The following is a 130,734-nucleotide window of genomic DNA, read 5'->3' on the forward strand; positions in this document are numbered from 1 at the left end:
TTCCTCTTCACCTGCCTGAAACAAGTCATCACCTGTCAGTCACCTGACTGTGATTGAGTAAAGGACTCCACACTCCATGGTGACTTCTTCATCCACGGAGGTCACTTCCTGAACCATCCTGGTCACACCTCCATAGGACAGTGAGAAGTTCCCCAGACTCTGTGGTCATTTCCACATCCGCTGTGGTCCTGCTCAGCACAAGTCCCCTTCTCTCTCTTTCTCTTTTCCTCTTTTTCCTTTTCCTCTGTCTTTTCCATGCACTTCCATGTACTGTGAGTAGGCAGTTTGCCTTTTCTGCCTGAACCATGTGTCAGGTTTCCTTGCTGGCGAAGCTAACAGTTTCTACTTCATTGTCATTGATATCTACTCTAGTACTCTAAGCCTTCTTCTCCCTACATTTCAAAAATGAGAGAAAACTTGGGGATCTGTGTTGGGTGTTATGCATCTCTGTCTGTCTTTCTGTCTGTCTGTCTGTGTGTATTGTAAATGTGTTGTACAGAGGAGTTACCATTATGTAAGTCAGGTAATGAGTACATTTATGTTTTTACAATGTTACCCAGTTTTTCCCTCTCTTCCCCACCCACAAGTTGTATGCTTCATTTTTCACATGGTGTCCATTTGTCAGGGTGCATTTGTCAGGGTGATTTGTCAGGGTGATTTGTCAGGGTGATTACCTGAGCACGATGATCTCCACTTTCTCCTGTATTTCTGACTCAAACATATAGTTGCATGCTCAAGACACCATTATGTCTGTATTACTCAATTCACTTTTTCCATTCATGTGTTGATTGGAATGGAGCCTGGTTCTGAAACTCAGCTCTTAAGTAGTGTTATGATAAACACTTATTATATGTAAACATAAACATAACAAACACCAATATTTGTGTGTGTGTAATGTACATATAATATTATATCTTTTGTCATATTTTACCAACGGTGTTATAATATTCCTTTTGGCAACATCTTCAATAGCATCTGTTATTATTAAATTCCTTTTCTTTTTTATATTTTATCACATTTTTTTCTATTTTTTTATTTTAAAACTAATTTTATTGTGAAAATACCATACAGAGGGGTTATAATTACATGGGTAAGCTACTACATACCTTCCTTCCTTGCTTCCTCGCTTCCTTTCTTTCTTTCTTCTTTCTTTCTCTCTCTCTCTCTCTTTCTTTCTTTCCTTCCTTCCTTCTTTCCTTCTTTCTTCTATTATTTTTTTATTGTGAAAATACCATACACAGGGGTTACAATTACATGGGAAGATCATGAGTACATTTCTTATCAAGCATTGTTGCCTCTTCCTTTGTTTCCCCTTTCCATCTGTTCCCTTTTCCATCCCCCACTCCACTGCCAAAGTTGCAAAGTTCGTTTTTCCACATAACGTCTTGTACATCTCACTGTTGTAATGCGTCCACCTGTAACTCTATTTAAGCCAATTGGTTTTTCCTTTACCCTCCACAAATTATACCAACATCAAATACAGTGAAAGCAGGGTTATACCATGGGGGAGGTATATACAAAGTAACAAAGAAATCATCTTATAAATATGTTGGGAACAATCACAAGAAAAAAAAACATTGAATCCTTATCTTGAGGTTAATTTCACCTAACATCAACTTGTCTGACAGTTTCTGTTTGTCTCAGACATGTACTAGTTATTGCAAAGAAGGGAAACCATGGGACCTATGTTTCTTTGGGCCTGCCTTACTTCACTTAATATAATTTTTCCAAGTCTTTCCATTTCCTAACAAATGGGGCAATGTCATTCTTTCTGTTGGAGGAATAGAATTCCATTGTGGATGTATACTACATTTTCTTTTTTTTAAATTTAATTTAATTTTATTTGTGAACATACTGTACAGAGGGGTTACAATTACATGGGCAGGATAATGCGTACATTTCTTACCGAGCATTGCAGCCTCCTCCTTTGGTTTACCCTTCACATCCCTTCCCAGCCTCCCCACTCTTCCCCAATCCCAATCCTTCTCCTCCCCCCCCTCCCCCCGCACCGACGTTGTAAAGCTCATTTTGGACATGACAACTTGTACTTCTCATTGTTGCAACAGGTCCATCTGTATCCTTAAACAACTGGTTTTTCCTCATCTCCTCCACAAGTTATACTGACATCAAATATAGTGAAAGCAGGGATTATACTGTGAGGGAGGGACATACAAAGCAACAAAGAGATAATCTTATAAATGCGTTAGAAACACATGCATGAAAGAAAAAAATCATTAAAATACATATCTAAGGGTTCATTTTCCTGACATCACATTATCTGACCTTTTCTGCTTGACTCTTACATATACTAGATATTGCAAATAAGGGAAACCATGGGACCTATGTTTCTTTGGGCCTGGCTTACTTCACTTAATATAATTTTTTCCAAGCCTTTCCATTTCCTAACAAATGGGGCAATGTCATTCTTTCTGATGGAAGCATAGAATTCCATTGCGTATATATACCACATTTTCTTGATCCATTCATCTACTGAGGGGCATTTGGGTTGGTTCCATATCTTAGCTATGGTAAATAATGCTGCAATAATCATAGTTGTGTTGGTAGCTTTAGTATGGTCTTGTTTGTGATCATTTGGGTAAATGCCCAAAAGTGGGATTGCTGAGTCATAGAGGAGCTCTATATGGAGTCTTATGAGGAACCTCCATACTACTTTCCAAAGTGGTTGAACAAGTTTACACTCCCACCAACAATGCAGTAAACTGCCCTTCTGTCCACATCCCCTAAAGCATCTGATGCTATTAGAGATCTTGATGACAGCCATTCTAACAGTAGTGAGGTGGTATCTCAATGTTGTTTTGATTTGCATTTCTTTTATGGCTAGGGAGGTTGAGCATGTCTTCATGTGTCTATTGGCCATCCTTCTTTCCTGTTCAGAGAAGTTTCTCGTTAAGTTCTTAGCCCACTTATTTATTGGACAGTTGTTTCTTTGCGGATTTGTTGTTGGGGGGATTTAATTTTTTGAGTTCCAGGTATATTTTAGATATGAGCCTCTTGCCCATTGTGTGGCTATTTATGATCTTCTCCCAATCTTTGGGCTTTCTATTGATCTTTCTAGCTATGTCCTTTGCCATGCAGAAGCTCTGCAATTTCATGCAATCCCATTTGTCCAACCTTTCTTGGATTTGTTGTGTTTCTGGGTCTCTATTAAGAAATTTTGGCCTGTGCCAAGGAGACCTAAGGTTTCTCCTATTCCATCCTAATGTTTACAGAGTGTCTGCTTTGGCTCCGAAGTCTTTGATCCATTTGGAGTTGATTCTGGTGCAGGGTGATATATGAGGATCTAGCTTTAGTTTTCTACAAGTAGTTAACCAATTTTGCCAGCACCATTTACTGAAGAGGCTGTCTTTCTTCCCTTCTATTTTTAGCTCCCTTATTGAAGATTAGATGGCTATGTGTCTGTCGGTTCATTTTTGGGTTTTCAGTTCTATTCCATTGGTCCTGAGGTCTGTTCTTGTGCCAGTACCAAGTTGTTTTGATATTAATACTTTGCAGTAGAGTTTGAAATTTGCTATTGATATTCCTCCAGCACTGTTCTTTCTGTTGAGGATCGTTTTTGCTATTCGGGGTCTTTATTGTTCCATATGAATGTTTGGATTGCCTCTTCTATTTCCTTGACAAATGAGGTAGGAATAATGATAGGTATCGCATTGAATTTGTAGATAGCCTTAGGAAGTATTGCCATTTCACTATGTTGATCCTTCCAATCCAGAAGCATGAGTGGTTTTTCCACTTTCTAAGTTCTGTTTTGATTTCCTTTTCAAGGTTTTTCAAATTTTTCATCATAAAAGTCCTTCACTTCTTTGGTTAAGTTAATTCCTTGGTCTTTTATTTTTTGTGTGGCTATTTAACTAATGGAGTTGCTTTCCGGATTCCAGCTACACTTTTCTCATTATTGGAATACAGAGAAGCCATTGCTTTTTTGAGGGCTAATTTTATACTCTTCACCTTTGCCAAAGTTTTGAATCAGCTTGAGTAATTTGGGAGTGGAGTCTGGGGGTTCTTTAAATACAAAATCATGTCATCTGCAAAGAGGGAGAGTTTTACTTCATCTTTCCCTATTTGGATTCCTTTTATGTTTGCATCTTGTCTTATTGCTGTAGCTAGGCTTTCTAATACTAATACTCAGTAGCCATCCTTATCTCATTCCTGAGCTAAGAGGAAATGGCCTTAGTTTTCCACCATTAAGTATAATGCTGGCTGTAGGTTTGTCATATACAGACTTCATAGTATTGTGGATTCCTAATTTTTCCAGAATCTTCATCTTAAAGGGTGGTGGAACTTCTCAAATGCCTTTTCTGCACCTATTGAGATAACCATGTGGTTCTTATCCTTGCTCTTGTTGATGTGATGAATTATATGAACCAGGTTTGTATCCCTGAATGAATCCTGTTTGATCTTGGTATATAATTTTTTGGATGAATTGTTCAAGGAGATTGAGATGTCTTATTAAATTGTTGGTTTATGATCTCTCCAATTTGTTGATGTAGGAACTCAGAGCTATAAACTTGCTTCTGAGGACTGCCTTTGTTGTGTCCTAGAGGAGCTGGTAATTTGTGTATTCATTTTGTTGAATATCATGAATATATTAATTTCCTTTCTAATCACTTCCATGACCCACTCGTGATTCAACGGTGTGTTGTTCAGCTTCCATGTGTTACAGGACTTTCTTTAGGGGTTTTGCTGTTGAGTTCTAATTTTATTCTCTTCTGGTCTGAGAGAATGCAAGGTATAAATTCAATGTTTCTGAATTTGGACAAGTTTGCTTTGTGACGTAAAATGTGGTCTATTTTGGAAAATGTTCTGTGTGCTGCTGAGAAAAATGTGTATTCTAATGCTGCTGGGTGAAATATTCGGTAGATGTCTGTTAAATCAAGTTGATCTATGCAGTTGTTTAGATAAGCGGTTTATCTGTGAGTGTTTGCAGAATTGATCTTTCTAGTGGGGATAGTGGTATGTTAAAATCCCCAACAATTAAGTTTTTGGATCTATGTGACATTTGAGGGAAAGTAGTAGTTTCTTGGATAAATTTGGGTGCTCTCTGTAGTTTGGTGAATAGATATTTAGAATTGTAATATCCTCCTGATGGAGAGATTCCTTTATCTTTATCTCTTTTTACTAATTTTAATTTGAAGTCTGTTTTATCTGATATTAGGATTGTGACTACTGCCTGTTTATGGGGGCCATTTGCTTGGTAGATTTTGTTCCAGCCTTTCACCTTTAAAATGTGTCTGTTTTTATGGACAAGGTGTGACTCCTGAAGGCAGCAGATAGAAGGATCTTGCTTTTTAATCCAGCTAGACAGTCTATGTTGCTTAATTGGAGAGTTAAGTCCGTTAATGTTGAAGGACAGAACTGAGAGGTGTTTGGGAGTTCCTGCCATGTTATCCATCTTCTTAGGTGCTGCGGCAACTGGGTTCTTCCTATGGTTCTTGGATTCTCCATTTGGGTGCACTTTTTTAGTCTTAATTGTGGTCTTGTTGGTTTTTAAGTATCTTTTGTAGAGCTGTTTTGGTGGAGATATATTGTTTCAGATTTTCTTTGCTATGGAAGGTTTTTATTTGATCTTTGGTTATGAAGCAGAGTTTAACTGGGTACAGTATTCTTGCTTGATAGTTGTCTGTCTTTAAGGAGTGGTATTCGACATTCTAGGCTCTTCTTGCTTTAATTAGCTCTGCTGAGAAATCGGAGGTGATTCTAATTGTTTTCCCTTTATATGTGATTGATCTTTTCTCCTTGACTGCTTTAAGGACCTTTTCCTTGGTCTCAATTGATCTTGTGCAGATTATAATGTGACAGTGGGATGTCCTGTTCTGGTGTGGTCTATTTGGGGTTCTAAAAGCTTCTTGTATCTGAATAAGCCTATCTTTTTGCATGTATGGGAAATTTTATACTAGGATCCTGTTTACCAAATTTCCTAGACTAGGTACCTCTAGGTGCTCCTCTACATCCATTATGCTTAGATTAGGCCTTCTGATGGTGTCTTCCAAATGTTGAATAGGTCTGTCATATTTCTTGGATTTGTCTTGGATAGGTGTATGTTCTTTCTTTATAATATGTAGGCTGTCTTCCATCCCCGAGATTCAATCTTCTGCATGGTCTTACCAACTGTCAAGGCTTCCTACTTTGTTTTTTATTTCTTTTCCTTCTAATTCATTGGCTTTGATGGCTTCAAATTCTGAGTTGGAGATTTGTTTTAGATCTGGTATGAACTTCTTTACTTCCTTAATTTGGTGTTTAGTGTTTATTCTCAAATCACTTAGTTGAATGGTTATGCTTTCCTTGGACTCCCATTCCTTCTGCTGAGCTCTATTCAGCATTCCCTTTGTAGTCTCCCTGACTTCTTACAGCTATCTGTTTATGGATTCCATGAATGTCTCTATTGATCTTTGTCTATTCTCATCCCACTCTTGCAATTCCTGAATTACTCTTTGATTAGCTTCCTCGCTTTCACCCAATTCCTGTAGTTTTCTTTGACTGTTCTCAGCCTGCTCACACAATTCCTTTATTTCTCTTTGAGTGTTCTCAACCTTCTCATGCAATTCCTGTATTAATCTTTGAGTAGCTTCTTCACACTCATCAGATTCTTCTATTGATCTTTGGTTTGCCTCCTCTTGCTCCCTATCATGCTCACACTGAGTCCTTTGCAGGTTTTCAATCTTTTCATTCATCATGTTAGCAGTAGTGTTTGTAGAGCTTTTTGGGAACTCTCCTCTGGATTATTCATTATCTGTTCTGTCACCTGATTATCATGAGTGGGATTTGAGATACCAATACTTGCCATTTTCCTTGTGTTTGTATGGCTTGTTCTGCCCATTTGGTATGAAAATAACACCAGTTTTGTGCTAGAACACTATTTTAAGTCAAGCACCAACAAAGTCCTGTACTTGCACAGTCAAAAGGTTGCAGATACAATCTCGTTGAACAGATACAATCTATTCATCTTCAAACAATTATGGATAAATGAGCTAAAAACAGCAAAGAAGAATTTGGCTAAGCAGAAATTGTTAGCTTTAGGGAGGGATGTGGAGAGGTAAAGGGAGAGTGAAATTAACCAAGTCCTAATCTCAAAGAGGAAAATGGGTTGTTCAGATTAATAGGAGAGAGAGAGAAAAAAAGGGAGACAAGAGAAACTGGAAAAACAAAAAAGTCAATTTAAAAAGTGAAACTTAAAAATTATCTAAGTGAAATTTTGAGAAGAAAGGGATAGAATGAGAGGAGTGGAGGGATAGAAAGGAGACCTGAAAAAGTATACAATAAAAATTTTTACAAAATTATATAGGTTAAAAGAGATAATACTGCTATTAAAGAATTTCAGGCTAAGAAGTATTAAATTGAGTAATAAATTTCTGGATTAAATATGTACACAATGGGGGATACTGTCTAATAATCAATGATGGGTATATATCTGAGGATGACCAGAACAGAAATTAAGTCACTCAAAAAAGAAAGAAAGAAAAAGAAAATATAAAGAAAAAAAGGACCAAAATGTCAAAAGAGATTAAAAAAAGCACACACACACACATATCCCTAAAATAAAAATTATAAGAGGAAAAAAGATATTAAAAATATTGTTTATTTTTTAAAAATTAAAAATTTAATAAAAGGTCCAAGAAAGAGTTCCTGAATTTTTTTTTGGGGGGGGGGGAGGTAATGGGAAGGTCCTGCGCATGGTTTGGCGCCTCTGGGGGAAGATGGGGCTCAGGGTCCTGCTCTGGAAATGGCTACTCCCAGCATGCCCTGGAGCATGGGGCAGTGAGCATCATAGGATGGAGAACTTGTCCTTGAGCCTGTGGGACTGCATGTGGTTCTGGAATACCGCAGGGCCGTGCCATTGTCTGGGTGCAGATTCAGCAACAACAACAAGTCCTGAGCAGCAAGCCCAGCGGGCACGGGTGGGATTCATAGTCTATTGCTGCTGTTCTGCCCCCTCTCTGGGTTGAGATGTGTCACCTGCCCCGCATGGGTTTCTCTTTTCTTCTGCTCTCAGAGTTTGGGATGATTTTCATTTAATGATTGTGTGGCTTTAATATATTGACTATTCTGTCTGTCTGTCTGTTTGTCTTCACTCTTTTTGTTTCTCCGTGTTTCTGTTGAGCCTTTGCCATTATTGGCACTGCTCATTGTGGCATCCACAGACCCTCATGAGAAATGAAACCACTTGCCTTTTCTTTAAAAAATTTAAATACAGGATTGACATTTATTGGAGTTGGGTGGCAAAAGTAAAGGGAATTAAATAGGAATTTATGTTTTCAATATGAAAACGTCTCTGTGTGTGTGTGTGTGTGTGTGTGTGTGTGTGTGTGTGTGTGTGTGTGTGTGTGTGTGTGTGTGTATCAGCCCTGAAATTCAGGGCCCCAAGGTCCCTCTCTCGGCTTTGTAATACACATGTGGCATTTTGCATTTGACAAATACCTCCTGTTCCATATTTTTACTTGTAAGTTAGAGATGAAGTCTCATAGACTTTTCTGTCCAGGCTAATTTTGAACTATAATCCTAAGATCCAAGCCTTCTAAGAGAGCCACTGGTGTCTGGCTTGCAAAAAATTACGTGTCTAATATAGAAATTCAAAATGAATTTAATAATAGATTTCCACAAAAATGTGAAAATTTAATACACATTACATAAGGTTTTAGTCTATATTTTAAGAATAACACTTTTTCTTTATTGAAATTATGTAATTTATAAATTTCACACTATTGTGGAATAATGATACTTAGCTAAAGTCACTAACACATTTAAATCTTCACAATGCATCTTGTCATCATCTTGATCTACAAAGCTTATGAACTCTACAGACTTTAACAAAAAAACTGTTTCCTCCAAATTGGGTGATATGTACATTTCTTTCCTTTTGCTCAGTATCACCTGTTTCCTCTTTCTCTCTCATTCCCTCCCTCCCATCATCACTGTTGAGTTGTTTAGTTCACTTTCATCAATGACCAGTGCTGCTGATGGGCCCTCTGCTGTATTTTTTTCACCCATTTCCCTCCACTTCTTTGCCCTCCTCCTGGCTTCCCTCAGATGTGCATGCCTATGCAGCATATATGGGGACAAGAACATAGAGTGATTTAGAAGTTATATGAAAAGTAAGAAGAGGTCCTTTATTTCTTGGGTCTTGTTTACTTTGTCATATCTCAATGTAAAACACATTTATGACATGTAATTTAGTCCAATCAAATGGAGATTGAACATCACTAGATCTTAAAAAAATAAGCAGAAAATGAAGCAATGGAAGAAAGGACACACTATCTTTTGCCCGCATAGCTAACGAGATCTCTTCCCAAAATCGAATGTGGCTATTCGTCTCTTTTCTCTTCTTCCATTTCTGTTTGTAAGTCCTTAGTGATTTGGTCCAATAAGATGCACAAGTTGGTTAATTGTGAGCTCTGGAGACTGATTTTCCTAAGGTCAATGATGAGTCCATCCTTTCCCACCTTCACTTGAGCATCTCCTGGACAGCTGTGGTCCTCTGATACAGAGACTGGCACTAGCCCGCTCCTGGTCTGTCAGTCCTGAGGATGGAGGTTGAGCTTTCCCTATGCACCAGGCTTGAAGAGATCCTTGGTTCTTGGTTGTGTCTAAAGACAGAAGCATCTCTACCCAGTAAGTACTGATCTATTAGATACACGAAGAGTCTTGGAAATACCACCTCTTAATCATAAATATCAACATAATTTTTGGGTAGCCAGATGGTAGGACAGTGCAGTAAAAATTATTTCACCACTTGTGTGAATGCTTCAGTTCCCTATGTTTTATATGCTCTTATAGTTGTGTTTTGTTACCAGAATGGATAACCAAAATTTTTTTTCTTTCTACCTATACAGTCCTGGCTCTGATCCTGTTAAGTTCTTCCCCAAATTACAATATCTGTATTATTCTAAACTCTTTCTGAGTACTGCAGAGGGACTATCACAATCATATTGAAGTTCTGGAACTCAGTTATCAAAATAGCATCAATGACAAGGTGCTGGTGCCTCATGCCTGTGATCCTAGTTATTCAGGATGCTGAGATCAGAGGATTGCAGTTCAAAGCCATCCCAGGCAGGGAATTCCAAGAAACTCTTTTCTCCAATGGACCACTGAAAACCAGAAGTGGAAATTATTAAATGAACACCTATACAGAACAGTGAGCACTCTCTTCTTTGAGTCATTGTAAGTAGGATAATCTGTTTGGATTCCAGATATTTTTGTTTCTGTGCAGATGCTTTTCTTTTTTCCATCCATGGCCCAGCAGAATTAGAGACAGCACTATATGTATCTCTGTCATGCATGTGTGGGTGACGTCACTCCAGTGAGCCACAGCTACAACATTGAATGACATCAAGATCTCTGGACTCAGAGACATGTGCTTGTTTATCCATTGGATTCCTCCTGGCTGTACAATGTGGTGGTGGCCTGAGAATATTCCTACTTCAAGCTCCTCAACACTTTGATTTCCTAGGGACTCTTCTGAATCATTCTTGTTCCCATAGAATTGTAAAGATCATTGAGAGTTTTGAAGTCTGGGCCTATCTTATGTTTTTGTCCTCTCTTGGGGAACTTTTTCTCTTCTTATAAATGATTCTATTTGTCCATCCATTAATATTGAGGATTCTTAGGGACTGAGATGACAAGGCTCTGCTTGGCCAATTGTGTACTCTGTATTTTTGGATTTCAATAAGAAATAATGACCAATCAGCAAACTATTGCTGCAGCTGCTCATTTGGACAACTGTAGTTATTTTGGTGCACTCGTATTTCTTCCCTAAAAAATACATTCATAGATTCCTGTTGGAAACTGCAACAGATTAACAGCATGCTCTAAAATTCTTAAAGAAAGAAAAGAAAGAATAAGAGATTTTCCAGTAAAATACACTCAATAATGTAGCAAAATAGAAAATATGAGAACAGAAATATACAGCTAGGTCAGAGAATGGACTTGAGTTACCATAATGAAAGCATGGAAATGTTCAACAACGTAAATTTCTATACTAGTAGCTTAGCAATATACTGATATTCAAGCAGTGTGATAGGATAGGTAGGAAAAATAATTGAGACAGGAAAGAGCAAGGAAAAAGCACAGTAGATAATGTACTCATTAGGGAGTATGATAGTATAAAGGACAGATTACACTGAAGGAATCATAAAATATCCAAGTTAGAATGCAAATTTAGGAGGTCTTGTTGGGAATGTGCTATGTCTCTAACATAACCAGAGGAATGAATTAGAGTAACTTCTTGTTCAAAGAAGTCCTCACATTAAACTAAGATGTGATACAGATTGCTGTCAGAGCCTCTAAACATTTTAGGCAACATCTGTGTTTATCTTAATGTTTGTTTCTTCCAGAACCTGATCTCTCCCTGAACCTGGAGAAAGAATTTCTCTCAGGTCTTATCAGGATGATGTAGCATTTGGGGCAAAGATGCAGCCTAGGAGACCTGCACTGGAGGCCAAAATGGAGAAGACCTCCACGGCCACCATGGCCTTCCCCTTGGTGCTGTGGTAGACAGGCAGGAAGGTGAGCCACACACTGCAGAACACCAGCATGCTGAAAGTCTGGAACTTGGCCTCATTGAAGGTGTCAGGCAGGTTTCTGGCCAGAAAAGCCACAGTGACGCTGGCCAGGGCCAGAGAGCCAAGGTATCCCAGGACACAGTAGAAGGCATTGAGAGAGCCCATGTTGCACAGGATGATGATGTAGCCATGTTCAGATTGTGCATCTTTGTCCAAAAAGGGAGGAGAGATTCGCTGCCAGAGGCCACAGAGAGTCACCTGGATGAGAGTGCAGATGGGGATGAGGAGGTTAGGAACCCAGAAGAGCAGCCACTGCCTCGTGAATCTCCCTGGAGCAGTGAGCGTGAAGGCCAGAACCACAGTGATGGTCTTGGCCAGGACCGTGGAGACAGCCACAGTGAAGACCACTGCAAATGTGGTGTGCTGGAGGATGCAGGAGGCTGTGTGGGGACGGCCAAGGAAGAGCAAGGAGCAGAGGAAGCTGCAGATGAGGGAGATGAGCAGGATGCAGCTGAGTGCCCAGTTATTGGCCTTGACAATGGGGGTGTCTTGGTGCTTGATAAACACCCCAAGAACAGCAGCTGTGAGTGCAGAGCAGCAAAGAGCTGTGCAAGCCAGAGCCATACCCAAGGGGTCTTCATAAGCCAGGAAGCCCTCAGTTTTCCTCAGGCAGTGATGTCTCTGGGTGTTGGCAAACTGATGATCTGCACACTTGACACACTGCTCCATGTCTGGTGAGGTGTGAGAATCACTATTAGTTTGTGTTCAGTATTTGTGTTTCCTGTCAACCCCCTTCATTCACATAGCTAGCTCATTTCCCCTGATTCACCAGTTGACCTGTATTGAGTTCAATACCAATAGAGTAACTCTATATCAAAATGCTTTCACATCAAAGCTCTCTCACATTCCCTCCTCCCTTTCTGTTTTTATGTTTATCTTTTCTTTCTTTCTTTCTTTCTTTCTTTCTTTCTTTCTTTCTTTCTTTCTTTCTTTCTTTCTTTCTTTCCTTCCTTCTTCCTTCCTTCCTTCCTTCCTTCCTTCCTTCCTTCCTTCCTTCCTTCCTTCCTTCCTTCCTTCCTTCCTTTAATTCCTTTTTCCTTCCCTTCTTCCTTTCTTCCCTCCTTCCTTCCTCCCTCCCTTCCTTCCTTTATTTCCTCTCTCCCTCCCTTTTTCCTTCCTTCTCTAGCTCCTTCCTTCCTTCCATCTGTCTGTCTTTCCTCCAGTGCTTGAACTCTGGCCATGGGACGTTTTTCAGAGTATTCATGGTCAAAACTACCACTCTACCACTTGAGCCACAGCTCTAATTACAGCTTTTTTGGTGCTTAATGGTGAGAAAGAATCTTACTGAGTTTCCTGTACATCATTACATCGAAGCTCCATCCTCAAATCTCAACTGCCTGAATCGCTTGGATTACAGCTGTAATATATGATTACCAGCATTATGTGCTACATTCTTGACAGGTCATACCACTCTGGCTCTCTGCTACTCATTCAAGACATAATGGAGAATAGAGAATCAGCCCAACCACTTCACTTTGTACAAGAGGGTCTAATCCAAACCTCAGTCTCCTCATTACACCAAACACAAACATCTTGAGCATTTGATCTGTGTCAAGAACAGTGATCCTCCACTGATATGATAAGGTCTGGGAAAGATCAGCTGGAGGAGGGAGAAGAGAAATGAAATGGAGATGATAAACTACTTCTGAATCTTTTATATTTGAAGAATTGTTAGTCAGCCTAGTACCAGTGTCAGACATGGAGTGATTATAACAAAGCCCTTTGTATTATTAGTGCATGCTAAATAGAAAATAAAATTTAATTAGAAATGAGCAGCAATAGGCACTCAGAAATGAAAGGCTGTGTTAGACCCACAATTCCATCATGATTTGCATATCATTTCAAAGATCAACAACGGGTCCTTGATATTTTCTTTTTCTCAGTGTTTAGCTCTTATTTTCTCCATTTCTCCCTTGCTTATTAAATATATGTTTTTATTTTAAAGATACTGTACAAAGTGGTTACAGTTACATGATTAAGGTAATGAGTATTGTTCCTTTCTAGCGTTGTTCCCCCTTTTTTGTTTTTTTTTTAATGTTTTTTTTATTGTAAAAATAGTGTACAGATTAGTTACAGTTACATGAGTAAGGTAAAGTGCACATTTCCCACCTAGGATTGTTTCCTCCTGCTTTGTTTTAGCCTAACCATCCCTTCCTTGTCCACATCCCCAAGTAGTCCCCCGACAATGCCAAAGTTGTAAAGTTCTTTTTCAATATAGTGTCTTGTACATTTCCTGGTTAAAATGGGTCAACCTGTATCCCTATTTATGCAGTTTGTTTTTTCCTTGCTCTCCTCAAATTAGGAAAATGTATATATAAGATGCAGGGCACCAGAATCCAATACATTGAAAACAGGGGTTATACCATGGGGGTGGAACATACCAAAGAAACAAAAAAAATCACATGGTCATTATAAATACATTAAAAAAGAAAGAAAAACCCATTTGTGCCCCTCTCTTGGCATTCATTTCGCTTAACATCAACTTATATGGTCATAAGTACCTAGCTTTTGAACTTTTCTGCTTGTCCTAGACAAACAGTAGGTATTACAAATAGTGGAAACCATGGGTAAACATTTTCTTTAAATATAAAAATGCGATTGAGGAGAGGGGAACATGGATATTCTCAAGATGAAGTCTGTAATAGATTAGAAAATACAATCAGAGATGTAATGGAGGGGCAGTGGGTGTTTCTTCTAAGGAGATGTATGGTTAATGTTGCCCTGGAACTCTGAATGAAGGTGCATGTGTGTTCCTGCCATGTTACTGTAGTTCACTCCACTGGCTTGCATGGACTGAAGGTTAGGAAGGAGAGATGGGGAATTTCTCTAAATAACAGACTTACCTGTCACATTAGAAATCTCATTCTCTGGGCAAGGAGTGCAATCAAAGCAACAGGTAGCATTTCCCTCCAGAGAGGTATTCCTGAATCCAGGACCACAGCTCTCACTGCACACAGACTGAGGAGTCTGAGAATATTCAGATGAAAGTTAGTGACATTTTATCCTTTTACCTGACATCTGAGACACTCCAGTGATTTAGGGGAAATGATCATCAAAACACATAATATTTATATGCATACAACAAATGAATTTACTGAACCTTCTTACAGTTTCATCTGACATGAGTTGAAGAATATGTGGGGCCTGAACACCCATCACTCATACTATCGGGAAATCATGGAGCCTTGAAGTGTTGGATGTTAATTCTAGGAAATTAGGAAATGGGAGTTAATCCTGCATCCTATTCTTGAATCCAGGTGATCTGTTTACACATGAATAAGAACATGAGAGGAAAATCACTCAGGGAAACTTCAAACCCACACTCTAAAGCATGGCTGATTGCTGTGGAGGTGCTACTGTACCCAGGGCCATTCACATCTCTCTTAGCTTCCTAGCTGTTATGAAGTGGGTGAATTTTACTGGCAGATGCTCCTTTCATTACGTCCTGTCTCACTAGACTAAGAAGCAACAATCTATCCAACCATGGTCTGAAATCTCCAGGCAGAAGCAAAGCAAGCCCTTCTGCCTTCTCATCTGATTCCCTCAGGTATTTGGTCACAGTGCTGGAATGATGATTCACAGGTGTCATTTAATTCTATGATATTCACTATGCAAACATAGAACAACATATTGGTCATGATATGTTCCCCTGTTCCATCCATGAATCTGTTAGTAAGAAACTTCCAGAAACAGAAAGGTTTGAAATGTAAACCACTGAGCCATAGTTTCATTGAACTAACTGTAAAACAGGATAAGCTTATTGATCATTTATACATAGATCATGCCATTATGGTTCGAAACGACTGACCCTAAAAAAAAAAAAAAAAAAAGAAACGACTGACCCTGGGGGAGAAATAAGGATGTGGTGACATTGCCTACAAGCATTGTGATCATAACCTGACTTAGGGAATTGTAAGGTCTTTCTATAACTGTTTCCTAATAACGATACATTTTTTTAAAAGGAGAGAGTAACAAAAGTAGAAATGACCCACCTTGGTAATTCCTATAGGCCACTCTATCAGATTTTCAAACAAAATCAGTTGTTGATTATGTGGCTTAGATGGAGAAAACTCGCCAACTTTCACCTTTTGTCCCAGACCTTCTGGAAAATTCCAAAAGCTCTTAATGTCATACTCTGCCTCCAATTTCCTTTCCTCATTCAAAACCACTTGGTCTCCAACAGGATTGGTGATTTGGATCTTCTTCAAAAAGTGATGCAGCTAAAAGAAACACATTAGAGTATGGTCAAGTGCTTCCCAGTGTTATCACAGAACCCCAGAACAATGGATTACTCTTCATTCCCATCCACTGATTCACACACACCACAGGATTCCAACCAACTGTATCAAATGCAGGTCCACAGCAGACTACAGTGTTATGAAGTTCTAAAACCTGGGTATCCAGGATGGGTTGAAGAAACTCAATTTCAAGGGAATGAAACTCTAGCCACATCCAACAAAATAATGAATTATCATATGGTAGACCCCAACAGACACTCTAAAGTGCATTCCAATCACTTGTTTTGTGATTCTGATAAGAGAATCAGTCTGAAATATAGGTAAATAATAAACTAAGTAGAATCATAGAATATTTGTGACAACTATGAAAGATTACCTTAAGCAAGACTTTGTTCTCTCTCTCTCTCTCTCTCTCTCTTTCTCTCTCTCTCTCTCTCTCTCTCTCTCTCTCTCTCTCTCTCTCTCTCTCTCTCTCTCTCTCTCTCTCTCTCTCTCTGTGTATGTGTGTATGCCTGCCCTGTGGTGGTGTGTTCTCACTGTTTAGGCACTCAACTTGTTTTTTTTTTTTTTTTGTTCTTTTCAAAGTAATCATTCTGTCAATTGAGTCACAGCTCCCCCTCTGGCTTTTTGGTGGTTAATTGTAGTCCTGAGTGAGCCACAGGTGTGAGCCACTTGTGTCTAGGCAATATTAGGTTTTCATGAACTAGTCACCCTTAGAGAAGATCTTCACTAGCCATACAACGGACAAGGGTCACATGTCTAAAATATACTTGGAACTCAAAAATTAAATGCCCCAAATGGAAAGGTTTGGAAAAAATTATATTAAGTGAAGTAAGCCAGGCCCAAAGAAACATAGGTCCCATGGTTTCACTTATTTGCAATATCTAGTATAGGTATGAGTCAAGCGGAAAAGGTCAGATAATGTGATGTTAGGAAAATGAACCCTTAAATATGTATTTTAATGTTTTCGTTTCTTTCATGCATGTGTTTCTAACGCATTTATAAGATTATTTCTTTGTTGCTTTGTATGTCCCTCCCCCACAGTGTAACCCCCGCTTTCACTATATTTGATGTCAGTATAACATGTGGAGGAGATGGGGACAAACAAGTCGTTTAAGGATTCAGGTGGACCTGTTGCAACAATGAGAAGCACAAAATGTCATGTCAAAACCAGCTTTACAGCGTCGGTATGGGGGGGTAAGGGGTATGATTGGGTGGGGGGAGGGGGGAGGCTGGGAAGGGAGGTGAAGGGTAAACAAAGCAGGAGGCTACAATGCTTGGTAAGAAATGTATGCATTATCCTGCCCATGTAATTGTAACCCCTCTGTACAGTATGTTCTCAAATAAAATAAAATAAAATTAAAAAAAATTAAATGCCCCAATAAGAAATTCTCAAAGAAATAACTGCCCAATAATTAAGTGGGCTAAAGCCTTAAAGAGAAATTTCTCTGAAGAGGAAAGAAGGATGGCCAATAGACACATGAAGAAATGCTCAACCTCCCTATCCCTAAAAGAAATGCAAATCAAAACAACATTGAGATATCACCTAACCCCAGTTAGAACGGCAAAAATCAAGAACTCTAACAACAACAGATGCTGGAGGGGATGTGGACAGAAAGGAACCTTACTTCATTGTTGGTGGGAATGTAAACTTGTTCAACCACTTTGGAAAGCAGTATGGAGGTTCCTCAAAAGACTCCACATAGATCTCCCCTATGACCCAGCAATCCCACTTTTGGGCATTTACCCAAGTGCTTATAATCTCTGCTCTTGGGTCCAGACCTTTAGATTGTGCCGCTAGAATTGTTTTAGGACAGAGAAGAAAGACACTGCTACAACCTCCCTCCTCCAATCTTGTGAACGACAGCAGGTATGGGATACAACCTCCTAGTGAAGAGGGCATTAGAGTGGGTCAGGGTTTTTTTTAGAACCCTTTGTCAGGCATGTCATGGTTGGACCAATAATCCAGAATAAACTAGAGGCACTGTTTGGTGCTAGCACCACAGCTTCCATTAGAATCTTTCAGGAGTTTTTGGAAGGTCGCTGAGGCAGAACCAAATGCCATTTCCATAAGTTTCCACCATGGGTGGGGTAGGCTGACACCTGTCTTCTTGCTTAGCCTTGTGAAGCCACTGTGGCTATTTGACTCTGTTGCTATCTGGTTTTTATACCAACTGCACATGCATAAGAATCCAGAAGAGCTCAATGTATTTATTTACTGCTGCAGGTATTACCAACAGTGTCCTGGAATTCTACCATTACAGATCCATACTTCAAGTTCAATGCACTAATCCACTTAGACATTTGCACTCTGAATCTTGAACTTCTTCAGTACGTACATGTTGTTGACCATCAGACTGCACCTATGAATATATTGGCAGTCCATTGTTAGACAGAGATGTTCTATGATGTATGACTTTCTGGGAACATAGCAGGCCTGCACACTGAGGATCCTGTTAGATGTGGGTGTATGGATGGGTCTTGCTCTGCTGTGTCCACATCATGTCCTGAGTGCTCCAGGAATTCTTGTTCCCACTTGTACAGCCGCGTGGTGCCAGCTCTGTCCATGTCTCCCTACCTGTCTTCTCTATTAGTTCCTCATACTAGAAGTGAAACCAAGGTCACAGCATAGGGTCCTGCTCTGCACAGAGTTCACCATGGTGGCTGGTTCGGTGAACTGGCTGCATATATTTATGAGGAAGGGCTTGGCAAATGTAAATTGCAAAAGTAAGGATGCAAATTCTAGTTGGTGTTGGTAGCCAGCAAGACCTTGCAAGAGCATCAGTGCTGGGGCCTAGCCTGACTTGGGTTCTGAGGTAGAAATCTTTGTTGTTTCTATACCCAGGATTATCGGTATGAGCCACCTGTGGCTGGCTCAGAGGACAAACATTTTTTACATTCTCCTCATCTATTACTCTAACTATTTCTGTTCAGTCTGCCTAAGAGAACAGGCCCTCCCCACTTCCTCTTCACCTGCCTGAAACCAGTTGTCACCTATCAATCACCTGACGGGGAGTCAGCAAAAGACCCCACAATCTGAGGTAACTTCTTCATCCATGGAGGTCACTTCCTAGACCATCCTGGTCACACTTCCCTAGCACAGTGAGAGGTTCCCCAGACTCTGTGGTCACTTCCACATCCGCTGTGGTCCTGGCGTTGCACGAATCCCTTTTTCTCTCCTTTTATTTTCTTCTTTTTCCTTTTCCTGTGTCTTCTCCAGGGGCCTCCATCTCCTGAGGGTGGGCAATTTGCCTTTCCTGCCTGAACTGTGTATCAGGTTTCCTTGCTGGAGAAGCTAACAATTTCTACTTCATTGTCATTGGTGTCTAGTCTAGTACTCTATGCCTTCTTCTCCCTACATTTCAAAAATAAGAGAAAACTTGGGGATCTCTGTTGCCTCTTTCGTTGTGCCTTCTTTCTGATATGTCTGTTTATTTGTCTGTGTGTATTGTAAATGATTGTACAGAGGAGTTTCCATTATGTAAATCAGGTATTGAGTACATTTCTATTTTACAATGTTACCCAGTTTTTCCCTCCCTACACCACCCACAGGTTGTATGCTTCATTTTTCACACAGAGTCCAGTATATACCACTGCTGCATTTGCCAGGGTGATTAACTAAACATGATGTTCTCCACTTCCTCCCATATTCCTGACTCAAACATTTAATTGCATGCCCAAGACTCCTAGTGTCTGTGTGACTCAATTTACTTTTTCCATTCATGTGTTCTGCAACTCAGCTTCTAAGTAGTGTCATGATAAACACTCACCATATGTAAACATAGACATAACAAACACCCATACTAGTGTGTGTGTAATATGTATGTAATATTACATCTTTTGTCATACTATGTTACCAACGGTGTTATAATATTCCTTTTGGGCATATCCCAATTAGTGTCTGTTATTATTAATTTTCTTGATAATCAATCAACTTGTTTATTGCCAATTGCTTTATAATAAGCTCTATTTTATAAAACTCAAGATGTACTCATTTGCTACTTAGTTGAACATTTTGTGGGTATAAAAATTGAAGATGGGAAATGGTGCTGTGACTAAATTGGTGAGTGCTAGCCTTGAGCTGAAGAGCTGAGGGACAGCGCCCAGGCCCAGAGTTCAAGCCCCACAACCCACCAGAAAAAATGAAGACCGTTTTTGCTTCTGAAATCATTTTGTATCCAAATGAAACCAATTTGTTTCATCAATTCCCTTTCTCAACACTTTCATTTACTAACTTCCCTTGGTCATGGGACTTGAACTTTGGGTCTAGGTGCTTCCCTCTGTTTTCAGCTCAAGGAGAGTGCTCTACCTCTTGAGCCACAGCACCACTTTTGGTTTTCTGGTGGTTAATTGGAGATAAGAGTCCTATGCAGTTTCGTGCCTGGGCTGGCTTTGAACCCCAATCCTCAGATCTTAACCTCCTGAGTAGCTAGGATTACCAGGTATGAATCACTGGCACCTGGATTCCTTACTGAGTTTTAAAAAATTACATGTTTAATTAACTCTTTGAAAACATTTGATCTCAAAATGACATTTTTAAAGATGTAAAGTAGTAATCCTTAGACAAACTAGTTGTAAATTGGTATTTCTCATTTTGTTTTAAAGCAGGGAGAACAGGAGAATCTCATGTAGACTGACATTGCATGAAGAGTCCAAACTTAACAAACTTGAGGGACCTCAGACCATCTCTTGGTGTTTTCAAAATGCAGCTGATTGCATCACTTTACATATCACTCTTGTAACTTTCTTCAGGTAATATTTGAAGGAAAGCAACACCTAGTTAAAAACACTCATATATTGGCCTTTTTGTGTGTACAGAATTGAGCAATAATAATAATAATAATAATAATGGTAATAATAATAATAAAAGAATTGAGCAATAGCTGAGAACCGGTGGCTCAAACTCATAATCCTAGCTACTCAGGAGGCTGAGATTTGAGGATCACAGTTCAAAGCCAGCCTGGGCATAAAACTTCATGAGACTCATCTCCAATAAACCACTCAGAAAACTAGGAGTGGTGCTGTGGCTCAAGTGGTAGATTGCTTGCCTTGAGCTGAAGAACTGAGGGACAGAGCCTAGGCTCAGAGTTCAAGCCCTATGACTGACAAAAAAAAATCGAATAACATAAATTAGGTTTTACATTGAAGTAAATATATAACCAAAGACAGGAAAATTTAAACATAATTTCTACTTTTTTTCTTTGTCCCTTAAAGGAAACCACAATGGGGAAAATATGCATGTAGAGCAAACTGCACGTTATCTATCTGACCCATATCTATAAGAAAATAGAAAATCTGAACACACACTGTACAATTGTTTTATCAAAGGAATGGGGGGGCAGAAGGCAAATATGAGTTTGGATGAGTTAATATTGGCAAGAAATGGCAAAATAAGAGAAGAAAAATAAGAAAACCATAAAACTCAAGGCAATATTCTCAGCTTTGGATGGTCTCAAAGCCAGTTAGAAAATTTCTACCTTCTATCCCTTTGGCTGGTGGAAGCTACCAGTCCATTTCTAGATCCTCCTGGGAACATAGGACGAGACTTCCGGATCACAGTACCTAGTCTGGTTGGTCCATGAGCCGTTCACCACCTGTTAGTGCAGGAGTGCGGCTTCTGCCTCTGGGAGCTTCCAGATCCACCCCTACCAGGCCGTCCAACCTAGGGTGCAGGCCTCACCGGGTGCATCAAGCGGTCCCCATACATGACCAGTGGCATGTCTGAGCTGCTTAGCCCCTGCACATGGTTTGGCGCCTCTGGGGAAGATGGGGCTCAGGGTCCTGCTCTGGAAGGGGAAGGATTCTCCCAGCATGCCCTGGGGCATGGGACAGTGAGCATCATAGGAAGGAGACCTGGGCCTTGAGCATGAGCGGCTGTATATGGCTAGGGCCTTGTCCGTGTCTGAGTGTTTGTTCAGCAAAACCAACTCGGGGCAGATCCTGAGCAGCAGGTTCACGGAGCACGGGTGGGATCCATAGCCTATTCCTCCTATTCTGGTCCCTCTCCGGGTTGACATGACTCACCTGCAACTTATGGACATCTCTTTTCTTTTTTTTTTTTCCTGCTCAGGCAGATTTGGGGTTTTCTTTTTTTAAAAAATTTATGTTTTTTTTATTATGAAAATACCATACAGAGGGGTTACAATTACATGAGAAAGGTAATGAGTACATTTCTTATCAAGCATTGTAGCCTCCTCCTTTGTTTACCCTTAACATCGCTGCCCTCCCATCTCCCCACCCTTCATCTCCTTCCCTTGGTTTGTTTTCATTTAATATATTGGGTATTTTTTCTCTCCCGGCCTTTTTATTTCCTGGTATCTGCTGAGCTTTTGGCATCATTGGCACTGCCCACAGTCGCATCCACAGACCATCGTGAGAAAAGACATCACTTGCTTTAAAAAAAATTAAAGACAGGATTGATGGTTTTCAGAATTGGGTGCTCGGAAGAAACGGGAATAAAAAATTAATTTATAGAAAAAATTGTGTGTGTGTGTGTGTGTGTGTGTGTGTGTGTGTGTGTGTGTACTAGCCCTGGAAATTAGGACCTAAACTCCCTTTCTTGGCTTTGTAATTCACAAGTGGCATTTTACCATTTGAGAAATACCTCCCGTCCTGTAATTTTAATTGTAAGTTAAAGATGGAGTATCATACACTTTTCTGTCCAGACTAATCTTGAACTGTGATCCTCAGATCCAAGCCTTCTAAAGTAGCCATTGGTGTCTGACTTGAAAAAAAATGCGTGTATAATATTGAAATTAATAATGAATTTAATAATAGACTTTCACAAGATTGTGAAAAGTTAATACAGATGAGTCAAGGTTTTAGTCAGTATTTTAAAACAGTAACATTTTTCTTTATTGAGAGTAATTAAATAAATTTCACAGTATTGTGGCATAGTGATACTTAGCTGAAGTCACTAACACATTTTAACCTTCACACTGCATGTTGTCATTGTCTTCATCTACAAAGCTTATGAACTCTGCAGACTTTAACAATAAAACTGTTTCTCCCAAATCAGGTGATATGCACATTTCTTTCCTTATGTTCAGTATCAGCTGTTTTCTCTTTCTTTCTCTTTCCCTCCCTCCCATCACCAGCCTTGAGTTGCTTAGTTCCCTTTCATCAATGACCAGTGCAGCTGATGGGCCCCTCTGTTGTATTTTTTCACCCATTTTCCTATAGTTCTTTGCCCTTCTCTTAGCTTCCCTTAGGTGTGCATGCTTATACACCATATATGTGGTCCAGTATATAGAGTCAGCTAGAAACTATATAACACATTATGAAGACATTCTGTGTTTCTTTTTTTTAACTTAGGAATATTTTTTATTGTGAAAATACTGTACAGAGGGGTTACAATTACATGGGCAAGATAGTGAGTAAATTTCTTATTAAGCATTGTAGCCTCCTCCTTTGTTTACCATTCCCATCCCTTCCCATCCTCCCTCCCCCCCCCAAAACTCCCCCCCACAAGTTGTAAAGTTTGTTTTTGACATGACAACTTGTACTTCTCATTGTTGCAACAGGTCCACCTGTATCCTTATTTAAATGACTTGTTTTTCCCCTTCCCCTCCACAAATTATACCGACATCAAATATAGTGAAAGCAGGGTTTATACTGTGGGGGAAGGACATATAAAGCAACAAAGAAATAATCTTATAATTGCTTTAGAAACAAATGCATGAAAGAAAAAAAACATTTACAATACATGTCTTAGGGTTCATTTTCCTAACATCACCTTATCTGACCTTTTCTGCTTGACTCAGACATATACTAGATATTGCAAATAAGGGAAATCATGGGACCTATGTTTCTTTGGGCTTGGCTTACTTCACTTAATATAATTTTTCCAAGTCTTTCCATTTTCTAACAAATGGGGCAATGTCATTCTTTCTGATGGAGGCATAGAATTCCATTGTGTATATATACCACATTTTCTTGATCCATTAATCTACTGCGGGACATATGGGTTGGTTCCAGATATTAGCTATGGTAAATAATGCTGCAATAAACATAGTTTTGCTGTTAGCTTTAGTGTGGTCTTGTTTGTAAACATTTGGGTAAATGCCCAAAAGTGGGATTGGTGGGTCATAGGGGAGCTCTCAGTGGAGTCTTTTGACGAACCTCCATACTACTTTCCAAAGTGGTTGAACAAGTTTACATTCCCACCAATAATGAAGTAATGTTCCCTTCTGTCCACATCCCCTCCAGCATCTGTTGTTATTAGATTTCTTGAGCTTTGCCATTCTAACTGGGGTGAGGTGGTATTTCAATGTTGTTTTGATTTGCATTTCTTTTAGGACTAGGGAGGTTGAGCATTTCTTCATGTGTCTATTGTCCATCCTTCTTTCTTCTTCAGAGAAGTTTCTCTTTAAGTCATTAGCCCACTTAATTTATTGGGCAGTTATTTCTTTGGAGATTTGTTGTTGGGGAATTTAATTTTTTGAGTTCCAAGTATATTTTAGATATGAGACCCTTTGCCATTGTATGGCTAGTGAAGATCTTCTCCCAATTCGTGGGCTTTCTATTGATCTTGCTAGCTATGTCCTTTGCCATGCAGAAGCTCTGCAACTTCATGCAATCCCATTTGTCCAACCTTTCTTTGATTTGCTGTGTTTCCGGGTCTCTATTAAGAAAATTTCAGCCTGTTCCAAGGAGACCTAGGGTTGCTCCTATTCCATCCTGTAATGTTTTCAGAGTGTCTGCTTTGATTCCGGGGTCTTTGATCCATTTGGAGTTGATTCTGGTGCAGGGTGATAATAAGGATCTAGCTTCAGTTTTCTACAAGTAGTTAACCAATTTTTCCAGCACCATTTACTGAAGAGGCTGTCTTTCTTCCATTCTATTTTTTTTAGCTTCTTATCAAATATTAGATGGCTATAGGTCTGTAGGTTCATTTCTGGGTTTTCAATTCTATTCCATTGGTCCTGAGGTCTGTTCTTATGCCAATACCAAGCTGTTTTGATTACTATGGCTTTATAGTAGAGTTTGAAATTTGGTATTGCTATTCCTCCAGTAGTGTTCTTTCCGTTGAGGAGAGTTTTTGCTATTCGGGGTCGTTTATTGTTACATATGAATTTTTGGATTGCCCCTTCTATTTCCTTGAAGAACGAGGTTGGAATTTTGATAGGTATCACATGAAATTTGTAGATAGCCTTGGGAAGTATTGCCATTTTCACGATGTTAATCTTTCCAATCCAGGAGCATGGGAGATTTTCCCATTTTCTAAGGTCTGTGTTGATTACCTTTTTCAAGTTTTTAAAGTTTTCATCATAGAGGTCCTTTACTTCTTTGGTTAAGTTAATTCCTAGGTATTTTATTTTTTGTGGGGCTATTACAAATGGAATTGTTTTCCTAATTTCAGTCCCACTTTTCTCATTGTTGGCATACAGAAAAGCCATTGGTTTTTGAGGGTTAATTTTATACCCTGCTACTTTGCCAAAGTTTTGAATCAGCTTGAGTAATTTGGGAGTGGAGTATATAGGATTGTTTAAGTACAAGATCATGTAATCTGCAAAGAGGGAGAGTTTTATTTCTTCTTTCCCTATTTGGATCCCCTTTATGTCTGCATCTTGTGTTATTGCTGTAGCTAGGCATTCTAATACTAGATTGAATAGGAGTGGAGAGAGTGGGCATCCTTGTCTTGTTCCTGAGTTAAGAGGAAATGGCTTTAGTTTTTCACCATTGAGTATAATGCTGGCTGTAGGTTTGGCATATACAGCCTTTATTGTATTGAGGAATGTTCCATGGATTCCTAATTTTTCCAAAACCTTCATCATGAAGGGGTGTTGGATCTTTTCGAATGCTTTGTCTGCATCTATTGAGTTAACCATTTTGTTCTTATCCTTGCTCCTGTTGATGTGATGAATAATATTAATTGATTTGCATATATTGAACCAGCTTTGCATCCCTGAAATGAATCCTGTTTGATCATGGTGTATGAGTTTTTGGATGAATTGTTGAAGTCGATTGGCCAAAATTTTGTTGAGAAGTTTTGCATCAATGTTCATCAAAGAAATGGGTCTATAGATCTCTTTCTTTGATGAGTCCCTGCCTGGTTTTGGGATGAGGGTTATGATGGCTTCGTAGAATGTGTTCGGTAGTGAACTTTCTCTTTCAATTTCATTGTAGAGTTGGAGGAGTATTGGTGTGAGCTCAGCTTTGAAGGCCTTGTAGAATTCCGCTGTAAACCCATCTGGTCTTGGACTTTTCTTAGCTTGGAGGTCTCTTATTGCTGTTTCTATTTCAATGCTTGATATGGGCCTGTTAAGATGATTTAACTCATCTTGGTTTAGTTTTGTCATGTCAATATTTGCTAGGAAAAGGTCCATTTCTGCCAAGTTCTCAAACTTATTAGCATAAAGTTTTGAAAAATATTCCCTTAAAATGTTCTGAATCTTGGTGGTTTCCATAGTGATGTTTCCATTCTCCTCTCTGAGTTTATTTATTTGGGTGTGTTCTCTTGTTTTTCTGATAAGATTTGCTAAGGGTCTGTCAATTTTGTTAATGTTTTCGAAGAGCCAACTCTTTGTTTTGTTGATTCTTTCTATAGTTTTTTTGGGTTCTAAATAATTTAATTCTGATTTAATTTTAATTATTTCTTTCTGTCTACTGGATTGGGGCTTATCTTGCTGCTCTTTTTCAAGGAGGTTCAGATGTCTCATTAAATTGTTGCTTTCAGATCTCTCCAATGTGTTGATGTAGGAACTCAGAGCTGTAAACTTTCCTCTGAGTACTGCCTTTGCTGTGTCCCTGAGGAGCTGGTAATTTGTGTGCTCATTTTTGTTGAATAGCATGAACATTTGAATTTCCTTTCTAATCTCTTCCATGACCCACTCGTGATTCAGCAGTGTGTTGTTCAGCCTCCATGTGTTACCAGACTTTCTTTGGTGGCTCTTGGTGTTGAGTTCTAATTTTATTGCCCTGTGGTCTGAGAGAATGCAAGGTATAACTTAAATGTTTCTGAATTTGGACAAGTTTGCTTTGTGGCCTAAAATGTGGTCTGTTTTGGAAAATGTTCCATGTGCTGCTGAGAAAAACGTATATTCTGATGTTGCTGGGTGAAATATTCCATAGATATCTGTTAAATCTATTTAATCTATGCAGTTGTTTACATCTGTGGTTTCTCTGTTGAGTTTTTGCTGAGTTGACCAATCTAGTGGGGAGATTGGTTTGTTAAAATCCCCAACAATTAATATCTTTGGATCTATGTGGGATTTGAGGGAAAGTAGTGTTTGTTTCTTGGATAAATTTGGGTGCTAGGTTGATTGGTGAATAGATATTTAGAATTGTAATCTCCTATTGAAGGAGAGATCCCTTAATTAGTATGTAGCGACCTACTTTATCTCTTCTCACAAATTTTAATTTGAAGTCTATTTTATCTGATATTAGGATTGCAACACCCACCTGTTTATGGGGGTTGTTTGCTTGGTAGATTTTGTTCCAGCCTTTAACATTGAAAATGTGTTTGTTTGTATGTGCAAGATGTGACTCCTGAAGGCAACAGATAGAAAGATCTTGTTTTTTAATCCAACTAGGCAGTCTATGTCACTTAATTAGAGAGTTAAGTCCGTTAATATTATGAGATTGGACTGAGAGGTGTTTGGGAGTTCCTGCCATGTTATCCACCTTCTTAGGGGCTGTGAAAACTGGGTTCTTCCTATGGTTCTTGGATTCTCAGTTTGGGTGCAGTTTCTTGGCCTTTATTGTAGTCTTTTGGTTTTCTATGTGTAGGACATCTTTATGAATGTTTTGTATTGCTAGTTTTGTGGAGATGTATTGTTTCAATTTTTCTTTGCTATGGAAGGTTTTTATTTGGCCTTCAGTTATGAAGGAGAGTTTAGCTGGGTACAGTATTCTTGGTTGATAGTTGTTTGTCTTTAGGGCATGGCATACATCATTCCAGGCTCTTCTTGCTTTGATTGTCTCTGCTGAGAAATCTGAGGTGATTTTAATTGGTTTCCCTTTATAGGTGATTAATCTTTTCTCTTTGACAGCTTTAAGGATCTTTTCCTTGGTCTGGGTTGATCCTGTGTGGATTATAATGTGACCATGGGATGTCCTTTTCTGATCTGGTCTATTTGGAGTTCTAAAAGCTTCTTGTATTTGAATAGGCTTATCTTTTTGCATGTTTGGGAAGTTCTCTGCTAGGATCCTGTTAAACAAATTTCCTAGACCAGTAACTTCTGTTTCTAGGTGCTCCTCTACACCCATTATCCTTAGATTAGGCCTTCTGATGGTGTCTTCCAAGTGTTGGATAGATCTCTCATATTTCTTGGATATGTCTTGAATGGTTGTATGTTCTTTCTGTATAATGTCGATGCTGTCTTCAATACCCGAGATTCGACCTTCTGCATGGTCTAACCTGCTGTCGAGACTTTCTGCTTTGTTTTTTATTTCTTTTCCTTCTAGTTGGTCAGCTTTGATGGCTTCAAATTCTTTGTTGAAGCTTTGTTTTAGATATTGTATGAATTTCTTTACTTCCTTAATTTGGTGTTCAGTGTTTATTCTCAAATCGCTTAGTTGATTGGTTATGGTTTCCTGGGACTCCCATTCCTTCTGTTGGTTTCCATTCAGCATTCCCTTTGTGGTTTCCCTGACTTCCTTCAGCTCTTTGTTAATGGATCCCATGAATGCCTTTAGTGATATTTGTGTATTCTCATCCTGCTCTCCCAATTCCTGTATTACTCTTTGATTAGCTTCCTCTCGTTCGTGTGATTCCTGCCTTTCTCTTTGAGTATTCTCAAGCTGCTCATGCAAATCCTGTATCAGTTTTTGAGTAGTTTCCTCACACTTATGATATTCCTGTATAAACTTTTGGATTGCCTTCTCTCTCTCCCTATCACGCTCATACAGAGTCCTTTGTATGTTTTCAATCTTTTCATTGATAATGTTTGCCAGCAGTGTTTGTAGAGCTATCTGGGAACTCTCCTCTGGATTATCCATTATCTGTTCTGTCCCCTGGTTTTCATGAGTGGGAGTTGAGATACCCGGACTTGCCATTTTTCTTGTGTTTTTCCAGCTTATTCTGCCCATTTAGGATGAAATTAACACCAGTTTTGTGCTAGAACACTATCTTAAGGCAAGCATCAATCAAAGTCTGTATTTGCACAGTCAATAGTCTGCAGATACAATCTAGTTCAACAGATACATCTATTCACCATCAAACAACTATATATTAATGGGCTACGAACCGCAAAGAAGAATTTGGTAAACCAGAAATTATTAGATTTAGGACGATATGTGGGTAAAAAATAGGAATAGAGTGATGTGGGAAGGCACAGGGAGAGTTAAGTAAGTCCTAATCTCAAAGCAGGAAATAGGTTGGATAGGATGAAAGTAGAGAGAGAGAAAAAAAGAAGAAAGAGAAAGGGAACAAAAAGAGACCAGAAAAAATAGAAAGGTAAAAATTAATAATATTATACAGATCCAAAATCAAGCTATTCAGAGAAGAGCATGAATATAATGAGAGAAGGGGAGGGATATAAAGGAGATGTGAAAAACTTAAAAATAAAAATACTTATAATATTATATAGGTATAAAGAGGTAGTACTGTTAATAAGGAATTTAAGTCGAAGGTTTTGAATTGAGTAATAAATTTGTGGATTAAGTGTGTACACAATGGGGGATAAGGTCTAATAATAGACTACGGGTTTATCTGAGGATGTGCAGAACAGCAATTAAGTCACATAAAGAACGAAAGAGAAGAACAGGTGAAAAGGATAAGAAAGAAAGAAAAAAGATCACAAGTTCAGTAGAGCTAAAGAAAAAACAAAACAAAACAATACAAAAACAAAAACAAAAAAGGAAGAAAAATGCACACACACTTATACCCCTAAAATAAAATTCTAAGAGGAGGAGCTCTGGGAAGATGGCGGAGGAGAAGCTGGAATCTGAACAAACTCTCGCATAGAAAGCAGTTTTAGAGTTCCAGTGAACAGTCCTAAGCCAGAGAATCACACCAAGTGTGCCATCACAGGATAGAGAGTTAGTCAAGAGAGGGGAAGCCAAGGAAACACATCAGCTGCCGCTGTGGCAGCAGGGTCGCGGCGGCGACCACCGCCGCGGGGTCATACCTGAGACACAGAGAGTCCAGGACGAAGGAGCCAGACGCAGCAGACGAGCGGATTCTACTCAACACCAACAAGAACCAACAAGGAGCGGACATCTTCATCCTGCTGTTTGCAGACCAGAGATGACCCAGGATCCAAGACTCGGCGTGAGTACAAGCCCGACGTCCTCACTCCTTCTCAGGGAGCAGAGGAGGGAAGGCCACCCCTCCCCCCCCAGCACCGGTGATCTCCATCTTGGATACCGACAAAGCTTGGAGGAGCTGCTAGCTCCAACTCAGGCCTTGGAATAAAAGGAGTCATTTAGCAGGTCACAAGAACTTAACGTCGAAGTGACCTGCCAGACTCAGCTCCATCCAGGGAAAAGTCACCCAGCTCAGGCGCCAGCCATTGGAGTGCCTTGCCTCACTGGGTAACCAGAGCCAGAGGCTGCCCCTCCCTCTAGCAGCCACCACAATCAATTGAAAAACAGAAACCCTGAGAATGGCTCCAGGCTGGGCGCTGTGAGCTTTATCAAAAAACAGCCCCAGGGAAAAGCTACTGTTTGTTGAAAGGCCTCAACTCTACCCAGAACCTAGCCTCATCACCACATCCCCCTCTTTTGTGATTCTCAAAGCAGATCACCCTCCCAGAAAACTAACCTGGGAGGGGGATCTCAAAATCTTGGGTAAAGCAGAGCATTTTTCTGCCTCTTCCAACAAACCGACTTAAGAAACCAATCAAGCCACAGGACCTCAAGCTGACCAGAGACTCCAACAAGAGACTGGTTACAGACAAAAGGGAGATACAGGATTCTTCCCACCCCTCCCCCCCCCAAAAAATCAAAAGACTTTTTTTCTTTCTTTTTTCTTCTTCTTCTTTTCTTTTTTTGTTTGTTTTTTGTTTTTTATTACCATATATATATATATATATATATATATATATATATATATATATATAAATTTTTTCCCTTCTAAAACTTTTCTTAATCTTTAATTTTTGCTTCTTCTGAAAAAATAATTGTTTTACAGTAACTTTTTTTTTCTCATCTTATAATTTTTATTTTAGGAATATGTGAATGAGCGTTTTCCTTTCTTTTCTTGTCTTCTTTCTCTTTTTCTTTCTTTCTTAATTATCTTTTTGTTTCTTGTCTAGTTCTACTGAACTTCTGATCTTTTCTTCTCCCTTTCCCATCCTTAAAGTTTTTCACATCTCCTCTATGTCCCTCCCCTTGTCTCAACATATTCACATTCCTCTCTAAATACATTAATTTTTACGTTTCTATTTTTTTTCTGGTCTCTTTTCATTCCCCTTTCCGTCTCTTCTTTTTCTCTCTCTGTCTACTTGCATCCTACCCAACCCATTTCCTGCATTGTGATTAGGACATAGTTAACTCTCCCTGTGCCTCCCCACACCAATCTATTCCTATTTTTTACCCACATCTCTCCCTAATCCTAATAATTTCTGGTTTTCCAAATTCTTTTCTGTGGTTTGAAGTCCTTTAACATATAGTTGTTTGATGTTGAATAGATGTATCTGTTGAACTAGATTGTATCTGTAGACTATTGACTGTACAAACGCAAACTTTGGTTGATGGTTGCCTTAAGATAGTGTTCTAGCACAAAACTGGTGCAATCTTCATCTCAAATGGGCAGAGTAAGCCGGAAAAACACAAGAAAAATGGCAAATTCGGGTATCTCAATTCCCAATCTTGATAATCAGGGATTAGAACAGATAAAGAATAATCCAGAGGAGAGTTCCCAAATAGCTCTACAAACACTACTAGCAAACATGGTAAATGAGACGTTTGACAATGTACAAAGGACTCTGTATGAGCGTGATAGGGAGAGAGAGGAGGCATCCCAGAAGTTTATACAGGAATATCATAAGCGTGAGGAAGCTACTCAAAAACTGATACAGGATTTGCGTGAACAACTTGAGAATACTCAAAGAGAAAGGGAGGAATGGCGTGAGCAGGCAGAGAACACTCAAAGAGAACTGCAGGAATCCCACGAACGTGAGGAAGTTAAACAAAGAGTAATACAGGAATTGAGAGACCAGGTAGAGAACACACAAAGATCACTAAAGGCATCCATAGAATCCATTAACAAAGAGCTGAAGGAAGTCAGGGAGACCACAAAGGGAATGCTGAATGGAACCCAACAGAAGGAATGGGAGTCCAAAGAAACCATAACCAATCAACTAAGTGATTTGAGAACAAACACTGAACACCAAATTAAGGAAGTAAAGAAATTCATACAAGACCTAAAAAAGAGCTTCAACAAAGAACTTGAAGCCATCAAAGCTGACCAATTAGAAGGAAAAGAGATAAAAAACAAAGTAGAGAGTCTTGACAGCAGGTTAGACCATGCAGAAGATCGAATCTCAGGGATTGAAGACAGCCTAGATATTATAGAGAAAGAACATACAACCATCCAAGACAAGTCCAAGAAATATGATAGGTCTATCCAACACCTGGAAGACACCATCAGAAGGCCCAATCTATGGATAATGGGTGTAGAGGAGCACCTAGAAACAGAAGTTAATGGTCTAGGAAATTTGTTTAACAGGATCCTAGCAGAGAACTTCCCAAACATACAAAAAGATAGGCCTATTCAGATACAAGAAGCTTTTAGAACCCCAAATAGACCAGACCAGAATAGGACATCCCACTGTCACATTATAATCCACACAGGATCAACCCAGACCAAGGAAAAGATCCTTAAAGCTGTCAAGGAGAAAAGGGTAATCACCTATAAAGGGAAACCAATTAGAATTACCTCAGATTTCTCAGCAGAGACAATCAAAGCAAGAAGATCCTGGAATGACCTATGCCATGCCCTAAAAACAAACAACTATCAACCAAGAATACTATACCCAGCTAAACTCTCCTTCATAACTGAAGGCCAAATAAAAACCTTCCATAGCAAAGAAAAATTGAAACAATACATCTCCACCAAACCAGCCCTACAAAAGATTCTTAAAGATGTCCTACACATAGAAAACCAACAAGACCGCAACAAAGGCCAAGAAACTGCACCCAAACTGAGAATCCAAGAACCATAGGAAGAACCCAGTTTTCCCAGCCCCCAAGAAACTGGATAACATGGCAGGAACTCCCAAATACCTCTCAGCCCTATCTCTTAACGTTAACGGACTGAACTCTCCAATTAAGTGACATAGACTGTCTAGTTGGATTAAAAAACAAGACCCTTCTATCTGCTGCCTGCAGGAGTCACATCTTGCCCATAAAAACAAACACATTTTCAATGTTAAAGGCTGGAACAAAATCTACCAAGCAAACGGACCTCATAAACAGGCGGGAGTTGCAATCCTAATATCAGATAAAATAGACTTCAAATTAAAATTCGTGAGAAGAGATAAAGGAGGTTGCTACATACTAATTAAAGGATCTCTCCTTCAGGAGGATATTACAATTCTAAATATCTATTCACCAAACAATGGAGCACCCAAATTTATCCAAGAAACACTACTTTCCCTCAAATCCCATATAGATCCAAAGACATTAATTGTTGGGGATTTTAACACACCACTCTCCCCACTAGATAGATCAACTCGGCAAAAACTCAACAGAGAAACCACAGATCTAAACAGCAGCATAGATCTACTAGACTTAACAGACATTTACCGAACATTTCACCCAGCAGCATCAGAATACACGTTCTTCTCAGCAGCACATGGAACGTTTTCTAAAATAGACCACATTTTAGGCCACAAAGCAAACTTGTCGAAATTCAGAAACATTGAAGTTATACCTTGCATTCTCTCTGACCACAAGGGAATAAAATTAGAACTCAACACCAAGAGCCACCAAAGAAAGTCCGGTGTCACATGGAGGCTGAACAACACACTGCTGAATCATGAGTGGGTCATGGAAGAGATTAGAAAGGAAATTCAAATGTTCATGCTATTCAACAAAAATGAACACACAAATTACCAGCTCCTATGGGACACATCAAAGGCAGTACTCAGAGGCAAGTTTATAGCTCTGAGCTCCTACATCAACAAATTGGAGAGATTGGAAACTAACAATTTAATGACACATCTAAACCTCCTTGAAAAAGAGCAGCAAGATAAACCCCAATCCAGTAGATGGAAAGAAATAATCAAAATTAAAACAGAATTAAATGAATTAGAATCCAAAAAAACTATAGAAAGAATCAACAAAACGAAGAGTTGGTTCTTCGAAAAACTTAACAAAATTGACAGACCCTTAGCAACCTTATCAGAAAAAGGAGAGAACACACCCAAATTAATAAACTCAGAGATGACAATGGAAACATCACCACGGAAACAACCAAGATTCAGAACATTATAAGGGAATACTTCTCAAAACTTTATGCTAATAATTTTGAGAACTTGACAGAAATGGCCTTTTTCTAGCAAATATTGACATGCCAAAACTAAACCAAGATGAGTTAAACCAGCTTCACAGGCCCATATCAAGCATTGAAATAGAAACAGCAATAAGAGACCTCCCAGCTAAGAAAAGTCCAGGAACAGATGGTTTTACAGTGGAATTTTACAAGGCCTTCAAAGCTGAGCTCACACCAATACTCCTCCAACTCTTCAATGAAATTGAAAGAGAAAGCTCACTACCGAACACATTCTATGAAGCCATCATAACCCTCATCTCTAAACCAGGCAGGGACTCATCAAAGAAAGAGAACTATAGACCCATTTCTTTGATGAACATTGATGCAAAACTTCTCAACAAAATTTTGGCCAATCGACTTCAACAATTCATCCAAAAAATCATACACCATGATCAAACAGGATTCATTTCAGGGATGCAAAGCTGGTTCAATATATGCAAATCAATTAATATTATTCATCACATCAACAGGAGCAAGAATAAGAACCACATGGTTATCTCAATAGATGCAGAAAAAGCATTTGACAAGATCCAACACCCCTTTTTGATGAAAGTTTTGGAAAAATTAGGAATCCATGGAACATTCCTCAATACAATAAAGGCTGTATATGCCAAACCTACAGCCAGCATTATACTCAATGGTGAAAAACTAAAGCCATTTCCTATTAACTCAGGAACAAGACTAGGATGCCCACTCTCTCCACTTCTCTTCAATCTAGTATTAGAATGCCTAGCTACAGCAATAAGACAAGATGCAGACATAAAGGGGATCCAAATAGGGAAAGAAGAAATAAAACTCTCCCTCTTTGCAGATGACATGATCTTGTATTTAAAGAATCCCATAGACTCCACTCCCAAATTACTCAAGCTGATTCAAAACTTTGGCAAAGTAGCAGGTTATAAAATTAACCCCCCAAAATCAATGGCTTTTCTGTATGCCAACAATGAGAAAAGTGTGGCTGAAATTAGGAAAGCAACTCCATTTGTAATAGCCCCACAAAAAATAAAATACCTAGGAATTAACTTAACCAAAGAAGTGAAGGACCTCTATGATGAAAACTTTAAAATCTTGAAAAAGGAAATCAACACAAAACTTAAAAAATGGCAAAACCTCCCATGCTCCTGGATTGGCAAGATTAACATCGTGAAAATGGCAATACTTCCCAAGGCTATCTACAAATTCAACGCAATACCTATCAAAATTCCAACCTCATTCTTCAAGGAAATAGAAGAGGCAATCCAAAAATTCATATGGAACAATAAAAGACCCCGAATAGCAAAAACGCTCCTCAATGGAAAGAACACTGCTGGAGGAATATCAATACCAAATTTCAAACTCTACTATAAAGCCATAGTAATCAAAACAGCTTGGTATTGGCATAAGAACAGACCTCAGGACCAATGGAATAGAATTGAAAACCCAGAAATGAACCTACATACCTATAGCCATCTAATCTTCGGTAAGGAAGGTAAAACAACAGAATGGAAGAAAGACAGCCTCTTCAGTAAATGGTGCTGGCAAAATTGGTTTACTACATGTAGAAAACTAAAGCTAGATCCTTATATATCACCCTGCACCAGAATCAACTCCAAATGGATCAAAGACCTTGAACTCAAAGCAGACACTCTGAAAACATTACAGGATGGAATAGGAGAAACCCTAGGTGTCTTTGGCTCAGGCCAAAATTTTCTGAATAGAGACCTGGAAGCACAACTAATCAAAGAAAAGTTGGACAAATGGGATTGCATAAGGTTGCAGAGCTTCTGCAGGGCAAATGTCATAGATAGCAAGATCAATAGAAAGCCCACTGATTGGGAGAAGATCTTTACTAGCCATACAACGGACAAGGGTCTCATATCTAAAATATACTTGGAACTCAAAAAATTAAACCACCCAACAACAAATCCTCAAAGAAACAACTGCCCAATAAATAAGTGGGCAAAAGACTTAAAGAGAAGCTTCTCTGAAGAAGAAAGAAGGATGGCCAATAGACACATGAAGAAATGTTCAACATCCCTAGCCATAAAAGAAATGCAAATCAAAACAACATTCAGATATCACCTCACTCCAGTTAAAACAGCAAAAATCAAGAACTCTAACAACAACAGATGCTGGAGGGGATGTGGACAGAAAGGAACCTTACTTCATTGTTGGTGGGAATGTAAACTTGTTCAACCACTTTGGAAAGCAGTATGGAGGTTCCTCAAAAGACTTCACATAGATCTCCCCTATGATCCAGCAATCCCACTTTTGGGCATTTACCCAAATGTTTACAAACAAGACCACACTAAAGCTACCAGCACAACTATGTTTATTGCAGCATTATTTACCATAGCTAAGATATGGAACCAACCCAGATGCCCCTCAGTAGATGAATGGATCAAGAAAATGTGGTATATATACACAATGGAATTCTATGCCTCCATCAGAAAGAATGACATTTCCCCATTTGTTAGGAAATGGAAAAGTTTGGAAAAATTATATTAAGTGAAGTGAGCCAGGCCCAAAGAAGCATAGGTCCCATGGTTTCCCTTATTTGCAATATCTAGTATTGGTATGAGTAAAGCGGAAAAGGTCAGATAATGTGATGTTAGGCAAATGAACCCTTAAATATGTATTTTAATGTTTTCGTTTCTTTCATGCATGTGTTTCTAACGCATTTATAAGATTATTTCTTTGTTGCTTTGTATGTCCCTCCCCCACATTGTAACCCCCGCTTTCGCTATATTTGATGTCATTATAACATGTGGAGGAGATGGGGCCAAACAAGTCGTTTAAGGATTCAGGTGGACCTGTTGCAACAATGAGAAGTACAAAATGTCATGTCAAAACCAGCTTTACAATGTCGGTGTGTGTGGGGGAGGGGGGTATAATTGGGTGGGAGGGTGGGGGGAGGCTGGGAAGGGAGGTGAAGGGTAAACACAGGAGGAGGCTGATATGCTTGGTAAGAAATGTATGCATTATCCTGCCCATGTAATTGTAGCCCCTCTGTACAGTATGTTCTCAAATAAAATAAAATTAAATTAAAAAAAAATTCTAAGAGGAAAAAAATTACTAGAAAACCTTTTTTTTCAAAAAATTTAAAAATTAAAGATTAAAATTTTTTTTAATAAAAGGTACAAGAAAAAGAAAAAAAGTTCTTTGATTTTTTTTGGGAGGGGTGGGAAAAATCCTGTGTCTCCCTTGTGTCCGTAACCAGCCTCTTGTTGGAGTCTCTTGTCTGCTTGTGTTCCTGTGGCTTGGTTGATTACTTAAGTCAGTTTCTTTGAACAGGCAGAAAAATGCTGTGGGATCCTCCTCCAGGTTAGTTCAATGGGAGGAAATGGCTTTTTCCTCGAGTTTGGAGATGCTATGATGAGGCTAGGTTCTGGGTAGATTTGAGGCCTTTCAGCAAACAGTAGGTTTTCCCGGGGGCTGGTGTGTGAGAAACTCACAGAGCCCAGCCTGGAGCCACTCTCAGTGTTTCTGTTTACTGAATTTCAATTGATTGTCGAGGCTGCTAAAGGGAGGGGCAGCCTCTGGCTCTGACCTGCTAGATGACTAGATTTATTCCAAGGCCTGAGTTGGAGCTAATAGCTCTGCCAAGCTTTGTCGGTATCCAATATGGAGATCTCCGGTACTGGGGGATACTGGACGTACTGGAGGGGTGGCCTTCCCTCCTCTGCTCCCTGAGAAGGAGTGAGGATGTCAGGCTTCTACTCACACTGAGTCTTGGTTCCTGGGTTGTCTCTGGTCTGCGAACTGCAGGATGAAGATGTCTGCTCCTTGTCGGTTCTTGCTGATGTTGAGTAGAATCCGCTCACCCACCACGTCTGGCTCCTTCGTCCTGGACTCTCTGTGATTCAGGTATGGCTGCTGCAGTCGCCGCGGCCGCGGCGGCGGCTGCTGACAAGTGCTCAGGGCTGTCTCCTTGCCTGTATTTTCTCTCTCTGGCCTAACTCTCTGTCCTGTGAAGGCACACTTGGTGTGATTCTCTGGTTTAGGACTGTTCACTGGAACTCTAAAACTGCTTTCTATGCGAGAGCTTGTTTAGCCTCCAGCTTCTCTTCCACCATCTTCCCAGAACCTCCCGCCATTCTTTGTTTCTTGTGTCTTGTTTACTTGGTCATATTTCATTGTAAAACAGTAACACATTTATGATGTGTACTTTAGTCCAATCAAGAGGTGATTGAACACCACTGCATCTGAAAAATGTAAGTAGAAAATAAAGCAGTGGAAGAAAGGACACACTATCTTTTGCCAGCATGGCTAAAGAGATCCCCTCAAAAATCTAGTTTTTCAGTTGTTCTCTTTTCTCTTCTTCTTCCATTTCTATTTGGGTGTCCTTAGAGATTTGGTCCGATATGATGCACAAATTGGCTAATTGTGAGCTCTGGGCATTGATTTTACCAAGGTCCTATGGAAGTCAATGATGAGCCCATCCTTTCTCTCCTTTACTTGAATGTCTCCTGGACAGGTGTAGGTTCCACGCTTGTATCCTCTGGGACAGTGGCTGGCACTGGCCAGCTCCTGGTTCATCAGTCCTGAGGATGGAGGCTGAGCTTTCCTTGGGCTCCGAGCTTGAAAAGATCTTTGGTTCTTTACCCCTTGGTTGTGTTTAAAGGCAGAAGTAGCTCTACCTAGTAAGTAATGATGTAATTGATACATATTGATACATTAAGAGTCTTGGAAATATCACATCTTTTTTTTTTTTTTTTGTCTATCATGGGGCTTGAACTCTGGGCCTCGGCGCTGTCCCTCAGCTCTTCAGCTCAAGGCGAGTGCTCTACCACTTGAGCTTCAGCGCCACTTCTGGAAATATCACCTCTTAATCATACATAAAAACATAATTGCTTTGGGTAGCCAGTAAAAATTAGTTCACACTTGTGTTCACAGTTCACCAAGTTTTATATGTCCTTAATTGTGTTTGGTTACCAGAATGGGTGACCAATGTTTTTTTTCTACCTACACAGTATTGGCTCTGTTTCCTGTTGAAGTCTTCCCCAACTACAATACATGTATTATTCTAAACTCTTTCTGAGTACTGAAAAGGAACTACTGCAACAATATTAAAGGCCTGGACCTCAGTTATCAAAACAGCATCAATGGTGGGGTGCTGGAGGCTTACGCCTGTAATCATAGCTACTCACAGGCTGAGATCTGAGGATTGTGGTTCAGTGCCAGCCCAGGCAGGAAAGTCTCTGAAACTATCTCCAGTTAATCACCAGAAAACCAGAAGTGGTGCTATGGCTTAAGTAGTAGAGCACTCTCCTTGAGCTGACGAACTCAGGGACAGCACCCAGGCCCAGAGTTCAAGTCCCAAGACTGACAAAAAAATAACAGCATCAATGATAGTATTCAGAACTTCCTATTTTTTTCCAAGCTGTGATCTCTGTCTTCTGTGTTGTTCTTTTTATTTCATATGCTGCTGTGGACTGGCTCTGTCGGGACGACGGAGGACACCTAGTGGAGGAACTGGAATAGGTGGGGAGATGGCAAACAGACAACTCACATACAAGAGGAGTGAATGCTGAGTGCGATTTAATGCAGAGGATAACAAGCTTTTATAGCAAAAGTCTCCATGAGAAAGGGCAAAAGGTTACACAATCTTGCTGTAAGGCTTCGTTCTTGGGTGGTCACCAGCTGGTTGCCTGATCGTTTTTTGGATGATGAGTTATGACAATAGGCACTTGTTTTCGGCTTTACCTCTATTTTTAAGAAATACAATTGGTTTCGATGTTTATCACCTATTAACCATTAACCAGAGCATATGGGCAAGGTGCTGAACAGAAAGAAATGAACTCTAGTACTTCATAGTTACTTTATACATTTTATATCTTTTCTAAACAATTGTGCTTCTTTGCCATTCTTTAGAGGGTCCCCAATTTGTGGCCAAAAATCATGATATTCATTATACTTAGTTAAATCTGGCCATATACCAAATTTAAGCTCATAGTGTCTTTTCTGTAACCTTTCACATAATAGTTTACTCTTCTCCATAGAGGCCTTAACTGTCTCATAAGATCTTTCTTGTTCTTTCTTTGATAATAAGCACCAAGGAGATCTAGATCTAGCAAGTCTCTCAGTAAATGAAAGAGAGTTATAGGAAGTTCTTCCTCCTAAGTTGTTTTCCCAATGGTTGCCATCCTTATACACACCTGTTAAAGGCTATGGATCTGGGGGAAGTATTTGGAGTCCTCTAGATAATGGAGGATCCCACCATTTTCCTCTGATAAGCCATTGCCACCTTCCATCTACCAGCCTTTTAGGAATCTTATTTAGCTTTTGGTCTAAATATCCTTCTACATCTTTCTTATCTACAGCATATCTATATGGGTCTATTGTATATGCTTCAGGATTAAAGGGAAGTCTCCAATAGACATACACTCTTTCTGCTCTAGCAGTGCCTACAGCTTCTTGTAAATCTCTTACAAACAATTCCTTCTGCTAAGTGACACCATGAAACCCCCAATATGTTTATATTTACTTATGACTTGTCTACTAGCCTCCATAAGAGGGGCTTTCAGGGTAGCACTTAACTCTGGTGAGTTAGTCATATTCTCAAGACACTCATCAGATGTTGGAGTCGTCGACACTTCCAAGAAAGAGCCTTGAATAAGGGAACGTTGAGCATGAGTAAGTACAACAAGCAGCAGGAACAGTAAACGATTAATAGGCACTCCTATACAGTGAAGAAAAGAAAAACAGGAACAGAAATACATCTTTCCCAGGGGATTGCCAGCCTTTTCCAGAAGGTAGGCCTCTTTGAAGACCAATTCTCAGAGGTAGACTTCGGTGAAGTCCCATTCTCAGAGATAGGCCTCTTTGAAGCCTCATTCTTTGAGGTAGACTTCAGTGAAGTCCCATTATCAGAGATAGGCCTCTTTGAAGCCTCATTCTCAGATCTGAAAGCAGGTTTCCCATGCTAAGCAGACTCCACCGGAGTAGGCGTGGCAATATGCTTCATCTTTCTGTACTTCACAGTGAATTTCCATCTTGGCAACCTAAAGAAATGAAAATGAGCTGATGTTCTTATGGGTTTTGTTTTTTTTTGGTGCTGGTTCTGATAGTTGAAGCCAGGGTCTGGGTGTTGTTTCTGAGCATTGCTTTTGTGAATACTTTAACCACGTATAGATTCTGACTTTTGTTGGTTTACTGGAGATAAAAGACTCATGAACTTTCCTTCCCAGGATGGCTTGGAACCATGATCCTCACATATCAGCTCTCTGAGGAGCTAAGTTTACAGGCCTAAGGCACTGGTAGTCAGTTAAGTGTGAGCAATTTTAATGTAACTTGTGACTGTTTAAACACAAACGGTTACAACTGTGTTTGCATTGGGCTCGCTGCTTATGGGCAAAAGACATGAGATCAGAATCATTCTGGTACATTGTCCTCTTTGACAAGGTAAACATTCATTTTATTTTGCTGAGAATCCAGGAACAGGTCCTTTATACCTTAGACTCTTTCCTTAGAAATGACTTAGTACTAACTTCCTTTACTACTGGAGTATGATGAATGTATAAGGGCAACTACCTATTAATTATTAGCCAAAATTGTAAGTTTATACTCAATAAAGGGTAAAAAGTTATTGGATTTGAAGTTTCCTTTTCTCTAGTGGGTAACTGATCAGAGACTTCATAAAGTTTGATGTAGACATTTGACATGGCAGTCTAACACCCATTTACTTTATTTACTTAGGCTGTTTTGGTTCTCCCTGAAGTTTTATTATAGTAAAATTCATCTCCCCTGTGTTGAATACATAGTTGTCCAACAATAGCAGCCATTACATAAGCACCTACAGATCAGTGAGCACCCTTTTCTTTGAGTCATTGTAAATGGAGTAATCTGTTGGGCTTCCAGATATTTCTATGTTTGTGCAGATACTTTTCTGTTTTCCAGCAATGGCCCAGCAGAATTAGAGACAACACTGTGTGTGTTTCTGTTATGCACATGTGAGTGACATCTCTTCACTAGCCACAGCTACAGCATTGAATGATGTCAAGATCTCTTCACTCAGAGATATGAGCTTGCTTGTCCTTTGGACTCCTGACTGTATAATGCAGTGGTGGCCTGATAATATTCCCACTTCAAGCTCCTCAACACGTTTGATGTCTTCAGGGACTCTTCTGATTCATTCTTGTTCTCATAGAATTGTAAAGAACACTGAAAGACATGGAGTCTGGTGTATCTAATGTTTTTGTCCTCTCTTTCAGGATCTTTTTCTCTTCTTTTAAATGATTCCATTTGGCTTAGGACTGTTCACTGGAACTCTAAAACTGCTTTCTATGCGAGAGCTTGTTCAGATTCCAGCTTCTCCTCTGCCATCTTCCCAGAACTCGGTGTGGGGGGGGAGGTGCGTATGATTGGGTGGGGGGGAGGGGGGAGGCTGGGAAGGGGGGTGAATGGTAAACAAAGGAGGAGGCTGCAATGTTTGGTAAGAAATGTATGCATTATCCTGCCCATGTAATTGTAACCCCTCTGTACAGTATGTTCTCAAATAAAATAAAATAAAATTTAAAATTAAAAAAAAATCTACAAAGCATCTGAAAAAAAATAATTGATTCCATTTCTCCATCCCAAACAATATATTAAAAAAGGAGAGAATGGAGATGTATAAATGATCCACCTTGGTAATCCCATGGGCCACTCTATCAGATTTTCAAACAAAATCAGTTGTTGGCCATGTGGCATAGTTGGAGAAAACTGGTCAACTTTCACCCTTTGTCCCAGACCTGGAAAATTCCAAAAGCTCATAATGTCATACTCTGCCTCCAATTTCCTTTCTTCATTCAAAATCACTTGGTCTTCAACAGGATTGGTAAATTTGATCTTCTTCAAAAAATGATGCAGCTAAAAGGGACACATTACAGTATGGTGAACTGCTTCCCAGAGTTATCACAGAACCCCAGAATAATGGATGCACACAGATTATCCTTCATTCCCACCACATGATTCACACAAACCACAGGAATCCAATCAACTGTATCAAATTCAGACCCACAGTGGACTAACTTGTTAAGAAGTTTCTAAAACCTGGTTATCCAAAATGGGATGGAGAAACTCAATTTCAAGGGAATGAAACTCTAGCCACATCCAAACAAGTATCATTATTTGGTTAGAATTCATATTAGAATTCATTTTTATATGACAGTCTTCTATCATCTCTTTATAATGAATTCCTATGACTTATTTTATGATTGTGATCAGAGAGTCAGTCTTAAAAATAGATAAACAATAAGCTAAGCAAAATCACAAAATACTTATAACAACTATGAAAGATTACTTTAAGCAAGCCTTAGTTCATTGTGTGTGTGTATGTGTGTGTGTGTGTCTGTGTGTGTGTGTGTCTGTTTGTGCCTACCCTGTGCTTCAACCAAAGGGCCAAGGCACTCAACTTAAGGTGTTTTTCTTTTTCTTTCAAAGTAAGCATTCCATCCATTGAGCCACAATTTCACCTCTATATGGTGGGTAATTGTATTCAGGAGTAATCCACAGGTGTAAACCACTTTTGTCCAGACAATCTTAGGTTTTCAAGAACTAGTCTCCCTTGATCTGTTATTTTACACAGGTACAAGGAGAATTTGGATATATGCTATTGAAAGGGGATAGTTTTTGCCGACAGAATGAGGATGGAGACAGAAGGCACAGCACTTCCTTGTCACAGATGCAGCGATCTTCAAGTCATTGTCTTCATAGCTCTACAGTCATTTCATGGTCAGCACTATAGGCCCAGTGTCTCTTGTATTTTCCAAAATGGAGCCAGATGACCTAGTACTATCTGCTATGAAACCTTCAATAGAAAGTCTACATGCCTAGAGCAGATCACCCAAAAGCAATGCCATTACCTGTGAAGAGAGAAATGCCCTTGTTTATGCATTGTCCACTCATGGCTCTTCTATGTGATGAAGAAATATCTGGTGGAGGGCATGGGCCATGGCATACACAGCATTATAGATGTTGTAACTCTCTTCTGACACGGTCATGTCAAAAATATGCCTCAGAAACCAATGCAGTGTGGCATTGTATGAACAGTGCCCAAAGTCTCTTCAGTTAGACTTAATCAGTAGGCTATAAACAGACTGAATCCTTGATGTGGGAAGGAATTATCTCCTGAGTTCTTGCACAAGGTCTTTGTCAGAATAAAATTGGTGAACCCAGAGGAGTTTCTATGATGGTGAGAGAAGATGAGAGGAGCATGGAAATAATTAGATTTGCATATGAAAAAACTCTCAAGAACTACAATTCAGTTTGAGAGCAGAGTGTCCACGTGAGTTCAACCCATATCTGCAGAGATGCAGGGCCTGCTGTGTTAGGAGTAAATAGGAAAGCAGGCTGCCTTGTGTCTGTGCTCACTTGCCACACTTTTGCCAATGAGGCACACTTCTGCAAAGAAGTAAATCTTCCCTTCTGAGGAAAGTAAAGAAAACAAAGAAGAGCTGGGAAGGTGGCTCACTGGTAGAGTGCTTGCCTAGTATGAGGTCCTGGGTTTGATTCTTCAGCACACATAAGCAGAAAAAGATGGAATTGGTGCTGTGGCTCAAGTGGTAGAGTGCTAGCCTTGAGCTGAAGAGCTGAGGGACAGCAACCAGGCCCAGAGTTCAGGCCCCATAACTGGGAAAAAAGAAAACAAAGAAATACAATTCATGTCATGTAGGAGAGGCACACTAAGCTGACTCAGAGAATGTCATCATTCAAGAGGATTCCCCAGAATCAGAGCAAGATGGCAGCTGACAAAGAGAGAATATAAAGATTGCACCACCCAACAAAGAACATATGATAGTCCAGTGGTGTGGACCAGAGAGTACTTCTCCAGTAGAACAAAACAACAGAAAAGGATGCATGAGAAAAGGTGGAAGAAGCCATCTCCATGTTCCTCCCATACAACAGCATTAGTGGCTCAGTATGTACAGAAACCCTCCAACATTGCTGGGAGAGAGAGAAATAAAGTTAAATCTCAGCACCATCCCCATATACTGAGACCAGTGCTGGGGAAGTGGTTATAGTCTCTACTCTTGTGTCCAGACCTTTAGATTGTGCCTCTGGAACTGGTTTAGGACAGAGAAGGAAGACAGTGCCACAACCTCCCTCCTCCAATCTTGTGAACGACAGCAGGTATGAGATACAACCTCCTAGTGAAGAGGGCATAAGAGTGAGTCAGGGTGTTTTTTAGAATCCTTTTTCAGCATGTCATGATTGGACCAATAATCCAGAATAAACTAGAGGCACTGTTTGGTTCTGGCACCCCAGCTTCCATTGGAATCTTTCAGGAGGTGTTGGAAGGTCCCTGAGGCAGAACCAAATGCCATATGCATCAGTTTCCACCATGGTTGGAGTAAGTTGACACCTGTCTTCCTGCTTAGCCTTGTAAAACCACTATTGCTGTGTGACTCTGTTAACACCTGGCTCAGTCCCAGTCTTCTTGGGCAGTGAATCATGTCAAGGACCATTGCCCTGGAAGGACTGTGCTTTAGATGGAATCAGGATGAAACTTAGGTTGTTCTAGGAATCCAGTGTGCATTAGCCTACAACAGCACAAGCTAGAGTGAGGCCTCAGTGTATCCACATGACTGTTTGGGCTTTCTGGATGGGATATTAAGTCTGATGCATGGCAGTGTTCACTAAAATGGCCTTCTGGCTTTTTTTGTTGTTGGTTGTGCGGCTTGAACCTGAATCCTTCAGGTCAAGGCTAACTCTTTAACACTTGAGCCACAGTTCCACCACCAGTTTTCTTGCTCTTATGGAGATAAAAGTATCACAGACTTTTCTGCCTGGGCTGGCTTTTAACCCTAATCCTCTGATCTCAGCCTTCTAAGTAGTTGGGATTACAGGTGCCTGCCACTGGTGCAAAGATTGTGGCTTCCTTGACAAAACTTTCCAAGCTGCTCTGACACATCCTTGTTCTCCATCCCACTTGTCATGGGTAGGACAGGGAAGCAAGATGGTGATATTGTCCCACAGCTTAGTGTGGCCCAGGTGATAGCACCCGACCTGTGCCATGACCCCATAGCCAGGACAGCCTCTGGCAGAGCTCTGTACTCATCTCAGTACCTGGGAAAGTCATCTACCACCAGACAAGCGGAGTTCTACTCTAGCTATCACTAATTGCATATGGTTGGGGCAATCTTGGACCAGGAGCCCACCTCTACCACCTACTACCTGGTAGGATATTAGTTATCACCTAGGGCAGTCTAGGCTTTTTTTAATTGTGAAAATACTGTACAAAGGGGTTACAGTTACATGGGCAAGAAAATGAGTACATTTCTTATCAAGCATTTTAGCCTCCTCTGTTGTTTTCCCTTCCCATCCCTTCCTATCCTCCCCACGCCACTCCAATCCTCTTCCCCCCCCCCACAGTTGTAAAGTTCGTTTTCGACATAACGACTTGTACCTCTCATTGTTGCAATTGGTCCACCTGTATCCCTATTTAAACAATTTGTTATCCCCCTTTCCCTCCACAAATTATGCAGACATCCAATACAGTGAAAGCAGGGGTTATACCATGCGGGAGGGCCATACAAAGCAACAAAGAAATAATCTTATAAATGTGTTAGAAACAATGGCATGAAAGAAAAAAAAACATTTGAATGCATATATTAGGGTTCATTTCCCTGACATCAACTTATCTGATCTTTTCTGCTTGACTCAGACATATACTAATTATTGCAAATAAGGGAAACCATGGGACATATGTTTCTTTGGGCCTGGATTACTTCAATTAATATAATTTTTTCCAAGTCTTTCCATTTCCTAACAAATGGGCAATGTCATTCTTTCTGATGGAGGCATAGAATTCCATTGTGTATATATAGCACATTTTCTTGTTCCATTCATCTACTGAGAGGCATGTGGGTTGGTTCCAAGTCTTAGCTATGGTAAATAATGCTGTAATAAACATAGTTGTGCTAGTAGCTTTAGTATTGTCTTGTATGTGATCATTCAGGTAAATGCCCGAAAGTGGGATTGTTGGGTCATAGGGGAGCTCTATGTGGAGTCTTCTGAGGAACCTCTGTACTACTTTCCAAAGTGACTGAACCAATTTACACTGCCACCAACAATGTAGTAGGGTTCCTTTATATCCACATCTCCTTCAGCATCTGTTGTTATTTGAGTTCTTGATTATAGCCATTCTAACTGTGGTGAGGTAGAATTTCAATGTTGTTTGGATTTGTATTTCTTTTATGGCTAGAGAGGTTGAGCATTTCTTCCTGTGTCTATTGGCATTCTTATTTCCTCTTCAGAAAAGTTTCTCTTTAAGTCTTTAGCCAACTTATTTGTCAGGAAGTTGTTTTTTGAGCATTTGTTGTGGGGAGAAGTAGGTTTTGAGTTCCAAGTATATTTTAGATATGAGACCCTTGTCTATTGTATGGCTAGTGAAGATGTTCTCCCAATCCCTGGGCTTTCTATTGACCTTGTTAGCTATGTCCTTTGCCATGCAGAAGCTTTGCAATTTCATGGGATCCCATTTGTCCAACCTTTCTTTGATTTGTTGAATTTCTGAGTCTCTATTACGAAAATTTCAGCCTGTGCCAAGGAGACATAGAGTTTCTCCTATTCCATCTTGTAATGTTTTCAGGGTGCCTGTTTGACTTTGAGTTCTTTGATCCATTTGGAGTTGATTCTGATCCAGGGTGATACATAAGAATACAGCTTTAGTTTTCTGTAGGTGATTAACCAATTTTGCCAGCACCATTTACTTAAGAGGGTGTCTTTCTTTTATTCTATATTTTTAGCTCCCTTATCAAAGTTTACATGGCTATACGTTTGTGAGTTGATTTCTGAATTTTCAATTCGATTCCATTTTTCCTCAGGTCATTTCTTGTGCCAGTACCAAGCTTTGTAGTAGATTTGAAATTTGGTATTGATATTCCTCCAGCACTGTTCTTTCTGTTCAGGATTGTTTGTGCTATTCGGGGTCTTTTATTGTTCCATATGAATATTTGGATTGCTTCTTCTATTTCCTTGAAGAATGAGTTGGAATATTGATAGGTATCACATTCAATTTGTAAATAGCCTTGCGATGTATTGCCTTTTTCAAGATGGTGATCCTTCCAATATCGGAGCATGGGAGGTTTATCCACTTTCAAAGTTCTGCTTTGAATCCTTTTTCAGGTTTTAGTTTTCATCATAGAGGTCCTTCACTTCTTTAATTAATTCCTAGTCATTTTTTTGTGTGTGTTGGGATATTACCAAAGGAGTTGTTTTCCTGATTTCAGCCATACTCTTCTCATTGTTGGCATACAGAAAAGCCATTGAGTTTTGAGGGTTAATTATGTACCCTGCTAGTTTGCCAAAGTTTCAAATAAGCTTGAGTAATTTGGTAGTAGAGTCCGTGGGATTCTTCAAATACAAGATCATGTCATGTGCAAAGAGGGAGAGTTTTACTTCTTCTTTCCTATTTGAATCCCTTTTATGATTGCATCTTGTTTCATTGCTGTAGCTAGGCATTCTAATACTAAATTGAAGAGAAGTGGAGAGAGTGGACATCTTTGTCTCCTTCCTAAGTTAAGAGAAAAAGGCTTTAGTTTTCAGCATTAAGTACAATTCTGGCTGTAGATTTGTCATATACAGCCTTTATTGTATTGAGGAATGTTCCCTGGATTCCTAGTCTTTCCTGAGCCTTCATCATAAAGGGGTGTTGGATCCTGTCAAATGCTATTTCTGCATCTATTGAAATAACCATGTGGATCTCATACTTGCTGCTGTTGATGTGATGAATTATATTAGTTGATTTGCGTATATTGAACCATCTTTGCATCCTTGAAATTGATCCTGTTTGATCTCGGTGTATGATCTTATGGATGAATTGTTGAAGTTGATTGGCCAAGATTTTTTTTCATTTTTTACTTTTTATTGTGAAAATACTGTACAGAGGGGTTACAATTACATGGGCAAGATAATGAGTACATTTCTTATCAAGCATTGTAGCCTCCTCCTTTGTTTCCGCTTCCCAACCCTTCCCATTGTCACCTCTACCCCCCCAATACTCCCAGCCCCCCTCCAACGTTGTAAAGTTCGTTTTGGACATAATGACTTGTCCATCTCATTGTTGCAATGGGTCCACCTGTATCCGTATTTAACCTCTTCCCCTCCACAAATTATACCGACGTCAAATACAGTGAAAGCACGGGTTATACTGTGGGGGAGGGACATACAAAGCAACAAAAAATAATCTTATATATGCCTTAGAAACAATCACATGAAAGAACAAAAACATTTCAATACATATGGTAGGGTTCATTTCCCTAACATCATCTTTTCTGACCTTTTCTGCTTGACTCAGACATATACTAGATATTGCAATAAGGGAAACCATGGGACCTATGTTTCTTTGGGCTTGGCTTACTTCACTTAATATAATTTTTTTCCAAGACTTTCCATTTCCTAACAAATTGGGGAATGCCATTCTTTCTTATGGAGGCATAGAATTCCATTGTGTATATATACCACATTTTCTTGATCCATTCATCTACTGAGGAGGATCTGGGTTGGTTCCAGATCTTAGCTATGGTAAATAATGCTGCAATAAACATAGTTGTGCTGGTAGCTTTAGTGTGGTCTTGTTTGTAAAAATTTGGGAAAATGCCCAAAAGTGTGATTAGTCGGTCATAGGGGAGCTCTGTGTGGAGTCTTTTGAGGAACCTCCATACTATTTTCCAAAGTGGTTGAACATGTTTACACTCCCACAAACAATGTAGTAAGGTTTCCTTCTGTCCACATCCCCTCCAGCATCTGTTGTTATTAGAGTTCTTGGTTGTAGCTATTGTAACTCGGGTGAGGTGGAATGTCAATGATATTTTGATTTGCATTTCTTTTATGGCTTGGGAGGTTGAGCATTTCTTCATGTGTCCATTGGCCATCTTTCTTTCCTCTTTAGAGAAGTTTCTCTTTAAGTCTTTAGCCCACTTATTTATTGGACAGTGGTTTGTTTGAGCATTTGTTGTCGGGGGATTTAATTTTTTGAGTTCCATATAAATTTTAGATATGAGACCCTTGTCTGTTGTATGTCTAGTGAAGATCTTCTCCCAATCCGTGGGCTTTCTATTGATCTTGCTAGCTATGTCATTTGCCATGCAGAAGCTCTGCAACTTCATGCAATCCCATTTGCCCAACCCCTCTTTGATTTGTTGTGTTTCTGGGTCTCTATTAAGAAAATTTTGTTTGGCCAAGATTTTGTGGAGAAGTTTTGCCTCGATGTTCATCAAAGAAATGCTTCTATAGTTCTCTTTTTTTATGAGTCCCTGCCTGGTTTTGAGATGAGGGTTATGATGGCTTCATAGAATGAGGTCGGTAGTGAACTTTCTCTTTCAATTTCATTGAAGAGTTGAAGTAGTATTGGTGTGAGTTCTGCTTTGAAAGCCTTGTATAATTCTGCTGTAAATTTTCCGGTCCTGGATTTTTCTTTGATTAGAGGTCTCTTATTGCTCTTTCTATTTCAAGGCTTGATTTGTGTCTTTTTAGTTGGTTTAACTCATGTTGGTTTGGTTTCAGGCATATTGCTTTTTGCTAGGAAATTGTCCATTTCTTCCAGATTCTCAAACTTATTATCATAAAGGTTTGAGAAATATTCCCTTATAATGTTCTGAATCTTGGTGGTTTCTGTGGTGATGCTTTCATTCTCATCTCTGAGTTTGTTTATTTGGGTGTGTTCTTTTTCTGATAAGATTTCTCAGGGTCTGCCAATTTTCTTTAACTTTTTCAAGGAACCAACTCATTGTTTTGTTGATTCTATGTTTTTTTTGGATTCTAATTAGTTTAATTTGATTTAATTTTAATTATTTCTTCCTGTCTACTGGATTGAGGTTTACCTTGTTGTTCTTTTTCAAAGAAGGTCAGATGTCTCATTAAATTGTTGGTTTCAGATGTCTCCAATTTGTTGATGTAGGAAATCAGAGCTGTAAACTTGCCTATGAGTACTGCTTTTGCTCTGTCCAGAGGAACTGGTAATTTGTGTGTTCATTTTTGTTGAATATCATGACCATTTGAATTTCCTTTCTTATCTCTTCCATGATTCACTGGTGATTCTACAGTGTGTTGTTCAGCCTCCTTGTGTTACAGGACCTTCTTTGGTGGCTTTTAGTTTTGAGTTGTAATTTTATTCCCTTGTCTGAGAGCATGCAGGGCATAACTTCAATGTTTCTGAATTTGGACCAGTTTGCTTTGTGACCTAAAATGTGGTGTATTTTGGAAAATGTTCTGTGTGCTGCTGAGAAGAATGTATAATCTGATGCTGCAGGGTGGAATATTCGGTAGATATCTGTTAAATCTAGATCTATGCAACTGTTTAGATTTGCTGTTTCACTTTTGAGTTTTTGCTGAGTTCATGTAACTAGAGTGGATAGTGTTCTGTTAAAGACCTCAACAATTAATGCCTTTGGATCCATATGAGATTTGAGGGAAAGTAGTGTTTCTTGGATAAATTAGGGTGTTCTGTTGTTTGGTGAATAGATATTTAGAATTGTGATATCCTCCTGAAGGACAGATCCCTTAATTAGCATGTAGTGATCTACTTTTTCTCTTCTCACTAATTTTAATTTGAAGTCAATTTTATGTGATATTAGGATTGCAACTCCCGCATGTTTATGGGGGCCTTTGCTTGGTAGATTTTATTCCAGCCTTTCACTTTCATAATAAGTTTGTTTTAATTGGGAAGGTGTGAAACCTGAAAGCAGTATATAGAAGGATCTTGCTTTTTAATCCAAATAGGTAGTCTATGCTGCTTAATTGTAGAGTTAAGTCCGTTAATGTTGAGAGTTAGGACTGAGAGGTGTTTGGTAGTTCTGCCATGTTACCCACCTTCTTAGGTGCTGCAACAACTTGGTTCTTCACATGGTTCTTGGATTCTCAGTTTGGGTTCAGTTTCTTGGCCTTTATTGTGGTCTTGTTGGTTTTCTATGTGTAGGACATCTTTAAGTATCTTTTGTAGGGCTGGTTTGGTGGGGATCTATTGTTTGAGTTTTTCTTTGCTATGGAAGGTTTTCATTTGACTTTCATTATGAAGGAGAGTTTAGCTGGGTACAGTATTCTTGGTTGATAGCTGTTTGTCTCTAAGGTGTAGTATACATCATTCTAGCTTCTTCTTGTTTTAATTGTCTCTGCTATGAAATTTGAGGTGCTTCTAATTGGTTTCCCTTTATATGTGACTGATCTTTTCTCCCTGACAGTTTTAAGAATCCTTTCCTTGAGCTGAATTGATCCTGTGCAGATTATAATGTGATGGTGGGATGTCTTGTTCAGGTCTGGTGTATTTGGGGTTCTAAAAGCTTCTTGTATCTGAACAGGACTATCTTTTTGCAAGTTTGGGAAGTTCCCTGATGGGATCCTGTTAAATAAATTTCCTAGACCATTAACTTCTGTCTCTAGTTGCTCCTCTACATCTATTATTCTCAGATTAAGACTTCTAATGGTGTCTACCCAATATTGAATCAATCTATCACATTTCTTGGATTTGTCTTGGATAATTGTATGCTCTCTCTATAATATCTTGGCTGTCTCCAATCTTTGAGATTCCATCTTCTGCATGGTCTAACCTACTGTCTAGACTTTCTACTTTGTTTTTTATTTCCTTTCCTTTGAATTGTTTGGCTTTGATGGCTTCACATTCCTTGTTGGAGGTTTGTTTTAGATATTGTATGAACTTCTTTACTTCCTTAATTTGGTGTTCAGTGTTTATTCTCAAATCACTTAGTTGATTGGTTATGGTTTCCTTGGACTCCCATTCCTTCTGTCGGGCTACATTTAGCATTCCCTTTGTGGTCTGTCTGAATTTCTTCAGCTGTCTGTTTATGGATTCCATGTATACCTCTATTGATCTTTGTCTATTCCCATCCTGCTAACACAATTCCTAGTCTTTCTCTCTGATTAGCTTCCTCATGCTCATACAATTTGTGTATTTTTCTTTGACTGTTCTCAGCCTGCTCATGCAATTCCTGTCTTTCTCTTTGGTTGTTCTCAGCCTGCCATCCAATTCCTGTAGTAATCTTTGATTAGCTTCCTCATGCTCATGAGATTCCTATATTAATGTTTGGTTAACCTTATCATGCTCGTGAAGTTCCCATATTAATCTTTGGTTGCCCTCATCTTGCTTCCTATCATGGTCACACTGAATTCTCTACACATTTTCATACCTTTCATTCATCATGTTTACCGCTAGTGTTTGTAGAGCTTTTTGGGAACTCTCTTCTGGATTTTTCCTTAAATGTTCTGTCACCTCATTATCATGAGTGGGAGTTGAGATACCCGGACTAGCCATTTTTCTTGTTTTTCTCCAGCTTGTTCTGTCCATTTGGTAAGAAATTAACACCAATTTTGTGCTAGAACACTATTTTAAGGCAAGCATCAACCAGAGTCCTGTAGTTACACATTAAAATGGCTGCAGATACAATCTAGTTCAACAGATTCAATCTATTCATCATCAAACAACAATGGATTAATGGGCTAAGGACATCAAAGAAGGATTCAGATGACCAGACCTAAATAGGTTTAGGGAGAATTGGGAGGAAAAATAGGATTAGAGGAATGTGTTGAGATAAAAGGAAAGAGTGAATTTAACCAAATCATAATCTCAGAGAGGGAATGGATAGGACTTAATGAAAGGAGAGAGATTAAAAAAAACAAGAAATAAGAAAAACAAAAATTTAAAATTAAAAACTGACTTACTTAAAATTATGGAACAATGAAGAAATGTTATTGGTGGAGAAAGTGATAGGATGAGAGAAGGAGAGAGATAAGGAAAAATGAAAAAAAATTTTAAAAATGGAATACTTAAAAATTATATAATTATAAAGAAATAATACTAGTATTAGAGAAGTTAAGCCTAAGAGGCTGTGAATTAAGTAATAAATTCCTGGATTAAATATGTACACAATGAGGGATAAGGTCTAAGAATTGATGACAGGTATATATTTGGGGATCAGCAGAAGAGCAATTAATAACTCAAAAAAAGAAAGAATAAAGGACTAAATGGTTAAAAGAGATTACACACACACACACACACACACACACACCTGAAATAAAAATTATGAAAGAAAAAAATAAAAATCACACTTTTTCAAAAATTAAAAAATTAAGTAGCAAAAAGAGTTCTTTGATTTTTTTTTGGTAGAGGGGGAGATCTTTTATTTCCCCTCTGTGTGTAACTAGTCTCTGGTCTGCTTGTGTTGTTTGGTTTTCCTGTGGCTTGATTGGTTTCTTATGTTTGTTAGAATAAGCAGAAAGAAGGTGTGCCTCCCCCAGGACTTTGTAATCCTCCTCCCAGTCTAGTTCAGTGGGAGGGAATTCTACTTTGAGTATCACAAAAGCTGGAGATGTCCGTTTCCTCTAAGTTGGAGTTGCTGTGCTGAGGCTAGGTTCTGGGAGGCCTATCAGCAATCAGTAGCTTTTCCCTGAGTGGCTAACTCTTAAGACACACATAGAGCCCAGCCGGGAGACATTCTCAAGGTTTATGTTTACTGAGTTTCAATTCTTTGTGTTTTACCCCTTCTGCTGTCTAGGCTGCAGTGGAGAGGGGCAGCCTCTGCCTTTGCTTACCCAGTGAAGAATGTCACTGCTCCCAAAGTTGAGCTTCCTCTCTCTGAGTAGAGCTGAACCTCGCAAGTCAGGTCAGGTTCCTCTGACCTGTTGAATGGCTCCTATGGTTTTCTTTCAAGGCCTGAGTTGGAACTAGCTGTTCTGGCAGGGCATTTTTTCAGTAACGAAGATGGAGATATTCTTCAGTGGTTGGGGAGGGCCTAACTTCCCACTGCAGCTCTATGAGAAGGATTGAGGTTATCTCGCTTCTACTCATGCCAGACTCCATTCCTGGGCTGTCCTTGGTCTGCGAATAGCAGGATGAACATTTCTGCTCCTTGTCAGTTCTTGCTGCTGGTGAATAGAATCTGCTCACACACCGTGTCTGGCGGGATCGTCTCTGTTGATATGGTGGCCGGGGTAACTGCCTCCACCATTGCCACCTCCACCCCACTGTGACTACTGGCAAGTGCTCAGATCTGTCTTCTTGACCACGCTGCCTGGATTTTTCCTGTCTGACCAAACTCTCTGTACTGTGATGCCAAACTTGATATGATTCTCTAGCCTAGGACTGTTCACTGGAACACTAAAACTGCTTTCTATGAAAGACCTTATTTATTCTCCAGTTTCTCCTCAGCCATCTTCCTCCAGAGTGATGTTTTGGATTTATACTATTGAAAAGTTGAGAGCTTATATCACACAAAGTGAGGATGAGGACAGGAGACATAGCACTTCCTTATCACAGATGCTGTATTCTTCAAGTCATGTCATGGAGAGCATGACAGGGCAAGTGTACCTTGTATTTTCACTAAAGGAGGCAGACTACCTAATTCCATCTGCTATGAAAGATTCTAGAAAGTCACTATGCCTGGAACATATCATCTAACATAAAAGTCATTACTTGCGAGGACAGAAATGCCCTTTGTTGCTCATGGTGTGCTGGTGGCTCTTCCATGTGATGAAGCACCACCTTGTGGAGGGCGTGGGCCACAGCATACATGGTGGTGTAGATATTGTAACTTTCTTGTGACATGGCCATATCAAAAGTGTGTCCCCTGCACCAAGCCACAGTGGCATTGGATGACGAGTGCCCCAATTTTCTATAATCAGACTTAATCAGGATACACTGAACAGCCCAAATCCATATCCTAGGAAGAGGAATATCTCCTGAGTCCTTGGAATCGTTATCTCTTGGGACAAAATTGGTGAACCCAGAAATGTCTTTATGGTGGTGAGAGAAGATGAGAGGTGCATGGAAGGAGTCTAGCAGGAAGTATCTTTTGCTAAGGGTCATGTCATCATAGGGTGAGTTCATGACCCAGACTTTCTCTGTAATTAAAAAATCCCCAATATAAGAATAAAGCTTAGTAGCAATTCAATTTCTCCGTAAATGATTATCACATTGGTTGAGGATTCCATGATCTGGCGATATCTTGGTTGATCAGTTGATAAATCTAATGAGCTGTTTGTCAGGATCATATTCTCAAAGGCAAGACAGACTCCATTCTTGTCCATCTCCTCTCTCAATTCTGAGAGGAACCACACACCATAGTTGTCTTTGGTTATGAGCAGTCCCACCCAGGTTCAGCCAAATTGAAGCATCAAGGAGACCATGGCCAGGGCTAGAGCTGAGTCCTTGGCAACTATCTGATTGACAGCACCGAACTGTCCATGGTCACTCAAGAGGGGATCAAAAGACCCATAGGTTAACTAAAGGGGGAAAAATAATCACAACAGCTGGAAGAGGATGGTTATTGTCAGGGTCACAGTCCTGATGAGTAGCCAACAAACGCTTGCAGTGGTGGGAGTGAAGGTTTGCTTATCCCATTTGTTTTTTGTCAGTTGTGGGGCTTAAACTCTGTGCCTCGGCACTGTCCCTAAGCTCTTAAGCTCAAGGCAAGCAGACTACACTTGAGCTACAGCACCATGTCCAGTTTCCTAGTGGTTTCTTGGGGAGTCTCACGGTCTTTCCTGCCCTGGCTGGCTTTGAGCCGCAATCCTCAGATCTCAGCCACCTGAGTAGCTAGGATTACAGGCGTGAGCCACCAGTGCCTGGCTTGCTTGTCCCACTTGTAATATTATCTCTCATGCTCCAAGATTTTTGTAGAATTGTATGGATCAGGATCAGAGCCTGGGCTCATTCTTTGCTCTCTTTTAAACTCTCCTTTGATCTCTTCCAACAAAGATAATGTGGATGCCCACCCAATGTGGGGATTTTTTCAATTGAGGCCATTCAGTATGTGAGGCTCATAATACCACCTCTTTTCTCCACTTCAACCTATAGAGGACAGGTTCATGGTGGACTTAGCTCACATCTGCCCTCCCCTCCCATACTCACCTGTGGAAGCTTGTAGAGGTCCAGAAGTGTCAAGATTGGGACAGATGTGCTTGATTTTCCTGTGAGTACTGCTAAATCTTTGCTGTCTCTCCTGCAGGTGCAATTAGGGCTTTTTTATTTTTCCCAGACAGCAAGGTCAATGGATTCTCTAACACATCAGTTTCTACATTATGTGAATTATAGATCTCAAACCCTAGGGTCATGTTGGGTAGCAGATGGGGATTGTATTGATTTCCTCAACTGCGAGAGTCAGGGATAGAACTCATTGGCATTTCCTTAGTTGAACCTGCACAGAGGTCACAGAGATTCAGGTATGTAATCATGTATTACAAAGGATTAAGTTGAAATCTGAATACTTTGTTGAATTGAATGGTTTTCTGTACACACAGTAATATGTTTGGACCCTGTCTTCAAAGAGGATGGAATTAGAATTTGGATCGTTAGAAAGATAATGAGAATTGGGAGAGTTCCTGAACCAGGATTTGATCAATGAACACTGGATTGCTATTCTGAGATAGAGAGGGAATGAGTTGGCTTTTCCTGTCTATCATTTGTGGATACATAAGAAGCACTAATATCTGGGCCATAGACCTTGTCTAGTTCCCTCACCAAGTCATTGAGTACCTTGAAGTAGGTTCGTGTATGAAATATATGAAGATTATTATGAAATATATGAAATATATGAAATATATGAAGAAATGTTTGAGATTCTAGTTGGCAAAAATAGCAAGTAGAGCCGGGTGTCAGTGGCTCAAGCCTGTAATTATAAGTACTCAGGAGGCTGCGATGTAAGGATCACAGTTCAAAATCAGCTGCAGCAGAAAAGCCCATGAGACTCTAATCTCCAATAAACCACTAGAGAACTGGATGTGGTGCTGTGCATAAAGTGGTAAAGTGCTTGCCTTGAGCTGAAGAGCACAGGGACAGTGCCCAGGACCAGAGTTTAAGCCCCACTACCGACAATAATAATAATAATAATAATAATAATAATGATAATGATAATAATAATATCACCATCATCATCATTATCGCCATTACCCATAAGGACATTATCTGAGGAAAAAGACAGTCTCCTGGAACAAAAAATCTGTCCTGGCGTGGAAGGATCCTGGGGATGAGTGATCATCCCAATGCCAGTGGAAACTGCATCCATAAGAGGGATGGTGTCAGATCCTAAAGGGAGTCACTTTGTGCTTGTCCTTGCAAAACTAAGCACAGCTGAAAGGTCAAAAGAAAATAGTTGAAAAGTATGTCTATTTGATGCCCATATCTGCTTTCCTTCTAACTCGGCAGGAATTTATATGTATTACCTATTATTTTTATGTAAGGTAAGTTTTTGTTTTTAAGGCTGTGGTTGTGAAATTGGGGATAGCTTAAAATTATCCAAAAGGGCAGCCTCTGGTCTCTGCTCAAGGCTATGATTGGAAGTAAATTTTTGATATGGAAGCAGATACATATACTCAGCCGGTCTGATAAAGAGGGTAAGGCTGGAGTGTTAGTAAATCAAAAGCCTCTTCTCACAAGCCCCAAATAGGACATCAGGCCATTTGGCTCTAATAAAGCTCACACACAGATGTAAAGCAGTATTCATATACCTTCTAAATATTCTTTCTTGGTATTGTAAAACCCCAATTAATCATGGATCTAAGATCTTGTCCCCATTGAAAGATTTCTGGGAAGCTTCACAGAAGGCTGATATGCAGTGTAATGGTCACCACAGGTCAGGTTCTCCAGTCAACCAGGGACATGCTTTTGCACACCAGAGTGCTAAGCAGGCTGTAGTGCTCTGCTGTAGGAAAATGGCTTGACTACCAGCACAACTATGTTTATAGAAGCATTATTCACCACAGCTAAGATATAGAACCTATCCAGATGCCCCTTAGTAGATGAATGGATCAAGAAAATGTGACACACACACACACACACACACACACACACACACACACACACACACACACACACACACACACACACACACACACACACACACTGGTGTTTTATGCCTCCATCAGGAAGAATGACACTGCCCAATTTTCTAGAAAATGGAAAGACTTGGAAAAAATCATATTAAGTAAAGTATGCCAGACCCAAAGAATATAGGTCCCATGGTTTCCCTTAATTGTAATTTTGGTATATGTCTAGGCTAATCTTATCAGATGATCTGAAAAGCTCAAAAATTATGGACATATGACCATATAAAATGATGCTCAGCAAAATGAACCCCAAGGTACAGACACATGAGGTTTTTCTTTGTTGTTGTTTTTAATGTACTGTGTGATTTTTTGTTTCTTATGTATGTTCTTTCTCCTATGGCATATCCCTGTTGTCACTGTATTTGATTTAAGTACCTTGAATCATGTATATACATTTATCAAATTTGGGGAGGGGAAGTGGGAATAAGAAAATTGTGAACGAAAGACACAGGATGACCCATTGCAACAATGATATTCACAAGACACTATGTTGGAAATGCACGTATTTGGGGGAGAGAGGAGTGAGGGAAGTGGGAGATGGAAGGTATGGTAGGAGAAAAACAAAGGAGGGGTAATAATGTTGGACTAGAAAAGTACTCATTACCTTACTGATGTCACTGTAACCCTCTGTACAGCATCTTTACAATAAAATAAAAAGTTTTAAGAAGAATCCCCACCCAAGAATGGCTTGGATCCCTTCTATGCTCAAATTTCTTCAGATCAACTTTTACCTAAATGGAAGTGATCCTGTTCAGTTCGTCTCAGTATTCCCACAGCTGTAAAATTGTCTGTTGTTACCTCTTGGACACACATTTCTAGAATAAAAACTTGATATTTTCATCCCCAATCTCAGGTTTCAGATTCATGTAGACACAAGGTCTCACAGGACTTCTCTACATGTAAGCCTCTAAAAGACTTGAGATGCATCTTCAAGATTAATAAAAGGAGAGTTAACCAAATTCCCTGAATGGTGTGATCAAGTTTCCAATTTTCAATTTCTGTTAACTCAATTATAAATAGCATTCTTTAGTCTCAGAACAATTGTTAAAGCTCCTTCATTAAGCTTAGGATGTATAAGAAGTCACCTTTTCTAATTATTATTTCCTGGACTGAATTGGAAAGTAACCCATTTTGGCAGTGGGCCCAATTTTATACAAGGGAGCTTATTTCTGTCTAACTTCCTTTCTTTTTCTTTCCTTTCTTTTTGGTGAAAATATCATACAGAGGGGTTGCAATTACATAGGTAAGATAATGAGTCCATTTCGTATCAAGAATTGTAGCCTCCTCCTTTGCTTCTCCTACTCATCCCTTCCCTTGTCCCACTTCCATTCGTCCCCACCCCTCAATTGGCAAAGTTTCAAAGTTCGTTTTTCTTTTTCTTTTTCTTTTTTTTTATTGTGAAAATAATGTACGGAGCGTTTACAATTACCTGGGCAAGATAATGAGTACATTTCTTTTCAAGCATTGTAGTCTCCTACTTTGTTTCCCCTCCCCATCCCTTGTCATCTTCCCCCGGTCCCCAACCCAACCCTCCTCACTCCCCATTAAAGTTGTAAAGTTCCTTTTTGACATAGCAACATGTGCATCTCATTATTGCAATGGCTCCACCTGTATCCCTGTTTAAATGATTTGTTTTTTCCCTTCCTCTTCACAAATTATACCAACATCAAATACAGTGAAAGCAGGGGTAATACCGTGGGGGAAGGACATACAAAGCAATGAAGAAATAATCTTATAAATATGTAAGAAACAATTGCATGAAAGCACAAATATTTGAATACTTATCTTTGGGTTCATTTCACCTAACTTAAAGTTATCTGCCCTTTTTGCTTGTCTCAGTCATTTACTAGTTATTGCACATAAGGGAAACCATGGGACCTATGTTTCTTTGGGCCTGGCTTACTTCAATTAATATAATTTTTTCCTCGTCTTTCTATTTCCTAACAAATGGGGAAATGTTATTTTTTCTGATTGAGGCATAGAATTCCATTGTGTATATATACCACATTTTCTTTTTTTTTTAATTTAATTTAATTTTATTTGTGAACATACTGTACAGAGGGGTTACAATTACATGGGCAGGATAATGCGTACATTTCTTACCAAGCATTGCAGCCTCCTCCTTTGTTGACCCTTCACATCCCTTCCCAGCCTCCCCCCTACCCCCCAATCCCAATCCTTCTCCTCCTCTCCCCCCTCCCCGGCACCGACGTTATAAAGCTCGTTTTGGACATGACATCTTGTACTTCTCATTGTTGCAACAGGTCCACCTGTATCCTTAAACAACTGGTTTTTCCCCATCTCCTCCACAAGTTATACTGACATCAAATATAGTGAAAGCAGGGGTTATACTGTGGGGGAGAGACATACAAAGCAACAAAGAGATAATCTTATAAATGCGTTAGAAACACATGCATGAAAGAAAAAAAAACATTGAAATACATATCTAAGGGTTCATTTTCCTGACCTCACATTATCTGACCTTTTCCGCTTCACTCATACATATACAAGATATTGCTAATAAGGGAAACCATAGGACCTATGTTTCTTTGGGCCTGGCTTACTTCACTTAATATAATTTTTTCCAAGTTTTTCCATTTCCTAACAAATGGGGCAATGTCATTCTTTCTGATGGAGGCATAGAATTCCATTGTGTATATATACCACATTTTCTTGATCCATTCATCTGCTGAGCGACATCTGGGTTGGTTCCATATCTTAGCTATGGTAAATAATGCTGCAATAAACATTGTTATGCTGGTAGCTTTAGTGTGGCCTTGTTTGTAAACATTTGGGTAAATTCCCAAAAGTGGTATTGCTGGCTCATAGGGGAGATCTATGTGAAGTCTTTTGAGGAACCTCCATACTGCTTTCCAAAGTGGTTGAACAAGTTTACATTCCCACCAATAATGAAGTAAGGTTCCTTTCTGTCCACATCCCCTCCAGCATCTGTTGTTGTTAGAGTTCTTGATTTTTGCCGTTCTAACTGGGGTGAGGTGATATCTCAATGTTGTTTTGATTTGCATTTCTTTTATGGCTAGGGATGTTGAACATTTCTTCATGTGTCTATTGGCCATCCTTCTTTCTTCTTCAGAGAAGTTTCTCTTTAAGTCATTAGCCCACTTATTTATTGGGCAGTTGTTTCTTTGAGGATTTGTTGTTGGGTGGTTTAATTTTTTGAGTTCCAAGTATATTTTAGATATGAGACCCTTGTCCGTTGTATGGCTAGTAAAGATCTTCTCCCAATCCGTGAGCTTTCTATTGATCCTGCTTGCTATGTCATTTGTCCTGCAAAAGCTCTGCAACTTTATGAAATCCCATTTGTCCAACCTTTCTTTGATTTGTTGTGTTTCCGGGTCTCTATTCAAAAAATTTCGGCCTGAGCCAAGGAGACCTCGGGTTTCTCCTATTCCATCCTGTAATGTTTTCAGAGTGTCTGCTTTGAGTTCAAGGTCTTTGATCCATTTGGAGTTGATTCTGGTGCAGGGTGATATATAAGGATCTAGCTTTAGTTTTCTACATGTAGTAAACCAATTTTGCCAGCACCATTTACTGAAGAGGCTGTCTTTCTTCCATTCTATTGTTTTAGCTCCCTTATCGAAGATTAGATGGCTATAGGTCTGTAGGTTCATTTCTGGATTTTCAATTCTATTCCATTGGTCCTGAGGTCTGTTCTTATGCCAATACCAAGCTGTTTTGATTACTATGGCTTTATAGTAGAGTTTGAAATTTGGTATTGATATTCCTCCAGCAGTGTTCTTTCGGCTGAGGAGCGTTTTTGCTATTCGGGGTTTTTTATTGTTCCATATGAATTTTTGGATTACCTCTTCTATTTCCTTGAAGAATGAGGTTGGAATTTTGATAGGTATTGCATTGAATTTGTAGATAGCCTTGGGAAGTATTGCCATTTTCATGATGTTAATCTTTCCAATCCAGGAGCATGGGAGGCTTTGCCAATTTTTTAGTTCTGTGTTGATTTCCTTTTTCAAGATTTTAAAGTTTTTATCATAGAGGTCCTTCACTTCTTTAGTTAATTCCTAGGTATTTTATTTTTTGTGGGGCTATTACAAATGGAGTTGCTTTCCTAATTTCAGCCACACTTTTCTCATTGTTGGCATACAGAAAAGCCATTGATTTTGGGGGGTTAATTTTATAACCTGCTACTTTGCCAAAGTTTTGAATCAGCTTGAGTAATTTGGGAGTGGAGTCTATGGGATTCTTTAAATACAAGATCATGTCATCTGCAAAGAGGGAGAGTTTTATTTCTTCTTTCCCTATTTGGATCCCCTTTATGTCTGCATCTTGTCTTATTGCTGTAGATAGGCATTCTAATACTAGATTGAAGAGGAGTGGAGAGTGTGGGCATCCTTGTCTTGTTCCTGAGTTAAGAGGAAATGGCTTTAGTTTTTCACCATTGAGTAAAATGCTGGCTGTAGGTTTGTCATATACAGCCTTTATTGTATTGAGGAATGTTCCATGGATTCCTAATTTTTCCAAAACCTTCATCATGAAGGGGTGTTGGATCTTGTGGAATGCTTTTTCTGCATCTATTGAGATAACCATGTGGTTCTTATTCTTGCTCCTGTTGATGTGATGAATAATATTAATTGATTTGCGTATATTGAACCAGCTTTGCACCCCTGAAATGAATCCTGTTTGATCATGGTGTATGATTTTTTGGATGAATTGTTGAAGTCGATTGGCCAAAATTTTGTTGAGAAGTTTTGCATCAATATTCATCCAAGAAATGGGTCTGTAGTTCTCTTTCTTTGATGAGTCCCTGCCTGATTTTGGGATGAGGGTTATGATGGTTTCATAGAATGTGTTCGGTAGTGAACTTTCTCTTTCAATTTCGTTGAAGAGTTGGAGGAGTATTGGTGTGAGCTCTGCTTTGAAGGCATTGTAAAATTCCGCTGTAAAACCATCTGTTCCTGGACTTTTCTTAGCTGGGAGGTCTCTTATTGCTGTTTCTATTTCAGAGCTTGATATGGGCCTGTTAAGATAGTTTAACTCATCTTGGTTTAGTTTTGGCATGTCAATATTTGCTAGGAAAAGGTCCATTTCTGTCACGTTTTCAAACTTATTAGCATAAAGTTTTGAGAAGTATTTCCTTATAATATTCTGAATCTTGGTTGTTTCCGTACCACATTTTCTTGATCCATTTATCAACTGAGGGGCATGTGGGTTTGTTCCATGTCTTTGCTATGGTAAATAATGCTGCATTAAACATAGTTGTACTGCTAACGTTAATATGGTATTGTTTGTGATCATTTGGGTAAATGCCCAAAAGTGGGATTGCTGGGTCTTAGGGGAGCTCTATGTGGAGTCTTCTGAGGAACCTCCATACTACTTTCCAAAGTGGTTGAACATGTTTACATTCCCACCAATAATGAAGTAAGGTTCCCTTCTGTCCACATCCCCTCCAGCATCTTTTGTTATTAGAGTTCTTGAGTTTTGCCATTCTAAGTGGGCCGAGGTGGTGTTTCAATGTTGTTTTGATTTGCATTTCTTTTAGGGCTAGGGAGGTTGAGCATTTCTTCATGTGTCTATTGGCCATCCTTCTTTCCTCTTCAGAGAAGTTTCTCTTTAAGTCTTTAGTCCACTTATTTATTGGGCAGTTGTTTCTTTGAGGATTTGTTGTTGGGGGATTTAATTTTTTGATTTCCAGGTATACTTTAGATATGAGACCTTTGTCCGTTGTGTGGCATCTTGCTCTCCCAAACAGTGGGCTTTCTATTTATCTTGTTAGTTTTGCCATCCTTTGCCATGCAGAAGCTCTGCAATTTCATGCAATCTCATTTTTTCAACCTTTCTTTGATTTGTTGTATTTCCGGGTCTCTATTCAGAAAATTTCAGCCTGAGCCAAGGAGACCTAGGGTTTCTCCTATTCAATCCTGTAATGTTTTCAGAGTCTCTGCTTTGATTCCAAGGTCTTTGATCCATTTGGAGTTGATTCTGGTGCAGGGTGACATATAAGAATTTACCTTTAGGTTTCTACGAACAGTTTACCAATTTTGCCATCACCATTTACTGAAGAGGCTGTCTTTCTTCCCTTCTATTTTTTTAGCTCTCTTATTGAAGATTAGGTCGCTATATGTCTGTAGGTTCATTTCTGGGTTTTCAATTCTATTTCTTTGGTCCTGAGGTCTGTTCTTGTGAACGTTCCAACCTCTTTTGATTACTATGGCTTTTTAGTAGAGTTTGAAATTTTGTATTGATATTCCTCCAGCACAATTCTTTCTGTTAAGGATTGTTTTTGCTATTTGGGGTCTTTTATTGTTCCATATGAATGTTTGGATTGCCTCTTCTATCTCCTTGAAGAATGAGGTTGGAATATTTATAGGTATCACATTGAATTTGTAGATAGCTTTGGGAAATATTGACATTTTGTCTTTTTTTTTGGGTGGGGGAGGGTCCTGTTTGGGGCTGAACTCTGGGCCTGGGCGTTGTTCCTCAGCTCTTCAGCTCAAGGCTAGCGCTCTACCACTTTAGCCACAGTGCCACTTCCGAATTTTTTCTTCTTTTCTTATGTCTTGCTGAGGAATCGATCCCAGGGGCTTATGCATGCAAGGCAAGCGCTCTACCACTGAGCCACCTTCCCAGCCCCAGTATTGCCATTTTCAGATATTGATCCTTCCAATCCAGGAACAAGGGAGGTGTTTCCACTTTCTAAGTTCTGTTTTGATTTCCTTTTTCAGATTTTTAAAATTTTCATCATAGAGATCCTTCACTTTTTTTGTGAATTCCTAGTTATTTTATTTTTTTGTGGGTCTATTACAAATGGAGTTGCTTTCCTGATTTCAGCCATGCTTTTCTGATTGTTGGCATACAGGAAAGCCATTGATTTTTGAGGGTTAATTTTATACCCTTCTACTTTGCCAAATGTTTTAAGTCAGCTCAAGAAAATTGGGATTGGAGTCGTTAGATTCTTTTTTTTTAATAGTAAAAATACTGTAAAGATGGGCAAGATAATTAGTACATTTCTTATCAAGCATTGTAGCCTCCTCCTTTGTTTCCTCTTCCTATCCTTTCCCCTTCCCTCCTCTCCCCCTCTACCAAATCTCTCCCCCCCTCTTGGGATTCTTTAAATAGAAGATAATTTCATCTCCAAAGAGGGAGAGTTTTACTTCATCTTTCCCTATTTGGATCCCTTGTATGTTTGCATCTTGTCTTATTGCTGTAGCTAGGCATTCTAATATTCAATTGAAGAGTGGTGGAGAGTGGACATCTCTGTCTCATTCCTGAATTAAGAGAAAATGGCTTTAGTTTTTCACCATTAATTATAATGCTGGCTGTAGGTTTGTCATATATAGCCTTTATTGTAATGAGGAATGTTCCCTGGATTCCTAGATTTTCCAGAGCCTTCATCATATATGGGTGTTGGATCTTGTCAAATGCTTATTCTGCATTTATTGAGATAACCATGTGGATCTTATCTCTTGTTGAGATTCTCAATGCTCTTCCTATATTTTTTCCATACAGTATAGAATTTTCTGTTTTTCTTGTGTTTTTTTTTTTTTTTGAGGTTGTTCTGGGGGTTGAACTGTGGGCTTGGGCTCTGTCCCTGAATTTTTCTGCTCAATACCTTCTAACACTTGAACCACAGCTCTGTTTTCTTTCCTATGTATATTGATTCTTCACATTCATGGGGACAAAAGTGTTGGTGCAGCTGGCCAAATGTGGCTCACACCTGTAATCCTAGCTACTCAGGAGGCTGAGATCTGAGGCTTGCAGTTCAAAGCCAGCCAGGGAAGGAAAGTTTGTGAGACTTTTATCTCCAATAAATCACTAGAAAACCGCATTTGTCTCTGTGTTTCAAGTGTTAGAGCTCTCACCTTGAGCTGAAGAGCACAGGGAATGCCCCAAAGCTCAGAGTTTAAAACATACGACCTATTCCTCCCACCCAACCAAAAAAGTGTTGGTGCTTCTAATCTGCCATCTTCTCCTGACTCCTCCTTTAAAAGACAATATGTTGAGGATTCAGAGGAAGATGTCAGAGGGGAAGCTAGAGGCTAAACAAGCTCTCACATAGAAAACAGTTTTAGTGTTCCCGTGAACAGCCCTTGGCTAGAGAATCACACCAAGTGTGCCATTACAGTACAGAGAGTTTGGCCAGAGTGGGAAAATCCAGGCCAGGAGACATATCTGAGCACTTGCTTGTATCTGTGGCTCTGGCTGCAGCAGTGGCTGTGGTGGCAGCAACAGTAGCTAACATACCAACAGAGAGATTTTGGGACAAAGGCTCCAGATGCAGTGCGTGAGCAGATTCTACTCGACACCAGTAAGAAGTGACAAGGAACAGATATCTTCATCCTGCAGATCACAGGCCAGAGACCTCCCAGGAACCAATACTGTGGCATGAATAGTACCCTGACATCCTCACTCTTCAGGGAACAGAGGAGGGAAGGCCACCCCTCCCCCACCACCGGAGATCTCCATCTTTGATACTGACAAAGGCCTTGCTGAGTAGGTAGCTTCAACACAGGCCTTGGAAGAAAACAATGGTAGCCATTATCAGGTCCCAGGACACTGACCTGACCTGCCAGACTCAGCTCCACTGAAGAGAACGTCATGCTGCCCAAGCAGAGTCAGCTCTGCCCCGGAAGAGAGACTTTCTTCACTGGGTAAACAGAGCCAGAGGCTGTCCCTCCCTACAGCAGCCTAGACAAACAATTGAAACTCAGTAAACATAAACCCTGAGAATGGCTCCAGGCTGGGCTCTGTGAGTGTCTCAGGAGCTAGCCCTTCAGGGAAAAGCAACTGTTTGCTGAAAGGACTCAAACCTACCCAGAACCTAGCCTCATCACAGCATCTCCAAATTAGAGGAAACAGCCAGCTCCCTCTTTTGTGATACTCAAAGTAGATCTCCTTCCCTGTGAACTAGCCTGGGAGGATTATCACAAAATCCTGGGTAAAGCAGAGCATTTTTCTGCCTGATCAAACAAACTGACTTATGAAACCAATCAAGCCACAGGAAAATAAAACACCACAAGCAGACCACAGATTCTACCAAGAGACTGGTTATGGACACAGGGAAGATACAGGTTCTTCCAATTACTCCCCGCCCCATCCCCCAAAATCAAAGAACTCTTTTTTCTACCTATTTTTTAATTTTTATTTTTATAATTTTTTCTATTAATCTTTTTTTCTCATAATTTTTATTTTAGGTGTGTGTGCTTTCTTAAAATCTCCTTTAACCTTTTGGTCTTTTTTTTTTTTTGTTGGTCGTGGGGCTTGAACTCTGGGCCTGGGCGCTGTCCCTCAGCTCCTCAGCTCAAGGCGAGCGCTCTACCACTTGAGCTACAGCACCACTCCCGGTTTTCTGGTGGTTTATTGGAGATAGGAGTCTCACGGTCTCTCCTGCCTGGGCTGGCTTTGAACCGCGATCCTCAGATCTCAGCCTCCTGAGTAGCTAGAATTACAGGCGTGAACCACCAGCACCCGGCCCTTTTGGTCTTTTTAAAAATTCTTTTTATTTTTTTAACTCTCTTTCTTTCTTCTGTGACTTAATTGCTGTTCTGCTCACCTCCAACTATTTACCTGTCATCAGTTATTAGACCTTATTGCTCATTGTGTACATACTTAATCTGGGAATTTATCACTCATTTCACAACCTCTTAGGCTTAACTCCTTTAACAGCAGTATTATTTCTTTAACCCATATAATTTTCAAGTAACCAATTTTAAGAATTTTATTTTTTAGTTTTTCATGTTTCCTTTCTATCCCTTCCTTCCTTTCATCCTATCCTTTTCTTCTCAAATATCATTTCTTTAAACTTAAATAATTTTAAGGTTTTCAATTTTTAAATTAAAATTTTTGTGTTTCCAGTTTTTCTTTTTTTAAATCTTTCTCCTATGATCTGTCCAATCCAGTTCCCTCTCTGAGATTAGGATTTGGTTAAATTCACTCTCCTTTTACCTCTACACATCCATCTAATCCTATTTTTCCTCATATTTCTCCCTAAATCTAATAAATTTCTGCCAAATCCTTCTGTGCTGTTCTTAGCCCATTTACCCATAGTTATTTGATGTTGAATAGATTGTATCTGTTGAACTAGATTGTATCTGCAGCTTTTTGACTGTGCAACTACAGGACTCTGGTTGATGGTTGCCTTAAAATAGTGTTCTAGCACAAAATTGGAGTTAGTTTCAAACCAAATAGGCAGAACAAGCCAGAGAAACACAAGAAGAATGGCAAATCTGGGTATCTCAGCTCCCACTCATGATAATGAGGTGACAGAACATTTAATAAATAATCCAGAAGGGATTTTTCCAAAAAGCTCTACAAACACTACTGGTAAACATGGTGAATGAAATGATTGAAAACCTGCAAAGGACTCAGTGTGAGCATGATAGGGAACAAGAGGAGGCAAACCAAAGATTAACAGGAATCTCGTGAGCATGAGGAAGCTACTCAAAGATTAGTACAGGAACTGCGTTGGCAGGTTGAGAACAGTCTAACAGAAATACAGGAATTGCCTGAGCTGGCTGAGAACAGTCAAAGAGAAACACAGGAATTGTGTGAGCAAGCTGAGAACAGTCAGACAATTACAGGAATTGTGTGAACATGAGGAAGCTATTCAAAGAGTAATACAGAAAGATCTTCACTAGCCATACAATGGACAAGGGTCTCATACTTAAAATATACCTGAACTTAAAACATTAAAGCCCTCAACAACAAATCCTCAAAGAAACAACGGCCCAATAAATAAGTGGGCAAGAGTCTTACAGAGAAACTTCTTGGAAGAGGAAAGAAGGAGGCTAATAGACACACGAAGAAATACTCAACCTCCCTAGCCATAAAATGCAAATCAAAACAACATTAAGTTTCCACCTCACCCTAGTTAGAATGGCTATAATCAAGAATTCTAATAACAACAAGTCTTGGAGGGGATGTGGACAGAAGGGGATCCTACTGCATTATTGGTGGTAGTGTAAACTTGTTTAACAACCTTGGAAAGTAGTATGGAGGTTACTCAAAAGACTCCACATAGAGCTTCCCTATGACACAGCGATCCCACTTTTGGGTATTTGCCCCCTGAAAGATCACAAACAAGACCATACTAAAGCTACTAACACAACAATATTTATTGCAGCATTATTTACCATAGCCAAGGTATAGATCCAACCCAGATGCCCCTCAGTACATGAATGAATCAAGAAAATGTAATATATATATATGTATAAAATAATATATAATATTATATGTATATTATAATATATATTATATAAAATATATAATATAAATATTTTATATATCATATAAAATATATAATATATATAACATATTATATAATATATTATATAATATTATATATAATATATGTTATATATAATGTATATAATATGCATATTATATAATATTATAAATATATATTACATTTTCTTGATCCATTCATGTACTGAGGTTATATTATGTATATTATATATATTACATATTGTATAATATAAAATATATTATACAATATGTAATATATGTTATATATATATTATAATATATATTACATTTTCTTGATCCATTCATGTATATATTCATGTGTATATCTATCTATCTATCTATCTATCTATATACACACACACACACACACACATACACAAATGGAATTCTATGCCTCCATTAGAACCAATTGTCCTGTTTGTTAGGAAATGGAAAGACGTGGAAAAAATTATATTAATTGAAGTAAGGCAGGCCCAAAGAAACTTAGGTCCCATGGTTTCCCTTATTTGCAATAACTAGTATATGTCTCAGACAAGCAGAAAAGGTCAGATAAGTTGATGTTAGGTGAAATAAACCCAATCCGCTGCTCCCCCAAATCCCCTTCTAGAAGTAAATTCCCTTAGTTTGGGACATTTCAAGAACCTCTTCCCCATTCCCTCCCAGAATGACCAAGTTCTTATTTCCCTTAAAGCTTTTCACATCCCTTTTTCACCACAAATGAGTATCTCCTCTTTCCTGCTACCTGTTGAGGGCTAAAGCCCATTATCCTTCAGCTTCTTTTTGCCTCTCTCCTAATTCCCATTCACTCTCCCACAAACCCCGATTTTAGGAATTAAAAAAACCCTAATGGCTCCTACTGTTTGCTTCAGGACCCTCAAAAATTAATCATAGTTATCTCATCTGTTCTCATTTATCCAACCCTTGTGTCGCACATGTTCTCCAAACTCCCCAATCTTTTTAGTTTTTGATTTAAACGACACCTTCTTTATTATCCCATTACCTATTACCTCAAGGCCTATCTTTGCCTTCACCTAGGAAAGATCCAGATACTCTCCAGGCTCAGCAAATAACCCAGACAATATGCCTCAAGGATTTAGAGACTGCCGCCATTAATTTGACCAAATCCTAAAACAGGACTTGACCACTCACAACCTGTCCCCTAGTTTTCTTCTTCAATATGACGTCCTTCTCTTCAGCCTTTCAGCTGAGCCAAATATCAAACAACCTGATCAGTAGTTGTTCAAAGGGTCTGTATCCTCTGAATCCTCCCCCAAGTGTACCATTTTTAGTTAGTTATTTGTATGTTTATAGTTTAGACTTAAATTCCAGAAACTAGCAAAATCTGCCACACTATTACATATATATCACGCATTGTTTATAATAAACATGCAAAGATACAAAATCTCTACTTCAATTTAATTATTCTTCAGTTTGTTCTCATTTCATTCTCCTCTCCAGCATTACAGTTTTAAATCAGTCTTTCTAAAGCATTGCTTTGATTTTTGTTATCATCTGATTTTAAAAAGGTAATGATTTTCTACCACCTGAACTTTTCTTTCTTCAGATCTACAGCTTTTCCTCCAGCTTTTTCCTTGCTGTCATTTAAAAGTGTCTTCTCCAATATGACAGTATTAAGAGGTGAGGACTTTCCAATTTGATTAGGAAATGGAGGGACAAAGTGAACAAATGCAGCAGTTGTGGCAAAGGAAATATAAAACTTGTGTGTGGGAAAAGAGGGAGAAACTGGGAAAGAGCAAGGAAAGAGGTGACATTGTCCAAAAAGAAATGTATTTTTTACCTGACTTATGTAACTGTAACCCTCTGATATCCCTTTAATAATAACCATAAACATTTTTTTAAGTTGACAAAAAGTAATAAATACCTTTTAAGAATTTGTAAAAAAGTAAATACCAAGCATTCCACTCACCTTCTTAACCCTCTTGCTTCTTGGGGCTACAGAGCCTTGACAGACTCGGCTCAGTTGTCCCAGATGTTAGTCACACCTAGGGGGTCATTATTTCTCATCAGGGATGAGCTATACCTCCCTGCAGAATTCAGGACCTTCTCAATTACCACCTGTCTCTGTCCAACTAAGAGCATCTGGCCCTTCTTGGCCTTCTTTAACTTCTTTCACCTCTGGATTCGCATTTTTTCCCTTATAGATTTTCCCTTGCACTCTGTCACCAAATGGGCCTTTTTCATTCAGCATGATTGCCAGTAGTGTTTCTAGAGCATTTTGAGAACTATCTTCTAGGTTTTTCATTGACTGCTCTGTTGCCAATTCCAAGTGGGAAAGAACAAGCCATAGAAACACAAGATAAATGGCAAGTGAAGGAGCCTCAAGTCCAAATAAGCAGGCAACAGATTCTGATTTCTTCAAGGAGCCTTCTGAATGGTTGGATTGTTCCTTCTCTTGTACTATTTAAAGAACATGGCCATATATTGAGTCTGAGCATGATCTAACGTATTCTTCCCCTCTTTTGGGATCCTTTTCTTTTCGCTATCTATTAATATTGAGGATCCTTAGAGACTGAGGTGACCAGGCTCAACTCAGACCATCATGCACTCTGTACCTTCACCTTCTCATGAGGAATAATGACCAATAATCAAACTATTCCTCCAGTGGTTCATCTTAAGTCACATGGATGCCCTGGCCCTTTTTGCCAGAAAAAAGTACTCATAGAGATTCCCATGGGAAACTGGTGCTGCTTAATACCCTGATCTAAAATTCTGGAGGGGAGAGAGAGTTGCAGAGAGAGAGAGGGGGGGGGGTTACAGAGGAAGAGAGGAAGAGAGAGGTACGGAAGGGGAGAGGGAGAGATATTTCCTAGGAAAATACACTCAGTAATATTGAAGAACAGCAAATATTTGAACAGAAATACACAACTAGCTCAGAAAATATACTCAAGTAATGGTAATCAAAGCATGGAAACTTTCACCAAAATGAATGTTCATATATCAGTGAACTGAGCAATATAGTGATATTAAAGCAGTGTTATAGCCTACATATAGGGAAAGTAAGAATCACAGTAGATTTGTAATCAAAAGGATGATTGATATCATAAAAGGAAGATTACATTGGCGGAAGCAAAGGATATCCAGAAGGAAATACAAATTTAGACAGTCTAGTTGGAATCTTGCTCTAACTCTAACACAACCTGCAAAATGAATGAGTTAAAATGGTTTTTGACTGCCCAAATTGTATAGATTTGTCTCAGAACCTCCAAGCATTCTAGACAAAATTTATGTCCATCTTAAGATTTATTTCTTTCAGTTGGTCTCTCCCTAAACCTGTGCAGTGAATTTCTCTCGGGTCTTATCAAGAGGATGTAACACTTGGGGGCAAAGATGCAGCTCAGGAGGCCTCCACTGGAGGCCAAGATGGAGAAGACCTCCACAGCCACCATGACCTTCCCCTTGGTGCTGTGGTAGACAGGCAGGAAGGTGAGCCACACACTGCAGAACATCAGCATGCTGAAGGTCAGGAACTTGGCCTCATTGAAGGTGTCAGGCAGGTTCCTGACCAGAAAAGCCACAATGAAGCTGGCCAGGGCCAGGACACCCAGGTATCCCAGGACACAGTAGAAAGCAGTGAGGGAGCCCATGTTGCACAGGATGATGATGTGGCCATGTTCAGAGTGTGCATCTATGTCCACAAAAGGAGGAGAGATTCCCAGCCAGAGACCACAGAGAGTCACTTGGATGAGGGTGCAGATGGGGATGATGAGTTTAGGAGCCCCGGACAACAGCCACGGTCTCATGCTTCTCCCTGGATCAGTGAGCCAGAAGGCCAGAACCACAGTGATGGTCTTGGCCAGGACCGTGGAGACAGCCACAGTGAAGACCACTGCAAATGTGGTGTGCTGCAGGATGCAGGTGGCTGTGTTGGGACGGCCAAGGAAGAGCAAGGAACAGAGGAAGCAGCAGGTGAGGGAGATGAGCAGGATGTAGCTGAGGGCCCGGTTATTGGCCTTGACAATAGGGGTGTCTTGGTACTTGATAAACACCCCAAGAACAGCAGCTGTTAGTGCAGAGCAGCAGAGAGCCATGCAGATCAGAGCCATGCCCAAGGGGTCTTCATAAGCCAGGAAGCTCTCAGTTTTCATGAGGCAGTGGTTTCTCTGGATGTTGGCAAATTGATGATCTGCACACCTGACACACTGTTCCATGTCTGGTGAGGAGTGAGAATCACTATTAGTCTGCGATCAGTGATTTCTCTTTCCTCACATCCTCCTCTACTCAAACAGCTCAGTTTCCCTTATTCACCAGTTGACCTGTATTGCTCTCAATACCAACAAGTATAACTCTCTGTATCAAAATACGTTCACGTGAATTCTCTTTCTTTCACACATTTCTTCTTCTTTCCTTCTTCCCTTTCTCTTTTTTCTGTTTATCTCTCTTCCTTCCTTCCCTCCCTCACTCCTTCACATCCCCCCTCATCTCTCTTTCTCTCCCTCACTTTCTTTCTTTCTTTCTTTCTTTCTTTCTTTCTTTCTTTCTTTCTTTCTTTCTTTCTTTCTTTCTTTCCTTCCTTCCTTCCTTCCTTCCTTCCTTCCTTCCTTTCTTTCTTTCTTTCTTTCTTTCTTTCTTTCTTTCTTTCTTTCTTTCTTTCTTTCTTTCTTTCTTTCTATGTTTCTTTTTTCTTTCTTTTTCTGTCTGTCTGTCTGTCTGTCTGTCTGTCTGTCTGTCTGTCTCTCTGTCTTTCATCCAGTCTTTGAACTCTGCGCTTAGGAATTTTTCCAGAGTATTCATTCTCAAAACTACCCCTCTACCACTTGAGTCACACCTCGAATTCCAGCTCTTTTGGTGCTTAATTGTGGAAAAGATTTTTACTGAGTTTCCTGCTCATCATTGCATCGAAGCTCCATCCTCAAATCTCGATTGGCTGAGTCACTTGGATTACAGGTGTAATATATAATTACCTAGCCATCCTGCTACATTCATGACAGGTCATACCACTCTGGCTCTCTGCTACTCATTCAAGAAATAATGGAAAATATAGAATCAGCCCAAGCACTTCAATTTATAAAAAGAAGGTTTAATCCAAAACTAAACTGACTCCTTAACCTAAACACAAACTTCCTGAGCATTTGATTTATGGGAGGATGAGTTCGGGGTTGGAAGGAAGGGATGGTAAGAGAAAAAACAAAGGAGGAGGCAACAATACTCAATAAGAAATGTACTCATTTCCTTACCGATATAAATGTAAGCACTCTGTACAGGATTTTAACACTAAAAATGTATTAAAAAAAGAACAATGCTCCTCCACTGATATGAGAGGATCTCAGAGAGCTCCGCTTGAGGAGGGAGAAGAGACACGAAATGGAGATGGTGAACTACTTCTGAATCAATGATATTTGAGTAATTGCTAGTCAACCTAGAGCCATTGTCAGATATGGAGTGATCATAACAAAAAAACCAAAAAAGCCCCAAAGCACCTTGTATTATTTGGTGTGTTAAATAGAAAATAACATTTAATTAGGAAAGAGTGGCAATGAGCATTCACAAATGAAAGTCTGTGTTACATCCAAAATTCCATTTAGATTTCCATGTCATTTCAAACATCAACAACTAATCCTTGATATTTTCTTTTTATATACTTTCTTTAAATACAAAAACATGTGACCGAGGAGAGGGGAACAGGGTATTGTATTGGAGGGGCAGTGGGTTGTTTCTTCTAAGGAGAAGTATGGTTAACGGTAGTCAGAACTTTGGGTGAAGGTGCATGTGTGTTCCTGCTGTTTTATTGTATATCACTCCACTGGTTTGGATGGACTGAAGGTTAAGATGGAGAGATGGGGAATTACCCTATAAGTCACACACTCACCTGTGGCATTTGAAATCTCATTCTCTGGGCAAAGAATGCAGTCAAAGCAACAGGTAGCATTTCCCTCCAGAGAGGCCTTCCTGAATCCAGGACCACAGTTCTCAGTACAGACAGACTGAGGAGTCTGGGAACATTCAGATGAAGGGTAGTGACTATTCATCCTTTTATCTGACATCCCAGACACTAGAGTACTTTAAGGAAAAAGATCATCGAAACACAAAATCTTTAAATACATACAACCAATGAATTGATTGGGCCTTCTTACAGTTTCATGTAACATGACCTGAAGAATATATGGGGCCTCAACATCCAGCCCCTCATGCAATCAGGAAGTCATGGAGCCTAGGAAATTAGGAAATGGGAGTTAACCCTGCATCCCATTCTTGTATCAGGTGATGATGTGTTTTCTCTCATGAGAAAAACATCACTCAGGGAAACTTCAAATCCACACTCTAAAGCATGGCTAAGTGCTTTGAAGGTGCGGCTGTACCCAGGGTTATTCACATCTCACTCTCTTGACTTCCCAGCTGCCATGAGGTGGGTGAACTTCACTGGCAGATGCTCCTTTCATTACAACTGGGTCAACACAGATCCAAAAGCAACAATCTACCCAACCATGGTCTGAAATCTCCAGGCAGAAGCAAAGAAAGCCCTTCTGCCTTCTCATTTGATTCCCTCAGGTATTTGGTCACAGTGTTAGAAAGATGATTCACAGGTGGCATTTAGCTTTCATGATATTCAATATGCAAACATAGAACAACATATTGATAATGAAATGTTCCCCTATTGCCTCCATGAATCTGTTAGTAAGAAACTTCCAGAAACAGGAAGTGGTGAAATGTACACGACTTAACCATAGTTTTATTGAACAAGCTTTATAAAAAACGGTAAGCTTATTGCTTATTTATACATAGATTATGACATTATGCTTAGAAACAAACAACTCTGGGGGAGATAATAGGATGTAGTGAAACTGTCTACAAGCATTGTGATTGTAACCTGACTAAGGAAATTGTAAGCTCTTTCTACAACTACTTCCAAATAACAACACTTTTTTTTAAAAAGGAGAGAGTAAAAAAAGTAGAAATGACCCACCTTGGTAATTCCTATGGGCCACTCTATCAGATTTTCAAACAAAATCAGTTGTTGACCATATGGCCTAGATGAAGAAAACTCGCCAACTTTCACCCTTTGTCCCAGACCTTCTGGAAAATTCCAAAAGCTCTTAATGTCATACTCTGCCTCCAATTTCCTTTCCTCATTCAAAACCACTTGGTCTCCAACAGGATTGGTAAATTGAATCTTCTTCAAAAAGGGATGCAGCTAAAAGGGACATTACGGTATGGTGAAGTGCTTCCAGTGTTATCACAGAACCCCAGAACAATGGATTACTCTTCATTCCCATCCCCTGATTCACACACACCACAGGAATCCAACCAACTGTATCAAATGCAGGCCCACAGCAGAGTAAAGTGTTACCAAGTTCTAAAGCCTGGTTATCCAGGATGGGATGCAGAAACTCTATTTCAAGGGAATGCAACTCCAGCTACATCTAACAAAATAATGAATTATCATATGACACACCTCAAAGACTCTCAATTGCATTCCAATCACTTATTCTATGATTGTGATCAGAGAGTCAGTCTGAAATAAGGTGAATAATAAACTAAGTAGGATAGTAAAATATTTATGACAACTATGAAAAATTTTCTTAAGCAAGACTTCGTTCTCCCTCCCTCCCTCCCTCTCTCTCTCTCTCTCTCTCTCTCTCTCTCTCTCTCTCTCTCTCTCTCTCTCTCTCTCTCTCTCTCTCTCTCTCTCTCTCTCTCTCTCTGTGTGTGTGTGTGTGTGTGTGTGTGTCTATCCTGTGACTCAAACTCAGGGCTTAGGCACTCAAATTGAGGTGGTTTTATTTTCTTTTCAAAGTATGTATTCTATCCATTGAGCCACAGCTCCACTTCTGGCTTTTTGATAGTTAACTGTAGTCAGGAGTGAGCCACAGGTGTGAGCCACTTGTGTCCAGACAATATTAGGTTTTCAAGAATGAGTCACCTTGATCTGTTATTTTAAAAAGTTACAAGGACAATTTGGATATATTGAAAAGGGAATGGCTTTTCCCACACATAGTGAGGATGGGGACAGAAGACACAGCACTTCCTTTTGATGGATGCAGCATTCTTCAAGAACATTGTCTTCACAGCTCTATATTCACTCATGTAGAGCATGACAGGCCCAATGTTTCTTCTATTTTCCAAAATGGAGCCAGATGACTTAGTTCCATCTGCTATGAAAGCTTCTATAGAAAGTCTACATGCCTAGAGTACGTCACCCAAAAGCAAAGCCATTACCTGTAAAGAGAGAAATGCCCTGGGTTGCCCATTGTGCACTGGTGGCTCTTCCATGTGACGAAGAAACATCTGGTGGAGGGCATGGGCCAAGGCATACACAGCATTATAGATATTGTAACTCTCATCTGACATGGTCATGTCAAAAATGTGCCTCAGCAACCAATGCAGTGTGGCATTGTATGAACAATGCCCCAAGTCTCTGCAGTCAGACTTAATCAGTAGGCTATACACAGACTGAATCCATGACCTGGGAAAGGAGTTATTTGCTGAGTTCTTGGAGAAGGTCTCTGTCAGAATAAAATTGGTGAACCCAGCAGTATTTCTATGATGGTGAGAGAAAATAATAGGTGCATGGAAAGAGTCAATCAGAAAATGTCTTTTAGCAATAGTCACATCATCATAGGGTGAGTTCATGACCCAAACTTTGCCTGTCATTAAAAAGTGCCTAAATTTAAGAATAAAGCCTAATAGAAATGTACTGTCCCCATAAATGATAATCACATTGGTTGATAAGTCCATTAACTGGCGCTGCATCGATAGATCATTTGATAAATCTGAAAGGACACTGTAAGGTACCATATTCTCAAAGGCAAAGCAGACTGTACTCTTGCCCATCTCTTCCCTCATTTCTGAGAGGAACCACATTCCATAGTTTTCTTCGGTGATGAATAGTCCCACCCAGTTCCAGCTGAAATGTAGCATCAAGGAGACCATGGCCAGGGCTAGACCTGAGTCCTTGGCAGCCATCTGATAGACAGTACCAAACTTTCCATGGTCACTCAGGAGAGGATCAAAAGTCCCAAAGGTGAACTACAGGAAACAAATGGAAACAACATCAGGAAGAGGATGGTCATAGTCAAATCTCAGTCCTGATGTGAACGACACAACAACTGGTAGTACAGTAGTGAGAACAAAAGTTTGCTTTTCCCATTTGCAAAGTCATCTCCCATGTTCTGAACTCTTTCTGGACATGTACAGATAAGGCTCAGAGCTTTGGGTCATCCTTTCCTCTCAATACCCCTCCTTTTATTTGCAGCAATGAAAATGTGTATGTCCCACCCACTTTTGGAGTCTTCTTCCTGTGTGATTATGCATTTGGAAGGGTTTGTGATACCACCTCCTCTTCAGTCACTGTGGATATGGCTTCACATCTGCGCACCCCTCCCAGCCTCACCTGTGGAAGTTTGTAGAGGTCCAGCAGTGTCCCTATTGGGACAAATGTGCTTGAGGTTTCTGTGAGTGCTGCTATAGCCTTGGTGTCTCTTCTGCAGGTGTAATTAGGGATGGTTTTATTCTTCCCAGAAAGCCAGGTAAGTGGATCCTCTAACAGATCAGTACTTGAGTAATGTGCAGTATAGATCTCAAACCCCAGAGTCATGTTGGGTAGCAGATGGGGATTCTTGTTGATCTCCTCCACAGCCAGCACCAGGGTGAGAAGCAGTTGGTATTTCTTTAAGTTGATCCTGCCCAGAAATCACAAAATTTGGGTAGGTATACAAATATTACAAATGAGTAACCTTAAATCTCATGACTTTGTTGAATCAAATGTTGATTTCTACACACAGTAATAGGTATAGATCCAACGGGATGGCATTCTAATTTGGAGTCTAAGAAAAGTTCTTAGAATTGAGAGAGTTCCAGAACAGGTCTTGATCAGCATACATGAGATGACTATTCTTCTGAGATTGCAGAGAGAGAGAGAGGGGCAGGGAAGCGCAAGCAGGCTTATCCTCTCTCTCCCATATTGATAAATGAAAAACACTACTGTCTGTTGTGACATAGGAGCAGGCCCAGCTCACATCCCAAATTATTTAGTACCTTAATTTAGCTGTGCATATGGAAAAACTCTTAAGAAATACAATTCCAATTGGGAGCAGATTGTCCACCTGAGTTCAATCAGTATGAGCAGAGAGGCAGGGCCTGTTGTGTTAGGAGTAAATAGGAATGCAGGCTGCTCTGTGTCTGTGCTCACTTGCCACACATTTGCCAATGGTGCATCCTTCTGCAAAGAAGTGAATCTTGCCTTGTGAGGAAAGTAAAGAAATCATAGAAGTACAAAATTCATTTGATGTGATAGAGGCACACTCAGCTGACTCAGAGAATGTCATCATTCAAGGGGATTCCCCAGAAGCAGAGCAAGATAGCAGCCCAGGAAGCTAGAACATAAAGATTGCCTCACCCAACAAAGAACTGATGAGAATCAGGGAGTGTGGACTGGAGGATTCTTCTCTAATCGAACACACAACAGAAAAGGATGTGTGAGAAAAGGGGGAAGAAGCCATCTCCATGTTCCTCCCCATTACCAGCATTAGTAGCTCATTATGGACAGAAATCCTCTGACATTGCAGGGAGGGAGAGAATTAAAGTTAATTCTCAGCACCATCCCCATACACTGAGACCAGTGCTGGGGAAGTGCTTATAGTCTCTACTCTTGGGTCCAGACCTTTAGATTGTGCCTCTGGAACTGGTTTAGGACAGAGACGGAAGATGCTGCCACAACCTCCCTCCTCCAATCTTGTGAACAACAGCAGGTATGAGATACAACATCCTACTGAGCAGGGCAGAAGGTTGGGTCAGAGTTTTTCTTAGAACCCTTTGTCAGGCATGTCATCGTTGGACCAATATATTATCCAGAATAAACTAGAGGCACTGTTTGGTGCTAGCAACACAGCTTCCATTAGAATCTCTCAGGAGGTTTTGGAAGGTCGCTGAGGCAGAACCAAATGCCATTTCCATCAGTTTCCACCATGGGTGGAGTAGGCTGACACCTGTCTTCTTGCTTAGCCTGTGAAGCCACTGTAGTTATGTGACTCTGTTGTTTTCTGGCTCAGTCCAGTCAAGTTGCACAGTGAATAATTTCAGGGACCACTGCCCTAGAAGGACAGTGCTCAAAATGGCACCAGGCAGAAACTAAAGTCGCTCTAGGAATCTAGTGTGCATTGTTCTACATCAGCATAAGCTAGAGTGTGGCTTAAGTGTATCCACATGACAGTTTGGGCTTTGGGGATGCTAGATAGCCTGAGTGGATGGTGGTGTTCACCAAGATGGTCCTGTGGCTTTTTTTTGTTGGTTGTGGGGCTTGAATTCTACGCCTGGATCTGACCCTAAAATATTCAGCTTAAGACCAGCTCTCGAGCACTTGAGTCACAGTGCCACTTCTGGCTTTCTTTTGTTTTACTGGAGATAAAAGTCTCACAGACTTTTCTGCCTGGGCTGGCATTGAACCCCGGTTCTCAGATCTCAGCCTCCTAAGTAGCTAGAATTCTAGGCTTCAGCCACCCATGCCCAGGTTGTGGTTTCCTTTACAAACCTTACTATGTTGCTGTAGCATTGCATGGTTTTCCATCCCAATTATAATAGGTAAGACAAGGAAGTAAGATGGTGATATTGTCCCACAGCTTAGTGTGGGCTAGGTAATAGCACTAGAACTTGCCATGACCATATAGCCAGTATAACCTCTGGCAGACTCTGTAATCACCTCAATACCTGAGAAAGTCATCTACCTCCAGATGATCTGAATTCTATATTAGCTATCACTAATTTTGTATGGTTGTGGGCATCTTGGCTTATGAGCACACCTGTACCACATTCAATCTGAGTCAATCTTAGTACTCACTCAGTACTGTATTGGTCTTGATATAAGTGGACTGAGGATGCTGTGTTCAGGCAGGATAGACTAAGGAAAATGAGGCATGGTTTATGCCAGCTTAAAGCTTGTCCATTTACTTCCCTTAATATTAAGGTAATGAAGTCATTTAGGGGAACATGGAGAAGAATATATTAGTAAAAAATGAGGTATGGGAAGCTCACAGCAAACAGAGAGCTATTCATCCATCTACATAATTTAAGATTAAGGGACCAAAATCATTGACCACAAAAAGAAGCTAGATAAATTAAGGAAACAAATGAGTCCTAGAGAAGGCAACTCAGTAACGTGTGATATAGAAACACAGGGCTACCATCTTTACTTCAAAGAGAGGCAACAGGTTGCATTGCTTCCTGAGAGATGCATTTCTCTTCATATGAATTAGCAGTTGTCTTGTAGGGCAAATGCCTTCCCCCCAAGACACTCCCCCAAAACTTAAGCAACGTCCTATGCCAAATATAGACAACAGCACACCTTCCTTCCCTCAAGGATAATCATGTGGATTGAATGGCTAAAACATACAGAAACTCAGAAAGTGTAGCACCAGGAGTGATTAGAGCAAGGATGACAAACCTATGTTTGTGTAATTTTTAAGTCAGACCTCCTGCCTTTACCATCTGAATACCCCTGGCAGCCCAAGAGCTGTGTGTCTCTCCTCAGTTAGTGTGTCTTTGCCTTTCTGTTTACTGTTTGTCTACCTGCTTGTTTGTTTGCTTCCTTACTGAGGAAAGCTCTGACACATTTTCATCCTGTTGTGACTTGTCTAGAATTTCTTCTTCTGCGATCAGAGTCCAGGATCCAAAGTCCCTACTTTTAGAGGGAAACTTCGTTAACCTTCATCTGTTTTGATGACCCTGCTGTTTGGTATTCCAGGTGTAATAGAGTTCTGGTGGCCACAGCTGTGTCTAATGCCTGTTCTAGCACACAGATCTTGCTATTGCTAGGCAGAATCCATGCACAAGGCCATTCCCTGTGGATGAGGCAAATGGTCCCCCTGTGCACCCAGGAGAAGGCATATTTGGACCCATGACTCATTGGGGTTCTCGTGAGGTTTTTAGAACCACAGAGTATTTTGTCACCAAAATAGCCTTTGGTTTTCTCTGGTACTGAAGTGGTTTATCACCTCACAGCTGACTTCTCACAGGCCCTGAACTCCGTCTAGTGGTGCTATTGTGGAAGTCACTACAGATTCAGGAACACTGACGCTGGCCTGGAATTTCTGGAAAGACAGGCACAAAGCCAAACCAGATAGACTGATATAATTTGGAGACATTTCAAAGGCCAGATTGTATCACATACCAATATGAATGAAGAATGTTCCAGAACGATGAGTTCTCCTAGCATTCAATATAATCATTTTAGGGAAATTCTCATAGAGAGAATCTCAACTCTCATGGATATTTGCTGATGTCATTGTGTGCAATGTAACTAAGGCTTGACATCTAGAATGTCAGTAATACTAAATATGAATTGGGAACTGGTGGCTCAGGCCTGCAATTATAACTAGTAAGGCGGATGATATAGGAGAATTATGTTTTGTTGTCACTTTGGGCAGGAATGTCTGTGACACTCTTTATGTGCAAGCACCTCCACAGAAACTGGTGCAGAGCTGTAGGTGAAGTGGTAGAGTGCCAGCCATGACAGAAAAAATGCTAAGGGACAGCCATCAGGACTTGAAATGACGCCTGAGTACCAGACTTTGTGTGATCATGCACACACACACACACACACACACACACACACACACACAGCTCAATTAGAGAATGGACAGAGAAGAGGATAGCTCTGACATCTCCCAATTCCATGTGGTACGTTTCTAATGCTGAGTTTACACATGAGCCCCATCTTTGTCACTCACTTCTTCACCACATTAGTTTGGCTTCAGTATCTCTCATAAATCTCTCATGGAATAAAGTATTCCTCTCCTGAAAAACCCCGGACAGGTTGTTTCCATACAACTTGTCTGAGAAGATACATCCATGACTTCCCTAGTTTACAGAGAATTCTATAGATCTGAAAGTAGTGAGCTCAGCTGGGTCAAATGCATGAATGAAAATGGGTATAAAACATATGAAAAAGCCAGGCACCTTTGCTCATGTCTGTCATTCTAATTACTCTGGAGGCTGATATCTGAGGATTAGGGTTCAAAGCCAGCCAGGGCAGAATAGTCCATGAGACTCTTATCACCAATGAACCACTAGAAAATTGGAAATGGCACTGTGGCGCCAGCAATCGAGCACTTGTCTTAAGCTGAATAGCAGAGGGCCAGCATCCAAGCCTAGAGGTCAAGACCCATTACTGACAATATATATGAAAAAAAATATTCAAATATAGTTTAGGAAGTTATGAGCAGGGAAAAATAAATAAGCCTGGAAACATGTTGGAGAAGAAGGAATGTAAACAGAGCTTCTGGGAATGACATAGGAGACAGACCAAGACATGGATCGAAAGACAGAAGCTTACTTCAATTAGTTAAGGGGAAAAAATCAAATGTGTCATGCATCTCTTATTGCTGATATTTCCGCAGTTCCCCATTTCCAAAGCTTTGCTGACATGAAATAACCCCAGAAGTAGAAACTGCCTGTCTATCTTAAGAAACATTGCCCTGTTTTAAAAAGTATAAAGAACAGAATGGATTGAAGATTCCCTGGCCTTTGTCCTATGGATGGAGACATTGCACTTTAGTGTCTTTGTATGGACTCTTGGTCACCCCAGTTACCTTGAGTAACAGTGATGAGTGGAGGAGTCACAGTGATGGTGGGGTGGTCGGGACAGCTCTGGAAAGAGGAGTGGAGTGGAAGACAGACAGAAAACTCTGTACCCTTGGAAGAAAGAAAAATATTCATTGGGAACACCTGAAATGAAGTAGAGCTGTTGTACTGAGAGCAGTGTAGAAGATGCAGAGCACATCAATGATTGTGTCCAAACTTCCCCCACATCTGAAAAGAGAAAATTCAAAATTTAAGACAATCCAAGAAATCACTTACTGAATGTTCTGTTGCTGCAGGGTAGGGTCATTCATGCCTTGAGCGACCAATTCCCAAGAATAGAGGGGGTAAAATCCAGCAATGACCACATCTCCCCTGCTGCATGCCACAGATTTCTCTGTGCAAATGCGTCTGCCATCTTCAGAGAAAGTGATCAGGAGAGGATGCTGGAGGAGAAGCAGTGTCAGAGCCACAGGGAACATTGCTGCTGCTTTGACATGGAGCTGAGATTTTGGATGCATACTGTGCCTGCAGCGTCAGGTGGGTGTCTAAAAGGATCTTCAGTTTTTGTTGCTTCTTGTTACCTAGATAGCATCCACTGTCCTAAAGGAATACAGAGCCCTTTCTGCCCTCTAGCTCTGCATCTGGGGTCCAGTTTCAAGGTCAAAACAGAAGTTAGAAAACATGTGTACCATCTTCCTCTCCACAACCTCAGGACCATGATTTCATCCAAGACTGTAGATAATGAAACTCCAGGGATGGATTCCTCTCTTGTTGAGTTGTTCACAAACTTTTGTGAAAGCAAAAAGTTGAAAACAAAAAAAGCACAACCAATCAAGGGTCACTAGGGATGATGGGAATAGATGACACCAGAGGATGCCATGTGAAGATCAAATGATCATAGAGCGCCATGGCCAGGAAAGGCCCAGTCAGAGTTATTGGAGCACCTTCAAAGATGAGGATAGGCTGGCTCACAACCTAGGGAAAAGGGAGACACAGAAGTTTGGTGAAATGACCCATTCAGGTTTTTATACCAACTGCACATGCACAGGAATCCAGAAATGCTCAATGTATTTATTTACTGCTGCAAGTGTTACCAACCATGTTTTGGAATTCTACCATTACAGATGAATACTTCAACGTCAATGCACTTAGCCAATTAGATGTTTGCACTCTGAATCTTGAACTTCTTCAGTGCTTGCATGTTGTTGACAATCAGACTGCACCTATCAATATATTGGCAGTCTATTGTTAGACAGAGATGTTCTATGATCTATGACTTTCTGGGAACATAGCAGACCTGCACACTGAGGATCCTGGTTGCTGTGGGTGTATGGATGGGTCTTACTCTGCTGTGTCCCCATCATGTCCTGAGTGCTCTGGGAATTCTTGTTCCCACTTGGACAGCTGCATTCTGCTAGCTCTGTCCATGTCTCCCTACATGTCTTCTCTATTAGTTCCTCATACTAGAAGTGAAACCAAGGTCACAACATAGTGTCCTGCTCTGCACAGAGTTCACCATGGTGGCTGGTTCTGTGAACTGGCTGCATATAATTATTAGGAAGGTCTTGGCAAATGTAAGTTGGAAAAGTAAGGATGCAAATGCTATTTGGTGTTGGTAGCCAGCAAGACCTTGCAAGAGCATCAGTGCTGGGGCCTAGCCTGACTTGGGTTCTGAGGTAGAAATCTTTGTTGCTTCTATACCCAGGATTATTAGTATGAGCCTGCTGTGGCTGGCTCAGAAGACAAACGTTTATCCCGTTCTCCTCATCTATTACTCTAACTATTTCTATTCAGTCTGCCTATGAGAACAGGCCCTCCCCACTTCCTCTTCACTTGCCTGAAACCAGTAGTCACCTGTCAATCACCTGACTGGAGTCAGCAAAGGACCCCACAATCTGAGGTCACTTCCTCATCCACGGAGGTCACTTCCTGGACCATCCTGGTCACACCTCCCTAGCACAGTGAGAAGTGCCCCAGACTCTGTGGTCACTTCCACATCCGCTGTGGTCCTGGCTCAGCACAAGTCTCTTTCTCTCTCTTTTTATTTACCCCTTTTCCTCTGTCTTCTCCATGGGCCTCCATCTCCGAGGGCGGGCAATTTGCCTTTTCTGCCTGAACCGTGTATCAGGTTTCCTTGCTGGAGAAGCTAACAATTTCTACTTCATTGTCATTGGTGTCTACTCTAGTACTCTATGCCTTCTTCTCCCTACATTTCAAAAATAAGAGAAAACTTGATCTGTGTTGCCTCTATCTGAGTGCTTTCTTTCTGTATGTCTATTTGTCTGTGTGTATTGTAAATGTGTTGTACCGAGGAGATACCATTATGTAAATCAGGTATTGAGTACATTTCTGTTTTTACAATGTTACCCAGTTTTTCCCTCCCTGCCCCACCCACAGGTTGTATGCTCCATTTTTCACAGGGTGTCCAGTATATACCACTGCTGCATTTGCCAGGGTGATTAACTGAACACAATATTCTCCACTTCCACTCATATTCCTGACTCAAACTTATAATTTCATACTCAAGACCCCTTTTGTCTGTGTGACTCAATTTACTTTTTCCATTCATGTGTTGATTGGAACAGAGCCTGGTTCTGCAACTCAGCTTCTAAGTAGTGTCATGATAAACACTCACCTTATGTAAACATAGACATAACAAACACCCATACTAGTGTGTGTGTAATATGCATGTAATATTATATCTTCTGTCATATTATGTTACCAAGGGTGTTATAATATTCCTTTTGGCCATATCCCCAGTAGTGTCTGTTATTATTAATTTCCTGGATAATCAATCAAATTTTTTATTGCTAATTATTTTATAATGAGTTCCATTTTATGAAACTCAAGATGTACTCATCTTCTACTTACTTGAACATTTTGTGGGTATAAAAATTGAAGACGGGAAGTGGTGCTGTGACTGAAGTGTTAGAGTGCTAGACTTGAGCTGAAGAACTGAGGGACAGCGCCCAGGCCAAGAGTTCAAGCCCTAAAACCCACCAAAAAAAAATTGAAGACCGTTTTTGCTTCTGAAATAATTTTTTATCCAAATGAAACCAATTTGTTTCATCAATTCCCTTTCTCAAGACTTTCATTTACTAACTTCCCTTGGTCATGGGACTTGAACTCTGGGTCTAGGGGATGTCCCTCAGTTTTCAGCTCAAGGAGAATGTTCTACCACACCGCTTTTGGTTTTCTGGTGGTTAATTGGAGATAAGAGCCCTATAGTGTTTCCTGCCTGGGCTGGCTTTGTACCCTGATCCTCAGATCTCAACCTCCTGAGTAGCTAGGATTACAGGTATGAATCACTGGCACCTGAATTCCTTACTGAGTTTTTAAAAATTACATGTTTAATTAACTCTTTGAAAACATTTGATCTCAAATTGACATTTTTAAAGATGTAAAGTAGTAATCCTTAGACAAACTGGTTGTAAATTGATATTTCCCATTTGGTTTTAAAGCAGGGAGAACAGGAGAATCACATGTAGAATGCCATTGCATGAAGAGTCCAAACTTAACAAACTTGAGGGATCTCAGACCATCTCTTGGTGTTTTCAAAATGCAGCTGATTGCATCACTTTACATATCACTCTTATAACTTTCTTCAGGTAATGTTTGAAGGAAAGCAACTTTAGTTAAAAACAGTCATATATTGGTCTTTTGGTGTGTCAAGAATTGAGCAGCAATAATAATAATAATAATAATAATAATAATAATAATAATAATAATAATAATAATAATAAAAGAATTGAGCAATAGCTGAGAGCCGGTGGCTAAAATCCATAATCCTAGCTACTCAGGAGGTTGAGATTTGAGGATCACGGTTGAAAGCCAGCCAGGCATAAAACTTCGTGAGACTCTTATCTCCAATTAACCACTCAGAAAACTAGGAGTGCTGTGGCTCAAGTGGTAGATTGCTTGCCTGAAGCTGACGAAATGAGGGACAGAGCCTAGGCTCAGAGTTCAAGCCCTATGATCGACAAAAAAAAAAAAAAAAAAAAAACGAATTGAGTAACATAGGTTTTACATTGAAGTAAATATCTAAACAAAGCCATGAATATTTCAACGTAATTTCTACTTTTTTTCTTTGTCCCTTAAAAGAAACCACAATGGGAAAAATATGTATGTAGAGCAAACTGCACGTTATCTATCTGACCCATATCTATAAGAAAGTAGAAAATCTGAACACACACTGCACGATTGTTTTATCAAAGGAATCCTGGGGGGGTGGGGAAAGAAGGCAAGTATGAGTTTGGATGTTTTAATATTGGCAAGAAGTGGCAAAATAAGAGAAGAAAAATAAGAAAACCATAAAACTCAAGGCAATATTCTTAGATTTGGATGGTCTCAAAGCCAGTTAGAAAATTTCTACCTTCTATCCCTTTGGCAGGTCGAAGCTACCAGTCCATTGCCAGATCCTCCTAGGAACATAACGCAGAGACTTCCAGATCACAGTACCCAGTCTGGTTGGTCCATGAGCCGTTCACCACCTGTTAGTGCATGAGTGCGGCTTCTGCCTCTGGGAGCTACCAGATCCACCCCTACCAGGCCAACCAACCTAGAGTGCAGGCCTCACTGGTTGCATCAAGCAGTCTCCAGACTTGACAAGCAGTATGTCTGAGCTGCTTAGCCCCTGCACATGGTTCGGCGCCTCTGGAGAAGATGGGACTCAGGGTCCTGCTCTGGAAGAGGAAGGATACTCCCAGCATGCCCTGGGGCATGGGGCAGTGAGCATCATAGGAAGGAGACCTGGGCCTTGAGCATGAGGGGCTGCATGTGGCTAGGTCCTTGCCCATGTCTGAGGGTTTGTTCAGCAACACCAACTCAGGGCAGATCCTGAGCAGCAGGTCCAGGGAGCTCGGGTGGGATCCATAGCCTATTCCTGCTATTCTGGCCCCTCTCCGGGTTGAGATGATTCACCTACAATGTATGGGCATCTCTTTTCGTTTTTTTTTCCTGCTCAGGCAGATTTGATTGTTTTCTTTTTAAAAAAAATTCATAAGTTTTTTTTTATTGTGATAATACTGTACAGAAGAGTTTCAATTACATGAGCAAGGTAATGAGTACATTTCTTATCAAGCAGTTGCCTCCTCCTTTGTTTCCCCTTCCCATCCCTGCCCTCCCATCTTCCCACCCTTCATCTCCCTCAGGTGGTTGGTTTTCATTTAATATATTTGGGTATTTTTGCTCTCTCCCCATTTTTATTTCCTGGTATCTGCTGAGCCTTTGGCATCACTGGCACTGCCCACAGTGGCATCCACAGACCATAGTGAGAAAAGACATCACTTGCTTTAAAAAACATTAAAGACAGGATTGATGGTTTTCAGAGTTGGTTGGTGGGAAGGTAAGGGAAAAAATTAATTTATGGAAAAAATCATGTGTGTGTGTGTATGTGTGTGTGTGTGTGTGTGTGTGTGTGTGTGTGTGTGTGTGTGTGTGTGTGTGTGTGTGTGTGTGTGTGCGCCAGCCCTGGAATTCAGGACCCAAACTCCCTTACTTGGCTTTGTAATTCACAAGTGGCATTTTACCATTTGAGAAATACCTCCCATCCTGTATTTTCACTTGTAAGTAAAAGATGGAGTCTCATACACTTTTCTGTCCAGGCTAATTTTGAATTGTGATCATCAAATCCAAGCCTTCTAAAGTAGCCATTGGTGTCTGACTTGAAAAAAATTGCATATATAACAATGAAATTAGTAATGAATTTAATAATAGACTTCCACAAGTATGTGAAAAGTTAATACATATGACTCAATGTTCTAGTCAGTACTTTAAAACAGTAACACTTTTTCTTTATTGAGAGTAAGTACATAAATTTCACAGTATTGTGGCATAGTGATACTTAGTTAAAGTCACTAACACATTTTAACCTTCACAATGCAGCTTGTCATTGTCTTCATCTACAAAGCTTATGAACTCTGCAGACTTTAAAAATAAAACTCTTCTCCCAAATCAGGTGATATGTACATTTCTTTCCTTTTGCTCAGTATCAGCTGTTTCCTCTTTCTCTCTCTTTCTCTCCCTCCCATCACCAGCCTTGAGTTGCTTAGTTCACTTTCATCAATGACCAGTGCCTCTGATGGGCCCCTCTGTTGTATTTTTTCACCCATTTTCCTATACTTCTTTGCCCTCCTCTTAGCTTCCCTTAGGTGTGCATGCTTATACACCATATATGCGGTCCAGTATATAGAGTCAGCTAGAAACTATATAACAAATTAAGAAGCCAATCTGTGTTTCTTGTGTCTTGTTTATTTTGTCATATCTCATTGTAAAACAATAACACTTTTATGATGTGTAATTTAGTCTAATTAAGAGGTGATTGAACATCACTGGATCTGAAAAATGTAAATAGAAAATAAAGCAGTGGAAGAATGGACACACTATCTTTTGCCAGCATGGCTAAAGAGATCCCCTCAAAAATCTAGTTTTTCTGTTGTTCTCTTTTCTCTTCTTCTTCCATTTCTATTTGGGTGTCCTTAGAGATTTGGTCCGATATGATGCACAAATAGACTAATTGTGAGCTCTGGGCATTGATTTTACTAAGGTCCTATGGAAGTCAATGATGAGCCCATCCTTTCTCTCCTTTACTTGAGTGTCTCCTGGACAGCTATAGGTTCCACGCTTGTATCCTCTGAGACAGAGGTTGAGAATGGCCAGCTCCTGGTTTGTCAGTCCTGAGGATGGAGACTGAGCTTTCCTTGAGCTCCAAGCTTGAAAAATCTTTGGTTCTTTAACCCTTAGTTGTGTCTAAAGGCAGATGCAGCTTTACCTAGTAAGTGATGATGTAATTGATACATTAAGAGTCTTGGAAATATCACCTCTCAATCATACATAAAAACATAATTGCTTTGGATAGCCAGTAAAAATTATTTCACACTTGTGTTCACAGTTGAGCAAGTTTTATACCGCCTTAGTTGTGTTTGGTTAGCAGAATGGGTAACCAATGTTTTTTTTCTACCTACATAGCACTGGCTCTTTCTTGTTGAAGTCTTCCCCTAAATACAACTCATGTATTATTCTAAACTCTTTCTGAGTACTGAAAAGGAACTGTTGCAACAATGTTAAAGGCCTGGACCTCAGTTATCAAAACAGTATCAATGGTGGGGTCCTGGTGGCTTTCGCCTATAATCCTATCTACTCACAGGCTGAGATTTGAGGATTGTGGTTCAGTGCCAGCCCAGGCAGGAAAGTCTGAAACTCTTATCTCCAAATAATCACCAAAAACACCACAATTGGTGCTATGGCTTAAGTAGTAGAGCACTCTCCTTGAGCCGAAGAGCTCAGGGACAGCACCCAGGCCCCGAGTTCAAGTTCCGAGACTGACAAAAAAATAATAGCATCAATGAAATTATTCAGAACTTCCTATTTTTGCCAAGGAATGATCTCTGTCTTCTGTGTTGTTCTTTTTATTTCATATGCTTCATCTTTCTGTACTTCACAGTGAATTGCCATCTTGGCCACACAGTGAATTTCTATCTTGGCCACCTAAAGAAATGAAAATGAGCTGATGGTCTTATGGGTTTTGTTTTTTTGGTGCTGATTCTAATAATAGAAGCCAGGGTCTGGGTGTTGTTTCTGAGCATTGTTTTTGTGTAAAGTGAGTGCTCTGCCACTTGAACCACGTGTACATTCTGACTTTTTTTGGTTTACTGGAGATAAAAGAGTCATGAACTTTCTTTCTCAGGGTGGCTTGGAACCATGGTCCTCACATATCAGTTCTCTGAGGAGCTAAGTTTACAGGCCTAAGGCACTGGTACTCAGTTAAGTGTGAGCAATTTTAACGTAACTTGTGACTGTTTAAACACAAACTGTTACAACTGTGTTTGCATTAGGCTTGCTGCTCAGGGCAAAAGACATGAGATCAGAATCATTCTGGTACATTGTCCTCTTGGACAAGGTAAACATTCATTTTATCTTGCTGAGAATCCAGGAACAGGTGCTTTTTACTTTAGACTCTTTCCTTAGAAATGACTTAATACTAACTTCATTTACTATTGGAGAATGATGAATGTATAAGGGCAACTATCTATTAATTATTAGCTCCAAATTGTAAGTTTATACTCAATAATGGGCAAAAAGTTATTGGATTTGAAGTTTCCTTTTCTCTAGTGGGCAAGTGGTCAGAGACTTCATAAAGTTTGATGTAGACTTTGATATGGCAGTCTAACACCCATTCACTTTATTGAGTTAGGCTGTTTTGGTTCTCCTTTAAGTTTTATTGTAGTAAAATTCATCAACTCCCCTGTGTTGAATACGTAGTTGTACAACAATAGCAGCCATTACATAAGCACCTACAGAACAGTGAGCACTCTCTTCTTTGAGTCATTGTAAATGGAATTATCTGTTGGGCTTCCAGACACTTCTATGTTTGTGCAGATACTTTTCTGTTTTCCAGCAATGGCTCAGGAGAATTAGAGACAACACTGTGTGTGTTTCTGTCATGCATGTGTGGGTGACATCACTCCACTGAGCCACAGCTACAGCATTGAATAATGTCAAGATCTCTGCACTCAGAGATATGAGCTTGCTTGTCCTTTGGACTCCTGACTGTATAAAGCAGTGGTGGCCTGACAATATTCCCACTTCAAGCTCCTCAACACTTTTGATGTCTTAAGGGACTCTTCTGAATCATTCTTGTTCTTATAGAATTGTAAAGAGGTGGTGATGGCTAGAAATGTAGAGGGCTGGAGGCAGCTGTCTGTGTTCTATCTCTCTGTGGCACCAATTAATGCAGGAAATGTAAAATGCTCTGTTGTCCTTTTCAAGGCTTGTCTCCAATATGTACTTTGATACATGAAAGTGAACACTACACTTGTTGATATGGAAATAACTATAGGTCCACATGTCTGGTGGTGCACAGTAATCTTTTACTTTTATCCAGTCAGTGCCTGTGCTCAACTCAGTGCTCAGCTTTGAGCTGTGTGTGCGTCTGCACCTGACTGGCCTGGAACAAAAAGAAAAACTTACTGGGTGGAAGGGGACATTTTACAATTCTACCATCTGATGAGGCGGGTGCTGAGACTTCTGGTTTTGAAGAGCAGTAACACCTTGTGCTTGTTATAACACCCTCCCCCCGCCACAGAAGCACCAGCTGCTCAGTCTCCCATGGGGCTGTGTGCTGAGGCCCAGGGTCACACTGTGCTCCTGCCTGGACCGCTCTTGCCTTCCTCCCCTTCCTCACTCCAGCAACTGTTGCTTTCAGGCCGGTGCTCCTGAGCCTCCGGCCTCTCTGCCTCCGTCAACACAGTCAGCAACACAGCCACCCCGCGTGGGAGTATTAGAATGTCAGGGAACATGGCAGGTCGGACGGTTGAGGAGGGGCAGTGGTGGTTTGGGAGCCTCTTGCGGGTTGGGGCCCAGCCCCCTGGGCTGTTAGTGAAGAAAAGCTCCTCAGGAGCCCTCTGACCAGATCCTGACTGTCAGGATCGCTGGGTCTTTGCTTTTCCTGTCCCGGGCTGCCTCCATCCCCCTCCTGGGCTGCCTCCATCCCCCTCCCGGCTCCTGTACCTCTGGTCTTGTGGAAGTTGCTGTGGAGACCTAGTGCTGTGCATATGGCATTTTTGTAAATGTGAAATAACCTCATATGTTGAGTTTTGTATGCAGAGCCACTAGTATTGTTATTTTGGCCACTTTTTATATTCAAAATAAAGAAATAACATTTTTTAAAAAAGAACACTTAAAGATATGGAGTCTGGTGTATCTAATATTTTTGTCCTTTCTTTCGGGATCTTTTTCTCTTCTTATAAATGATTCCATTTCTCAATCCCGAACAAAAATTGAAAAAAGGAAAGAATGACGATATATAAATGACCCACCTTGGTAATTCCCATGCTTCACTCTATCAGATTTTCAAACAAAATCAGTTGTTGGCCATGTGGCTTAGTTGTAGAAAACTAGTCAATTTTCACCGTTTGTCCCAGACCTTCTGGAAAATCCCAAAAGCTCATAATGTCATACACTGCCTCCAATTTCCTTTCTTCATTCAAAACCAGTTGGTCTCCAACAGGATTGGTAAACTGGATCTTTTTCAAAAAGGGATGCAGCTAAAAGGGACACATTACAGTATGGTGAAGTGCTTCCCAGATTTATCACAGAACCACAGAACAATGGATACACACAGATTATCCTTCCTTCCCAACACATGATTCACACACACCACAGGAATCCAATCAACTCTATCAAATGCAGGCCCACAGTGGAGTAACTTGTTAAGAATTTTCTAAAACCTGGTTATCCAAAATGGGATGGAGAAACTCAATTTCAAGGGAATGAAACTCCAGCCACATCCAACCAAATACTTTATTTGGTTAGAATTCATATTATAATTCACTTCTAATATGACAGACTTCTATCACCTCTTTTTAAAAAAATTTTATTTTTATTTTTTATTGTGAAAATACTGTACAGAGGGGTTACAATTACATGGGCAAGATAGTGAGTACATTTCTTATCAAGCATTGTAGCCTCCTCCTTTGTTTACTCTTCCCATCCCTTTCCATCCTTCCATCCCCACAACCAATCCTCCCCACCACAAGTTGTAAAGTTCCTTTTTGACATGACAACTTGTACTTCTCATTGTTGCAACAGGTCCACCTGTATCCTTATTTAAACAACCTGTTTTTCCTCTACCCCTCCACAAATTATACTGACCTCAAGGGTTACACTATGGGGGAGGGACATACAAAGCAACAAAGAAATAATTTTATAATTGTTTTAGAAACAAATGCAAGAAAGTAAAAACATTTAAAATACATATCTTAGGGTTCATTTTCCTAACATCACCATATCTGACCTTTTCTGCTTGACTCATACATGTACTAGATATTGCAAATAAGGGAAACCATGTTTCTTTGGGCTTGGCTTACTTCACTTAATAAAATTTTTTACAAGTTTTTCCATTTCATAACAAATGGGGCAATACCATTCTTTCTGATGGAGGCATAGAATTCCATTGTGTATATATACCACATTTTCTTGATCCATTCATCTACTGAGGGGCTTCTGGGTTGGCTCCAGATCTTAGCTATGGTAAATAATGCTGCAATAAACATAGTTGTGCTGGTAGCTTTAGTGTGGTCTTGTTTGTAACCATTTGGGTAAATGCCCAAAAGTGGGATGGCTGGGTCATAGGGGAGCTCTATGTGGAGTTTTTGAGGAACCTCCATACTGCTTTCCAAAGTGGTTGAACAAGTTTAAATTCCCACCAACAATGAAGTAAGGTTCCTTTCTGTCCACATCCCCTCCAGCATCTGTTGTTGTTAGAGTTCTTGATTTTTGCTGTTCTAACTGGAGTGAGGTGCTATCTTAATGTTGTTTTGATTTGCATTTCTTTTATGGCTAGGGATGTTGAACATTTCTTCATGTGTCTATTGGCCATCCATCTTTCTTCTTCAGAGAAGCTTCTCTTTAAGTCTTTCGCCCACTTATTTATTGGGCAGTTGTTTCTTTGAGGATTTGTTGTTGGGTGGTTTAATTTTTTGAGTTCCAAGTATATTTTAGATATGAGACCCTTGTCCGTTGTATGGCTAGTAAAGATCTTCTCCAAATCCGTGGGCTTTCTATTGATCTTGGTAGCTATGTCATTTGCCCTGCAGAAGCTCTGCAACCTTATGCAATCCCATTTGTCCAACCTTTCTTTGATTTGTTGTTTTTCCGGGTCTCTATTCAGAAAATTTCGGCCTGAGCCAAGGAGACCTAGGGTTTCTCCTATTCCATCCTGTAATGTTTTCAGAGTGTCTGCTTTGAGTTCAAGGTCTTTGATCCATTTGGAGTTGATTCTGGTGCAGGGTGATATATAAGGATCTAGCTTTAGTTTTCTACATGTAGTTTACCAATTTTGCCACCACCATTTACTGAAGAGGCTGTCTTTCTTCCATTCTATTGTTTTAGCTTCCTTATCAAAGATTAGATGGCTATAGGTCTGTAGGTTCATTTCTGGGTTTTCAATTCCATTCCATTGGTCCTGAGGTCTGTTCTTATGCCAATACCAAGCTGTTTTGATTACTATGGCTTTATAGTAGAGTTTGAAATTTGGTATTGATATTCCTCCAGCAGTGTTCTTTCCGTTGAGAAGTGTTTTTGCTATTCGGGGTCTTTTATTGTTCCATATGAATTTTTGGATTGCCTCTTCTATTTCCGTGAGGAATGAGGGTGGAATTTTGATAGGTATTGCGTTGAATTTGTAGATAGCCTTGGGAAGTATTGCCATTTTCACGATGTTAATCTTTCCAATCCAGGAGCATGGGAGGTTTTGCCATTTTTTAAGTTCTGTGTTGATTTCCTTTTTCAAGATTTTAAAGTTTTCATCATAGAGGTCCTTCACTTCTTTAGTTAAGTTAATTCCTAGGTATTTTATTTTTTGTGGGGCTATTACAAATGGAGTTGCTTTCCTAATTTCAGCCACACTTTTCTCATTGTTGGCATACAGAAAAGCCATTGATTTTTGGGGGTTAATTTTCTAACCTGCTACTTTGCCAATGTTTTGAATCAGCTTGAGTAATTTGGGAGTGGAGTCTATGGGATTCTTTAAATGCAAGATCATGTCATCTGCAAAGAGGGAGAGTTTTATTTCTTCTTTCCATATTTGGATCCCCTTTATGTCTGCATCTTGTCTTATTGCTGTAGCTAGGCATTCTAATACTAGATTGAAGAGAAGTGGAGAGAGTGGGCATCCTTGTCTTGTTCCTGAGTTTAGAGGAAATGGCTTTAGTTTTTCACCATTGAGTATAATGCTGGCTGTAGGTTTGTCATATACAGCCTTTATTGTATTGAGGAATGTTCCATGGATTCCTAATTTTTCCAAAACCTTCATCATGAAGGGGTGTTGGATCTTGTTGAATGCTTTTTCTGCGTCTATTGAGATAACCATGTGGTTCTTGTTCTTGCTCCTGTTGATGTGATGAATAATATTAATTGATTTGCGTATATTGAACCAGCTTTGCATCCCTGAAATGAATCCTGTTTGATCGTGGTGTATGATTTTTTGGATGAATTGTTGAAGTCGATTGACCAAAATTTTGTTGAGAAGTTTTGCATCAATGTTCATCAAAGAAATGGGTCTATAGTTCTCTTTCTTTGATGAGTCCCTGCCTGGTTTTGGGATGAGGGTTATGATGGCTTCATAGAATGTGTTCGGTAGTGAGCTTTCTCTTTCAATTTCATTGAAGAGTTGGAGGAGAATTGGTGTGAGCTCTGCTTTGAAGGCCTTGTAAAATTCCGCTGTAAAACCATCTGGACCTGGACTTTTCTTAGCTGGGAGGTCTCTTATTGCTGTTTCTATTTCAATGCTTGATATGGGCCTGTTAAGATAGTTTAACTCATCTTGGTTTAGTTTTGGCATGTCAATATTTGCTAGGAAGAGGTCCATTTCTGTCAAGTTGTCGAACTTATTAGCATAAAGTTTTGAGAAGTATTCCCTTATAATGTTCTGAATCTTGGTTGTTTCCGTGGTGATGTTTCCATTCTCATCTCTGAGTTTATTAATTTGGGTGTGTTCTCTTCTTTTTCTGATAAGATTTGCTAAGGGTCTGTCAATTTTGTTAAGTTTTTCAAAGAACCAACTCTTTGTTTTGTTGATTCTTTCTATAGTTTTTTTGGAGTCTAATTCATTTAATTCTGATTTAATTTTGATTATTTCTTTCCGTCTACTGGATTGGGGTTTATCTTACTGCTCTTTTTCAAGGAGGTTTAGATGTGTCATTAAATTGCTAGTTTCAGATCTCTCCAATTTGTTGATGTAGGAGCTCAGAGCTATAAACTTGCCTCTGAGTACTGCCTTTGCTGTGTCCCAGAGGAGCTGGTAATTTGTGTGTTCATTTTTGTTGAATAGCATGAACATTTGAATTTCCTTTCTAATCTCTTCCATGACCCACTCTTGATTCAGCAGTGTGTTGTTTAGCCTCCATGTGATACCGGACTTTCTTTGGTGGCTTTTGGTGTTGAGTCCTAATTTTATTCCCTTGTGGTCAGAGAGAATGCAGGGTATAACTTCAATGTTTCTGAATTTAGACAAGTTTGGTTTGTGGCCTAGAATGTGGTCTATTTTAGAAAACGTTCCATGTGCTTCTGAGAAGAACGTGTATTCTGATGCTGCTGGGTGAAATGTTCGGTAAATGTCTGTTAAGGCTAGTTGATCTATGCAGCTGTTTAGATCTGTGGTTTCTCTGTTGAGTTTTTGCCGAGTTGATCTGTCTAGTGGGGAGAGTGGTGTGTTAAAATCCCCAACAATTAATGTCTTTGGATCTATATGGGATTTGAGGGAAAGTAGTGTTTCTTTGATAAATTTGGGTGCTCCATTGTTTGGCGAATAGATATTTAGAATTGTAATGTCCTCCTGAAGGAGAGATCCTTTAATTAGTATGTAGCAGCCTTCTTTATCTCTACTCACGATTTTTAATTTGAAGTCTATTTTATCTGATATTAGGATTGCAACTCCCGCCTGTTTATGGGGGCCGTTTGCTTGGTAGATTTTGTTCCAGCCTTTAACATTGAGAATGTGGGTGTTTTTACAGGCAAGATGTGACTCCTGCAGGCAGCAGATAGAAGGGTCTTGTTTTTTAATCCAACTAGACAGTCTATGTCGCTTAATTGGAGAGTTCAGTCCATTAATATTAAGAGATAGGACTGAGAGGTATTTGGGAGTTCCTGCCATGTTATCTACCTTCTTGGCGGCTGCAAAAACTGGGTTCTTCCTATGGTTCTTGGATTCTCCGTTTCGGTGCAGTTTGTTGGTCTTTATTGTGGTCTTGTTGGTTTTCTATGTGTAGGACATCTTTAAGAATCTTTTGTAGGGCTGGTTTGGTGGAGATATATTGTTTCCATTTTTCTTTGCTATGGAAGGTTTTTATTTGGCCTTCAGTTATGAAGGAGAGTTTAGCTGGGTACAGTATTCTTGGTTGATAGTTGTTTGTTTTTAGGGCATGGCATACATCATTCCAGGCTCTTCTTGCTTTGATTGTCTCTGCTGAGAAATCTGAGTTGATTCTAATTGGTTTCCCTTTATAGGTGATTACCCTTTTCTCCTTGACAGCTTTAAGGATCTTTTCCTTGTTCTTAGTTGATCCTGTGTGCATTATAATGTGACAGTGGGATGTCCTATTCTGGTCTGGTCTATTTGGGGTTCTAAAGGCTTCTTGTATCTGAATAGGCCTATCTTTTTGCATGTTTGGGAAGTTCTCTGCTAGGATCCTGTTAAACAAATTTCCTAGACTATTAACTTCTGTTTCTAGGTGCTCCTCTACACCCATTATCCTTAGATTAGGCCTTCGGATGGTGTCTTCCAGGTGTTGGATAGATCTATCATATTTCTTGGACTTGTCTTGGATGGTTGTATGTTCTTTCTCTATAATATCTAGGCTGTCTTCAATCCCTGAGATTCGATCTTCTGCATGGTCTAACCTGCTGTCAAGACTCTCTACTTTGTTTTTAATATCTTTTCCTTCTAATTGGTCAGCTTTGATGGCTTCAAGTTCTTTGTTGAAGCTCTGTTTTAGGTCTTGTATGAATCTCTTTACTTCCTTAATTTGGTGTTCAGTGTTTGTCCTCAAATCACTTAGTTGATTGGATATGGTTTCTTTGGACTCCCATTCCTTCTGTTGGGTTCCATTCAGCATTCCCTTTGTGGTCTCCCTGACTTCCTTCAGCTCTTTGTTAATGGATTCTATGGATGCCTTTAGTGATCTTTGTGTGTTCTCTACCTGGTCTCTCAATTCCTGTATTACTCTTTGTTTAACTTCCTCACGTTCGTGGGATTCCTGCAGTTCTCTTTGAGTGTTCTCAGCCTGCTCACACCATTCCTCCCTTTCTCTTTGAGTATTCTCAAGTTGTTCACGCAAATCCTGTATCTCTCCCTATCACGCTCATACAGAGTCCTTTGTAAGTTGTCAAACTTCTCATTTATCATGTTTGCCAGCAGTGTTTGTAGAGCTATTTGGGAACTCTCCTCTGGATTATTCATTATCTGATCTGACCCCTGATTATCAAGATTGGGAATTGAGATACCCGAATTTGCCATTTTTCTTGTGTTTTTCCGGCTTACTCTGCCCATTTGAGATGAAGATAGCACCAGTTTTGTGCTAGAACACTATCTTAAGGCAACCATCAACCAAAGTTTGCATTTGTACAGTCAATAATCTACAGATACAATCTAGTTCAACAGATACATCTATTCAACATCAAATAACTATATTTTAAAGGACTTCGAACCGCAGAAAAGAATTTGGAAAACCAGAAATTATTAGGATTAGGGAGAGATGTGGGTGAAAAATAGGAATAGATTGGTGTGGGGAGGCACAGGGAGAGTTAAGTATGTCCTAATAACAATGCAGGAAATGGGTTGGGTAGGATCCAAGTAGAGAGAGAGAGAAAAAGTAGAGAGGGATAGGGGAATGAAAAGAGACCAGAAAAAAATAGAAACGTAAAAATTAATGTTATTGTAGAGATTAAAAGACCATCTATTTAGAGAGGAATGTGAATATGTTGTGAGAAAGGGAGGGACATAGAGGAGATGTGAAAAACATTTAAGGATGGGAAAGGGAGAAGAAAAGATCAGAAGTTCAGTAGAGCTAGACAAAAAACAAAAAGATAATTATGAAAGAAAGAAAAAGAGAAAGAAGATAAGAAAAGAAAGGAAAACGCTCATTTACATATTCCTAAAATAAAACTTATAAGATGAGAAAAAAAAAGTTACTGGAAATCAATTATGTTTTCAGAAGAGGCAAAAATTAAAGATTAATAAAAGTCTTAAAAGAGAAAAAAATTTATATATATATATATAAGGTAACAAAAAAAAAAACAAACAAAAAAAAAGAAAAGAAGAAGAAAAAAAGAAAAAAAAAGTCCTTTGATTTTTTTTGGGCGGGGGGAGGGGTGGGAAGAATCCTGTATCTCCCTTTTGTCTGTAACCAACCTTTTGTTGGAGTCTCTGGTCAGCTTGAGGTCCTGTGGCTTGATTGGTTTATTAAGTCGGTTTGTTGGAAGAGGCAGAAAAATGCTCTGCTTTACCCAAGATTTTGAGATTCCCCCTCCCAGGTTAGTTTTCTAGGAGGGTGATCTGCTTTGAGAATCACAAAAGAGGGGGATGCAGTGGTGAGGCTAGGTTCTGGGTAGAGTTGAGGCCTTTCAACAATCAGTAGCTTTTTCCTGGGGCTGTTTTTTGCAAAAAAAATCTCCCAGAGCCCAGCCTGGAGCAGTTCCCAGGGATTCTGTTTTTCAATTGATTGTTGAGGCTGCTAGAGGGAGGGGCAGCCTCTGGCTCTGGTTACCCAGTGAGGGAAGCCACTCCAATGGCTGGCGCCTGAGCTGGGTGACTTTTCCCTGGATGGAGCCGAGTCTGGCAGGGCACTTTGCCGTTAAGTTCTTGTGACCTGCTAAATGACTCGTTTTATTCCAAGGCCTGGGTTGGAGCTGGCAGCTCCTCCGAGCTTTGTCGGTATCCAAGATGGAGATCACCGGTGCTGGGGGGGAGGGGTGGCCTTCCCTCCTCTGCTCCCTGAGAAGGAGTGAGGACGTCGGGCTTCTACTCACGCTGAGTCTTGGATCCTGGGTCGTCCCTGGTCTGCAAGCTGCAGAATGAAGATGTCCACTCTTTGTTGGTTCTTGTTGGTGTTGAGTAGAATCCGCTCGCCCACTGCATCTGGCTTCTTCGTCCTGGACTCTCTGTGTGAGCTCTCAGGTATGGCCCCCGGCTGAGGTCTCCGCCGCTTGCGACCCTGCTGCCGCTGCCGCGGCAGCTGCTGGTGAGCACTCAGGTGTTTCTTTTTGCCTTGGCTTCCCTCTCTTGTGTAACTCTCTGTCCTGTGATGGCACACTTGGTGTGATTCTCTGGCTTAGGACTGTTCACTGGAACTCTAAAACTGCTTTCTATGCGAGAGCTTGTTCAGATTACAGCTTCTCCTCCGCCATCTTCCCGGAACTCCTCCCATTTTGGATTTTTTAAATAGGTTTTTTATTGTGAAAATACTGTACTGAGGGGTTACAGTCACATGAGGAAGGTAATGAATACATTTCTTATCAAGTATTTTTGCCTCCTCCTTTGTTTTTCCCCTATTATCCCTTCCCTCCCATCTCCAAAACTATACCCCTTTACTCCCACCACCCCCTAAAGTGTAAAGTTCATTTTTCACCATAATGTTCTACATCTCATTGCTGCAAAGGGTCAACCTACATCCCTATTTAAACATTTTGTTTTTATGCTTCCCCCCCGTGAATTATACCAAGGTCATATATAGTGAAAATAGAGGTTATAGTGTGGGGGAGCAACATAGAAAGCAACAAAAAAATCACATGATACCTTATAAATACATTAGAAAAAAATAGCAAGAAAGAAGAAACCACTTTTGTCCCTATCTTGGAGTTCATTTTGCTTAACATCATCATATCTGGTCAGATGTACATAGCTTTTGACCTTTTCTACTTGTCCCAGACCTATACTAGTAATTGCAAATAAGAGATACTATGAGACATATGTTTCTTTGGGCCAGGCTTACCTCAATTGATATAATTTTTTCCAAGTCTTTCCATTTCTTAACAAATGGAGCAATGTCATTCTTTCTGATGGAGGCATAGAATTCCATTGTGTATATATACCACATTTTCTTGTTCCATTCATCTACTGAGAGGCATGTGGGTTGGTTCCATGTCTTAGCTATGGTAAATAATGCTGCAATAAACATAGTTGTGCTGGTAGCTTTAGTATTGTCTTGTATGAGGTCATTCAGGTAAATGCCTGAAAGTGGGATTGTTGGGTCATAGGGGAGCTCTATGTGGAGTCTTTTGAGGAACCCCCGTACTACTTTCCAAAGTGGTCGAACCAATTTACACTCCCACCAACAATGTAGTAGGGTTCCTTTATATCCACATCCCCTCCAGCATCAGTTGTATTAGAGGTCTTGATTATAGCCATTCCAACTGGGGTGAGGTAGAATCTCAATGTCTTTTGGATTTGTATTTCTTTTATTGCTAGAGAGGTTGAGCATTTCTTCCTGTGTCTATTGGCATTCTTATTTCCTCTTCAGAAAAGTTTCTCTTTAAGTCTTTAGCCAACTTATTTATCAGGAAGTTGTGTCTTTGAGCATTTGTTGTGGGGAGATGTAGATTTTGAGTTCCAAGTATATTTTAGATATGAGACCCTTGTCCATTGTATGGCTAGTGAAGATGTTCTCCCAATCCCTGGGCTTTCTATTGACCTTGCTAGCCATGTCCTTTGCCATGCAGAAGCTCTGCAATTTCATGGGATCCCATTTGTCCAACCTTTCTTTGATTTGTTGTATTTCTGGGTCTCTATTATGAAAATTTCGGCCTGTGCCAAGGAGACCTAGGGTTTCTCCTATTCCATCTTGGAATGTTTTCAGGGTGCCTGTTTGACTTTGAGTTCTTGATCCATTTGGAGTTGATTCTGATGCAGGGTGATATAGAAGAATACAACTTCAGTTTTCTGTAGGTGATTAACCAATTTTGCCAGCACCGTTTACTTAAGAGGGTGTCTTTCTTCCATTCTATTTTTTTAGCTCCCTTATCGAAGTTTAGGTGGCTATAGGTTTGTGAGTTGATTTCTGAGTTTTCAATTCGATTCCATTGTTCTTCAGGTCATTTCTTGTGCCAGTCCCAAGCTGTTTTGATATTATGGCTTTGTAGTAGATTTTGAAATTTGGTATTGATATTCCTCCAGCACTGATCTTTCTGTTCAGGATTGTTTGTGCTATTCGGGGTTTTTAATTGTTCCATATGAATATTTGGATTGCTTCTTCTATTTACTTGAAGAATGAGGTTGGAATATTGATCAGTATCACATTGAATTTATAAATAGCCTTGGGAAGTATTGTCTTTTTCAAGATGGTGATCCTTCCAATATGGAGGCATGGGAGGTTTATCCACTTTCAAAGTTCTGCTTTGAATCCTTTTTCAGGTTTTAGTTTTCATCATAGAGGTCCTTCACTTCTTTAATTAATTCCTAGTCATTTTTTTGTGTGCTGGGATATTACCAAAGCAGTTGCTTTCCTGATTTCAGCCATACTCCTCTCATTGTTGGCATACAGAAAAGCCATTGATTTTTGAGGGTTAATTTTGTACCCTGCTAGTTTGCCAAAGTTTCGAATCAGCTTGAGTAATTTGGGAGTGGAGTCCGTGGTATTCTTTAAATACAAGATCATGCCATGTACAAAGAGGGAGAGTTTTATTTTTTATTTCCTATTTGGATCCCTTTTATGATTGCATCTTGTCTCATTGCTGTAGCTAGGCATTCTAATACTAAATTGAAGAGAAGTGGAGAGAGTGGACATCTTTGTCTCCTTCCTAAGTTTATAGAAAAAGGCTTTAGTTTTCAGGATTAAGTTTAATTCAGCATTAAGTAAAATTAAGTATAATTCTAGCTTTGTCATATACAGCCTTTATTGTATTGAGGAATGTTCCCTGGATTCCTAGTCTTTCCAGAGCTTTCATCAAAAAGGGGTGTTGGATCTTGTCAAATGCGATTTCTGCATCTATTGAAATAACCATGTGGATCTTATCCATGCTGTTGTTGATGTGATGAATTACATTAGTTGATTTGCATATATTGAACCATCTTTGCATCCCTGAAATTAATCCTGTTTGATCTCGGTTTATGATCTTATGGATGAATTGTTGAATATGATTGGCCAAGATTATTTTTAATTTTTATTTTTTATTGTGAAAATACTGTACAGAGGGGTTACAATTACATGGGCAAGATAATGAGTACATTTCTTATCAAGCATTGTAGCCTCCTCCTTTGTTTCTGCTTCCCATCCCTTCCCATCATCCCCCCTACCTCCCACCCAATACTCCCAGCCCACCTGCAAAGTTGTAGTTTGTTTTGGACATAATGACTTGTACATCTCGTTGTTGCAATGGGTCCACCTGTATCCCTATTTAACCCCTTCCCCTCCACAAATTATACCGACATCAAATACAGTGAAAACACGGGTTATACTGTGGGGGAGGGACATACAAAACAACAAAGAAATAATCTTATAAATGCCTTAGAAACAATCACATGAAAGAAAAAAAACATTTTAATACATATCGTAGGGTTCATTTCCCTAACATCATCTTATCTAACCTTTTCTTCTTGACTCAGACATATACTACATATTGCAAATAAGGGAAACCATGAGACCTATGTTTGTAAAACCCCAATTAATCATGCATCTAAGATCTTGTCCCCATTGAAAGATGTCTGGGAAGCTTCACAGAAAGCTGATATGCAGTGTAATGGTCACCACAGTTCAGGTTCTCCAGTCAACCAGGGAAATGCTTTTGCACACCAGAGTGCTAAGTAGGGTGTAGTGCTCTGCTGTAGGAAAATGGCTTGACTACCAGCACAACTACGTTTATAGAAGCATTATTCACCACAGCTAAGATATGGAACCTATCCAGATTTCCTTCAGTAGATGAATGGATCAAGAAAATGTGACACACACACACACACACACACACACACACAGAAACACACACACACACAGAAACACACACACACACACACTGGAATTCTATGCCTCCGCCAGGAAGAATGACACTGCCCAATTTATTAGAAAATGGAAAGACTTGGAAAAAATCATATTAAGTAAAGTATGCCAGACCCAAAATAATATAGGTACGATGGTTTCCCTTAATTGTAATTTTGGTATATGTCTAGGCTAATCTTATCAGATAATCTGAAAAGCTCAAAAGTTATGTACATATGACCATATAAAATGATGCTCAGCAAAATGTACCCCAAGGTACAGACACATGAGGTTTTTCTTCGTTGTTGTTTTTAATGTACTATGTGATTTTTTGTTTCCTATGTATGTTCTTTCTCCTATGGCATATCCCTGTTGTCACTCTATTTGATTTAGGTACCTTGAATCTTGTATATACATTTATCTAATTTGGGGAGGGGCAGTGGGAATAACACAATTCTGAAAGAAGGACACAGGATGACCCATTGCAACAATGATATTCACAAGACACTATGTTGGAAATGCACTTTACGTATTTGGGGGAGAGAGGAGTGAGGGAGGTGGTAGAGGAAAGGGATGGTAGGAGAAAAAGGAGGGGTAACAATGTTGGACCAGAAATGGACTCATTACCTTTCTGATGTCATTGAAACCCCTCTGTACAGCATCTTTACAATAAAATAAAAAGTTTTAAGGAGAACCCCCACCCAAGAATGGCTTGGATCCCTTCTATGAAATTTCTTCAGATCAACTTTTACGTAAATGGAAATGACCCTGTTCAGTTCTTCTCAGTATTCTCACAGCTGTGAAATTGTCTGTTGTTACCTCTTGGATAAACATTTCTAGAATAAAAACTTGATATCATTATCCCCAATCTCAGGTTCCAGATTCATGTAGACACGAGGTCTCAAAGGACTTCTCTACCTGTAAACCTCTAAAAGACTTGAGATTCCTCTTCAAGATTAATAAAAGGAGAGTTAACCACATTGCCTGAATGGTGTGATCAAGTTTCCAATTTTAATTTTCTGTTTACTGAATTATAAATAGCATTCTTTAGTCTCAGAACAATTGTTGAAGCTCCTTCATTAAGCTTAGGATGTATAAGAAGTCACCTTTTCTAATTACTATTTCCTGGGCTGAATTGGAAAGTAACCCATTTTGACAGTGGGCCCAAACTTATACAAGGGAAGTTATTCCTGGCTAACTTCCACTCTTGGACAATTGAGCTCAAAGACTTCTCTCTTCTGGAAATAGCACTGTCATACTTATAGTCAATGGGATGGGAAAAACTCTCTTGCAGAACAGGAAGACTTTAGCTATCATTCCTGCAGCCCAAGGAGGAACCTGCAGAACTCTAAAGGTTAAAAGTTGTGTGTATATTCCAGACAACTCAAATATCTCCCCAGCTCTAAGTCTGACTCTGCTCTTAGTTTTAACAAATGCCTTGCTTAATGGTTCTCTGAAACGACTTGTGGGGAAATTCGTTATTTATCTTTATGGCATTAATAGGTGGGGGTGTATTGATCTACTGCACCTTACATAGCTTCTGAGGATTATTATGCTTCAGAATTTCTTGTTTGACTTCCTTTCCAGATTTTCGTTAAAGAATGCTCCTAATGTTGTACCAAACTGACAATTCAACAACAGAACTTTCCATGTCACCCATTGATAAGATAGGACAAGACTTCAAATGTCAATGTCCCTGCTCAGCCTAATGCAGTGACAGAAACAGATCTTCACCAATCAATGTCCTTTAAGATTGGGGGACCAAAGTCATTTGAGGGGAGTGAGGAAGTATAACCTCGGAAAACTGTGGATTTACCCATCTACATCTTTTATGATTAAAGGAACAAAGTCATTTCAGGGGAAAATGGAAGATAATCCAGTGAAAGTGAGGCATGGCAAATGGTTACCAGACATGACCAAAAAAACCTCAAGCTTAAAGGTAATCCATCCACTTCCCTTAATATTAAGGTAAGAAAGTCATTTTAGGGGAAAATGAGGCAGGAAAAATTGAGGAAACACGGTACATAGAAATACAGAAGCACTATCTTTGCTTCAAAGAGAGACAACAGGGTGCATTCCTTCCTGTGAGGTGCATATCTTACCCCAAGAATTAATATTTGTCTGGCAGGAAATATATCTTCCTCAGAAAATGCTCCCCCCAAACTTAAACAACACGACTCCTTTCTTTCTTTTTTTTTTTTCATTTTAATGGCTTCCTCTCTTTTTCTTTTCTTTCTTTTTGGTGAAAATATCATAGAGAGGGCTTAAATTACATAGGTAAGATAATGAGTACATTTCGTATCAAGAATTGTAGCCTCCTCCTTTGCTTCCCCTACCCATCCCTTCCCATGTCCCACTTCCACACGTCCCCACCCCTCCGCTGGCAAAGTTGCAAAGTTCCCTTTTCTTTTTCTTTTTTTTTTATTGTGAAAATAATGTACAGAGCGTTTACAATTACCTGGGCAAGATAATGAGTACATTTCTTTTCAAGCATTGTAGCCTCCTCTTTTGTTTCCCCTCCTCATCCCTTGCCATCTTCCCCCGGTCCCCATCCCAACCCCCCCCCCCAAAATAAAGTTGTAAAGTTCGTTTTTGGCATAGCGACATGTGCATCTCATTGTTGCAATGTGTCCACCTGTATCCCTGTTTAAATGATTTGTTTTTCCTTTCCCCTCCAAAATTATACCAACATCAAATACAGTGAAAGCAGGGGTTATACTATGGGGGGGGGACATACAAAGCAACGAAGAAATAATCTTAGAAATATGTAAGAAACAATTGCATGCAAGCAAAAACATTTGAATACATATCTTGGGGTTCATTTCAACTAACATAAAGTTATCTGCCCTTTTTGCTTGTCTCAAACATATACTAGTTATTGCCCATAAGGGAAACCATGGGACCTATGTTTTTTGGGCCTGGCTTACTTCAATTAATATAATTTTTTCCAAGTCTTTCCATTTCCTAACAAATGGGGCAATGTTATTCTTTCTGAAGGAGGCATAGAATTCCATTGTGTATATATACCACATTTTCTTGCTCCATTCATCACCTGAGGGGCATGTGGATTGGTTCCATGTCTTTGCTATGGTAAATAATGGTGCATTAAACATAGGTGTACTGGTAACTTGAGTATGGTATTGTTTGTGATCCTTTGGGTAAATGCCTCAAGGTGGGATTGCTGGGTCAGAGGGGAGCTCTATGTGGAGTCTTTTGAGGAACCTCCATACTACTTTCCAAAGTGGTTGAACAAGATTACACTCCCACCAACAATGCAGTAAGGTTCTCTTCTGTCCACATCCCCTCCAGCATCTGTTGTTATTATAGTTCTTGATTGTAGCCATTCTAACTGGGATGAGGTGGTATCTCAATGTTGTTTTGTGTTGCATTTCTTTTATGGCTAGAGAGTGAGCATTTCTTCATGTGTCTATGGGCCATTCTTCTTTCCTCTTCAGAGAAGTTTCTCTTTAAGTCTTTAGCCCACTTATTTATTGGGCAGTTGTTTCTTTGAGGATTTGTTTTGGGGGATTTAAGTTTTTGAGTTCCAGGTACACTTTAGATATGAGACCTTTGTCCGTTGTGTGGCTAGTGAAGATCCTCTCCCAATCAGTGGGCTTTCTATTGATCTTGGTAGTTTTGCCATCATTTGCCATGCAGGAGCTCTGCAATTTCATGCAATCCCATTTGTCCAACCTTTCTTTGATTTGTTGTGTTTCTGGGTCTCTATTATGAAAATCTTATCCTGTACCAAGGAGACCTAGGATTTCTCCTATTCCATCCTGTAATGTTTTCAGGGTGTCTCCTTTGACTTCGAAGTCTTTTATCCATTTGGAGTTGATTCTGGTGCAGGGTGACATATAAGGATTTACCTTCAGTTTTCTATTAGTAGTTTACCAATTTTGCCATCACCATTTACTGAAGAGGCTGTCTTTCTTCCCTTCTATTTTTTTTAGCTCCCTTATTGAAGATTAGATCGCTATATGTCTGTAGGTTCATTTCTGGGTTTTCAATCCTATTCCATTGGTCCTGAGGTCTGTTCTTGTGAACGTACCAAGCTGTTTTGATTACTATGGCTTTGTAGTAGAGTTTGAAATTTGGTATTGATATTCCTCCAGCACAGTTCTTTCTGTTAAGGATCGTGTTTTCTATTTGGGGTCTTTTATTGTTCCATATGAATGTTTGGATTGCTTCTTCTATTTCCTTGAAGAATGAGGCAGGAATATTTATAGGTATCACATTGAATTTGTAGATGGCTTTGGGAAGTATTAACATTTTCTCTTTTTGGGGGGGAAGGGTCTGGTTTGGGGCCTGAACTCTGGGCCAGGGTGCTGTCCCTCAGCTCTTCAGCTCATGGCTAGCCCTCGAGCACTTGAGCCACAGCCCCACTTCTGGCTTTTTTCTTTTTGCTTATGTGGTGCTGATGAATCGAACCCAGGGCCTCATGCATTCAAGGTAAGCGCTCTACCACTAAGCCACCGTCCCAGCCCCAGTATTGCCATTTTCAGATGTTGATCCTTCTAATCCAGGCACACGGGAGGTGTTTCCACTTTCTAAGTTCTCTTTTGATTTCCTTTTTCAGATTTTTAAAGTTTTCCTCATAGAGGTCATTTACTTCTTTGGTGAATTCCTATTTATTTTATTTTTTGTGGGGCTATTACAAATGGAGTTGTTTTCCTGATTTCAGCCATGCTTTTCTGATTGTTGGCATACAGAAAAGCCATTGATTTTTGAGGGTTAATTTTATACCCTGCTACTTTACCAATGTTTGAAGTCAGCTCGAGTAAATTGGGATTGGAGTCGTTAGATTCTTTTTTTTTGTTATTGTGAAAATACTGTACAGATGAACAAGATAATTAGCACATTTCTTATCAAGCATTGTAGCCTCCTCCTTTGTTTACCCTTCCCATCCCTTCCCTTCCCCCCTTTGGCTCCTCTACCAAATGTCTCCACCTCCCCCCACGGGATTCGTTAAATCGAAGATAATTTCATCTCCAAAGAGGGAGAGTTTTACTTCATCTTTCCCTTTTTGGATCCCTTGTATGTTTGCATCTTGTCTTATTGCTGTAGCTAGGCATTCTAATATTCAATTGAAGAGCAGTGGAGAGTGGACATCTTTGTCTCATTCATGAATTAAGAGAAAATGGCTTTAGTTTTTCACCATTAATTATAATGCTGGCTGTAGGTTTGTCATATATAGCCTTTATTGTAATGAGGAATGTTCCCTGATTTCCTAGATTTTCCAGAGCATTCATCATATATAGGTGTTGGATCTTGTCAAATGCTTATTCTGCATTTATTGAGATAACCATGTGGATCTTATCCTTGCTCTTGTTGAGATTCCCAATACTCTTCATCTATTTTTTCCTTACAGTATAGAATTTCCTGGATTTCTTGAGTTTATTTTTTTTTTTTTGAGGTGGTTCTGGGGCTTGACCTGGGGTCTTGGGGTCTGTCCCTGAATTTTTCTGCTCAATACATTCTAATACTTGAACCACAGCTCTACTTTCTTTCCTGTGTATGTTGATTCTTCACATTCATGGGGACAAAAGTGTTGATGCAGCTGGGCAAAGGTGGCTCACACCTGTAATCCTAGCTACTCAGGAGGCTGAGATCTGAGGCTTGCAGTTCAAAGCCAGCCAGGGAAGGAAAGTTTGTGAGACTTTTATCTCCAATAAATCACTAGAAAACCACATTTGGCTCTGTGGTTCAAGCGTTATAGACCTCGCCTTGCGCTGAAGAATGCAGGGATTGCCCCAAAGCCCAGAGTTTTAAATCCACGACCGATTCCTCCCACCACCCCCCAAAAAAGTGTTGGTGCTTCTAATCTGCCATCTTCTCCTGTCTCTTCCTTTAAAAGAGAATATGCTGAGGATTCCGAAGAAGATGGCAGAGGGGAAGCTAGAGGCTAAACCAGCTCTCACATAGAAAGCAGTTTTAGTGTTTCAGTGAACAGTCCATGGCTAGAGAATCACACCATGTGTGCCATTACAGTACGGAGAATTTGGAAAGAGTGGGAATTCCCAGGCCAGTAGACATATCTGAGCACTTGCTTGTATCTGTGGCTGTGGCTGCAGCGGTGGCAGTGGTGGCAGAGGCAGTAGCTAACATACCAACAGAGAGATTTTGGGACAAAGGCTCCAGATGCAGTGCATGAGCAGATTCTACTCAACATCAGTAAGAAGTGACAAGGAACAGATATCTTCATCCTGCAGATCACAGACCAGAGACTGCCCAGGAATCAAGACTGTGGCATGAGTAGAATCCTGACATCTTCACTCCTCAGGGAACAGAGGAGGGAAGGCCACCCCTCCCTCACCACCTCCATCTTTGATACTGACAAAGGCCTGACTGAGTAGCTAGCTTCAACACAGTCCTTGGAAGGAAACAATGGGAGCCATTAGCAGGTCCCAGGATACTGACTTGACCTGCCAGACTCAGCTCCACCCAAGGGAATGTCATGCTGCCCAAGCAGAGGCAGCTCTGCCCCGGAAGAGAGACTTTCTTCACTGGGTAAACAGAGCCAGAGGCTGTCCCTCCCTACAGCAGCCTAGACAAACAACTGAAACTCAGTAAACATAAACCCTGAGAATGGCTCCAGGCTGGGCTCTGTGAGTGTCTCAGGAGCTAGCCCCTCAGGGAAAAGTGACTGTTTGCTGAAAGACCTCAACCCTACCCAGAACGTAGCCTCATCACAGCATCTCAAAACTAGAGGAAACAGCCATCTCCCTGTTTTGTGATACTCAAAGTAGATCTTCTTCCCTCTGAACTAGCCCGGGAGGACAATCACAAAATCCTGGATAAAGCAGAGCATTTTTCTGCCTGCTCAAACAAACTGACTCATGAAACCAATCAAGCCAGAGGAAAACCAAATACCACAAGCAGACCAGAGACTCCACCAAGAGACTGATTATCATAGCTAAGATATGGAACCAACCCAGATGCCCCTAAGTGGATGAATGGATCAAGAAAATGTGGTATATATACACAATGGAATTCTATGCTTCCATCAGAAAGAATGACATTACCCCATTTGTTAGGAAATGGAAAAACTTGGAAAAAATTATATTAAGTGAAGTAAGCCAGGCCCAAAGAAACATAGGTCCCATGGTTTCCCTTATTTGCAATATCTAGTATATGTATGAGTCAAGTGGAAAAGGTCAGATAATGTGATGTCAGGAAAATGAACCCTTAGATACGTATTTTAATGTTTTTTTCTTTCATGCATGTGTTTCTAAAGCATTTATAAGAATATCTCTTTGTTGCTTTGTATGTCCCTCCCACACAGTATAACCCCTGCTTTCACTATATTTAACGTCAGTATAACTTGTGGAGGAGATGGGGAAAAACCAGTTGTTTAAGGATACAGGTGGACCTGTTGCAACAATGAGAAGTACAAGATGTCATGTCCAAAACGAGCTTTACAACGTCGGTGTGGGGGGGGAAGGAGGGGGGGAAGGATAAGGATTGGGATTGGGGGGAGGGGGGAGGCTGGGAAGGGATGTGAGGGGTAAACAAAGGAGGAGGCTTGGTAAGAAATGTACGCATTATCCTGCCCATGTAATTATAACCCCTCTGTACAGTATGTTCACAAATAAAATAAAATTCAATTAAAAAAAAAAGAAAAAAAGAAAAAAAAAAGAGACTGGTTATGGACACAGGGGAGACACAGGATCTTCCCATTCCTCACTGCCCCTGTCCCCAACAATCAAAGAACTCTTCTATCTATTTTTTAATTTTCATTTTTTATAATGTTTTCTATTAATCTTTTTCCTCCTAATTTTTATTTTAGGTGTGTGTGATTTCTTAAAATCTCTTTTAACCTTGTGGTCTTTTTAAAAACTCTTTTCATTTTTTTAACTCTCTTTCTTTTTTTTTTCTGTGACTTAATTGCTGTTCTGCTCAACCCAAATATTTACCTGTCATCAATTATTAGACCTTATTCCTCATTATGTACATATTTAATCCAGGAATTTATTTCTCATTTCACAACCTCTTAGGCTTAACTGCTTTAACAGCAGTATCATTTCTTTAACGTATATCATTTTCAAATAACCAATTAAAAAAAAATTTTTTTAGTTTTCATGTTTCCTTTCTATCCCTCCCTTCCTTTCATCCTATCCTTTTCTTCTCAAATATCGTTTCTTTAAACTTAAGTAATTTAAAGTGTTTCAATTTTTAAATTAATATTTTTGTCTTTCCAGTTTTACTTTTTTAAATCTCTCTCCTATGATCTGTCCAATCCATTTCCCTCTTTGAGATAAGGATTTGGTTAAATTCACTCTCCTTTTACCTCTCCACATCCCTCTAATCCTGTTTTTCCTCATATTTCTCCCTAAATCTAATAAATTTCTGCCAAATCCTTCTGTGCTGTACTTAGCCGATTTACACATTATATATTATATATACTATTTATAACACATATATTATATATATTATATATAATATAATATAAAATAATATATCATAATATAATATATTATATATTTCATATATTATACATATATAATATTATATGTAATATTATATATGTAATGTTATACATATACATGATATGATATATGTATAATATTATGTTATATGTAATATTATATATAATATGATATATATGACAATATAATATAACATATTATATTATTATATATTATATATTGTATATATATTATATATGTATTACATGCACTATATAATATATCATATATTGTATACATTATAAAATATTATACATATAACATATAATGTAGAATATATATGATGTATGTTATATATTATATATAATATACAATATATATAATATATAATATATATTTATATGTATTATATATAAATATATATTATATATATTATATATTTATATATATTATATATTCCATATATTCTATATATATTATATATTGTATAATATCTATATATATAATATTATATATTCTATATATATTATATATTATATAATATCTATAATATGTAATATATATTATATAGTGTATTTAATATATACATAATATATATTATATGTATTATTATATTATTATATGTATTATTATATTATTATATTATATATTATATTATATATAATATCATATGATATATTATGTATTATATGTATCATAATATATTATTATCATTATAATAGAGCATAATATGTATTATTAATATAGAATATATATTACATACATGATATAACATAAATATTACATAATATATTATACATATGTATACATTATATATAACATTATATATTATATATATAATCGACATATGATATGTAATATATATTAATATATTATATATATATGTATATTATATTATATATCATATATTATAAAATATATTCTTATGGTATATATATTATATTATGTAAAATATGATATATATAATATATATAATACATAATATGTAATATTATATACATATAATATATAATATTATATATAATATGTATAATATATTATAATATATGTATATATAATATTATAATATATTATGTATATAACAATATATATATTATATATTATAGTAATACATTATATTATACATATAATATATCTTTTATAATATGCATTATATAACAATATGAAATATAATATGATATGATATCATATGTAGAATATATAAAATATATATATGTTATATATATAAAATTATATATTGTAATATATAATATTATGTATATAATATATATGTCATATATATTACATATACTATTATTATATACATTATATAAATATATTGTATATATATTTTACATATTATAATATATATTATATATATAAAATATATATTGTACATAATATACATATTATAATATATAATATATATAACATATATAATATAAAATGTGTTATATATTATGTATGTTATATATTATATATTTTATTATATATATTATATATTATATACAAGATATATATATATATTATATATATATTACATATAATATTATATGTAGTAGAATTGTAAAGATAATTGAAAGATATGGAATTTGAGCCTATCTAATGTTTCTGTCCTCTCTTTGGGGATCTTTTACTCTTCTTATAAATGATTCCATTTCTCAAGACTTGCAAAAATTATATTAAGTGAAGTAAGCCAGGCCCAAAGAAACATAGGTCCCATGGTGTCCCTTATTTTCAATAACTAGTATATGTCTCAGAGAAGCAGAAAAGATCAGATAAGTTGATGTTAGGTGCAATGACCCCAAGCCTCTGCTCCCCCAAGTCACCTTCTAGAAGTAAATCTCCTTAGTTTGGGACATTTCAAGAACCTCTTCCCCATTTCCTCCCACAATGTCCAAGTTCTTATTTCCCTTAAAGCTTCTCACATCCCTTTTTTAACCCCAAGTGAGTATCTTCTCTTTCCTATTATCTGCTGAGGGCTAAAACCCATTATCATTCAGCTTCTTTCTGCCTCTCTTCTGATTCCCATTCCTCCTCCACAAACCGCCAGTTTAGGAATAAAAAAACTAATTGCTCCTACTGCTTGTTTCAGGACCCTTTAAAATTAATCAGAGTCATCTCATCTGTTCTCATTTATCCAACCCTTGTGACCCATATCTTCTCCAACTCCCCAATCTTTTCAGTGTTTGATTTAAATGACACCTTCTTTATTATCCCCTTACACATCACCTCAAGGTCCATCTTTGCCTTCAACTAGGAAAGACCCAGATACTCTCCAGGCTCAGCAAATAACCCAGACAGTATGCCTCAAGGATTTAGAGACCACCACCAATATTTTAACCAAACCCTACTATAGGACTTGACCAATCACAACCTATCCCCTAATTTTCTTCTTCAATATTACCTCCTTCTCTTCAGCCTTTCAGCTGAGCCACATATCAAACAACCTGATCAGTACTTGTTCAAATGTCTATATCCTCAGAATCCTCCCCTAAGTGTACCATTTTTAGTTAATTATTTGTATGTTTATAGTTTAGGCTTAAATTCCGGAAACTAGCAAAATCTGCCACACTGTTACATATATAACACGTATTGTTTATCATAAATATGCAAAGATACAAAATCTCTACTTCAATTTAATTATTCTTCAGTTTGTTCTCATTTCATTCTCCCCTCCAGCATTACAGTGTTAAATCAGTCTTTCTAAAGCATTGCTTTTATTTTGGTTATCACCTGAACTTTTCTTTCTTCAGATCTACAGCTTTTCCTCCAGCTTTTTCCTTGCTGTCATTTGAAAGTATCTTCTCCAATATGACATTATTAAGAGGTGAGGCCTTTCCAATTTGATTAGGAAATGGAGGGACAAAGTGAACAAATTCAGCAGTTGTGGCAAAGGAAATATAAAACTTGTGTGTGGGAAAAGAGGGAGAAACTGGGAAAGAGCAAGGAAAGAGGTGACATTGTCCAAAAAGAAATGTATTTTTACCTGACTTATGTAACTGTAAGCCCTCGTATATCCCTTTAATAATAACCATAAAAAATTTTTAAGTTGACAAAAAGTAATAAATACATTTTAAGAATTATTAAAAAAGTAAATACCAAGCATTCCACTCACCTTCTTAACCCTCTTGCTTCTTGGGGCTACAGAGCCTTGACAGATTCGGCTCAGTTGTCCCAGATGTTAGTCACACCTAGGGGTCATTATTTCTCATCAGGGATGAGCTATACCTCCCTGCAGAATTCAGGAACTCCTCAATTACCACCTGTCTCTGTCCAACTAAGAGCATCTGGCCCTTCTTGGCCTTCTTTAACTTCTTTCACCTCTGGATTCCCATTTTTTCCCCTATAGACTTATCCTTGCACTCAGTCACTAAATGGGCCCTTTTCATTCAGCATGAATGCCAGTAGTGTTTCTAGAGCATTTTGAGAACTATCCTCTAGGTTTTTCATTGGCTGCTCTGTTGCCAATTCCAAGTGGGATAGAACAAGCCATAGAAACACAAGATATATGGCAAGTGAAGGAGCCTCAAATCCAAATAAGCAGGCAACAGATTCTGATTCCTTCAAGGAGCCTTCTGAATGGTTGAATTGTTCCTTCTCTTGTAGTATTTAAAGAACATTGTCAGGGCTGGTAAGGTGGCTCAGTGGTAGAGCGCTTGCCTTGCATGCCTGAGGCCCTCGGTTCGATTCCTCAGCACCACATAAGCAAAAAGAAAATAGCCGGAAGTGGCGCTGTGGCTCAAGCGGTAGAGTGCTAGCCTTGAGTTGAAGAGCTGAGGGACAGCGCCCAGGCCCAGAGTTCAGGCCCCACAACCGCACCCAAAACAACAACAACAACAACAAAAAAAAGCATGGCCAGATATTGAGTCTGAGCATGATCTAATGTATTTTCCCCTCTTTTGGGATCCTTTTCTTTTCGCTATCTATTAATACTGAGGATCCTTAGAGACTGAGGTGACAAGGCTCAGCTGAGATCATCATGCACTAGGTACCTTCAACTTCCCATGAGGAATAATGATCAATAATCAAACTATACCTCCAGTGGTTTATCTTAAGTCACGTTGATGCCCTGGCCCTTTTTGCCAGAAAAAAGTAGTCATAGAGATTCCCATGAGAAACTAGTGATGCTTAATACCTTGATCTAAATTTCTGAAGGAGGTGAGAGAGAGTGAGTGTGACAGAGAGAGAGAGAGAGAGAGAGAGAGAGAGAGAGAGAGAGAGAGAGAGAGAGAGAGAGAGAGAGACAGAGAGACAGAGAGAGAGACAGAGAGAGAGAGAGAGAGAGAGAGAGAAAGAGAGAATTATGGGGGAGAAATAGGATTAGGTGACACTGTCTACAAGCATTGTGATTGTAACCAGACTAAGGAAATTGTAAGCTCTTTCTACAACTACTTCCTAATAACAATACATTTTTTTAAAGGAGAGAGTACAAAAAGTAGAAATGACCCACCTTGGTAATTCCTATGGGCCACTCTATCAGATTTTCAAAGAAAATCAGTTGTTGACCATATGGCCTAGATGGAGAAAACTTGCCAACTTTCACCTTTTGTCCCAGACATTCTGGAAAATTCCAAAAGCTCAGAATATCATACTCTGCCTCCAATTTCCTTTCCTCATTCAAAACCACTTGGTATCCAACAGGATTGGTAAATTGGATCTTCTTCAAAAAGGGATGTAACTAAAATGGACACATTATAGTATGGTGAAGTGCTTCCCAGTGTTATCACAGAAACCCAGAACAATGGATTACTCTTCATTCCCATCCCCTGATTCACACACACCACAGGAATCTAACCAACTGTATGAAATGCAGGCCCACAGCAGACTAAAGTGTTTCCAAGTTCTAAAACCTGGGTATCCAGGATGGGATTCAGAAACTCAATTTCAAGGGAACGCAACTCTAGCCACATCCAACAAAATAATGAATGATCATATGACAGACCTCAACGACTCTATAAATTGCATTCCAATCACTTATTTTATGATTGTGACCAGAGAGTCAGTCTGAAATAAGGTGAATAATAAACTAAGTAGAATAGTAAAATATGTATGACAACTATGTAAGACTACCTTAAGCAAGACTTAGTTCATTGTGGTGTGTGTGTGTGTGTGTGTGTGTGTGTGTGTGTGTGTGTGTGTGTGTGTATCCTGTGACTCAAACTCAGGGCTTAGGCACTCAAATTGAGGTGGTTTTATTTTCTTCTCAATGTTTGCATTCTATCCATTGAGCCAAAGCTCCACTTCTGGCTTTTTGATAGTTAACTGTAGTCAGGAGTGAACCACAGGTATGAGCCACTTGTGTCCAGACAATATTAGTTTTTCAAGAATTAGTCACCTTGATCTGTCATTTTAAACAGTTACAAGGACAATTTGGATATATTGAAATTTGGGCCGGCTTTTTCCACAAATAATGAGGATGAGGACAGAAGACACAGCAATTACTTGTCATGGATGCAGCATTTTCCAAGAACATTGTCTTCACAACTCTACATTCACTCATGTAGAGCATGACAGGCCCAATGTTTCTTGTATTTTCCAAAATGGAGCCAGAGGACCTAGTTCCATCTGCTATGAAAGCTTCTATAGAAAGTCTATATGCCTAGAGGAGGTCACACAAAAGCAAAGCCATTACCTGTGAAGAAAGAAATGCCCTTGTTTGACAATTGTGCACTGGTGGCTCTTCCATGTGATGAAGAAACATCTGGTGGAAGGCATGGGCCAAGGCATACACAGCATTATAGATGTTGTAACTCTCTTCTGACATGGTCATGTCAAAAGTGTGCCTCAGGAACCAATGGAGTGTGGCATGGTATGAACAGTGCCCCAAGTCTCTGCAGTCAGACTTAATCAGTAGGCTATAAACAGACTGAATCCATGATGTGGGAAGGAATTATTTCCTAAGTTATTTGACAAGGTATCTGTCAGAATAAAATTGGTGAACAGAGAAGTGTTTCTATGATGATGAGAGAAGGTGAGAGATGCATGGAAGGAGTGGATCAGAAAATATCTTTTTCCATTGTGTATGTATACCACAGTTTCTTGATCCATTCATCTACTGAGGGGCATCTGGGTTGGTTCCATATCTTAGCTATGATAAGTAATGCTGCAACAATCATAGTTGTGTTGGTAACTTTAGTATGGTCTTGTTTGTGATCACTTGGGTAAGTGATCAAAAGTAGGATTGCTGAGTCATAGAGGAGCTCTATATGGAGTCTTATGAGGAAACTCCATACTACTTTCCAAAGTGGTTGCACAAGTTTACACTGCCACCAACAATGCAGTAAACCGCCTTTCTGTCCACATCCCCTCCAACATCTGTTGTTATTAGAGTTCTTGATTATAGCCATTCTAACTGGTGTGAGATGGTATCTCAATGTTGGTTTGATTTGCATTTCTTTATGACTAGGGAGGTTGAGCATGTCTTCGTGTCTATTGGCCATCCTTCTTACCTCCTCAGAGAAGTTTCTCTTTAAGTTCTTAGCCCACTTATTTATTGGGCAGTTGTTTCTTTGAGGATTTGTTGTTTGGGGGATTTAATTTTTTTAGTTCCAGGTATATTTTAGATATGAAACCCTTGTCCATTGTGTGGCTAGTGAAGATCGTCTCCCAATCCTTGGGCTTTCTATTGATTTTTCTAGCTATGTCCTTTGCCATGCAGAAGCTCTGCAATTTCATGCAATCCCATTTGTTCAAGCTTTCTTTGATTTGTTGTGTTTCTGGGTCTGTATTAAGAAAATTTTGGCCTGTGCCAAGGAGACCTAAGGTTTCTCCTATTCCATCCTGTAACGTTTTCAGAGTGTCTGCTTTGACTCAGAGGTCTTTGATCCATTTGGAGTTGATTCTGGTGCAGGGTGATATATGAGGATCTAGCTTTAGTTTACCACAAGTAGTTAACCAGTTTTGCCAGCACCATTTACTGAAGAGGCTGTCTTTCTTCTCTTCTATTTTTAGCTCCCTTATTGAAGATTAGATGGCTATAGGTCTGTAGGCTCATGTCTGGGTTTTCAGTTCTATTCCATTGGTCCTGAGATCTGTTCTTGTGCCAGTACCAAGTTGTTTTGATATTATTACTTTGCAGTAGATTTTGAAATTTGGTATTGATATTCCTCCAGCACTGTTCTTTCTGTTGAGGATCGTTTTTGCTATTCAGGGTCTTTTGTTGTTCCACATAAATGTTTGGATTGCGTCTTCTAATTACTTGAACAATGAGGTTGGAATATTGATAGGTATCGCATTGAATTTGTAGATAGCCTTAGGAAGTATTGTCATTTCACTATGTTGATCCATCCAATCCAAGAGCATGAGAGGTTTTTCCACTTTCTAAGTTCTGTTTTGATTTCCTTTTTCAGGTTTTTCAAATTTTTCATCATAAAGGTCCTTCACTTCTTTGGTTAAGTTAATTCCTATGTATTTTATTTTTTGTGTGGCTATTTAACTAATGGAGTTGCTTTCCTGATTTCAGCTAAGCTTTTCTCATTATTGGAATTCAGAGAACCCATTGCTTTTTTGAGGGCTAATTTTATACCCCTCTACTTTGCCAAAGTTTTGAATCAGCTTGAATAATTTGGGAGTGGAGTCCGGGGGTTCTTTAAATACAAAATCATGTCATCTGCAAAGAGGAAGAGTTTTACTTCATCTTTCACTGTTTGGATTTCTTTTATGTTTGCATCTTGTCTTATTGCTGTAGCTAGGCATTCTAAGACTAAATTGAAGAGAAGTGGAGAGAGTAGACATCCTTATCTCATTCCTGAGCTAAGAGGAAATGGCTTCTGTTTTCCACCATTAAGTATAATGCTGGCTGTAGGTTTGTCATATACAAACTTTATTGTATTGTGGAGGACTGTTCCCAGGATTCCTAATTTTTCCAGAATCTTCATCATAAAAGGTGTTGGATCTTCTCAAATGCCTTTGATGCACCTATTGAGATAACCATGTGGTTCTTATCCTTGCTCTTGTTGATGTGATGAATTATATTAACCAGGTTTTTATTCCTGAATGAATCCTGTTTGATCGTGGTATATGATTTTTTGGATGAATTGTTCAAGGAGATTGAGATGTCTTATTAAATTGTCGGGTTATGATCTCTCCAATTTGTTGATGTAGGAACTCAGAGCTATAAACTTGTTTCTGAGTACTGCCTTTGTTGTGTCCCAGAGGAGCTGGTAATTTGTGTATTCATTTTGTTGAATATCATGTACATATTAATTTCCTTTCTAATCACTTCCATGACCCACTGGTGATTCAACAATGTGTTGTTCAGCTTCCATGTGTTAGAGAACTTTCTTTAGTGGCTTTTGCTGTTGAGTTCTTATTTTATTCCCTTGTGGTCTCAGAGAATGCAAAGTATAACTTCAATGTTTCTGAATTTGGACAAGTTTGCTTTGTGACCTAAAATGTGGTCTATTTTAGAAAATGTTCTGTGTGCTGCTGAGAAAAATGTGTATTCTGATGCTGCTGGGTGAAATATTTGGTAGATGTCTGTTAAATCTAGTTGATCTATGCAGTTCTTTAGATCTGGGGTTTCTCTGTTGAGTTTTTGCAGAATTGATTTCTAGTGTGGATAGTGGTATGTTAAAATCCCCAACAATTAAGTCTCTGGATCTATGTGACATTTGATGTAAAATAGTGTTTCTTGGATAAATTTGGGTGCTCTCTGTTGTTTGGTGAATAGATATTTAGAATTGTAATATCCTCCTGAAGGAGAGATCCCTTTATCTTTATCTCTTCTCACTAATTTTAATTTGAAGTCTGTTTTATCTGATATTAGGATTGCAGCTCCTGCCTATGTATGGGGGCCATTTGCTTGGTAGATTTTGTTCCTGCCTTTCACCTTTAAAATGTGTCTGTTTTTATGAGCAAGGTGTAACTCCCGAAGGCAGCAGATAGAAGGATCTTGCTTTTTAATCCAGCTAGACAGTCTATGTCACTTAATTGGAGAATTAAGGCTTTAATGTTGAGAGATAGAACTGAGAGGTGTTTGGAAGTTCCTGCCATGTTATCCATCTTCTTGGGTGCTGTGGCAACTGGGTTCTTCTTATGGTTCTTGGATTCTCTGTTTGGGTGCAGTTTCTTGGTCTTTATTGTGGTCTTGTTGGTTTTCTATGTGTAGGACATTTTTAAGTAACTTTTGTAGGGCTGGTTTGGTGGAGATATATTGTTTCAGTTTTTCTTTGCTATGGAAGGTTTTTATTTGATTTTTGGTTATGAAGCAGAGTTTAGCTGGGTACAGTATTCTTGCTTGATAGTTTGCTTTAATTGTCTCTGCTGAGAAATCTGAGGTGATTCTAATTATTTTCCCTATATGTGATTGTTCTTTTCTCCTTTACTGCTTTAAGGACCTTTTCCTTGGTCTCAATTGATCCTGTGCAGATTATGTGACAGTGGGATGTCCTGTTCTGGTGTGGTCTATTTGGGGTTCTAAAAGCTTCTTGTATCTGAATAGGCCTATCTTTTTGCATGTTTGGGAAATTTTCTACTAGGATCCTGTTAACCAAATTTCCTAGAGGAGGTGCCTCTAGGTGCTCCTCTACATCCATTATGCTTAGATTAGGCCTTCTGATGGTGTCTTCCAAATGTTGAATAGATCTGTCATATTGCTTAGATTTGTCTTGGATAGTTGTATGTTCTTTCTCTATAATATGTAGGCTGTCTTCTATCCCGGAGATTCAATCTTCTGCATCATCTTACCAACTGTCAAGTCTTCCTACTTTGTTTTTTATTTCTTTTCCTTCTAATTGATTGGCTTTGATGGCTTCAAATTCTTACTTGGAGATTTGTTTTAGATCTGGTATGAACTTCTTTACTTCCTTAATTTGGTGTTCAGTGTTTATTCTCAAATCACTTAGTTGAATGGTTATGGTTTCCTTGGACTCCCATTCCTTCTGTTGGGCTCCATTCAGCATTCCCTTTGTGGTCTCCCTGACTTATTTCAGCTGTCTGTTTATGGATTCCATGAATGTCTCTATTGATCTTTGTCTATTCTCATCCCACTCTTGCAATTCCTGTATTACTCTTTGATTAACTTCCTCGCATTCACCCAATTCCTGTAGTATTCTTTGACTGTTCTCAGGCTGCTCACACATTTCCTTTATTTCTCTTTGAGTGTTCTCAACCTGTTTAGGCAATTCCTGTATTAATCTTTGAGTAGCTTCTTCATGCTCATAAGATTCCTCTATTGATCTTTGGTTTGCCTCCTCTTGCTCCCTATCATGCTCACACTGAGTCTTTTGCAGGTTTTCAATCTTTTCATTCACCATGTTACCAGTAGTGTTTGTAGAGCTTTTTGGGAACTCTCCTCTGGATTATTCATTATCTGTTCTGTCACCTGATTATCATGAGTGGGATTTGAGATACCCAGACTTGCCATTTTCCTTGTGTTTTTCTGGCTTGTTCTGCCCATTTGGTATGAAAGTAACACCAATTTTGTGTTAGAACACTATTTTAAGTCAAGTACTAACAAAATCCTGTACTTGCACAGTCAAAAGGTTGCAGATACAATCTAGTTGAACAGATACAATCTATTCACCTTCAAACAACTATGGATAAATGAGCTAGGAACATCAAAGAAGAATTTGGCTAACCAGAAATTATTACCTTTAGGGAGGGATGTGGAGAGGTAAAGGGAGAGTGAAATTAACCAAGTCCTAATCTGAAAGAGGTAAATTGGTTGGACAGAGTAATAGAAGTGAGAGAGAAAAAAAGGGAGACAAGAGAAACTGGAAAACAAAAATGTAAATTTAAAAAGTGAAACTTAAAAGTTATCTAAGTAAAATTTTGAGAAGAAAGAGATAGAATGAGAGGAGTGGAGGTATAGAAAGGAGACATGAAAAAGTAAACAATAAAAATTCTTACAAAATTATATAGGTTTAAAGGGATAAATCTGCTATTAAAGAATTGATGGCTAAGAAGTAATGAATTGAGTAACAAATTTCTGGATTAAATATGTACACATGGGGGATAAGGTCTAATAATTGATGAGGGGTATATATCTGAAGATGACCAGAACAACAATTAAGTCACGCAAAAAAGAAAGAGAACTAAAAGAAAATATGAAGAAAAAAAAGACCAAAATGTCAAAACAGATTAAAAAAAGCTCACACACACATATATACCTAAATAAAAACTATAAAAGAAAAAAGATATTAAAAATATTGTTTATTTTTTAAAAATTAATAATTTAATAAAAGGTCCAAGAAAGAGTTCCTGCTTTTTTTGGGTGGGCGGTAATGGGAAGATCCTGTATCTCCCTTGTGTCTGTAACCAGTCTCTTGGTAGAATCTCTGTTCTGCTTGTGGTTTTTGTTTTTCCTGTGGCTTGATATGTTTCTTAAGTCAGTTTGTTTGAGCAGACAGAAAAATGCTCTGCTTTACTCTGGATTGTGTGATCCTCCTCTCAGTCTAGTTCAGTGGGAGGGAGATCTGCTTTGAGTATCACAAACGAGTGAGATGGCTGTTTCCTCTAGTTTGGAGATGCTGTGTTGAGCCTAGATTCTGGGTAGGGTTGAAGCCTTTGAGCAAACAGTAGCTTTTCCCTGAGGGGAAAACTCACAGAGAAACTCACTGAGCCCAGCCTGGAGCCATTCTCATGGTTTATATTTACTGAGTTTCAATTGCTTGTCTAGGCTGCTGTAGGGAGGTGCTTCCCCTGGCTCTGTTTACTCAGTGAAGAAAGTCACTCCTCCGGGGGTGGAGCGACTACTGCCTGGGATGAGTGACTTTCACCTGGGTGGAGCTGAGCCTGGCAGGTCAGGTCAGTGTTCTGGGACCTGCTAAAGGCTCCAATTGTTTCCTTCCAAGGCCTCTGTTGAAGCTAGCTGCTCAGCCACGCCTTTGCCAGTATCAAAGATGGAGAACTCCAGTGGGGTCGGGGTGGGGTGGCCTTCCCTCCTCTGTTCCCTGAGAATTGAGCAACAATAATAAAAAATGAATTGAGCAATAGCTGGGAACCAGTGGCTCAAACTGATAATCCTAGCTACTCAGGAGGCTGAAATATGAGGATGGTTCAAAGCCAGCTTGTGCAAAAAATTCGGTGAGATTCTTATCTCCAATAAACCACTCAGAAAAACTGAGAATGGTGCTGTGACTCAAGTGGTAAAGTGCCTGCATTTAGCTGAAGAACAGAGGGATAGAGCCTAGGCTCAGATTTTAAGCACTGTGACCAACAAAAAAAAAAGAATTGAGTAACATAAATTAGGTTTTACATTGAAGTAAATATCTAACCAAAGCCAGGAAAACTTAAATTAGGTGCTATTTTTTTCTTTGTCCTTTAAAGGAAACCACAATGGGAAAAATATGTATGCAAATTAAATTGCACATTATGCACATTATCTATCTGAAAGATGTCTATAAGAAAATAGAAAATCTGAACACACACTCCACGATTGTTTTTATCAAAGGAATCCTGAGAGGAAAAAAAAAGGCAAATATGAGTTTGGATGGGTTAGTATTGCCAAGAAGTTGCGAAATAGGGGAAGAAAAATAAGAAAACTGTAAAACACAAGCCAATATTCTTACCATTGGATGTTCTCACAGCCAGTTAGAGAATTTCTACCTCCTTCCATTTGGCTGGTGGAAGGCACCAGTGCATTGCCAAGAGACTTCCGGATCACAGTATCCCAGTCTAGTTGGTTCATGAGCCGTTCACCACCTGTGAAAGCAGGAGTGTGGCTTCTGCCTCTGGAGCTTCCTGATCCACCCCTACCAGGCCAACCAACCTAGGGCACAAGCCTCACCGCGAGCATCAAGCGGTCCCCAGACATGTCAAGCAGCCTGTCAGGATGTCTGAGCTGCGCATGGTTTGGTGCCTCTGGGGGAAGATGGGGTTCAGGGTCCTGCTCTGGAAATGGAAGGATACTCCCAGCATGCCCTGGGGCATGGGGCAGTGAGCATCATAGGAAGGAGACCTGCTCCTTGAGCATGTGGGACTGCCTGTTGTTATGGAATACCGCAGGGCCTTGCCCATGTCTGGGTGCAGATTCAGCAGCAACAACACGGGGCAGATCTTGAGCAGCAGGCCCAGGGGGAAAGGGTGGGATCCATAGTCTATTGCTGCTATTCTGGCCCCTCTCTGGGTTGAGGTGTCTCACCTGCCATGCGTGGGTTTCTCTTTTCTTCTGCTCTCAGAGTTTGGGATGATTTTCATTTAATGATTGTGTGGCTTTAATATATTGGCTGTTCTGTCTGTCTGTCTTCACTCTTTTTTTTCTCTGTGTTTCTGTTGAGCCTTTGCCATCATTGGCACTGCTTACTGTGGCATCCACAGACCCTCTTGAGAAATGACACCACTTGCTTTTTCTTTAAAAGATTTAAATCCAGGATTGAGGTTTATTGGTGTTAGGTGGCAAAAGTTAAGGGAATTATATATGAATTTATGTTTTCAATGTGTAAAACGTCTGTGTGTGAGTGAGGGTATCAGCCCTGCAAGTCAGGGCCCCAAGCTCCCTCTCTTGGCTTTGTAATACACATGTGTCATTTTAGCATTTGACAAATAACCCCCTGTCCTGTATATTTACTTGTAAGTTAGAGATGGAGTCTCATAGACTTCTCTGTCCAGGCTAATTTTGAACTGTAATCCTCAGATCCAATCCTTTTAAGAGAGCCACTGTTGTCTGGCTCACAAAAATTACATGTCTAATATTGAAATTCAAAATGAAATTAATAATACATTTCCACAAGAATGTGAAAATTTAATACACATTACCCAAGGTTTTAGTCCATATTTTCAGAGTAGCACTTTTCCTTTTTTGATGTTATGTAATTACATAAATTTCACACTATTGTGGCATAATGATACTTAGCTAAAGTGACTAACACATTTTAACATTCACAATGCATCTTGTCTTTGTCTTGATCTACAAAGCTTATGAACTCTACAGACTTTAACAATAAAACTGTTTCTAACAAATTGGGTGATATGTACATTTCTTTCCTTTTGCTCAGTATCAGCTGTTTCCTCTTTCTCTCTCATTCTCTCCCTCCCATCATCACTGTTGAGTTGCTTAGTTCACTTTCATCAATGACCAGTGCTGCTGATGGGCCCTCTACTGTATTTTTTTCACCCATTTTCCTCCACTTCTTTGCCCTCCTCCTGGCTTCCCTCAAATGTGCATGCCTATGCAGCATATATGGGGACAAGAACATAGAGTGATTTAGAAGTTATATGAAAAGTAAGAAGAGGTCCTTTATTTCTTGGGTCTCGTTTACTTTTTCAAATCTCAATGTAAAACATGTTTATGACATGTAATTTAGTCCAATCAAATGGAGATTGAACATCATTAGATCTTAAGAAAATAAGCAGAAAATGGAGCAATGGAAGAAAGGACACTCTATCTTTTGCCAGCATAACTAATGAGATCTCCTCCAAAAATTGAGTGTGGCTATTCGTCTCTTTTCTCTTCTTCCATTTCTGTTTGGAAGTCCTTAGTGATTTGGTCCAATAAGATGCACAAGTTGGTTAATTGTGAGCTCTGGAGATTGATTTTCCTAAGGTCAATGATGAGTCCATCCTTTCCACCTTCACTTGAGCATCTCCTGGACAGCTGCGGTCCTCTGGAACAGAGGCTGGCACTAGCCCTCTCCTGGTCTGTCAGTCCTGAGGATGGAGGCTGAGCTTTCCTTATGCACCAGGCTTGAAGAGATCTTTGCTTCTTTACCCCTTGGTTGTGTCTAAAGACACAAACCTCTCTACCCAGTAAGTACTGATGTATTTGATACATGAAGAGTCTTGGAAATACCACCTCTTAATCATAATTATCAATATAATGGTTTTGGGTAGCCAGATGGTAGGACAGTGCAGTAAAAATTATTTCACCACTTGTGTGAATGCCACAGTTCCCTATGTTTTATACATTCTTATAGTTGTGTTTCGTTGCCACAATGGGTAACCAAAATTTTTTTTCTTTCTACCTATACAGTACTGGCTCTGATCCTGTTAATGTCTTCCCCAAACTACAATACCTGTATTATTCTAAATTCTTTCTGAGTACTGGAGAGGGACCATCACAATCATATTGAAAGTCTGTACCTCAGTTATCAAAACAGCATGAATGGCAGGGTGCTGGTGCCTCATGCCTGTGATCCTAGCTACTCAGGATGCTGAGATCAGAGGCATGGAGTTTAAAGCCATCCCAGGCAGGGAATTCCATGAAACTCTTTTCTCCAATGGACCACTGAAAACCAGAAGTGGCAATCACTGAATGAGCACTATGCAGAACAGTTAGGGCTGGGAAGGTGGCTCAGTGGTAGAGCACTTGCCTTGCATGCATGTGGCCCTGGGTTTGATTCCTCAGCACCACATAAGCAAAAAGAAAAAAAGCCAGAAGTGGCGCTGTGGCTCAAGTGGTAGAGCGCTAGCCTTGAGCTGAACAGCTGAGGGACAGTGCCCAAGCCCAGAGATCAGGCCCCACGACTGGACCCAAAAACAAAACAAAACAAAACAAAACAAAAAACAGAAAAGTGAGCATTCTCTTGTTTGAGCCATTGTAAGTGGGATAATCTGTTTAGCTTCCAGACATTTCTGTCTCTGTGCAGATGCTTTTCTGTTTTCCATCCATGGCCCAGCAGAATTAGAGACAGCACTATGTGTGTCTCTGTCATGCAAGTGTGGGTGACGTCACTCCATTGAGTTCAGCTACAGCATTGAATAACATCAAGATCTTTGGACTCAAAGACATGTGCTTGTTTGTCCATTGGGCTCTTCCTGGCCGTACAATGTGGTGATGGCCTGACAATATTCCTACATCAAGCTCCTCAACACTTTGATTTCTTAGGGACTCTTCTGAATCATTCTTGTTCCCATAGAATTGTAAAGACCATTGAGAGTTTTGAAGTCTGAGCCTATCTGATGTTTTTGTCCTCGCTTGGGGAGCTTTTTCCCTTCTTATAAATGATTCTATTTCTCCATCCATTAATATTAATGATTCTAAGGGACTGGGATGACAAGGCTCTGCTTGGCCAATTGTGTACTCTTTATTTTTGGATTTCAATAAGAAATAATGACCAATAAGCAAACTATTGCTGTAGCTGCTCATTTGGACAACTGTAGCTATTTTGGTGCACTCGCATTTCTTCCCTAAAAAATACATTCATA

At 39.5% G+C, this 130,734-nt stretch overlaps 3 protein-coding genes and 3 non-coding genes across 6 annotated transcripts in view; all 6 read right to left on the bottom strand.

The window, feature by feature from the left end:
* LOC138813623 (vomeronasal type-2 receptor 116-like) overlaps positions 1 to 117 on the bottom strand; it is a 13,726-nt gene extending 13,609 nt beyond the window's left edge. The window contains exon 1 of the mRNA XM_070002023.1: positions 44 to 117. Coding sequence (XP_069858124.1) covers positions 44 to 117 — 74 coding nt within the window. The remainder of the gene's footprint in view (positions 1 to 43) is intronic.
* A 7,981-nt stretch (positions 118 to 8,098) lies between these two features.
* Positions 8,099 to 8,184, bottom strand: LOC138814357 (small nucleolar RNA SNORD35). The gene has a single exon (XR_011367944.1). It is a non-coding gene; the product is annotated as a small nucleolar RNA SNORD35 (small nucleolar RNA).
* Positions 8,185 to 11,325: 3,141 nt separating this feature from the next.
* On the bottom strand, positions 11,326 to 56,052 carry LOC138813624 (vomeronasal type-2 receptor 116-like). The gene is given in 8 exon segments (XM_070002024.1): positions 11,326 to 11,414; positions 11,417 to 12,244; positions 14,417 to 14,540; positions 15,566 to 15,793; positions 38,643 to 38,872; positions 39,836 to 39,979; positions 42,965 to 43,082; positions 55,639 to 56,052. Coding segments are annotated over 8 exon segments (2,175 nt in total).
* Positions 22,120 to 22,205, bottom strand: LOC138814336 (small nucleolar RNA SNORD35). The gene has a single exon (XR_011367927.1). It is a non-coding gene; the product is annotated as a small nucleolar RNA SNORD35 (small nucleolar RNA).
* Positions 56,053 to 73,519: 17,467 nt separating the features above from the next.
* Positions 73,520 to 120,418, bottom strand: LOC138813625 (vomeronasal type-2 receptor 116-like). Its single transcript, XM_070002025.1, has 10 exons — positions 120,281 to 120,418; positions 119,099 to 119,326; positions 85,074 to 85,240; positions 84,967 to 85,025; positions 84,806 to 84,863; positions 79,615 to 79,903; positions 78,441 to 79,250; positions 77,188 to 77,415; positions 76,093 to 76,216; positions 73,520 to 74,436 (listed from the first exon to the last, which is right to left on the bottom strand). The coding sequence occupies exons 1-10, from the start codon at positions 120,416 to 120,418 to the stop codon at positions 73,520 to 73,522; spliced, it is 3,018 nt and encodes a 1,005-aa protein (XP_069858126.1).
* On the bottom strand, positions 90,003 to 90,088 carry LOC138814338 (small nucleolar RNA SNORD35). Its single transcript, XR_011367929.1, has one exon. It is a non-coding gene; the product is annotated as a small nucleolar RNA SNORD35 (small nucleolar RNA).
* Positions 120,419 to 130,734: the final 10,316 nt, after the last annotated feature.

This window comes from Dipodomys merriami, unplaced genomic scaffold (genome assembly GCF_024711535.1).
Source record: "Dipodomys merriami isolate MVZ:Mamm:240054 unplaced genomic scaffold, mDipMer1.0.p SCAF_6, whole genome shotgun sequence".
Lineage (NCBI taxonomy): Eukaryota > Metazoa > Chordata > Mammalia > Rodentia > Heteromyidae > Dipodomys > Dipodomys merriami.

Coding starts and splice junctions, on each gene's coding strand:
- LOC138813625 (XM_070002025.1), bottom strand. CDS start 120,418: ATGACCATGTCAGAAGAGAGTTACAACATCTATAATGCTGTGTATGCC. Junction 85,241..119,098: donor GGCCCATAGGAATTACCAAG/GTGGGTCATTTC, acceptor CTTCTCCTCCAG/CATCCTCTCCTGATCACTTT. Junction 79,251..79,614: donor ACCTCTACAAACTTCCACAG/GTGAGGCTGGGA, acceptor TGTTTCCTGTAG/TTCACCTTTGGGACTTTTGA.